General features: G+C 41.7%; 1 protein-coding gene across 3 annotated transcripts; it reads right to left on the bottom strand.

Annotated features, from left to right (window-relative positions):
- Positions 1-978: 978 nt before the first annotated feature.
- Positions 979-101,741, bottom strand: LOC127842211 (nuclear pore complex protein Nup160-like). Of its 3 annotated transcripts, XM_052371615.1 has the most exons (35): positions 101,587-101,741; positions 100,644-100,755; positions 91,215-91,422; positions 70,695-70,926; positions 70,164-70,242; positions 69,363-69,477; positions 61,503-61,575; positions 60,361-60,449; positions 60,175-60,249; positions 59,200-59,294; positions 57,806-57,962; positions 57,286-57,387; positions 56,345-56,449; positions 53,748-53,813; positions 53,198-53,300; positions 51,781-51,946; positions 50,921-51,060; positions 48,363-48,523; positions 46,685-46,818; positions 44,589-44,683; positions 41,027-41,183; positions 31,159-31,314; positions 30,553-30,685; positions 28,336-28,431; positions 27,703-27,894; positions 25,396-25,501; positions 17,555-17,721; positions 16,230-16,299; positions 14,512-14,619; positions 13,162-13,288; positions 7,812-7,934; positions 7,307-7,448; positions 5,947-6,084; positions 4,688-4,792; positions 979-1,821 (listed from the first exon to the last, which is right to left on the bottom strand). In XM_052371615.1, exons 1-35 carry the CDS (start codon positions 101,681-101,683, stop codon positions 1,714-1,716), a joined length of 4,332 nt encoding a protein of 1,443 aa, XP_052227575.1. In that variant the 5' UTR covers positions 101,684-101,741; the 3' UTR covers positions 979-1,713. The 3 variants fall into 3 exon arrangements, with proteins under 3 accessions (XP_052227575.1, XP_052227593.1, XP_052227584.1); XM_052371633.1 differs by lacking the exons at positions 69,363-69,477; positions 70,164-70,242; positions 70,695-70,926; ... (1 more) ...; positions 100,644-100,755; positions 101,587-101,741 and adding exons at positions 61,787-61,848; positions 68,987-69,066; XM_052371624.1 differs by lacking the exons at positions 69,363-69,477; positions 70,164-70,242; positions 70,695-70,926; ... (1 more) ...; positions 100,644-100,755; positions 101,587-101,741 and adding exons at positions 61,787-61,848; positions 62,057-62,480.
- Positions 101,742-104,717: the final 2,976 nt, after the last annotated feature.

Here is a 104,717-nt window from a genome sequence, read left to right on the forward strand (position 1 = left end):
TCTCGGTCTGTCTGTTTCTTTGTCTCTCTGTCGGCCTGTCCGTCTCTCAGTATGTCTGCCTGTCCGTTTCTCTGTCTATCCGTCTCTTGGTCTGTCTTTCTATAAATTGGTCAGGCTGTCTGTCGATCTGTTTTTCCGACTCTTGGTGTACCTGTCCGTCTCTCGATCCGTTGATTTGCTGCTATTCAACAATTGGGACGAACGCCCTCGTGGTAAATTTCTACGTGCCGTGATGCCAAATCGTAATTTAATGCCATATAAGCACGCTAAATAGAAAATTATTTCGCAGATGGGAAGATGTTAATAGTTTGTGCATTATCAAAAACGATATTTCCGGAATATGTGACACTTCAACAAACGCCATAACATGTACTTAAAATTACCGGTAATACATGGGTTTCTTCCGTTACTATACAAAGTATCATGTTTCGATTGTATATTTATCTAGTATTAATGTGTTTTATTTTTATTCATTTATATGTGACAAAATAGAAAACTCAATATGAAACTTTTCATGTTTGAACTTGACCGGACATAACATGTTGACTTGATGATTCATTGGCAATCAACGAAGGCAAACAAAAAATTGCATCAATAAAGTATGTTTATTCATGATTACAATGAACAACTTGAAAGAAAACAAGACTATTGCCAAGCAATACATGTCCCCTACCGGCTCCACCGTTGTCAGAAATTCCACCAGTCAGAATTTTTTAATTTTTATTTTTTTTTAAATATTTGTTGCCTTAGCAACCAGAATTTTTGACATAGGAACAAAATTAAATGATGTGCATAATGTCCATATTGCCATCTCTTTATGTTTCAAGTTTCATGGAAAAATATGATGAACTTTTTAAGTTATCGCAGGATCCAGAAAACCACCATTTTCAGCAGTATTTCTAGTCTATTTGTTGCCATGGCAACCAGAATTTTTGACGTAGGAACAAAATGAAATGACGTGCATAATGTCCATATGTCCATATATATCTCTTCGTGTTTCAAGTTTCATGAAAAAATATTAAGAACTTTTAAAGTTATCGCAGGATCCAGAAAAGAGTGACAGACTGACTGACTGACTGACGGACACACAGAGCGCAAACTATAAGTCCACTCCGGTGAAACCGGTAGGGGACAATAAAGTGTTGTTCACAAAAAAATACCATGACTATGACGATGCATGCATCCGTTCAGGCCTGCTCAAACTAAGTTTTGAATGTCAGTGTTATAAGCACCAGTTTGATTAAATATAAACAAGCAAATTCGTTGAATTGATATCCCCCGCCAATATGCTTCTGGACACAAAAGTGTAATATTTGACACTCAAAAAAGCATTTTTTCAAGATACAAAGGGCCATAACTCCGTTATTAACAGATGGTGTACAATGCCATTTGGCGTGCATCATCCTAGTATCCATATATATACCAAGTTTCAATGAAATCCGTCAAAGCACTTCATAGATATGGCCCCGGACGAACGGAAAAAGGGGCGGACTGACAACGCCAAAACAATATCCCTCCGCCGATGGCAGGGGATAACAAGTCCTGAGTGTTCAACAGGTATATAAAATTAAAAGTTTGAGTACAACAATCATGAATAGAGTCCTCCCTGCATATACATACAATAACAGTGTCACTATCAATTATCATGTTGTGTTTGGAAAGGATGCTAGAAACCCCATGGAAGCTGCTGCGATTCTGTAGACATTGCTATTGTCACCACAATGACTGCATGGGATGATGTTGGGACTTGCAGACATGTTCAGAAATGTTATGTACCTTGCCCATATAGATTGTCATCTTGTCTTTAAGTGATTGATACATCTGCAAAAAACAATGGACATTCACTGACATATAAGAAAGACAGAACTCATTTACCTTGCGTTTTCCATGCAATTTACATCTTAAATCACTCCATTTTGTTGGGGTACAATAGAAAGACAAGTTGATGTTATGATACTATAAGCATAATATGAGCATAATGAAAATTAACAAGAGTTTGTCACAGTAGTGCCAAATTCCCCGCCAAATGTGTTTGTTGTATGACAAAATTTGTTTTAGAGAGAAGAATAATATCTGTAAAAACAAATAAATGGAGATAATTCATTATGCTCCGGACAAAAATTTACTTTGAAATTAAATAAAAGGATATAATTCAAACACTAAGGTTTAAGAGTGATGGTTCTTAGTCACTGCACTTCTCCTACTTGCCATCTGTTTAAGTGTCAAGTAAATCCCTTCAGTAGATTAAGAGTTAAACTCCGGACAAAAATTTACTTAAAAATAATATAAAAGGGGAGATAATTAAAAAACTAAGGTAGATAGAGTTATGGTTCTTGGTCACTGCACTTCTCCTAGTTGCCATCTGTTTATATTTCAAGTTTCAAGTAAATCCCTTCAGTAGATTTAGAGTTGTGCTCCGGACAAAAATTTACTTTAAATTATATAAAAGGAGAGATAATTCAAAAACAAAGGTAGATAGAATTGTGGCTCTTGGTCACTGCACTTCTCCTAGCTGCAATCTGTTTATATTATAAGTTTCAAGTCAATCCCTTTAGTAGATTAGAGTTATGCTCCGGACAAAAATGTACTTTAAAATTATATAAAAGGGGAGATAATTCAAACACTAAGGTAGATAGAGTTGTGGTTCTTGGTCACTGCACTTCTCCTAGTTGCCATCTGTTTATATTGCAAGTTTCAAGTAAATCCCTTTAGTATATTTAGAGTTATGCTCCGGACAAAAATTTACTTTAAAGTTATATAAAAGGGGAGATAATTAAAAAACTAAGGTAAATAGAGTTATGGTTCTTGGTCAATGCACTTCTCCTAGTTGCCATCTGTTTATATTTTAAGTTTAAAGTAAATCCATTGAATAGATTTGGAGTTATGCTCCGGACAAAGTTTCAGCCGGACGGACAGACAGACGGACGGACAGGACCAAGATAGAGTTATGGTTCTTAGTCACTGCACTTTTCCTACTTGCCATCTGTTTATATTTCAAATTTGAAGTAAATCCCTTCAGTAGATTTAGAGTTGTGCTCCGGAAAAAAATTTACTTTAAAATTATATAAAAGGAGAGATAATTTAAAAACTAAGGTAGATAGAGTTGTGGTTCTTGGTCACTGCACTTCTCTTAGTTGCCATCTGTTTACATTTTAAGTTTCAAGTAAATCCCTTCAGTAGATTAAGAGTTATGCTCTGGACAAAAATGTACTTTAAAATTATATAAAAGGGGAGATAATCCAAACACTAAGGTAGATAGAGTTGTGGTTCTTGGTCACTGCACTTCTCCTAGTTGCCATCTGTTTATATTTCAAGTTTCAAGTAAATTCCTTTAGTAGATTTAGAGTTATGCTCCGGACAAAAATGTACTTTAAAATTATATAAAAGGGGAGATAATTCAAACACTAAGGAAGATAGAGTTGTGGTTCTTGGTCACTGCACTTCTCCTAGTTGCCATCTGTTTATATTTCAAGTTTCAAGTAAATCCCTTTAGTATATTTAGAGTTATGCTCTGGACAAAAATTAACTTTAAAGTTATATAAAAGGGGAGATAATTAAAAAACTAAGGTAGATAGAGTTATGGTTCTTGGTCACTGCACTTCTCCTAGTTGCCATCTGTTTATATTCTAAGTTTAAAGTAAATCCATTGAATAGATTTGGAGTTATGCTCCGGACAAAGTTTCAGCCGGAGAGACGGACGGACAGACAGACAGGACCAAGATAGAGTTATGGTTGTTAGTCACTGCACTTTTCCTACTTGCCATCTGTTTATATTTCAAGTTTCAAGTAAATCCCTTCAGTAGATTTAGAGTTGTGCTCCGGACAAAAATTTACTTTGAAATTAAATAAAAGGGGAGATAATTCAAACACTAAGGTAGATAGAGATGTGGTTCTTGGTCACTGAACTTCTCCTAGTTGCCTTCTGTTTATATTTCAAGTTTCAAGTAAATCCCTTTAGTATATTTAGAGTTATGCTCCGGACAAAAATTTACTTTAAAGTTATATAAAAGGGGAGATAATAAAAAAACTAAGGGAGATAGAGTTATAGATTTTGGTCACTGCACTTCTCCTAGTTGCCATCTGTTTATATTCCAAGTTTAAAGTAAATCCATAGAATATATTTGGAGTTATGCTCCGGACAAAGTTTCAGCCGGATGGACAGACGGACAGGACCAATTACTGTATCCCTTCCGAATTTTTTTTCGGCGGGGATAATAAAAACTATACATGCAAGTAGTTTTGGCAAGTGATTACAACGAACAGTATATTACTATAGTGAATGAGGATTGCACGCCTTAAATTTTGGATAACTTCTTGCGTCGTAATATGATTTTTTTTTTCTAAATACTTAAATGCTTGATCTAACATTTGTTTATTGATAACATACCACATTAACATTCAATAATTCTACATCAATTCGTTTAAGAGTTAATTATACACATAAATACAAATATTAAGTGATATCACTGACACAAGAATTAACCCATTTATGCGTAGACCCAGATGAGACGCCGCATGATGCGGTGTCTCATCAGGGTCTGTGCTGTTTGCTTAAAGGAATTTCTGTGAGATATATTCTAAATATAAAAATAAATATACTAGACATGCCTAATTTTGGAAATAAATTGATCCAATTTAGAAGGATGGGAAAGTCCACTAGGCATAAATGGGTTAAAAAGTAGCCTACATTTCCAATCTGAAGATCCTGCCTGTGGTCCCGTAGTGCTGCCATCAATAGATCAATACTGGTGTAAGGCAGCCACACCGTTAGTGGAGCATGCTGTACACAACCCTGTAGTATGACAAATATATATTCATCTTAGAGTATTTAGTAGATAAACATGTTATATTCATTTACATTTACTTGAACTGTCACCGTAATTCCTAGCAATAACCTTACATGCCACTTTGCCAGAGGGCATTAACTGTTCAACTTTAAGAACAGACTTCCCAACAAAGGAAGCTTCTATCTATGAAGTTTCATCTTGATATTATACTCAAATCAGTGTGATGAAAGCAGGAGTTAGCGTTCTTATGCACTGCACTTCCTATCACTTAGATCTACCTACATATTAAATTGCAAGTTGATAACTCTAAAATTTCAAGATATGCTGTGAATGAAAAAGAAGTTTGACACAAGCCATCAGTGGACAGTGGGCTCAATTTTATCAATTCAGAGTTTCTGACTGTTTGTCTAAACCAATCTTTTTGTATAGAAGGTTTGTTATTTTAGCATTCAAGAAATTTAGTATTTTTCTAATTTAAAAAGTATCCCAACAATTAAAGTCTATATTTGGAGAAGAATTTGTATTTGATTACAGTGCCCTTGACTGTTGAACTTTACTCAATGCGACTTATATGCAAAATATACAAAAAGGAATGACGTTATATAATGAGAAAGTTTTAAAAAGGGAATCATTGTAATTTTGAAGGAAGGATGCTCAAATCACATACACACAGCTTCATGAGAATTAATACCTCGGGAGAATGCCTCCTGACAAGTATACAGACAGGCGGACATGCGTTCTCTTAATCACTCAATACTTATTACTACATACTATTGGGTTCAACTATTTTGTAATACCTGTATTAAATCTTCCAACTTGGTTCCTCTAAAAAAAACATTGTCCACAAAAATTCTTCAATCTTTAACCCATTTATGCCTAGCGTCTTGAAAAAAGGCCTTGGCAAACAGCATAGACCCAGATGAGACGCCACATGATGCAGCTTCTCATCTGGGTCTACGCTGTTTGCTTAAAGGAATTTCTTTAAGAAATATTCTAAATATAGAAATAAATATACTAGACATCCCTAATTTGGGAAATAAATTGATCCAATTTAGAAGGATGGGAGAGTCCACTAGGCATAAATGAGTTAAAGTTAACAAATATTTTACAGATTTTTAAAATTTTATGAAAAGATTTAAATTCTATAAAATAAACTGACCTTCAGCTGGAAGAGATTGCAGTCTTGTCCACTAAATGTGTCCATAACTGCATCAATGTATTCCACACACAGGGCAACTGCCTCTTCCAAAAGATCATGATCTATGTACAGTCTAAGAAGCTCCGCTGAATTGAGACCCTGAGGAATCCAGGACAGTAAAGGAGTCGTGTTCTGCGAAAACTGGGCATAACGCATATGCGAAAAGTGTCGTCCCAGATTAGCCTGTGCAGTCCGCACAGGCTAATCAGGGACGACACTTTCCGCCTAAAATGGATTTTTGCTAAGAAAAGACTTCATTTAAACGAAAAATTTCATAAAAGCGGAATGTGTCGTGCCTGATTAGCCTGTGCAGACTGCACAGGTTAATCAGGGACGACACTTTACGCACATGCATTATGCCCAGTTTTCTCAGAACATGACTCTAAAGGAACATCACAAAAGAGAAAATACCAGCTACTGCACACAATAGGATCTTTATTTTATTGGGTAAATGCTCGTTTTTGTTTTTTTAAATGCGCTGTTTGTTCTCCCCATTTACATGAGATGAATCCTAAGCTTGAACGAATATAACAACACGACACAAACCATGTAAACAAAACCTTGCCAACACAGGGCTGAATACACTCTGCCACAGCATGAAGTAATGTGAAGCAAGTTTTAAGACGGATACTTAGTATTGTAGGGTTTGAGTCAATGTGCTGACATTGATGCTTTTAGTTTTATTTCATACTTCTGTAATAGTCGTAACTGTCATAGATATCTAGCATGGAAAGACATTTTTGGATAATTGCTAAATTTTTAATTATCTGGTAGATTTTAACAAACAGAAGAAACATGGCAAGGCAACAAAACCAGATTTTCAACATTTTGTGCAATTCTGTTAGGTCAGCATATAAGCTACCTGTACACAATTTAAGCGCTTTTCTTCCATCCAAACTCAAGTTATTTAGCAGTTTTTCTATTTTAGGCAAAAATTACCTTAACCTTCATCCAAATGGTCAAATGCGATCCCAAGCTAGGTTGCATGTAAGATACCATCATCGTGACCTCGATCTTGACAGAACTGATATGTGGAATCCAAAGCTATGTATACATGTAAGCTTCCTTAACAAAACAATTCAGCACAATATCGATCAAACTTACAGTTTTTGAGCAGAAACATTTTTTTTCTATCGTCAGTAACCAAACTTGCCTCAAATTAACTTCCACCCTGAGTCTAAAAATATGCCACCTACATACACTATTTCAGTGCAATTACCTCCATCCAAACTCAATGTTATCATCAGAAACCTTTGTTGAAAACCTGATACAATACTAGCTACAAGTCGATGTACTTTCAAATCAGCATATAGATACCTACCTTGTATGAATTGATAAACCACGCAGGCAGAGCAAAGCCATGAGCCATCAGTTTGTTGGCAGTACATCTGTGATACTGGGCCGTCCCGTCCTCATACCTGTCCAGGTACTGCTGGAGAAGCTGCCAGGCTTCGTCAGAGGAGCTGAAGAATACAACGACGAGTTGAACCTCAATCTGCAAATAACCTTTTCCCCCATATGAAGCGAAGTGAAAATGGCCTTTGCAACCAGCTTAAAACCAGAACAGCCTGCGAGTAACTCGCAGTCTGTTTAAGGTTTTATGATGTTTGCTGCTCATCAGTAACTAAGGGTTGGTAATGAAGCCTTTAAAACTTGTATTTAGTAAGAATGGTATTTTATTAAATGTAGCTTTCTAAGGGACTACAAATGGGTCAAAAAACGTATCTATGTTGAAAAAGGTTAATGCAAGTACGTAAAATCTTGTCCCAGATTAGCGTGCGCAGTCCAGAGTGGATCATCAGGAGCGCATTTCAAGCGCCTCTCACCTGGTCTCCGTAGAGATATTGCTGAGGGTCAGGTTGTTAGTCTTCAGCCAGCCCCAGGCCTCAGCTGTGTAGTCATTGTCCCCCCGCATGTGGTAACTGCTGTTTTTCGCAAGGTTGACACACCTATAAGCAATATGATCAATCATGTACATGTGAGCTAAGGAGAAAAAAGCTTGTTACACTGTCAAATTACCCCCATACACTTGTGTGAAATTTGTTCAAGGGCACATTCACGCTTGAATACTTGGATACTGAAACATGAAACTCATTTTTGCACATCCACAATTCACACTGTTGAAATATTTGTAGATTCCTTCTAATTGTTGAAACAAGAGGGCCAAGATGGCCCTAGTTCGCTCACCTGAGAGGAGTCGGTTCATTCAATCTTTTCCAAATGTCAAACTTGACCTAGATATTGTCCAGACAAACATCCTGGTCAAGTTTCCTCATTATTTCATCTGCAAGTCATGATCAATGTACCTATGAAGTTTCATGATCCTAGGCGTAAGCATTCTTGAGTTATAATCCGGAAACCATTTTTCTAAGTTGAGTCACCGTGACCTTCACAGCCATTGTGTGAAAACTTTTTTGGCACTGTGATCTTGACCTTTGACCTCAATATAAATTCATGAACCTAGGCATAAGCGTTCTTGAGTTATCATCCAGAAACCATTTTACAATTTCAGGTCACCGTGACCTTGACCATTGACCTAGTGACTTGAAAATCAATAGGGGTCATCTTCGAGTCATGATCATTGTACCTATGAAGTCTCATGATCCTAGGCATAAGCGTTCTTGCGTTATCAACCAGAAACCATTTTACTATTTCAAGTCACCGTGACCTTTGACCTAGTGACCTGAAAATCAATGGGGGTCATCTTTGAGTCATGATCAATGTACCTATGAAGTTTCATGATCATAGGCAAAAGCATTCTTGAGTTATCACCTGAAAACCATTTTACTATTTCGGGTCACCGTGACCGTGAACTTTGACCTAGTGACCTGAAAATCAATAGGGGTCATCTACAAGTCATGATCAATGTACCTATGAAGTTTCATGATCCTGGGCCTAAGCGTTCTTGAGTTATCACTTGGAAACCATTTTACTATTTCGGGTCATCGTGACCTTGACCTTTGACCTGAAAATCAATAGGGGTCATCTACGAGTTATGATCAATATACCTATGAAGTTTCATGATCCTAGGCCTAAACGTTCTTGAGTTATCATCCGGAAACCATTTTACTATTTCGGGTCATCGTGACCTTGACCTTTGACCTAGTGACCTGAAAATCAAAAGGGGTTATTTGCCAGTCATGATCAATCTATCTATGAAGTTTCATGATCCTAGGCATAAGCGTTCTTGAGTTATCATCTGGAAACCATTTTACTATTTCGGTTCACCGTGACCTTGACATTTGACCTAGTGACCTGAAAATCAATAGGGGTCATCTTCGAGTCATGATCATTGTACCTATGAAGTCTCATGATCCTAGGCATAAGCGTTCTTGCGTTATCATCCAGAAACCATTTTACTATTTCAAGTCACCGTGACCTTTGACCTAGTGACCTGAAAATCAATGGGGGTCATCTTTGAGTCATGATCAATGTACCTATGAAGTTTCATGATCATGGGCAAAAGCATTCTTGAGTTATCACCTGAAAACCATTTTACTATTTCGGGTCACCGTGACCGTGACCTTTGACCTAGTGACCTGAAAATCAATAGGGGTCATCTACAAGTCATGATCAATGTACCTATGAAGTTTCATGATCCTGGGCCTAAGCGTTCTTGAGTTATCACTTGGAAACCATTTTACTATTTCGGGTCATCGTGACCTTGACCTTTGACCTGAAAATCAATAGGGGTCATCTACGAGTTATGATCAATGTACCTATGAAGTTTCATGATCCTAGGCCTAAACGTTCTTGAGTTATCATCCGGAAACCATTTTACTATTTCGGGTCATCGTGACCTTGACCTTTGACCTAGTGACCTGAAAATCAAAAGGGGTTATTTGCCAGTCATGATCAATCTATCTATGAAGTTTCATGATCCTAGGCATAAGCGTTCTTGAGTTATCATCCGGAAACCATTATACTGCTTTGGGTCACCATGACCTTGACCTTTGACCTAGTGACCTGAAAATCAATGGGGGTCATCTTCGAGTCATGATCAATGTACCTATGAAGTTTCATGATCCTAGGCATAAGCGTTCTTGAGTTATCATCTGGAAACCATTTTACTATTTCGGTTCACCGTGACCTTGACATTTGACCTAGTGACCTGAAAATCAATAGGGGTCATCTGCGAGTCATGGTCAATGTATCTATGAAGTTTCATGATCCTAGGCGTAAGTGTTCTTGAGTCATCATCCAGAAACCATTTTACTATTTCGGGTCATCGTGACCTTGACCTTAGACCTAGTGACCTGAAAATCAATAGGGGTCATCTGCGAGTCATGATCAATGTACAGTGGAACCCCTCTTAACCCGACAACCCCGGGACCGCCAGGAAATTCCGGTTTAGAGAGGATTCCGGTTTAGAGGGGACATTGACTATTTTACTTTCAGAAAGTCAATTACATAGCCTAATGTGGAACAAACACTTTCAGCAAATTTTAATAGTTTATTTACATATATCAACAATATCAGTCACAATATAAATCAAACAGTGCACCCTGAAAAACAAACTATTTTATACATGTATGCATTTGTTATGTGAATTTACTTTTTTCGCACAATATCCCCAATTGTCGATTTTCCTACCCCATATTTCTCTGACAGCATCTTTAATGTAGGTTTAGGGAACATCTTTGACTCTTTGATCAATTTGATTTTGTCTTGTGGAGACAATCCACGCGCATTCGCTTAGAAGGAGGTTCGGACATTTGTAGTCTTAGTTAACAGTTTGAAAATCTAAATGAATTTCTTAATGCAACTGCTTCAATAACTCTGCAAATCACCATTGCATATGACACTTAATTAGCAATTGTGATAAACACCACAAAATTAAATAGCATTAACATTATTACAATTTAGCACGGCTTCCAACATAAAAAACAAAACACACTAAAGTACTCTATGCTCGTTATCAGTAATTATAGTCAGTATTATCACCTCCATTGATTGATATGTACATCACAGGACAAGTATCTTTAAATTGTTTTGCGATTTTTACAGTTAGCAATTTTTGACCACCTTTATTAATTTCACGCATCTTAAATCCACTATTCACAACTTTTTGACACTAGGTCTTAGGTGCAATAAACTGGCCCTGAGCGGTTTAGAGAGGTACAATTACGTATGGAATGACCCAATTTTGATCCAAAGAATGACCGGTATTCGGAATTGAGGGGATTCCGGTCTTGTGGAGATATTTTACGCATGGTTTTATAGGGGAAAAAATGGGTTTAGAGATGATTCCGGTTTAGAGAGGATCCGGTTTAGAGGGTTTCCACTGTACCTATGAAGTTTTATGATCCTAGGCATAAGCGTTCTTGAGTTATCATCTGGAAACCATTTTACTATTTCGGGTCATCGTGACCTTGACCTTTGACCTAGTGACCTGAAAATCAATAGGGGTCATTTGCGAGTCATGATAAATGTACCTATGAAGTTTCATGATCCTTGGCTTAAGTGCTCTTGAGTTAATATCTGATGGAGGGACGGACCGACATGAGCAAAACAATATACCCCCTCTTCTTCGAAAGTGTGGGGGGGGGGGGGGGCATAATGAGAAAACTTTCCCACTCCCAGCAGCCATGTTATTCAACTGACCGGAACCATTTTTTAACTCAACTCTCGTATCAAGAAAACAAATGTTCTGAGCAAATTTCATAAAAATTGGGCCAAAAATGTGACTTCTACTGTGTTCACACGTTTTGACTATATACATATATAGAAAAATGACCCGCCCACTGGCTGCCATGTTTTTTCACCGATCCCAACATTTTCAAACTCGTCGTAGATATCAATAAAACCAATGTTTTGACCAACTTTCATGATGATTGGACAAAAATTGTGACTTCTAGAGTGTTCACAAGGTTTCTCTATAGCCAAATAGGGAAAACTGCCACTATATACATATAGAGAAAAATGCCCCGCCCACTGGCGGCCATGTTTTTTCACCGATCTCGACCATTTTTGAACTCGTCCGACACATCAAATGAACCAATGTTTTGACCAACTTTCATTATGATTGGGCAAAAATTGTGACTTCTAGAGTATTTACAAAGTTTCACTAAAGCCAAATAAGGAAAACTGCCCCGCCCAATGGTAGCCATGTTTTTCAACGGATCGGAACCACTTTTGAACTCAACCAAGATATCATTAAGACAAACATTTTGAACAAGTTACATGAAGATTGGGCATGAAATGTGACTTCTACAGTGTTTACAAGGTTTTTCTTTTTTTTGACCTAGTGACCTAGTTTTTGACCCGGCACAACCCAGTTTCAAACTCGGCCGAGATTTCATTGGGACAAAGCTTCTGACCAAGTTTCATGAAGATGGGACAAGAAATGTGGCCTCTAGAGTGTTTACGAGCAAATGTTTTTGGACGGACGGATGGACATACGACGGACAAAGACCGGTCACAAAAGCTCTCCTGAGCAATCAGGTGAGCTAAAAGATGTTAGCTCCACAAACTTTTGCAAAAAAGACCTATCGTCAGAATGGATCCAATATTTCCCCTTACTGCCGGAAAATACAAACACTATAATTTACCTTCAAGATACTATTTTTGCAAGTTTCACACACGCACGCACGCACCCACGCACGCACGCACACACAAATATTATCTGTACAGTTATCAAACATCGACATGCAAAGGCAGTTCTGTCATGACATTTCATAGAAGACCACCTGTAAGTACGTAAAGAGCCATTCCAGATGTGCCTATGTAGCCCCAACAGGCTTATCAGGGAGGACACTTTCCATTTTTATGAAACTTTTCGTTTAAAGATGGTATCTTCTCAAGAGAAATCCAGTGAAGGCAGAAGCTGTCATCCCTGATAAGGCTTATCTGGGATGACACTTCATGCACATGCATTGATCCCAGTTTTTAAAGAATGCAACTCATATGGGCCGTGCTCCGTGAAAAGGGGTTTCATGCATGTGCGAAAAAAGTCTTCCCAAATTTGCCTGTGCAGTTTGCACAGGCTAATCAGGGATGACACTTTCCGCTTTTATGATATTTTTTGTTTAAAGACAGTCGCTTCTTAGCAAAAATCCAGTAGGCGGAAAGTGTCGTCCCTGATTAGCCTGTGCAGACTGCAAAGGCTAATCAGGGACGACACTTTACACACATGCATTAAACCCCCTTTTCACATGGCTCTGCCCATATGTTTACCTTAGAGCAAGGCTTTCAAACACAGTGTTGAGAGGGAGGTCGAAGGCTCGAGACACAATGATGGCCCGGTCATACATGCCTGCCTTCACCAGGAGACCAACAATCTCATCTGCACCCTGCCAGCTACCTGTATAATGGACAGCAGATAGAACCTCTAGTAAAATTATTACTATAGATGATAAAAATGGTGGTGTATAATTTTATTTTCCCTTTATATTGAAAAGTTTCAGCTTGAATGAACAATATGGTATAATATGTATAGTGCTTTGGTATATTTGTATAACAACTACAGTTTGTCACACAAGTAACAAAATTGCCCTGCCTTATGATCTAATAAGTAGCAAAATGCACTCTCATGTAACAGAAATTTAATGTTGTAAATTGGAAAGTGAATTGCACCCATCATACAAGTTTTGGTCTACCACCATGACAGACATCCATTACACAGTGCACTTTTCTTTGTTGCTAGTAACAAGAAATGTGAATAAGGTCTCGACTGATAAGTACAGGCTGCGTCGTGCAAGAATGGGTATTATGCCACATGTGACCAGCATAGCTCCAGACTAGCCTGCACATTTGTGCACAGTCTGGTTAGGAGCCACCCAGCCCACTATACAATCATGCACGGTCTCAATAGGGAATAACCACGCTGGTCTGAAGCTACACTGGTGGCATATGGCATAGAGTTTTTTATCCACCATTTTGGGAATGGTGCCACGTCTCTTTGGATTGGGGACAATCCCTGTGTTTTTACTAAAATTGAGAAAAAAGGGTTGTCGTTGAGAATAAAATTAACTTACGTTCAACTTACAGAGCTGAATGGGAGCTGAACTAAATGTTGAGATCTAAATATAAACAAGAGCTGTCTCCATAGGATGACATATGCCCCCAATAAACGCTTTGATAGAAGTGATGAGCATTTTTCGAAACTTAACCCATTGTTCGAAACATAAACGCAGACCATACGTTCAAGGTGAAGGGGGTCAAAATTTGTATGCGTATGTAATGGCCTTGTCTATATACACATGCATACCAAATATGAATGTTATATCTGAAGCGACATAGAACTTAGGAGCATTTTTTGAAACCTAAACGCAAAGTGTGACGGACAGACGGACGCTATATGCCCTCCTTTGGGAGCATAAAAATTATTGGTATATACATTTTTGGAAACGTTCCATAGGAATTTTTAGGCCAAAGTTGGGAAAAATATATTCTAAATACTGTAGGAAATGGGTTCATATACCTGCCCAGACTTTGAACGAAAAATGCACTGGCATAAAACCCATTTTCACATGACAACACTTGTATGTCTGTAACAGCATGTCATATAGGACAGTGGTAAGGTACCTGCAGCAAGGAGTGGGTCTTCCTCCCTGGCCAGCAATCTAAGTCTGGCGTCCACCAGGATGTACTCCTTCTCTATGTCATGTAGCTCCAGGATCTCAAACTTGGAACCTACAAACATGTTAACATGAGACTTTCAACTGTAACTGGTCATTAGTTCCTACTTTCCTTAATCCATGATATTGAAAAAATAACAAGACTATTGCCAAGCAATAAAAGTCCCCTACCGGCTCCACCATTGTCAGAATATTTTTTGGTTGTTGCCATAGCAACCAGAATTTTTGACGTAGGAACAAAATGAAACTAGAGCTTTGTCACAAACGTGACGAATACCCCCACATGTCGCATTGACACGTAATATTTTGCATGTCGTCTTCACAAAAAAACAGCGGACACAATGCTCAATTTTTAAAATGCACTTAGTGACCCCTTGACCTAGTTTTTGACCCAGAAAGGCCCATGTTCTAACTTGGCCTTAAGATCGTCTCCATTAAACTTCTGACCAAGTTTGGTGAAGATCGGATGTAAACTACTTGAATTAGAAAGCGGACACCATGCTGAATGTTAAAAAACGCACTAAGTGACCCTGTGACCTAGTTTTAGGCCCGGAATGGCCCACGTTCAAACCTGTCCTAGAGATCATTTAGATAAAACTTGTGACCAAGTTTGGTGAGGATTGGATGAAAACTACTTGAATTAGAGAGCGGATAACATGGTGAGGTTTAAAACGCACTAAGATACCCCGTGACCTAGTTTTTGACCGGGCATGACCCATATTCAAACTTGACCTAGACATCATCTAGATACAACTTCTGGCCAAGTTTGGTGAAGATTGGATGAAAACTACTTGAATGAGAGAGGAAAACATTGTGATGTTAAAAATGCACTAAGTGACCCCGTGACCTTGTTTTTGACCCTTATTCAAACTTGCCCTAGACATTATCAAGATACAACTTCTGACCAATTTTGGTGAAGATTGGATAAAAACTACTTGAATAAGAGAGCGGACAACATGGTGAGGTTTAAAACACACTAAGTGACCCCATGACCTAGTTTCTGACCCGGCATGGCCCATGTTCGAACTTGACCTACAAATCATCTAGTTACAACTTCTGACCAAGTGTGGTGAATATCGGATTTAATTTACTTGAAATAGAGAGCAGACACCATGCTCAAAGTGTAAACCGTAATTAGTGACCCTGTGCCTAGTTTATTTATTATCTCCATATTGGCATCTATACATGTTTTAAATTTCATGAAAAAAATATGAAGAACTTTTAAAGTTATCGCAGGATCCAGAAAAGTATGACAGACAGACTGACTGACAGACAGAGTGCAAACCACAAGTCCCCTCCGGTTTCACCGGTAGGGGACAATAAATTTAAATGTAATTTATTACTTATTTATTTTTTACCACATGAACTTACTTTTATGAAGAAAAAAAAAAACCTCTTCAATGCAATCTTTTTAAATAAAATTATGAGCATACTGAGCTCTTACGAGTAGTCTCATGCCAGTTTCTGTACATAGTTTGTGCTATTTCAAAAGGCAACCCATGTCTTCAAACCTTCCCTGAAATGGTCTGCATGATCACATAAGGAGGCCATATCATTAAATCTTTATAACAGTATTTTTTGGCCAATCCTTAAAACTTTGACATAAGGATGGTCCGATGTACTTACTGATTACTGATACATATTATGACTGCGTATTTTTGTTACCATTATTGTTCAATTCTTCTCCATCCAGTGCATGCTTAGGGGATCTCATGTGAACATCACCAGCTCCTAGCTAAAGTCAAAACACACAGAAAGGCTCCATATAAATACACTGCATTTCGATGGTTCAGATTTTTGTATTCAGGTTAGGACGGCTTATACGCATGATGGCCCATGTCATCGATGGCACAGACCACGACTGCCATACTTTTAATGATCATTATAATAAATTTAATAATTAATAGGGCAATACTAGTTGAAAAGCAACGAATTTTCTATAAATTTTGATGCTTTAACCCTTTACCACTTAGATACGTATTTTGATGAATTTGTATTTAATTAAATACCTTTCTTACTAGATTCAAGTTTAAAAGACTTCATTTCCAACATTTAGATACTGATGAGCAGCAAACCGCATAAAATCTGAACAGTCTGCGAGTTACTCGCAGGCTGTTCTGGTTTTATGCTGTTTGCATATAGCCATTTTCACTTTGCTTCTGAGTGGGAAAGGGTTAATTCTATTTCGCTTATAATTATAAGTCACACTTTTATCCAGGTGAGCTTTGCCAGGCTACTTATTTTGTATGTTATAAAAGGAAAGTAAGTTAATTACCCAATGAACATATTTTGACAGTATCATCCAATATAATAAATTTGAATTTTGACCAAATAAGAATAAGTAATATATTATAAGAATATAAACACACCATCACAGTTCCTTTCATGTTTCTTTAGATCAGATTAATGGAGCCATTATGGATTGGTTCGTCAACAACTAGGCTGACATTATCCAAGGCCTTCATGGATTTGTACATTTAGATTTATCAACAAATTTCCATGACATAAGTTCTCATGTGAGAATTTATAAAACACTTTTGTGTTGATTGCTTAATTCTATAAACAAATTGTGAGGACATACAAATTAATTTGTAAACAATAAACTTGTGAAGCTTTCTACTATAACCCTGCATGTTCACATCAACTAACCTGTTTTGCATCTAAAATGAAACAATGATGACTTGCAGGCAACAAACCCTCAGCCTTTTGGTCAAGGAGAATAAAGAAATCAGCATAAAGAAAGAAGACTTAGACCTGCTCTGAGAAAACAGGGTTTATTTCATGTGCGTAGTGTGTCATCCCATATTTGCAAGTGTAGTCTGCCTAAACTGGATTTTCCCACAGATACTTTATTTTAAAGAAAATACCATCAAAGCTGAAAGTGTTTTCCCTGATTAGCCTGTGCAGATTGCACACATTAAGCCCAGTTTTCCCAAACTGCATTTTGCCATGTTCCTTGCTATTTAAAGTAAAAGAAAGAGTTTACTCACATTGACCCTGGCACTGGGCGCAGGCTTTATGATCCAAGAGTACTCTGGTCTCACGAGACGTAGAGCATTGAGGGCGGCCAGGTAGCACTGGGCCTGGCGCTGCAGTCCCACACGCCCAGACACCTCTCGGCCCAGTCTCATGCCTTGCTCATACATCACACTGCCACCTGCAACACATGTGAGCAACATCTCAGGATGTCATAAGACTAAAACAAATTTTCTTAAGTAAAATTCATTTTAATTATTAAATACTTACCTGTTATCTCTAGCTTACCCCTTTCCAAGGGAGTTATTTCATCCGGAAAATATTCAAGCGCTGGGAATCGTCCACCTCTATAAGAATCCAAATCAGGTTAAACATAGTACAATGCAACCTAACAGGAAATCAAAAACCACAACTCATCTTTCCTTTACGCAAACATAAAAAGGCGATGAGCGGGGTGGGAGGTGGGACTTACCGATAACAGGTAAGTATTTAATAATTAAAATGAATTTTACTTAAGAAAATTTGTTTTAATATCATAAATACGTTACCTGTTATCTCTAGCTGATTTTGCAGCTGCGGCGGGAAGGTTCGCATATTTTTTCCCATCACAGCAAAACCCATATAGAGGGTTTACAGCCAGAGATAGTAGAATCAAGTCCTCTTATAATCTTTGTTAGTACAGATAGTACTTAATTCTCGGATGGCACCAGTGTACTTACGCCATAGAAGAAACTACAGTTTGAGCCACTACAAGAGGACCCAACTTATACAAATTGTCTTGTTGGCACTCAAGAGAACGAAGATAAAAAGAGGAGAAGGTGGTCGGATTCCTCCAGAAAGCAGCTTGAAGCACTTCAGATAGTGGGGTCTGATTAATATAAGCCCACGAAGCCGAAAGAGCTCTTAATTCATGCGGTCTTATCTTAAACAGGGATAAATCCCTCGATGAAAGAGAAGAATAAGCTTTCCTTATAGTCGAGGCTATCCAACGAGAAATAGAAGCCGCAGACACATCGCCCCCCCCTTTTAATGGAATGAAAAGTCTCTTGCGAGAACCTCGAATAGACTTTACCTTTTTAAGGTAGAACTTCAAAGCCCTGACCGGGCAAAGGAGTCTATCATCATCTTCATGTCCACAAGTTCTAGATAGACTTGGAACTTTGAAGGGTTTGGAAGCCATAGAGGGGAGTTGATTTTTAGCAAGGAATCCTGACTGACACAACAATGTAACAGAACCATCAGAAGAGTCAAAACGAAGATGACTATCCTCGATAGAAAGAGCATGAATTTCACTTCTCCGTTTGGCTGAAGCCATAGTAAGAAAGAAAACGGTCTTCCATGTTAGGAATTGTAATGAAGCCTGATCAAGAGGTTCATAGGGAGCCTTAATAAGGGAACCAAGCACACAAGCTAAATCCCATTTAGGAGCAAGTGTACGAGATACAGGACGACTAAGTTCCATAGCTCGAACAAGTTCTGAAATAGCTGGATCAGCACAGACTTGTGAAGACTTAGTGAAAGCCAATGTATGCGAAATCATAGATCTGTATCCTTTGATGGAACTAAGAGAAAGTTTCTTATCATCAAAAAGATAAATGAGAAAATCCGCTATTCGTCTAGCAGAGGGATTGAGGGGATTAATTTTCCCTCGAAAACACCAATTGGAGAAGAGTTTCCAACGAGCATCATAGACTGCTCTGGTGGATTTTCTCCTTGCCGAAGCAACGAGGGTTGAAGCCCTGACAGAAAAACATTTCTTCTGCAAAGATTGCCTGATAACGGCCAGACGTGTAAGTGGAACATTTTTGGGTCCGCATGTAGTCTGCCGCTTTGAGACAGAAGATCTGACCTGTGAGGAAGATTCCTGGGATAATCGTACAGGAGACTGAGAAGATCGTTGAACCAAGATCTTCTGGGCCACCAAGGGGCAATCAGGAGTATCCTGCAAGAGCTCACCCTGATTTTCCCCAATATTTGGGGAATTAGAATGGGTGGGGGATAGGCGTAAGCGTCCAGTTGGTCCCATGCGAACGAAAGCGCGTCGATTGCCCACGCTGCTGGATCGTAAACTGGACTCACATACAGAGGAAGTCTGTGATTGTGTCTGGTTGCAAATAGATCGACCAGGGGATAACCGAACTTGAAAAAGATCTGGTTGGTCACTTCTTGATGAAGTGTCCACTCCGATGGAAGTAACTGGTGTTTGCGAGACAAACCATCCGCCAGGGCGTTGAGGCGACCTGGTATATATTTTGCCAGCAGATGAATGTTGAGTGTTTTGCAAAGAACAAGTAATTTTCTGGTTTCCAGATACAGGGATTGAGAATGTGTTCCCCCCTGTGCCTGGATGTAAGCCACCACAGATGTGTTGTCTGTTGACACCATCACACAAGAGTCTCGAAGATGTGATTGGAAATGAGATACAGCTAGAAATACTGCTCGCATTTCTAGATTGTTGATATGAAGGTGAGATTCCTGATGAGACCACAACCCTGAAATTATCAGACTGAGAGGTTCCAGGTGAGCACCCCACCCTTCCTTGCTCGCATCCGTTATTAGATATAATGACGGTTGCGGGGGAAGAAGGGGTACTCCTGCCAACAGAGTCTCCTCGTCTAGCCACCACTGAAGATGAGACCTTAAGGAGGGAAGGATTGGAATCTGTGTTAATAGATTGCCTGGAGACCATTTCCAACAAGCTGAGAGATAGTGCTGAAGAGGACGTAGGAAGAGACGTCCCAACTGCACAAAGTCTGCTACTGAGCTCAGGATACCGTTGAGAGAGAGGAATTCTTGAGCTGTTATATAAGATTGGGACAAAACCCAGTTGACCTTCATCAGAAGGTCTGATATACGTTGAATAGACACTCTGACCCGATTGATGTGGGTCAAGAAATTCATTCCCACAAACGTAAAGTCCTGTGAAGGAATGAGGTCTGATTTGTCTGCATTGAGAAGGAGCCCTAACGAGAGGAGCTCCTTCCAAGAGAATTCTAGGTTGTACAGAAGCAATTGACGATCGAGCTGGTGTAAGAGCCAGTCGTCGAAATACTGAAGAAGAATAATCCCGTGAGCTCTGAGGTGTGATCCGACTGCCGACATTAGTTTGGTAAAAACTTGTGGGGCTGTCGCCAACCCGAAAGGCATAGACCGGAACTGGTAGACTTGGCCTTGAAAGGCGAATCGCAAGTACTTTCGGTAGTTGGGATGTATAGGAACATGGAAGTAAGCATCTTCCAGATCCAAAGACACCCCCCAGTGCAGGGGTTTGATGGATTCCCGTATGAAAGAAGGAGTCTCCATTTTGAAAGTTGGTTTGAGGAGATACATGTTGAACACTTTTAAATCTATTACTGGTCTCCAGGAACCATTTTTCTTTTGAACAAGAAAAAGACGACTGTAAAATCCTGGAGAATAAGGATCTTGAACCCTTTCTACCGCCTGTTTTTCCAAGAGCCCGAGAATGGACTCTGGAATATGTGGATGCCGAGATACCAGCTCTATAGGGACGCGAGAAAGTGGAGGCCTTTTTTCGAATTGAAAAGTCAGGCCTTTTGTCACAAGAGAATGAACCCATGCGTCTGAAGTAATTTGAAGCCATCGATTTGAGAAGTGGAAAAGTCTGGCCCCGACTGGTATTTCCGGCATCGGAGGTTGTGGCGGTAGAAAGGGAAGGGACCTAGGGCTGATAAGCAGGAGGTGCGCCCCTGCCGGTAGAAGGTTTGAAATTCCTCTGTCCCGGCTTGGGTTTGCCCTTTTTCCCAGAATCTTTATTAGAAGACTTGTGTGACAAAGAAGGTCTGTTATAGGAAGACTGCCTATTAGGACCTGACCGTGGATTAAAAGAAGGCTTTTTAGAGAAAAGGTTATTTCTCTTAGCCGTCTTGAATGCTGGAACTGCTGGTGGCCTAGAAGCAGGATGCTTAAAGACCCCTTGGCGTTGTCCAGAGTTGTTTCTAGCTAAAGAAGCATGAAGTTGGTCATCCTTGTCAGCTGTGATTGCTTCTTGTATCCTTCCACCAAAAGAAACCCTGATGTGAGAGGAGCTGTTCTGAGCGAGTTCATACCAGGTTCCAACAGAAAATCTTTAGGTAAAGAAGTAAGGATAAAATCTCTACGAATCCTTAGCATCTCGGACATTGAAGAAGCAGAAGTGTGAGATAAGGCCAGTGTGGTCCGTGAGAGATGAATTAACAAATCACGGAGTTCCTCCGGAACAGATTCCGACCAATCACACACCATTTGTAAAATTGTCGCTAGCATGAAGTCAATTTGGTTAGTCAAACCTAATGATCTACGTTCCCTCATTTCCCAAGTTTCCAACATTGAAAACGGAACAGAAACTGAATTGGAACCACTTGGCATTACAAGAGATAGCTTGCTTATGTCCGGATCTGGAACCGGAAGTTTTGAAAAATCCAACCCAGATGTTGCATGTGGTACAGGAGGTTTGTAACTTTTACTACCTTCCTGGTGTTTTGGATCAGCTAGTTCCTTAGGAATTTTCCATGTTTCTCCTCGTTTTGGAATAGTCTTATTAGCTGATTCCAATGATTGAAGAACAGATAGAACAGTAGAACCAATGGGAAGTCATGGGTCAGGACGAGCCGTCGACTTAATAACCCTGTTGGGATCAAATGTACGAAAAAGTTGTTCTGTCACAGAAATCGTCGCATTTGAAGACAGTTCAGCAGGTCTTGGACAGTAATCTTCACCAAGAGTACGAAACATCAGTTCATAGATCTGACCAATCGGAGCTAAATATTGATCCGTCTCAACATTAGATTCTGCATCTGAATCAGCCTCACTCTCTACAACACCAGCGGTTTGTATAGAATCAGCAGGAACAGAAGTGAGAATATCTTGTACCGGATTGTAATTGTCTGGTAACAGCGAATGATCATCCCCGACGTCAGTAAACTGATAATGTAAACCGGAAGAAGGTAAATTATCAGCATTGACCGGTACAAAATGTCCCGCTGAATTCTGTATCCATAGTGTATCAGGATTCGACAGGGTAGCTGTAGGGGGTACACGACTAGATACTGTAGATGATACCCGTGGTGTTGACACTGACGCCGTAGTAGTGAGATGAGCTCCTGAAGATGCAATACGTGTGGCAGTCAACGTTGGAACCGACACATTTGGCATGGAAACATGCGATTCCATAACGGAACACGATGGTGAACGACTATACGTATGGTAAGTCCGATGCTGTCTACGTGAACGTTGCCGACGTCCTCGTTTCCTGCAATGTCGAGATCTGGATCGGCTGCGCTGTCGAGATGTGGATCGGCTGCGATGTGATCGAGATTTTTTGGAATACCGTCTCCGTGAGTGACGACGTGATTGCTTATGAGCGCCGCGACGATGATAACTGCTCGACGAAGAAGAGCGTGTCCGATGTCCACTCCTTGATGAAGACGATGTATTCGACGACGAATCGGATGTAGAAGAATACGCCGATGATGAAGACCGAGTTCTTCTTGATCGGCGATTGGTGTTATCGGTGGCAGGCCCAACTGATGACTGTTGACCGGTGACCGGACCGGACCGGTGACCGGACCGGTGACATGACCGGACCGGACCGGTGACATGACCGGTGACCGGACCGGACCGGTGACCGGCCGGTCATATTATGACCGGTTACGTCACCGGACAAAGACCGTAGAATGGCGGCTGCCATGTGGTCTGACATTGATCCAGTCGTTCCATGATCAATGTCGCCGGTATGCATGGTGTGAGTCATAAGATCTGATGACGATCGACTGACAACAACACCATCTTGCCCGGTACCCGGTGACTGACAAAACCGCTGGTCATCCTTGACCAGTGGAGTCACCGGGTAATCAACGTCGGATGGAGGTTCGTTGCGTTTGCGGCTGATCGACGTCCTCCGGCGACCTGCTTTTGTCCATACGTCGTAAGCCCACAAATCGCAAACCGCACATTTGTTATTAAATGTGCAACCGGTACATGCCAAGCAAGTATCGTGGGAATCCCACCTTGCTTTGATATGACCACAAGAACCTCTATCCTGTAAGTTCATTCTGAAATAAAAGAAACAGAAAGAACCTACAAAAAACAAATTAATGATTATAAATTCAAATAAAAAGTTAAACCACAAAATGTAAACACAAAGAACGCTGTCCAATTGACCTCAATTACTTATTGGGGAATAGGCACGAATTCCTCGTGGTTCACGTGCTCATGACGTCATGTACATGAGCGACGATGCAAACAAAGAAACCCAGCAAAAGCAGAAATATGACAATTACTGCAACAAAAAGTATAGAAATATAAACCGAATGATACAAATAAAAGATAAATAAACTTTATCCTTTTAAACTCCGCCAAAAACACAGTGAAAAGAACACATAAGTCCTGAGCCTAAAATAGGCGTGCACATGGTTTTATCCGGAAAGGAAAGATGAGTTGTGGTTCTTGATTTCCTGTTAGGTTGCATTGTACTATGTTTAACCTGATTTGGATTCTTATAGAGGTGGACGATTCCCAGCGCTTGAATATTTTCCGGATGAAATAACTCCCTTGGAAAGGGGTAAGCTAGAGATAACAGGTAACGTATTTATGATATTAAAATGTGTGGGAGTTTTGTTTCATCTTTTTTTTTGTCAAAATATTTAACAGTTTTCAAGAAAATTTCAAATACATCATGGTGATAAATGAAACTACTGAAACTTTTCATAGGTAAGATGGTTATATTATGGCAGCTAAAATAAAAACAACAGTTTTGTGGAAGACGGTATGAGTATATCAGCTAAACTCGTAATAGTCAATGATTCTCAATAGTCAAATAAGGCATGGGTATTGCATTGGGTTATGTTACTTAATACTATTTGTGTTTCAGTAAGCATCAATTTAATAGCAAACAGCTACTAAAATTTCTTAGAATGAGAGCGTTTTCTCACACTGACAAAAAAATAACTGCTAAGAAAAACAGGACTTCAGTATCCCAATCCTGTAAAATTCTGCAGATCAAGAAATCTATGAAAACAAGAAAATTTGTTGAATTGATATTCCCCGCTAAATATATAGTGTTCATGGATGGGTGAAAATTGGTATAATCCTAAACAAAACATTTAATGTACGGTAATGGCTTTTATGTATTGCATTTCTCCTCAATGCTACCTTTACACCCATAAAGTTTCATTTTAAAATCTTGAAGCGTATCTGAGATATAGCCCTGAAAAATTACATCATAAAACAACAACAAAGGGCAATAGCTCAGCCTCTTATTATTTTTTTTAGGGTTATGGTTCTTGTGCATGGCACTTCTCCTAATTGATCTTTCATTTTGACATCTTTTACAGTTTATGAGATATAGCCCAGAAAAGTTTGTGACAGACAGAAGGTCTGATGGAAGGACAAAGCCAATTCTATATCACTTTGACGGGGGATAATAAAATGACCTGCGTCATGCTAAAAATGTGTCTTATGCCATATAGAGCTAGTGTATCTTCAGCTAATCCTGCACATCCCTGCAGCCTAATCAGGGGCTATTCTGACCACTATAAAGTTCATACAGTATAGCTCCTCACCAGACTTTGCAGGTATAAGACCCATTTTTGCATGATGCAGCTTAACCCATTTATGCTTAGTGGACTCTCCCATCCTTCTAAATCAGATCAATTTATTTTCCAAAATTAGGGATGTCTAGTATATTTATTTCTAAATTTTTAATATTTCTTATAGAAATTCTTTAAGCAAACAGCGCAGACCCTGATGAGACGCCGCATCATGCGGCGTATCATCTGGGTCTACGCTGTTTGCCAAGGCCTTTTTTCTAGACGCTAGGCATAAATGGGTTAAACATGGCGGTCATCAAGTTTCATACCTTTTCTGTAATTGTTCCGGAAAATGTGGAAGGCATACAGAAGATCATAGTAGTTGTATGATGTCAGATCCATGCAGCGTGCACGACTTTCCAAGATGTTTTCTACCTAAAGACATTAACCAGACATAAACCAATTTCAAGTATAATATATTTTAAGTAGGGATGCAAGAGGTTATCCCGTAAACCTACAAAAACTGCCAATTAACCGTTTTTATTTTTGGGGAAAAGGTTAAACTGAATAAAAGGTTTGATTATGTTTTTTCTTGGAACTATTCATACGATTTTATGTTTTGGGTGCCATATACTGCGAACTTGCGCTGGCCACTTGTAAGAACAACATGCCACATGTTGACACGATAATAAATTATGTCTCAACAAGACTATTGTCAAACAATATAAGTCCCCTACCGGCTCCACCATTGTCAGAAATTCCAGATTTTTTTTATATATATTTGTTGCCATAGCAACCAAAATCTTTTATTTAGGAACAAAATTAAATGACGTGCATAATGTCCATATTGCCATCTATCCATGTTTCAAGTTTCATGAACAAATATTAAGAACTTTTAAAGTTATTGCAGGATCCAGAAAACCACCATTTTCAGCAGTATTTCTAGTCTATTTGTTGCCATAGCAACCAGAATTTTTGACGTCGGAAAAAAATGAAAAGACGTGCATAATGTCCATATTGCCATCTATCCATGTTTCAAGTTACATGAAAAAATATTAAGAACTTTAAAAGTTATCGCAGGATCCAGAAAACCCCCATTTTCAGCAGTATGTCTAGTCTATTTGTTGCCATAGCAACCAGAATTTTTTCATCAGAACGAAATGAAAAACGTGCATCATGTCCATATTGCCATCTATCCATGTTTCAAGTTTCATGAAAAAATATTAAGAACTTTAAAAGTTATCGCAGGATCCAGAAAAACCACAATTTTTAGCAGTATTTCTAGTCTATTTGTTGCAATAGCAACCATAATATTTGACGTAGGAACGAAATGAAATGACGTGCATAATGTCCATATTGCCATCTATCCATGTTCCAAGTTTCATGAAAAAATATTAAGAACTTTAAAAGTTATCGCAGGATCCAGAAAAGTGTGACGGACAGATACAAAACCATAAGTCCCCTCCGGTGAAACCGGTAGGGGACTAACAAGCAAAGTAACACAGCATTAAATCAGTAATTAGTGATTACACACATTGGGTATGTTTTTACAGTAGAGGCTATTGTTTATTTAAATCGCAAAAAAATTGACTGGCGAACTGCGGGGAGTGCGGGCTATTACCGAAGATGTTATTGACACAAATATCTAATTCTCGAAAAAAATCAGTTGAGATATTGGAGGGCTTATTTTGATGTCTTGTTAAACACTATCCAACACAGATTGCTCGCAAAAATAAAGTGTTTATAAGTATTTTTTTTTCAAGAACTGCAGTCGTAGTTAAAACTTTCAAGTTAACTTCGTATTTGTTTCATGAGAAATTAATCTTATCATTACTTATTTACATCACAAATGATGCCATCACCACCATCTGAGGCAAAATTGTATTGAAGAAAGCAATTTATGAAACTAATTATTAAATAATCATCTATGAAAAACTCATTAAATATAGTATTTAAGAAATTCAGTTGCTCGGAACAGTACGTTAACAAACATGCGTGTGAATAAATGCATCCCGGAAAAAGCTACTTTTTGGAAAAACCCTCTAATCTGCTGGTACAAATAAACATGACCCATTTATAATCCTTTCAAAATCACACACCGTATCAACCGTTATAATTTCAAGTAAGCTATCATTGGTTGATTTAATGGACCAGCGTTGTTTGTACCGGGGTGATTAGTGGGTTTTTCTAAACTCGTGCTTTTCCGGTATAGATCTATTGTAAACCTGATGGCGACCCGTTGACATGGTGGTGTGAAAATAAACAATGTTTCCCAACAATTTAGCATGTGGCTGAGAAAGCTTTTGTCCGCGACACCAACTTCCGTGCCATTGAAGCGTGTGTTCTAAAAAAGGTTGTTTTTTAACAAGGCTTGCAAGTCGCAACCGCAACAACCACAAGCTAATGGACAAAGTAATTTTCTTGACCAAATGAATACTGATGTTGTGTGCATGCTCTGCATTTTTGTTCCCTGATTAGTTTTAGATTTGTATTTAGAGATAAGCACCTTTGGCATTTCAATATGGAAACCTGCAAACCAGAAAGAAGATAAAAAGAAATATATGATAAACAAACATCTAGAAACTTACATTTGTATCTTTATAACATAACTAAACCGCTGGTAAGTCCTTCCATACCTCTTCCTGTAGATCTGTGTAGGGGAAATCCACAAGGGACTGGAGGTCTCCTTTTTCGCAGAGACAAATCAGAAGCTGGCGTAGACAGTCCTTGCGCCGGCTGGGGTCAGGGTTCTCTATCATGGCGTTGTATGCCTCCGAGTTGTGGCCCAGCTCCAACTGATACTTGAACACCTTTGACCACAGAGTTGGCTGCACAAACATGGACAATCATGATAGGCACATCAAAAGTAATGCATGAAAATATTTGAGCTGCATAATGAAAATGTATTTTTATGCTTTATGGGGTCAAGTAATTCTTTTTAAAGCCCCATTAGCACTAAAAAACAACAAATATTTCGTAAAATAAAGCTAGTCCATTCAAAATCAGTGTTCCTTATAGTGATAGCCAAATGTCAATGCCAGATGTGCTATGATAACATAGATTTCACAAGAAACAAGATGCTCAATTTTATTTCTTGTGCGACAATATATATTTTATGCGAATTTCCCGGGACAATATCCGAACATTTACTAGTGAACATGAAATTGTCTTCAGACAGCGTCCAAGCACTACATAGTTCAAATGTTCACTCGTATATGTTTGTACATCATTACAGGAAATTCAGTTTATTTAAAAAATGTCTGTCTTACCAAATTTTCATCATCTTCATCAGCTATAGCAGTGGCATTTCTTGCCAGAGATATTACAACATCAGGTGCTGAATACTCTTCAAACTGCCGAATGACCTGCAATGCAAATGTTTTCACTGTATAACATAGAGCTTCACAGTATAACATAGAGCTTCACAGTATAACATAGACCTTCACAGTATAACACAGAGCTTCACAATATAACATAGAGCTTCACAATATAACATAGAGCTTCACAATATAACATAGAGCTTCACAGTTTAACATAGAGCTTCACTGTATAACATAGAGCTTCACAGTATAACATAGAGCTTCACTGTATAACATAGGGCTTCACAGTTTAACATAGAGCTTCACAGTATAACATAGAGCTTCACAGTATAACATAGAGCTTCACAGTATAACATAGAGCTTCACTGTATAACATAGAGCTTCACAATATAACATAGAACTTCACAGTATAACATAGAGCTTCACAGTATAACATAGAGCTTCACAATATAACATAGAGCTTCACAGTATAACATAGAGCTTCACAATATAACATAGAGCTTCACAATATAACATAGAGCTTCACAGTATAACATAGAGCTTCACTGTATAACATAGAGCTTCACAGTATAACATAGAGCTTCACAATATAACATAGAGCTTCACAGTATAACATAGAGCTTCATAGTATAACATAGAGCTTCACAGTATAACATAGAGCTTCACAATATAACATAGAGCTTCACAATATAACAAAGAGCTTCATAGTATAACATAGAGCTTCATAGTATAACATAGAGCTTCACAATATAACATAGAGCTTCACAGTATAACATAGAGCTTCACAATATAACATAGAGCTTCACAATATAACATAGAGCTTCACTGTATAACATAGAGCTTCATAGTATAACATAGAGCTTCACTGTATAACATAGAGCTTCACTGTATAACATAGAGCTTCACTGTATAACATAGAGCTTCACAATATAACATAGAGCTTCACAGTATAACATAGAGCTTCACAATATAACATAGAGCTTCACAGTATAACATAGAGCTTCACTGTATAACATAGAGCTTCACAGTATTACACAGAGCTTCACAGTATAACATAGAGCTTCACTGTATAATATAGAGCTTCACAGTATAACATAGAGCTTCACTGTATAACATAGAGCTTCACAGCATAACATACAGCTTCACAATATAACATACAGCTTCACAGTATAACATAGAGCTTCACAATATAACATAGAGCTTCACAATATAACATAGAGCTTCACTGTATAACATAGAGCTTCATAGTATAACATAGAGCTTCACAGTATAACATAGAGCTTCACAGTATAACATAGAGCTTCACAATCCATACAGCATCCTTACAGTATATGCTGATGTACGATTATTTTATTTCTAAAGCAATAATTGTTACATCTGCTTCTGCTTGCTACTGAATACCTAGGGCTAATAAAAGTAATGATAAAATTCCCAACATCGTATGTAGCAATATTGTAAAATGAAGCAGTTGCAATCATCGGGTAATAACAATCATAAGTTGACAAAGAAAACATGAAAATAGTTTTAGAAATTTTTAATGCATCATTATATAAATTACACAAGTACAACTTTAAATTAGGAACTAAACATGCCTGATTAAATATTGTACATTAAAGAGTAGGAGTACTTTACAGAAGCCCTAGGTGGTCTAGGTTGTCAACCACTCTCTTCTTTGTATTATGGATTATAATGAACACTTCTAGGGCAGAAATGATTATGAGCTAAACCAGTGCCAATTTGACAGCACTAATACAAAGTTAATAGCCCTATTTCTAATTTGAGCACACAGTTGATTAGACTAGTAACAATTTTATAATGCTAGTATATAGTTGTCAATAATAACACTAGAAGACAATGATAACACTGGTACACAATGATAACACTGGTACACAATGATAACACTGGTTCACGATGATAACACTGGTAAATAATTATAACACTAGTACACAATGATAACACTGGTGCACAATGATAACACTGGCACACAATGATAACACTGGTAAACAATTAAAACACTAGTACACAATGATAACACTGGTACACAATGATAACACTGGTAAACAATTATAACACTAGTACACAATGATGACACTGGTACACAATGATCACACTAGTATACAATGATAACACTAGTAAACAATGATAACACACAGATCTTCAGCATACTTTGAGGTAGTATAGGACCTCCAACTTCCTGGGCTGGGTTTCCTCAGTCTGCAGGAGCTTGTGTCTGAGAAATGCCTCGCTGGTGACTCCCTCTCGCGCCTGGTCAAAGCACTGGGCTGCTTTCAATGGCTCACTTCGGAAGAATGCATACTTATTTGATAACTAATGAGTTTATTTATTATACAAATTGTGTACAAGAGAAAAATAAATAGCGAGGAACTTTCATTATTGAAGATTGTACAAAGTTGACATTTGAAATCTGTGGAAGAGATTGAAAACCTACCTAAAATGTTAATGGACATATGTTCATTAAACATATGAACACATAAATTCCTATAGATTAGGTAATTACTTTGATACTAAACTGAATGAAGCATTTTTTTCATCAAAATCTGCACTAGATCATCTATTCACACAGATCTGTATTACAGTAAGCGCCATGAAAAAAAACCTCAAAGTGCAGGTAGGCTGCCATGTACATACTAAAAGTGCAGGTAGGCTGCCATGTACATACTCAAAGTGCAGGTAGGCTGCCATGTCATACTCAAAGTGCAGGTAGGCTGCCATGTACATACTCAAAGTGCAGGTAGGCTGCCATGTACATACTCAAAGTGCAGGTAGGCTAGTCCCTGCCAGAAGCATCTCGAGGCGGCGTTGAACTCGCACCAGTGCTGGAGGGAACTCACATAGAACTGCAGGGGAAGGTACTGACAGTAGCCGACCAGAAACTCAGGGAACACGGTCTCCTCAGAGAGGGGCCAGCTGCCAAGATACCCAGCACCATTGTAGGAACAAGTAGTCATATAAATATTACATATATAGAACATAATGACATTAAAACAATAATGGTAATCAGAACAAATGGGCGCTGAAAAATACAATACTATTAAAAAAACAAAGAATCTTATAATGAATTTTAAATGGTTTCAACTCCCCATCAGTTAACATCAGGAATCAATGATTTTTTATACACAATTTTGAAGCATTTTACAGAAATCAAAAACATAATTTATCCAGAAATTAGGGAATTGAGTTACACCCAGATTGTTTTTTATGACAATTGGCAGGGATCTTTTTCAAAGGTATTAATAACACTTTAAAAGACCATTTAAAATAATAACTGTACTTATTTCATAACATGTTACAGACCCCTCTAACCATGACCTGTGATCTGTTGATTTCAAAATCTCGATGCAAATCAATATACCACTGCTCCATCTAAGGTAGGTATAAATATAGGAATATAATGGCTTTACATTTGTTTCACCCTAAGAGTGTGATTTAAACAAACTTAGAAGAGAATCACCATAAGATGTCACACAATAAACATCAAAGATTTGTTAAGCTATTTTCTATGTAGCTCAATATAATATATGAGTCATGTGACCCCTGGGGTGTGTTTGATTTTGCATCCAAGGGTCACAAACCAACTAAATAAAGGTAAAATATGCAATATAGCACATACAATAATAAAGCCCTCACCCTAGAGTATTCAGAGAAGATTTTTGAAATTATTAACTACATAAGTTTTCATAAATCATTTGACCCCTGAGAAATAATGTTTTTGGCACCAGGGACATGACGTGAACAAAATTATGAAAGGACCACAATAAGATGATATATGACAAATAATAAACTTCTAGGCCATGCAGTTTCAGAGAGATTTTTTAAATTTTTACTTTAAACATGTCCGGACAATCACTCCTACAGACAATCGCACCTCACTAAATTTTACAGGGTGAACAGGCGCTCCTACGATGTTTTGACAGGGCGGACAGTCGCTCCTACGATGTTTTGACAGGGCGGACAGTCGCTCCTACGATGTTTTGACAGGGCAAACAGTCGCTCCTATATTATTTTGCCAACCCAGACAATCGCTTCTAATTATTTGTCAACCCGGACAGTCGCTCCTACATTATTTTGACTCCACAGCAACATGTAGTATACCCCTATCAAAGGCTAACACCTATAATTAACCGATAATTAAAAATACCGACTCGTCAAAAGTAAGCCAATTCAACATGAGCCGATCAATGTGATTTTAATTAATGAATTTACTTATTAAGAAACTATGTTAGAGTTTGTCGATTCTCTAAATGTAAGTTAGCAAACTGTGAAAACAATATGTATATATTGTAATGTCCCACACCTTCAAATTTACTTCCAACATGGAACTTCTAACGAACAAACGCGGTCAGTCTGTGCTATGCTTAGACGGGCACTCGTATTCAAAGAAGCACACGTCAAAGTCTACAATACGATGTGTATGAGCAAAAGTCGTTTCCAATTCCTGCAAGGTTTCGCTCAGTGAAAGCCGACACATAAAAATAATTTTAATGTTATTATGCCCATTCGTTGTGTAAATAATATACTAAACAAGAGCTGTGTTCATGAAACACAATGCCTCCTACTGCGCCACTTTGAAGCCAATTATTTTACCTTTGACCTTGAAGGATGACCTTGACCTTTCACCACTCAAAATGTGCAGCTTCTTGAAATACCCATGCATATGAAATATGCAGTTGCTATCTTCAATATGGCAAAATTTGACCTTTGACCTTGACGGATGACCTTGACCTTTCACCACTCAAAATGTGCAGTTCCATGAGATACACATGCATGCCAAATATCAAGTTGCTATCTTTAATATTGCAAAATTTGACCTTTGACCTTGAAGGATGACCTTGACCTTTCAGCACTCAAAATGTGCAGCTCCATGAGATACACATGCACGCCAAATATCAAGTTGCTATCTTCAATATTGCAAAGTTTTGACCTTTGACCTTGAAGGATGACCTTGACTTTGACCTTTCACCACTCAAAATGTGCAGCTCCATGTGATACGCATGCATGCCAAATATCGCGTTGATATCTTCAATATGGAAAAATTTGACCCTTGACCTTGAAGGCTGACCTTGACCTTTTATCACTCAAAATGTGCAGCTCCATGAGATAAGCATGCATGCAAAATATCGAGTTGCTATCTTAAATATTGCAATATTTGACCTTGATGGATGACCTTGACCTTTCACCACTCAAAATAAGCAGCACCATGAGATATGCATGAATGCCAAATATCAAGTTGCTATCTTTGACCTTGACCTTTCACAACTCAAAATGTGCAGCTCCATGAGATACACATGCATGCCAAATATCAAGTTACTATCTTCAATATTGCAAAATTTGACCTTTGACCTTGACCTTTCACCTTGAAGGATGATCTTGACCTTAACCTTTAACCACTCAAAATGTGCAGCTCTATGAGATACAAATGCATGCCATATATCAAGTTACTATCTATTGCGAAAGTAATGGGCAATGTTACAGTTTTCGGATGGATGGACAGACTGACTGACTAACTGACAGACAAAACGAACAGTTCTAAAACTATATGCCACCCTTCAGGGGCATAAAAAAAGTTATGGCGAAAGTTAAAGTATTCGGACGGACGGACAGATGTATTTGACCTTTGACCTTAAAGGATGACCTTGACCTTTCACGTTTCAAAATGTGCAGCTCCATGAGATTTACATGCATGCCAAATATCATGTTGCTATCTTCAATATTGAAAAAGTGATGGCCAATTTAAAAGTTTTTGGACGGACGGACAGACACCATATATTTGACATTTGACCTTGAAGGATGACCTTGACCTTCATCTTTCACAACTCAAAATGTGCGGCTCCATGAAATACACATGCATGTAAAATATCAAGTTGCTATCTTAAATATTGAACAAGATGGCCAAGATGGCCCTAGTTCGCTCACCTGAGAGGAGTCAGTTCATTCAATCTTTACCAAACATCAAACTTGACCTAGATATTGTCCAGACAAACATCCTGGTCAAGTTTCATCATTATTGAACCAAAACTCTGGCATATGGAGTGATTTTGTTTTTGTAAGATTTGACCTGGTGGCCTATATTTTGAGTTGACCCCTTACCAAACATCAAACTTTGCTTACAAAAATAAATATTATGACCAAGATTCATAAAATCTGAAACAAAATTGCGACCTCTAGAGTGTTTACAAGGATTTTGTATAATATAATGAAAATTTGGACAATCTAAGGGCAATACTTATGGCATTCATTATGTGATATACAGTCAATCTTGTGCTTGCTACCACTTGAATTAAGCGACTTTTGTCTTATGCGACCACTTTGAATCCAGCCCTAGCGTTTTAACTATATTTTCATATTGTATTAAGCGTATTTGTCTTACGCGACCAGCGACCGCTGATTTTAGTGTATTTTGATGCCCAAGTCTTGAATTAAGCGACCGCTTTGAGGTAAAAGTGGTATATCTGTTGACCATTCAGGGACAAATCAGTGTTGATTGTTTATCTAAGCCGATAACATGAACGATTAAACCTTTGTTTTGATTTCACACCAGCCATTTTCCTTTGTCTCGATGACCGGTTCTGACCAGTGTTAATGCTGACTGCGTATCAATTTTTTGTGTTGAATAATACAATGAGGTATTGCCATTAGTCTACGGGTTAAAGAGTTTACTATCTGGGACATTAAGTGACAAATTTGATCGCCGATTTTATTGCAGAAACAATGCGCCGATGCGACAATTATTTTCACAGTGTTCCCGAGAGGTGTAAAAAATAAACTATTAATCTGTAACAAGTGTCGAAATCTGTTCATTAAAAAACGTAATTGTTATTAGTTTGTGTAAGCAAATTTTCCAATCAGGCCTGTTTATTTAGTTTTAAACCAAGGTGTTTTATTTATTTCCCTATGTACCATAATCGAGTCAGATATATATAAGCTTACATGCAGAAATTAAAATGTCAAAACAAAAAGTGTTAACGTTAAATGAGAAAATTTGGGTATTGGAAGTGTCAAAGAGTCAAAATGCACGTAAATTTTTATCGCGAATGAGTTTAGAGTCGGAAAAACCAGAGAACCATTTACATTGTATTTAGAATTAGAGAAAACAAATAAAACTTATATTAAGTAAAACATTGTTTTATTCATTTAATTTATATTTAGATTCATTTGATTACAAAAGCTGAAATCGCTGTGTCAAAAGGAGATAATCCTATATCTGGATTTAAAATCAAAGGTCTGCATTCATCCCAAATGGCCTTTTTTTATTTAAAGACCATTTTATTAAGAGACCACGTTTACTCCCTTTAGTGGTCTCTAAATACAAGACTGACTGTATATTAAACCAATCTTTTCACCACGTTTCATGATGATTGGGCAAAAAATGTGACTTCTAGAGTGTTCACAAGCTTTTATATAAATATAAGAATACTTACACACCCCCCCCCCCCCCCCCCCCGCCGGCCATGTTATTCAACTGACCGGAACCATTTTCACACTCAACTCTCATATCAAGGAAACAAATGTTCTGACCAAATTTCATGAAAATTGGGCCAAAAATGTGACTTCGAGAGTGTTCACATGTTTTCACTATATACATATAGAGAAAAATGCCCCGTCCACTGGCGGCCACGTTTTTTCACCAGTCTGGACCATTTTCGAACTCGTCCGAAATATCAATAAAACCAATGTTTTGACCAACTTTTATGATGATTGGGCAAAAATTGTGAATTCTAGAGTGTTTACAAGGTTTCTCTAGAGCCAAATAAGGAAAACTGCTCCCCCCCCCTGGCAGCCATGCTATTGAACTAACCGGAACCATTTTCAAACTCAACTCTCATATCACGGAAACAAATGTTCTGACCAAATTTTATGAAATTGGGCCAAAAAATGTGACTTCTAGAGTGTTCACATGTTTTCACTAAATACATATATAGAAAAATGCCCCGCCCACTGGCGGCCATGTTTTTTCACCGATCTGGACCATTTTCGAACTCGTCCGAGATATCAATAAAACCAATGTTTTGACCAACTTTCATGATGATTGGGCAAAAATTGTGACTTATAGAGTGTTTACAAGGTTTCTCTATAGCCAAATAAGGAAAACTGCCCCGCCCACTGGCGGTCATGTTTTTCAACAGACCGGAACAAATTTTGAACTCAACCGACATATTATTAAGACAAACATTTTGACAAAGTTACATAAAGATTGGGCATGAAATGTGACTTCTACAGTGTTTACAAGTTTTTTCTTTTTTTTGACCTAGTTTCCTAGTTTTTGACCAGGCATCACCCAGTTTCGAACTCGACCGAGATTTCATTGGGACAAAGCTTCTGACCAAGTTTCATGAGATCAGACAATAAATGTGGCCTCTAGAGTGTTTACGAACAAATGTGGACGGACGGACAGACGACAGACAAAGACCGGTCACAAAAGCTCACCTGAGCAATCAGGTGAGCTAAAAAGATGCAATGATTATAATGCACACATGTCAGATGGATAACAAAGTTATAAGGTGTTCAAAACATCTACATGATAAATTCCATTTTCGGCTGATTTAATAAGAAAATTCTATCAACTTGACCATTATATAGTTTCATGATCCTAAGCTTTCTTGAGTTATCATCCGAAAACCATTTTACTGAGTCAAGTAACCGTGACCTTGACCTAGTGACCTGAAAGTCAATACAGGTCATCTGCAAGTCATGATCAATGTACCTATGACGTTTCATGATCCTCGGCATAGGTCTTCTTGAGTTATCATCTGGAAACCATTTTTCTAAGTTGAAACACCGTGACCTTGACCTTTGACCTAGTGACCTGAAAATCAATAGGGGTCATCTGCGAGTCATGAGCAATGTACCTATGAAGTTTCATCATCCTAGGCATAAGCGTTCTTGAGTAAAACAATTTTACTATTTTGGGTCACCTCAATGTACCTATGAAGTTTCATGATCATAGGCGTAAGTGTTCTTGAGTTATCATCTGGAAACCATTTTTTTAAGGTGAGTCACTGTGACCTTGACCTAGTGACCTGAAAATCAATAGGGGTCATCTGCAAGTCATGATTTATGTACCTATGAAGTTTCATGATCCTAAGCATAAGCGTTCTTGAGTTATCATCCGGAGACCATTTTACTATTTCGGGTCACCTTGACCTTTGACCTAGTGACCTGAAAATCAATAGGGGTCATCTGCAAGTCATGATCAATATACCTATGAACTTTCATATCTTAGGCATAAGCGGTCTTGAGCTTTCATCCGGAAACCATTTTACTGTTTCGGGTCACTGTGACCTTGACCTTTGATCTAGTGACCTGAAAATCAATAGCAGTCATCTGTGAGTCATGATCAATGTACCTATGAAGTTTCATGATCCTAGGCATAAACATTCTTGAGTTATCATCCAGAAACCATTTTAGTATTTCGGGTCACCGTGACCCTGACCGTTGACCTAGTGACCTCAAAATCAATAGGGGTCATCTGCAAGTCATGATCAATGTACCTATGAATTTTCATGATCCTAGGCGTAAGAGTTCTTGAGTAATCATCCGGAAACTATTTTACTATTTCGGGTCACTGTGACCTTGACCTTTGACCTAGTGACCTCAAAATCAATACAGGTCATCTGCGAGTCATGATCAATGTACCTATGAAGTTTCATGATCCTAGGCCTAAGCGTTCTTGACTTATCATTCCGAAACCATCTGGTGGACAGACATACGGACCGACATGAGCAAAACAATATACCCCCTCTTCTTCGAAGGGGGGCATACAAATGTGACTTCCATAGTATTCGATCACAAGGTTTGACCTAAACCATTTTTGAACTCAACTCTCGTATCAAAGAAACAAATGTTCAGACCAAATTTCATAAAAATTGGGCCAAAAATGTGACTTCTAGAGGACGTGTTAACATGTTTTCACTATATACATATAGAGAAAAATGCCCCGCCCACTGGCGGCCATGTTTTTTCACAGATCCAAACCATTGTCGAACCCGTCCAAGATATCAATAAAACCAATGTTTTAACCAAGTTTCATGATGATTGGGCAAAATTTGTGACTTCTAGAGTGTTTACAAGGTTTCTCTTTAGCCAAAAAGGGAAAACTGCCACTATATACATATAAAGAAAAATGCCCCGCCCACTGGCGGCCATGTTTTTTCACCGATCTGGACCATTTTCGAACTCGTCCGAGATATCAATAAATCAATGTTTTGACCACCTTTCATGATGACTGGGCAAAAATTGTGACTTCTACAGTGTTTACAAGGTTTCTCTATAGCCAAATAAGGAAAACTGCCCCGCCCACTGGGGCCATGTTTTTCAACAGACCGGAACCACTTTTGAACTCAATCAAGATATCATTAAGACATACATTTTGACAAAGTGACATGAAGATTGAACATAAAATATGACTTCTTCAGTGTTTACAAGGTTTTTCTTTTTTTGACCTATTGACCTAGTTTTTGACACGGCACAACCCAGTTTCGAACTCGGCGGAGATTTTATTGTGGCAAAGCTTCTTACTAAGTTTCATGAAGATGGGACAACAAATGTGGCCTCTATAGTGTTTACGAGCAAATGTTAACCGACGGACGGATGGACGGACGACCAACAAAGACCGGTCAGAAAAGCTCACCTGAGCAATCAGGGGAGCTAAAAAGTTATGGCCAATGTTAAAGTTTTCGGACAAACAGACAGACACCACATATTTGACATTTGACCTTGGAGGATGACTTTGACCTTCACCTTTCACCACTCAAAATGTTCAGCTCCATGAGATACACATGCATGCCAAATATCAAGTTGCTATCTTGAATATTGAAAAAGTTATGGCCAATGTTCAAGTTTTCAGACAGACAGATGCCATATATTTGACATTTGACCTTGAAGGATGACCTTGACCTTCACCTTTCACCACTCAAAATGTGCAGCTCCATGAGATGCACATGTATGCCAAATATCAAGTTGCTATGTTCAATATTGAAAAAGTTATGGCCATGAAAGTTTTCGGACGGACGGACAGACTGACACACTGACTGACTGGCTGACTGACTGACAGTTCAACTGCTATATGCCACCCTAACAGGGGCATAAAAATTCACGATTAAAGTGAGACTGCACGATTTTTTCAAATATTTACGAATTTATATAAAATGTGTAAAAAACTTATTGTACATATATTTCAATATAAATTAAAATAAAGTTAATAAGAACATGTGTCAAAAAATGCGAATGAAGCCAGATATTTAATTCTGAAATCGAAAATGTCTATACAGTCGAATTCATCAGCATGTTGCATTTTATGAATTTCGTTTCATAATTTTTCTTGTCTATTTGGTGTAATTGTAACATAAACTGTGTGTAAAACATAGAACATTTTATCGTGCAGTATCACCTGAACACACTATTTTAATAATAATAGAAATGCCGATTAAGAAATCGTTCAGTGTCATATATCAATGGGTCAAATGTGATAACAATGACCTAACCAATTGTTTACTTACCTTAATTAACTCAAATGTGATAACAATGACCTAACCAATTGTTTACTTACCTTAATTAACTTAAATGTGACGCCAGTCTGTAATCTTTATGCATGGTTCGCACATCATAGGTGTCAAAGTGGTCATTATCGATTGATACTACCATTGTTGATATAGCAATTATTGATAAAATGATATTAACTGAAAGATTGTACTTGAAAAGGGTGTTTGCGTATTATTAAGACTTTTTGAATGTTGCTACCTTATTTGCCAGAAACACATGTATGTGGCTGGAACCATGTCGATGGTGGAGTTCCTGCAGAGTGTTGGGCACAGTATTCATATTGGCCACTAGGATGTGTTACAATAAAGATAACTGACTCGTAAAAATCGAGTGCGTGCATAAATGTACATATGTGCTTCCTTTCGTTTGTATGCGCTTTCTTTTGCGTATTTTGTGTGTATACATGTTTATAAATGTCATATAAATGTCATATCTTAAATACAAATGAAACAAGGCTATTGTCAAGCAAAATTAAAAATATTAAGAACTTTGAAAGTTATCGCAGGATCCAGAAAAGTGTGACGGACGGACAGAAAGAACGCAAACCATAAGTCCCCTCCGGTGAAACCGGTAGGGGACAATAAAGAACAACATTTCATCTATGCGGTTTTTATGTTGATTCCATTCGCAAAATGTCACTTATTCCAATAAATGTAATGTAGGAACGAATGTCCCATGTTGAATCAGCTTACTTGGCAAATTTAATTGTCGGTTATTATAGGTGTTAGCCTTTGATCGGCCTATACTACCTTTTGCCGTGGAGTCAAAATTATGTAGGAGCGACTGTCCGGGTTTACAAAAGAATGTAACATTGATTGTCCGGGTTGGCAAAATAATGTAAAAGCGACTGTCCGCCCTGTCAAAACATCGTAAGAGCGACTGTGCACTCTGTCAAGTTTTGCGTATGAGCGATGGTCCGTAGGAGCGATTGTCCGGGATTCAAGGGAAACAGGCAACTGATTGGGCAGGGCCATTAGGGACGTAACTTTATGCTCCCCAAATTCTAAGATCAATACTACCAACCATACTTGCAGCATACCTGTACCTTATTGAGTGTTACTACGGTCTTCAGGGTACTTACATAAGTGTTGCTAAGGCGGTAGCCATGGTGAGAAGGCCTTCTGACCACACCCCTGAGGGCTGGTCCATGAGGAAGCGGTCAGAGGAGAGGACTGTCCTCATCTTCTCTCCTCCACAGCCCAGGATGAACAGCTCCAGGAGACTAGCCCCACGGTGCTCTGAGGAATACATGAACATGCACATATCTGGGTAAGAATTGACCTGCAGGTACTTGCAAATCAAGATCCCAGACACAAGCATGTGAAGGGTGTTAACCAATGAGTGCTAATCCTTACCTATCTACCTAAACAAAGATTAAGGTTTAATGACAGCTTAACTGGACAAGCAAGTGTCAAATTACAAGGGTCAAATGCCAGCTTAATAAACAGTGTATTGCACTCTCTGTAGTGAAGTCTCTGGATTGCAAAACAAGGGCATGATGTGTGGAGATCACATTTCATAAAACTTTTTTGATGTGCTAACAGTTCTTTGGTATTTTAAAAATAAAACATCACAAATAATTGTAACGTGGCGTCTCATCTGTATCCAAACTGTTTGCTATTCTGATAGTATTCTTTGAAAAAAATCGAAGAAAATGCTAATTTTAGAAATTCAGCTGACCACATATTAGCAGACGACAAATTTCCCAGCATGCAAAGGGTTAAAGAAGCTAGCAAAACAGCCAAAATGGTCAATACAAAATTTTAGCCTCTATTTGTTCACAACGTATTTATATATGCAGGGGTTTAGTACTAATTTCTGAAAATGGTATCAAGAAAGTTAATTATGTAATTGATGGAGCTACTCAGTTATTGATGAATACAGCTGTTTAATACTGAGGAATACAACATGATGCAAATTGCGTGTGATTTGTCCTTATGACTCGCTCTCTATTTGCCAATGGACCGTGCAAACTGAGGACTTCTGGTTGCAATAAATTCCATTAAATACTTAGTTACAACTGTGACAACAGTGCCTTTCTCTTAACTATTTACCACTTAGATACGTATTTTACCCATTTGTAGTCCCTTAGAAAGTTATATTTAAATAGAGCTTTGTCACAGAGGTGACTAATACCCTCACATGCCGCATTGACACAGAATATTGTGCATGTTGTCTTCACAAAAAACAGCGGACACCATGCTCAATGTTTAAAACGCACATAGTGACCCTGTGACCTAGTTTTTGACCTGGTATGGCCCATGTTCAAACTTGGCCTCCACATTATCTAGATACAACTTCTGGCCAAGTTTGGTGAAGCTCGGAAGAAAACTACTTGATGTAGAGAGCGGACACCATGCTCAATGTTTAAAACGCACTAAGTGATCCCGTGACCTAGCTTTGATCCGGCATAACTCATATTCAAACTTGACCTAGACATCATCTAGATACAACATCTGACCAAGTTTGGTGAAGCTCCGATGAAAACAATTTGAATTAGAGAGCGGACACTGAATACGGACCGACCGACCAACAGACAGACAGACAAGCTCCCTCCTATATACCTCCCTAAACTTCGTTTGTGGGGGTATAATTAATTACCTTTCTTTCTAGATTCAAGTTTTAAAGGCTTCATTTCCAACCCTTATATACTGATGAGCAGCATACAGCATAAAAACTAAACAGACTGCGAGTTACACGCAGGCTGTTCTGGTTTTATGTCTGCACATAGCCATTTTCACTTTGCCTCTGAGTGGGAAAGGGATATGGTAACATTAATAAATGATAATTAAACGACTATTGAGAAAAATTGCTTATGTTTGATAATTTTTTATAAGATAAATATTGATGTTGAAGAGCTGTCCTTCGGTATAAACGGTTCCTAAATACACCATCACATAATGTTTATGGTGGGTAAGGTAAAATTCTTAGATGTTGATTTCTCAAACAAGGAACAATTGGAATCTTTCTTTAATGATATCAATTTAATTTACATATAAAAGTCCTCCGATGCAGGAAAGAAGAGCAGTGATTATGATTTATTATATACCTGTTTAATGCATTTAACAAAATACAGGTTGTATCAATCGTTGAAATAAAAAATCCCGTATTACGCTACTCGCTGTTTCCAATTCCGTATTACCATACTAGCCGGACTACTTCGACCCATTTAATGATGTCACATTCCGCGCACCGAAAATATAAATATTTTTTATTATGAAATATATTACATCGTGTGACTTCATTTCTGTGACGAAACACAATAGTTTTATCTAAACTCTCTGGAATTTTTAAGGACATGTCGGACGTGGTGTTTTTTAACAGTAAACTATTTGTTAAAAATATCGAACAAATTCAAAACGTATTTTGGAGTGTGTGTTTATTATGCTAAAATGTTTTATTTCAATAGGAATACAATAAAATAGTGTGGTTTAATCTAAGTTTCGATAAAGACATGGAAGAATATAGGTGGAAGTGCATATTGTTTCAACGTTTTTGTTATAAACATCTGATTAAAGTTGTAAACTTAATTGTTATAAACATTGGATTAACGATGGGATTAAGGTAAGCGTGTCGGAAAACTGTGTTTTCCCGGTTCAAATGTTTGCACGTTAATTTACATAAACTGTATTCATACGCGTCTTAAAATCTATGGCGTACCGTTTTAGTCATTGTTTTGTCAGTTTTGTTAAAGTAAACAATACAATTGTTAACTGTTTTCGTTAGTTGTTGTATATGATAAAAGGAATATTACGCTAGTCAATTGTTCCAAGAGTTTGAATTACTCTCGTGGCTTGTGCTATTTCGCATCACACTCGAGGTGGAAACGTCATCACACAAGCCACTCAAGTGACTCTTGGAACAATTGACTAGCGTAATATTACGTATGTATTCGACAATGACAGAAGATTATGCTTGTGCAATTACTGGTCAATAACGTTAATGAAGTATTGGGAAATAAATATTAAAATGATACAAATCTAGTTTTGTTCATATTATTAATGACACATTTGGAACTTTTCACAAAAAGACATAAATTATACTTTAAGTGATGTTTTTGAGCTATAGAATTGTTATTAAGGCTATGGAAAAGGCCCTGTGAGTAGCCCAAATGGCTAGTAGTAAAAACAACAAGCCATGTGTTTGTGAAACACTATGTCCCCAAATATTTGACCTTTGACCTTGAAAGCTGGCCTTGACCTTTCACAACTCAAAATGTGCAGCTCCATGAGATACACATGCATGCCAAATATCAACTTGCTATCTTCAATATTGCAAAAGTGAACATTAAATGAGAGGTTTTGACACATATATTTGACCATTGACCTTGAAGGATGACCTTAACTTGTCACCACTCAAAATGTTCAGCTCCATGAGATACACATGCATGCCAAATATGAAGTTGCTATCTTCAATATTGCAAAAGTTATGGCAAATGTTAAATTTGAAGCAAACAAACAAACAAACCAACCAACCAACAGACAGGGCAAAACAATATGTCCCCCAGTATAGTGGTGGGGGACATAAAAAGACTGTTATACACATCATCACATGTGTCATTTCCTGAACACTCGAACCAGAAAAGCAAACTTTCTGAAATATCTTGATCCCAATATGGTAGTTATAAGCAACCGCTGTCTCACCTATTTTCTGTATGAGTGAAGGTCCCATAGCTGCATTTACAAGTGCTGTTGAGTCTGACACATCAAGACCAGAAAGTTGACGAATGTTCATTTCCCTGTAACAAAGAACAAACATGTCTGCAATTAACTGAATTGACAGCTTCTTTTGTGTTAAAGTGTACCAATATAAATACAAGATGAAACCAGACATTTCCACCACAGTCTACCAAGTTTGAACTCTACCAGTTTATTAACATCTAATACATGCAACTGACGTTTTTTCCAAATTTCAAAATCCAATGTCAAGACAAAATTGTAAGTCCCAATAATTTTACTTTCTAAAAGTGTATTTTTAGATGCTTCCAGAGATAATACAATAGCTTCTATTGTTAAAGAAAGCACTTCAGCTTAGCTCAACAGAGAACAACACCAACAAGAGCTGTCAGAGGACAGCGCTTGACTATTCGAGTGCTTGACATTATAACGTAAGCCATCATGGGGAAATTGTTCATATTCAATAATTTATTAGATGATCTTTAAAAAATAAAAAAAAGGAAACAAATATTAAAAAAATTTGGGGGGGGGGGGGTTGAGAGGGGGTATAATGTGGGGTGTGGTCATTTATTAGATGATATTTCAAAAATAAAAAAAGGAAAAAAAATTGTTTGGGGGGGGGGGGGGGGTAGGGGGGGGGGGGTGAGAGAGGGTTTAATGTGGAGTGTGGTAATATTTAAGATGTTTTAAAAAAAAAAAAATTTGGTGGGGAGGGGGGGGGGGGGTTGGGGTTAGGGGGTGGGGCGGTAGGGGGTTGGGGTGAGAGGGGGGTATAATGTGGGGTGGGGTAATTTATAAGATGATGTTTAAAAAAAATTGGGGGGGGGGGAAGGTTGGGGGGAGGGGAAAGGGATTCTGGGTAGGGGCGTGGGGTATTGTTTGGGTGGAATCCATTGTGGTATTCAGGTAAGTGTTGTTTTGTCAAAGTAATAATAAAATGAGATAATATAAAGAAGTTACGGCAATTTAAGCAAAATGTTCAATTATCTTAGTGTAAAAGGGGCAATAATTATGTAAAAATGCTTGATACAGTGGTCTGCTCTTGTTTATAGGTTGGGGTCATGTTGGTAAACAAGTATGCAAAATATAAAAGCAATATGTCAAAGGATATAGGAAATATTTGGGGTAGTACGCAAACTTTAACACAGATTTATCAATAATATGCATATTCTAAGTATAAAAGGGGCAATAATTATGACAAAATGCTTGATAGAGTTGTCTGCTCTTGTTTATAGGTTGGGGGATGTTGGTTAACAAGTATGCAAAATATAAAAGCAATATGTCAAGGGACAATGAAAATAAATGGGGCAGTACGAAAACTTTAACATTTGCTGCATATTCTAAGTGGAAAAGTGGCCATAATTGTGACAAAATGCTTGATAGAGTTGTCTTCTCTTGTTTATAGGTTGGGGTCATGTTGGTAAACAAGTATGCAAAATATGAAAGCAATATGTCAAGGGACAATGAAAATAATTGGGGTAGTATGAAAACTTTAACATTTGCCCGCTAACGCAGACGCTAAAGGTAACGCAGACGGTCACGCCGACGCCGGGGTGAGTAGGATATCTCCACTTGATATATTTCATATATAATAGTCGAGCTAAAAAGTCATATTCTCCAATAAGCCGCGTCATGCATATGAATCTTCTGCCATTTGAAACATGCCCTAGCATTGGCAGGGATTGATGAGGAGCTACTCTTTTCGCTATATAAGATTTGTTGTCTCATAAGTGGACAGGCTAAATCATGACAAGACTGCGCAAAATTACAGCCTTGCCCGGAGCTACACTGGCTTCATATGGCATAAGACCCTTTTTCACATGATGCGGCTTAAAGAGAAAATGTAATTAATGTCTTAAATTTATAATAATGTTTAAAGTCTGTTGCTATTTTATGTATTTGTCACTAAAAACTAAAATCTTTATGAAATTTTGACATTTTGTGAAGTCATTTCTTACCATTCAATTCTGTACACAAACATATTTGCATTTCTCATAGATTGTATTTTAAAAAGAAATGTTTCTAATACCCGCTCTCAACTTTTATTGTAAGTCTTTACTCACAGAGCGGTTGCCTGTGTGGAGACAGCCAGTGTCTGTGAGGCCCACTTGACCACCTGATATGCCCTCAGTAGACTTGCAGTGTATGGTAGTAGCTCATTCTGAAAGCCCTGCACTACCTCATGGCTTATGTTAGCCTGCAATCATGGTACACACGTATACGCCACTTAAAGTCTTATTAGTTCAGTATTTAACTCATGAATGGCACGGAAAAGTGATAAGCAAACATTTAATATTGTGTACGGAACTTTTTCTTAAAAGCTTTTCATCATTTTTGGGGTAACTTATTAATCATTTAACTAGAGCTTTGTCACAGACCTGACGAATACCCCCACATGCCGCATTGACACAGAATATTTTGCATGTTGTCTTCACAAAAAACAGCGGACACCATGCTCAATGTTTAAAACGCACTAAGTGACCCAGTGACCTGGGTTTTTTTTAACCTGCATGGCCCATGTTCGAACTTGACCTACACATCATCAAGATACAACTTCTGACCAAGGGCGGTGAAGATCCGATGAAAACTACTTGAATTAGAGAGCAGACACCGTGCTGAATGTGTAAAACATACTAAATGACCCAGTGACCTAGTTATTGACCCGGCATGACCCATATTCAAACTTGAACTAGAAATCATCTAGATATAACTTCTGATTAAGTTTGGTGAAGATCGGATGAAAACTACTTGAATTAGAGATCAGACACCACGCTCAATGTTTGAAACGCACTAAGTGATCCCGTGACCTAGTTTTTGACCTGCCATGATCCATGTTCGAACTTGGCCTAGACATCATCTACATACAACTTCTGACCAAGTATGGTGAATCTCTGATGAAAACTACTTGAATTACAGAGCAGACAACATGCTGAATGTTTAAAACGCACTAAGTGACCATGTGGCCTAGTATTTTACCCAGCAAGGCCCATGTTCGAACTTGGCCTAGACATCATCTAGATACAACTTCTGACCAAGTTTGGTGAAGATCGGATGAAAACTACTTGAATTAGAGAGCAGACACGGACCTATCGACAGACCGACAGACAGACTAGCTCACTCCTATATACCCCCCTAAACTTCGTTTAGTGGGGGTATAATAATTTAGAGGTACACTATATTTTTACAATGTATTTGTATATGTGTGTAGCAATATAAAATGTATACTTCTACATATTATCAAATTGAGGATACTAGTATATGGTAAAGCAATTGACTAAATATGTAATATCAGATAAAACAAGACTATTGTCAAGCAATATAAGTCCCCTACCGGCTCCACCATTGTCAGATTTTTTTTTTAATTTGTTGCCATAGCAACCAGAATCTTTTACGTATGAACAAAATGAAATGACGTGCATAATGTCCTTATTGCCATCTATCGATGTTTCAAGTTTCATGAAAAAATATTAAGAACTTTTAAAGTTATCGCAGGATCCAGAAAAGTGTGACAGACAGACTGACTGACTGACTGACGGACACACAGAGTGCAAACCATAAGTCCCCTCCGCTGAAACCGGTAGGGGACTAATAAATCATGATTACACAGTTGTAGATAAAAAATACATTAAGCTAATTGAAAATATTGAAGACTTTCGTTAAGGTTTAAATTTTTATCACAAAGGCTTATTCATTTTGGAAGGAGCACATCAAATAAAAGGTAAGTAAGAATGAAGTTGTCACCTGATTACAATGCCGTAATGCAGCAGTCTGCAAGAGATAGAGATCTCTGAGCATGTTGAACCTTGTGGAGGCCAGCTGCTGTACACACTCCGACAGCACACTCACCCCCACCCCACTGGTCAACAGGTGGTTGAGGCCAAGCTGTCTACGCCGGTCTAAAACTGAACATCACACTGGAACTGACTATAGCATTCAAACACTGGACCTAATTATAGCATTCAAACACTGGACCTAACTATAGCATTCACACACTGAACCTTACTATAGCATTCAAACACTGGACCTTACTGTAGCATTCAAACACTGGACCTAATTATAGCATTCAAACACTGAACCTAACTATAGCATTCAAACACTGGAACTGACTATAGCATACAAACACTGGACCTTACTAAAGCATTCAAACACTGAACCTTACTATAGCATTCAAACACTGAACCTTACTATAGCATTCAAACACTGGACCTAACTATAGCATTCAAACACTGGACCTAACTATAGCATTCAAACACTGCATCTAACTATAGCATTCAAACACTGGACCTTAATATAGCATTCAAACACTGGACCTAACTATAGCATTTAATCACTGGACCTTAATATATCATTCAAACACTGGACCTAACTATAGCATTCAAACACTGGACCTAACTATAGCATTCAAACACTGGACCTTACTATAGCATTCAAACACTGGACCTTACTAAGCATTCAAACACTGAACCTTACTGTAGCATTCAAACACTGGACCTTACTGTAGCATTCAAACACTGGACCTAATTATAGCATTCAAACACTGAACCTAACTATAGCATTCAAACACTGGAACTGACTATAGCATACAAACACTGGACCTTACTAAAGCATTCAAACACTGAACCTTACTATAGCATTCAAACACTGAACCTTACTGTAGCATTCAAACACTGGACCTTACTATAGCATTCAAACACTGGACCTAACTATAGCATTCAAACACTGGATCTAACTATAGCATTCAAACACTGGACCTTAATATAGCATTCAAACACTGGACATAACTATAGCATTTAATCACTGGACCTTAATATAGCATTCAAACACTGGACCTAACTAAAGCATTCAAACACTGGACCTAACTATAGCATTCAAACACTGGACCTTACTATAGCATTCAAACACTGGACCTTACTAAGCATTCAAACACTGGACCTAACTATAGCATTCAAACAATGGACCTATTTATAGCATTCAAACACTGGACCTAACTATAGCATTCAAACACTGGACCTTACTATAGCATTCAAACACTGGACCTTGCTATAGCATTCAAACACTGGATCTAACTATAGCATTCAAACACTGGACCTCAATATAGCATTCAAACACTGGACCTAACTATAGCATTTAATCACTGGACCTTAATATAGCATTCAAACACTGGACCTAACTAAAGCATACAAACACTGGACCTAACTATAGCATTCAAACACTGGACCTTACTATAGCATTCAAACACTGGACCTTACTAAGCATTCAAACACTGGACCTAACTATAGCATTCAAACAATGGACCTATTTATAGCATTCAAACACTGGACCTAACTATAGCATTCAAACACTGGACCTTACTATAGCATTCAAACACTGGACCTTGCTATAGCATTCAAACACTGGACCTTACTATAGCATTCAAACACTGGACCTAACTATAGCATTCATACACTGGACCTAACTATAGCATTCAAACACTGGACCTAACTATAGCATTCAAACACTGGACCTAACTATAGCATTCAAACACTGGACCTAATTATAGCATTCAAACACTTGACCTAACTATAGCATTCAAACACTGGACCTTACTATAGCATTCAAACACTGGACCTTACTATAGCATTCAAACACTGGACCTAACTATAGCATTCAAACACTGGACCTTACTATAGCATTCAAACACTGGACCTAACTATAGCATTCAAACACTGGACCTTACTATAGCATTCAAACACTGGACCTAACTATAGCATTCAAACACTGGACCTTACTTACTATAGCATTTAACATTACTGTTTGAACTTAACAACAGGATTGACAAAATTTGCTTGAAATATGGCCCGCATCAAGTGAAAATGAGTCTTATGCCATATGGCGCCAACATAGGTCCAGATCAGCCATCGCAATTGTGCATGCTGGTCAGGAGCTGCCCTGTCTGCTAATGAGACCAAGAAACCTTGCATGCCTTTAAAGCAAAAAGCGTAGCTCCAGACCACACTGCGTAGGCTCTGGCTATACAAAAGCTATGCTAGCCGCATATGCAATAAGACCCATTTAGCATCACACGTAATTGTCAATTAATTAAATGCTTGTCTTGTAGTCAAAATAGGTATATTATCAAAAAATGTTTGTTCGAATTTGTAGGTGTAGTAATAAAATATCCTCAATATTTTCGTTTAAGATAATACTTATATTTACGATTATTTTTGTCTTAAATAATACTCATGCATTTAGGGTTCACTTGGTCGCAAAGAAAGGTCACTTATCTAGCAATATCCCTAAACTAATTTAAATTTCCTCACCCTCATCCAAAATTTGTTCATCGTTTCTGTCTAGAGACAGGTCTAGGTATTTCAGCACAGTGTTCACTGAACCATAGAGGTCATGTATCATACCCAGCTTCACGGGTATGGAGTCCCCTCCGCTCAAACTGTACTCGGTGCTGTGGAATGGGAATATAATCTGTCTTCAGTACAAGTTTAACAAGCAGAGTTGTTGAATTGATGTCCTCAGCCAAATAAAGTTTGTTTATGGATGGATGCAAATCCATTGATATATGGTATAATACTAAAAAATATTTACATGTAGAGTAATTGTTTCTCTTAATTGATATCTATACAGTGAGTATACATTCAAGCAGTTTCATATTGAAATCGTGTAGCGTTTCTGAGATAAAGCCCTGAAAAGTTACACAATACAAAAACAACCAAGAGCGTTAGCTCTTATTTAAGAAAGTGTAGGGTTATGGTTCATGTGCATGGTACTTCTTATTGATATATTTACACCCATGAATTTTTATATTGATATATTATCTGAGATAAAGCCAAGCAAAGTTTTGTGACAGACGGACTGAAGGAATAACAGACTGATGGAAAGACAGACTGACATAGCCAATTTACCGGTAAAATCCCTCCGCCCTTGGCGCAGGATAATATTTTAATATGATATATTGGAAATATATAAATTCTCAGAACAAGCAATGTAAACAAAAAATCAGTAGAGAGCAATCTAACTTCAGCTATATTTCTCTAAATTTAGGCATTCTTAACTGCAGTTTTTGCAATACATAAGGATATTGTTTAAAAGGCAAGAAATATGCACTGTGCTATCTTATTCTTAATACAAATTATGCAATGTTAAAACACATTCAAATCGTTCCTACTTATGACCAAGTATGATGTTGTGCACCAGTTGCGTAGCAACCGTCTCCAGGTTATGGTTATTGGTCAGTTCTTGTTCAAACTGGGCAGAGAGATCGTCTGACATCTCCATGGCGACAGAGTGAAGTCCCTCAAACAGCAGCTCCAGGTCCCTCCGCTGATGTCGATCTGAAACATGGCAGTCAAAGCCATTTAGACATGACTAGTCATAATTATGATGAAACTTATGAACCTCAATAAACATCTCAACTGAAAGGCAATCACACCGCCCACTAAATCTCATGCAATATAGGTCAGATAATATAAATAAGCATAATATAGATAAGCTAACACCATGGTGGCGTCTATGGTTATAGAAAACGCGACATTCTGGATGATTTTGATAAACATTTGTTATCACTTATATCACTGTCAAAATGGTTTTGCATCATTTATTTATTTGCAAATGCAAAAATATTAGTTTTTTCAAATTGTATTAACTCTCTAAAATGGTGATTTCAGTAAGTTAAACACGATCCCAGACGCTTGCGCTAGCACCAAAATCCACATTGTTACCACATGATATGTATGGTGTTATATTAGTAATAAATAACGCATCTATAGTGGTATTAAAGGATGCTTCATGTATTTACGAAAATATTAACAAAACATTGTTTCAACATGTATCTGACACAAAATAGCGCTTTATAACTGTTATTAAACGCGATTTTCGACGCCGAGCAGGTTATGCAATAAATCATGCTATTACATATAAAAGTGATATTAATAATATTAAAAATTGCTAATAGGACAACGATCAATCAATAGAATTGAAAGTGCAAAACAACAAACCAGTTTGGTCATTTTCTAAAAATATTTAACATTCTGTAAGAGGGATTCAGACCTTTACCCTTGAAGGATGACCTTGATCTTTCACCACTCAAAATGTGCAGCTCCATGAGATACACATGCATGCCAAATGTCAAGTTGCTATCTTCAATATTGCAAAAGTTACGACCAAGGTTAAAGTTTTGTGACAGACACACAGAATGACAGACAGACAGACAGACAGGCTAAAAACAATATACCCCCGTTAATTCTATCCGTGGGCATAGAAGGCTTATTTTTTTATATTCTATAATAAGAAGAGCTAAGTATAAATTGCAAGTATTTTTCACATTGCCTGAAATGTTACATAAAGATAAATGTTTTTCATTATATAAAAATTATCTAAATAGTTTTTAGCAAAATGATCAATGTTGATAAGTACCCCTCTAAAATGATCCGAAGGGTCCTACAGAGGTAGGAGGTCCAATGGCCATAGAAATAACTTCATGACCAAATCCAACACAATATGCTTTATATTGCCAGACTGGTAATCAAACAGGCAATCTTTAGATTTGTTATCCAGCTCTCTATAAACTGAGCTATTCAGGCTACCTTGCAAACTGAGCTTCATCATAAACCCATCAGGTCCTGTGTTAGGTTGACCTGAGTACATCTCCTCAACGGGGTCACAAGGTCGCAGGTAGGTCACACACCCCTACAGAGGATATATACAAAGTCAGAATTTTACCAATAACATACCGTTAGATGCTGTGTGTGAGGTTAAACATTATTTGACTATTGGAATGTTAGTTATTTGTTAATAATTTAAATGACAAGTCTGTATCAGGTTAAGCTATACAGTTTTTGTTCTGCACAATCATTATCAACCAAAAAATCATAAGCCATGGCTCTGAAGCACAGTAGGACTTCACCCAAGCTATTGTTAAAATGACTTATTTTACTCAATCATGCTCACAAGTGATCCACAGACTATTTCACAAGCTCTTTGTGATCGCAAGGTTAACAAATCAATGGGTAACAACATAAAGACAGAGTGAATAAAATGCTCAATTAGTTTGCATATTATTATGAAAATACATGTTCTTAGTGTCAACTGTTCAAAATGTCTAAAAGTCACTATATTAAGAAGACTGCAGGCTACCTTTCTGATGAGTCCCACTTGTCCCGTCACACTATCACAGAACAGACCCTTCAGCTTTCCTCCTACCTGCACATAACAGACAAGGATCACATTATGGTTATGGTTATGCACCTATTTGCCAACAAATAAACTTCAAAATGTGCACAATACAAAATGTGTACATGATCGAGCATACACCGTAGTAAGAGTGATATACGGAGTTGTTTATATGTGATGTTTAAGGCAACTTAACAACAAATAAAGATTGTAACCGTGTTAATTACATTTCTATTTTAAAACTTCAAAATATTGTAATCATTTTTCAAAAGTGCATGTGAACATTTCAATATTACATTCATTAAGTAACTAACCAATTATCTTCCTTTCATACAGTAACAAGGGACAAAATTGTCACAAAACCAGGTTTTCAGTTGAAAAAAAGTCTGATAAAGGGAGACAATTCAAAATGTGTATTGTTAAACCCCTTGTGTAAAATTGACATTGATTTCAATTAGAAAAAACAAGAGATGTGTTCGTCAGAAACACAATGCCCCCTATTGCGCCGCTTTGAAATTAAAAAAAATTATTATTTTTTTACCTTTGACCGTGAAGGATGACCTTGACCTTGAACTTCCACCACTCAAAATGTGCAGCTTCATGAGAACATCGCTTTGATTTTTTTTTTTCACCTTTGACCTTGAAGGATCACCTTGACCTTCCACCACTCAAAATGTGCAGCTTCATGAGAACGCCGCTTTGATTTAAAAAAAAAATTACCTTTGACCTTGAAGGATGACCTTGACCTTTAACTTCCAGCACTCAAAATGTGCAGCTTTATGAGATACACATGCATGCCAAATATCAAGTTTCTATCTTCAATGATGCAAAAGTTATGGCCAACGTAACAGTGTTTTTTTCAGACGGACAGACTGACATACACACATACTGACGGACAGTTCACATGCTATATGCCACCCTACTGGGGCATAAAAAGTCAGACAAAGAGAGACAACTCAAAATCAAAATGTGCATTGTTACTGATTGTTAATGTTACATAGTTGTTTCAAAATCAATCTATTTTTAGTTGTGGTGACCTTGACCTTGGAGATATTGACGTAATTCTTTCACGCGACACACCATCTAATGATGGTGAACAAATGTGCCAAATGATTTTAAAATTTCACAATTAACAACAAAGTTATGGTCCGGACAAGCTCATTTATGGCCATTTTTGACCTTCAAACTCAAATTGTGACCTTGACCTTGGAGATATCGATGTAATTCTTTCGCGCGACACACCGTCTAATGATGGTGACCAAATGTGCCAAATGATTTAAAAATCTGACAACGAACGACAAAGTTATGGCCCGGACAAGCTCATTTATGGCCATTTTTGACCTTCAAACTCAAATTGTGACCTTGACCTTGGAGATATCAACGTAATTCTTTCGCGCGACACACCGTCTAATGATGGTGAACAAATGTGCCAAATGATTTTTAAATCTGACAAAGTTATGGCCCGGACAAGCTTGTTACGCCCGCCAGCCAGCCCACCCGCCCGCCCGCCGACATTTGCCAATCTAATCACCAGTTTCTTCCTTTGGAAAACCTGGTTAAAAACTGACCTAACAGTCACTTGAGAATAACTGTTCATTGCAGAACCAGGATTCCCCCTGACGTAAATCACTCTATATAACACTTGAAAATAACGGTCAATTGTCAATAACGGCAAACAACCAGTATATTTCACTCAGAAAGTCATGTTTGAACTAAAAACAACGGTCATTCATCAGTTGTTTCGAGTCGCAAAAATTAAGAACACAAACAAAACAGGAGCACGTAACAATAAGAACGTGTTTTAGTAGCAATTATCAGCTGCATTAATAACGGCAAAGCATGAGCCCATGACAGCGAATAGATCTTGATCGCTGATAAGGTGTTAAAAACAATATTTAGCTGGCAATTGTTGTTCTAAGAAGGCAATAATAGAATAATTGATTGTTAATTCAGGAAAAATATACATTGAATTGCAACTTTTATAACAAACTAAATAATTTTTAACAAGAGTTTGGCGTCTTTTCTTTGAATTAGAATGATACAGTTATACCGTACTTTCGGTTTATGACAGCGAATCTGCTTTTATATTTGCTCGGACGTGACATCAATGGCAATGACAAACTTAATTTAAACATACATGACAATGAATGTAATACAAACTGTCGGATTTACTGAATGAACGAGATGCATGAGCCAACAAAATATCCATCGTTAATAAATTAATAGATGTATTAAAAACAGTTATGAAATTAAATCAATTTATAAGACATTTTTCTGTATTATTAAAATAGCAATTATTGATGTTATTATACTTAGTTATCGGCAATGAGCCTTTGTTTTACACTGAGTGCAACAGAATGGGTGGGATAATGACGTAGCAATACTACTAACTGACCAACCATCTAAAAAGTGGTGATCTGAGAATAGCGGTCACATGTTGACATCAGTCACTTTTTTGCCATTTCCCTTAACTGACCGCTGTTCTCTGTTTTGACTGTAGAACCGTTTGTAACCCCATAACGTCATAGTCCCCAAATACAACAGCATCCTACATTGCTCACCTCATGGTACTGGATAACACAGGAGTAGAACTTCGTCCACTGCTCAAGCTGTAACTGATAGTACTCCTCCTCCTCCATTTCATAATCTACAGCTGCACTCCGGATCTACAACCAGACACACATGAAGAAAGGTTTAAAAAACTTCTTGGCTTCACACATCTGTATCTGTAGAGACTGATGTTGGGCAACACTTTACACAAATGTATTCAACAGAATATTCCTACCACAGGACTCATACAATATTAAAGTACTGGTAAGTGTTAACCAAAATATTCTAGCTCAGTTGTATCAAAAGCCTATTGCTAATTCAAATGCTCTTCAGTCCTTTTCTTGGGTAGAACCAGTACTTGGTTTCATTTGGAGGTGATCTAAAGAAGCGTCCAACTGAGTTGATTGAATCAGTGACCTCCTGATCACTAGGTGGACATTATATCTACTATGAATCAGTGACCTCCTGATCACTAGGTGGACATTATATCTACTATGAATCAGTGACCTCCTGATCACTAGGTGGACATTATATCTACTATGAATCAGTGACCTCCTGATCACTAGGTGGACATTATATCTACTATGAATCAGTGACCTCCTGATCACTAGGTGGACATTATATCTACTATGAATCAGTGACCTCCTGATCACTAGGTGGACATTATATCTACTATGAATCAGTGACCTCCTGATCACTAGGTGGACATTGTATCTACTATGCCACAGCAACAGAAACATAGAGTTCGTGCATTCAGTAATTAGACTGACACACAGTGTTAACTAGCTTCATACCTATTTTTATACACACTGTCATGATAGAAAAAATATTTTCCCATGAGACAATAGCTAAGTTATTCAACGCACATTGACTATTTATGCAGATCCACAAACATATGATTATTTTTTTTACAGGAACCCTGATTGAAATAAAAGAAAAATTAACATCATACTTCAGTTTCTACGGCCACTGTGACATCCTGTCGAAGTGTATTTACATGAAGGCTAGCTTCTCCGATAACGTTTTGATCCAGAGATCTACTGTACACCTGCAGCTGAAACCATCATATGAGTTGGCATATCAGACTCAAGACAAAACAACAATCAATTACAGAATTCATTCAAGTATTGTCTTGAAACTCAAAACATTTCCCTAAGTAAAACAAAAGATGTTTTAAGAAGCACAATATTTATTCATCAATAAAAAAATCTATGAGAAGCATAATATACATCACTTCAATAAATATAATCTATAATTGATAAGAGATTAAAATAATTAAAAATCTATAAGGGTTTTGAGAAGCATGAAATTAACTTCAATAAATAACATCTATAAGATTCAAGATAGCTGCTTATCATGACATCGATACTTGTCAATGCACTACACTTTATTTACACACAAAGAAATTCAAAAACTGCAAAACAAATCTAGACACTATCGATCTCTATGAAACATAATGCCAGATTACTTACATTGAGAGCCTTTCGTATGTCCTCTCTTGAGAATGCACCTGGCTCAAACAGTTTCTCCAGGTACACTTCCCGGGGGTCCCTGTGTGGGGGTATGGGCAGGTCAGATAACTCTGGCGGTTCCAGGAGGACCTCTAGCCACGAGCCTGGCCCTTCATCACTGAAAACATTGAGGCAATGTTCCTTACTGGAGGACATTAAAAAAATACAATAATATAGTGAATATCACAAACGAATACTTGATACTTTTAAAGCTACATATTAATATTGATTAGCATGGAAAACCTTGGACTACCACTACCTAGACAAGCAAATTCGTCGAATTGATATCCCCTGCCAATATGCTTCTGGACACAAAATTATTATATTTGACACTCAAAAAAGCATTTTTTCAAGATACAAAGGGCCATAACTCTGTTATTAACTGATGGTGTACAATGCCATTTGGCGTACATCATCCTCTTATCCATATATATACTCATACTAAGTTTCAATGAAATCCGCCAAAGCACTTCCAAGACATGGCTCCGGACACACACAAAAAGCATTTTTTCAAGATACAAAGGGCCATAACTATGTTATTAACTGATGGTTTACAAAGTCATTTGGCGTGCATCATCCTCTTATCCATATACATACCCATACCAAGTTTCAATGAAATCCGCCAAAGCACTTCAAAGATATGGCTCCGGACAGACGGACGGAAAGATGGACGGACGGACAACGCCAAAACAATATCCCTTCGCCTATGGCGGGGGATAATAACATACCAGTAATCCAAAAACCAAAAAATTACTGGTAACCACTTATTGCCATCAGAGCTACCAACAATTGTAAATACCCATGTTGACCCATTTTCACACAAACATAGATATGAGCATGAGCATAAAGTGTTCAGTTTAGCCAGTACAGTCCTCACATGCTTATAAGGGATAGCAGATTCCCTTGTTATGGAATTCTTTATTTAACTAACGTTTCCTCTACAAGAAAATCCAGTCTAGGCAGAGAGTGTCTTCCTGGATCAGCCTGTGTGGGCTTCACAAACTAATATCATTAACATGGGTCAACACTTTACGCAAATTAAGTACCTTTTTCCCACAGATGGCTCATATCTAAATCATATATATGGGTCGTGTTCTGAGAAAACTGGGCTTAATGCATGTGCGTAAAGTGTCGTCCCAGATTAGCCTGTGCAGTCCGCACAGGCTAATCAGGGACGACACTTTCTGCTTTTATGGTATTTTTAGTTTCAAGGAAGTCCCTCCTTACATAAAATCAAGTTTGGGCGGAAAGAGTAGTCCCTGATTAGCCTGTGTGGACCGCACAGGCTGATCTGGGATGACACTTTACGCACATGCATTAAGCCCAGTTTTCTCAGAACAAGGCTCATATCATACCCAAATGTGAGAGTCCTGACCACCTGATTGCCTTCAGAGCTGGTCCACAGCGACACCAGAACAGAACTGGTCATGCAGAAGTCTATCAGATCGTCCTGAAATGACCCTGGTATTAACCCTTTGCATGCTGGGAAATTTGTCGTTTGCTAAAATGTCATCTGCTGAATTTCTAAAATTGGCATTTTCATAGATTTTTTTCAAAGAATACTATAAGAATAGCAAACAGTTTGGATCCTGATGAGACACCACGTTCTGTGCGTCTCATCTGGATCCAAACTGTTTGGAAAGGCCTTCAAAATTCGGTTCCAGCACTGAAAGAGTTAACATTTAACAATCTTGTTCTGCTACACAAGTTTGAATACTTAGATTTTATTGTTACATGTATAGGTATCATGGCTACTTTCTTAATACTGTTTAGTTTAAAATCTGATTACCAAAATAATTAATAACAAGGACATATTTGGCTGGGATGCAAACATAGAATATGGTGTGCAAATGAAACTGGATTGCAACTTGCAGTCTGGAAATAAAATATTCATTTCATTGTCTTCATGTTTGAAAATTGACTTGAGTCCTGAACAATCATTAGCTAATGATCCAACAGTTGCCATTTATTTTACCGATGCTAAAAAAGACCAGATGCTTTCAGTCACAGGTTTTGTTTTTCTCCTACACCATGGATAAAAAATAAATATGTCTTGTTCTGTGAAAACTGGGCATAATGCATGTGCGTACAGTGTCGTCCCAGATTAACCTGTGCAGTCTGCACAGGCTAATCAGGGATGAAACTTTCCGCTTTAATGGTATTTTTCGTTTAAAGTTTTCCCTATTTACAAAAAAATCTAGTTTAAGCAGAAAGTGTCGTCCCTGATTAGCCTGTAAGGACTGCACAGGCTAATCTGGGACAACACTTTATGCACATGCATTATGCCCAGTTTTCTCAGAACAAGACACAAATAATATCATCTCTTTTACCTGAGGTCCATAGACACTTGCTACTTGACTTATCTGCAACCGTGCTGAGGTGACTTTAGGTTGTAAAATACACAGCTGAAATGACAGAGAAAATGTATATTGTTAAATTCATGCTTTATACAATCTAGTCTTTAGATAACGACTATTGTTCAACATCAATAAATCAATGATATATCCCCAATTTACCTGATTTGAAGTCTGAAAATTAAGGTGGACTCCAAATTTTACATCCCCTGCATTGACACTGATCATCTTTCTTATGGTGTGTCCAGAGCCTGAAATAACACAAAACTACCCTTTATAGTGTCTTTTGAAAGCCAAAAGCTGATATTTACATACACTCACAGAGTAGAGATATCACCCAATATCCATTTAATAAATCTGTCATGTGCAAAATAGTGACATTTTCATGATGTCATTTGAGGACATTGTGTGATTTTCAGCAATATTTTGTTCATAATCAAAAATTCAGAAATAAATAAAGAAAAACAAAGTAAACGGCATGATAAATAGACTACCAGAAAAGTATTGAATACATATGTAAGATCTTGCATGAGTGGTCGTTTTGTATTAAATTTATTAAACAAGTCATCTAAATGAAGATAAATATGGGGCTTGCCGAGTTTATATCTTCATTTAGATGACGAGTTTAATAAATTCAATACAAAATGACAACGAATCTAAGATTCTATTTATAACATGACCAACAAATTTTCTTTTTATTTTATGCTCTTTTCACCATTTATTCACATTGTAAAAGAGTTTAACTGAAGAAATTCGTCAAAATAATAACGTCATTTCGTTAAAAAATGACGTCATTTCACAGTTATATAACTAGTGTTATAATACCCGTGTAATAAACAAAATTGAGTATTACGTTATATCACTCCTGGAGCGTAGGTCATGTTATAAATTAGTTTATTTGCTTAGCAATAAAACTTTAGCACAGGCTCATAGTTCAGTTATTGTAAATAAACTTATGTGTATTCAACATTATTCTACTATACTTTATATGACTCTGAAGGGCCATCCGCCACAGAATATTGGTAGTACATCCATCCAATTAACCCATTTATGCCTAGTGGACTCTCCCACCCTTCTAAATTAGATCAATTTATTTCTAAAATTAGGGATGTCTAGTATATTTATTTCTATATTTAGAATATTTTTTACAGTAATTCCTTTAAGCAAACACCGCAGACCCAGATGAGACGCCGCATTATGTGGCGTCTCATCTGGGTCTACGCTGTTTGCTAAGGCCTTTTTTCTAAACGCTAGGCATAAATGGCTTAAACAAATTTTTTAGATTCAATTCAACAGTAACATACCAGATGGGGGCTGATTCTGCAGGTTGTCAGGGACAAAGTTCAGGAGGTTACAAGTGTGCAGACACTCATGGCTCTAAAAATCACATGATGACTAACGTTGAAGAATTGCACTGTCCCATAATCAGTATTAAAGAAAAGATTTAAAGCAGCATTTAAACGATGTGTATTCGCATACATGTAAAACTTGTTACAAAAATATTGTACCGAACACCAGATTGAAACAAATTTCTTAAAATAAAATTCATTTTAATTATTAAATACTTACCTGCTATCCCTAGCTATACCTTTCTAGGTGGGTTAGCTTCTCCAGAAATCTTCAAGTGCCGGAATTCGGCCACCTCTGTAACTGAAAACAGATCAGGTTAAACATAGTACAATGTAACCTAACCGGAAATCAAGAACCGTAACTCATCTTACTTTTCATGCAATTATGAAAATATTAAACGATGAGTGGGGTGGGAGGTGGGATTTACCGATAGCAGGTAAGTATTTAATAATTAAAATTAAATTTATTTTAAGACATTAAAATTTGTTTTAATGTCATAAATACATACCTGCTACCCCTAGCTGATTTTGTAGCTGTGGCAGGAGGTTATTGTTATATTTTCCCATCACAGCAAAAACCCATATTCAGGTTTTTCAGCCAGAGATAGTAGAAATATGTCCTCAGATAATCTTCGTTAGAACAGTATTGTACTTCAGTTTCCGGATAGCGTCAGTACATTTACGCCATGGAAAAAATTACTGTTTGAGCAACCACAAGAGAACCGAACATATATAAATTGTCTTGTTGGCACTCAAAAGAACGAAGATAGAAAGAGGAAAAGGTGGTCAGATTCCTCAAGAAAGCAGCTTGAAGCACTTCAGAAAGTGGAACATTATTCATATAGGCCCACGAAGCCGAAAGAGCTCTTAATTCATGCGGACTAATGTTGAACAGGGATAAATCCCTAGATGAGAGATGAATAAGCCAACCCCCCCCCCCCCCCCCCCCCCCCCCCCCCCCCCGTTTTTTAACGGAATGAAAAGTCTTTTGCGAGAACCTCACATAGACTTTACTATATTCAGATAGAATTTCAAAGCCCTGACTGGGCAAAGAAGTCTATCATCATCTTTATGTCCACAAGTATTAACAAAACTTGGAACTTTGAAGGGTTAGAAGCCATAGAGGGGAGTTGATTATTAGCAAGGAATCGTGGATGACATAACAACGTTACAAATCCATCTGAGGAATCAAAACGAAGATGACCATCCTCGATAGAAAGAGCATGAATTTCACTTCTCCTATAGGCTGAAATCATAGTAAAAAGGAAAACAGTCTTCCAAGTTAGGAACTGTAAAGAAGCTTGATCTAGAGAATCAAGAATACAAGCCAAATCCCATTTATGCGCCAGTGTACGAGAAACAGGACGTTTAAGTTCCATAGATCGAATCAGTTTCGAAATCGCTGGATCAGCAGAGACTTGTGATGATTTAGTAAAAGCCCATGCATGCGAAATCATAGATCTATATCCTTTGATGGAGCTAAGAGAAAATTTCTTATCATCAAAAAGATAGATGAGAAAATCCGCTATGCGTCTAGCAAAGGGATTGAGGGGAATACTTTTCCCTCGAATACACCAATTAGAGAAGAGTTTCCATCGAGCATCATAGACTGCTCTGGTGGACTTTCTCCTTGCAGAAGCAACGAGGTAAGAAACCCTGACATAAAAACGTTTCTTCTGCAGAGATTGTCTGATAAAAGCCAGACGTGTAAGTGGAACATTGCTGGATCCATATGAAGTCTGCCTCTTTGAGACAGAAGATCTGATCTGTGAGGAAGTGTCCTGGAATAATCTTACAAGAGACTAAGAAGATCGTTGAACCACTAAATCCTGGGCCACCAAGGGGCGATCAGGAGTATGCGACACAAACTCACCCTGATTTTTGCTAATATTTGGGTAATCAGAATGGGTGGGGAATAAGCATAAGCGTCCAGTTGGTCCCAATCGAACGAAAGCGTGTCTACTGCCCACGCTACTGGATCGTAAACCGGACTCACATACAGAGGAAGTCTGTGATTGTGTTTGGTTGCAAATAGGTCGACTAGAGGATAATCGAACATGAGACAAATCTGATTGGTCACTTCCTGATGAAGTGTCCACTCCGATGGAAATAATTGTTGTTTGCGAGACAACCCGTCTGCCAGGGCGTTGAGACGACCTGGAATAAATTTTACCAAAAGAAAAAATGTTGAGCGTCTTGCAAAGAACAAGTAATTCCTTGGTTTCCAGATACAGGGAGTGAGATTGTGTTCCCCCCTGTGTCTGAATGTAAGTCACAATTGATGTGTTGTCTGTTGACACCATCACGCAAGAGTCTCGAAGATGTGACTGTAAATGAGATACCACTAGAAATACCGCTCGCATTTCTAGATTGTTGATATGCAGATGTGACTCATGATGAGACCAAAACCCCGAAACTGTCAGACTGAGTGGTTCCAGATGAGCACCCCACCCTTCCTTGCTCGCATCCGTCATAAGATACAAAGACGGTTGCGCAGGAAGAAGGGGCAAAGAGAGTCTCCGCGTCTAGCCACCACTGAAGATGTGGTATAAACCCCGGAAGAATAGGAATCTGCGATAAAATATTGTCCGGAGACCATTTCCAACAAGCTGAGAGCTAATGCTGAGGAGGACGAAGGAACAGACGTCCTAATTGCTAGAGCTGCAACGATTCACCAACAGCTCGATTCGATTCGATTTCGATTTCAGACACTCCGATACCGATTTTTTCGATTCGATTTATCTTCAAACCTAGTTTTATCATATATTCACTCTTATGCCTCAAAATTAACATTTCTGTTCAAATGTGATTTCAATAAAACACATAAAAAAGAATAGCAAATTAGGAATTTAAATATAAAAACTTCTCACTAGAAGATTGTGTTGATTACACAATAATATAAAAAATATATAAATAATCATAAGAACGTATCTGGAATCAGTTGAATGGTTGTACTATCACTATTATACTTTTACCCAAAACCGCTATAAGCATGTCTTCCATTGGGCCATGACAGCATCACCTGTTACCTGTAGGACAATTCACATTCTCTAATAAACTTAACAAAATTCCAACAGAAATAGAACTACTTTTCTGGCTCGTGACTTCAGTAGTTGCACATGTGCGACATCTTAGTCTTGCTAAATCAACGTTATGTTTGCGTTTGACATATTGCATTAGATTAGTGGTTGAGCCGGACTTAGCGTACGCCACATCCGTGAAGCACAGTTTGCACTTTGCTTAATCGGTAGGGCTACCATCCCGAAACCCAAAATACTGCCACACTTAAGATTTTAGCTTCATAGGCGCATCTGATAATTTCAATTTGTCGGCGAAAACTTGTTCAGCCATTTTGACGCTTTTTCCGAAAGTAGACAGTAACGCGCTCATTGATTGGATGACTAAAGTAATAAGCAACCAATCGCGCGCGTCGTAATTACAGGTAAAGATAAAACCAACCTTCCCGTATCAATAGTCAGAATACAGCGTGCTTTACGTATCTATGCATATATATGTTAAAGAATCGAATCGAATTTGGTAGGTTTGGTATCGTAATCGAATCGAAGCATTTCGAATCGATTTTCGATGAATCGGATCGAATCGTTGCAGCTCTACTAATTGCACAAAGTCTGCTACTGAGCTCAGGATACCATTGAGAGATAGGAACTCTTGAGCTGTTATATGAGATTGGGACAAAACCCAAATGACCTTCACCAGAAGATCTGATATATGGTGAAGAGAAACTCTGACCTTGTTGATGTGAGTCAAGAAGTTCATTCCCACAAAAGTGAAATCTAGAGATGGAATGAGGTCTGATTTGTCTGCATTTAAAACGAGCCCTAATGATAGGAGTTTCTTCCAAGAAAATTTCAGACGGTGCAGAAGCAATTGACGATCGAGCTGGTGTAACAGCCAGTCGTCGAAGTACTGAAGAAGCAGAATACCGTGAACACGGAGATGTGCTCCTACTGGAGTCATAAGCTTGGTAAAGACTAGAGGGGCTGGTGCCAACCCAATTTGCATCGCTCGGAAGTGGTATACCTGGCCTCGAAATGCAAAACGAAGGTACTTCCGGTAGTTGGGGTGTATAGGAACATGGAAGTACGCATCTTCCAAGTCCAAGAACACCCCACCAGTGCAGAGGTTTGATGGAATTCCTTATGAAGGAAGGAGTCTCCATCTTGAAAGTTGGTTTGAGTAGAAACGTGTTGAAACTTTAAAGTCTATTACTGGTCTCCAGGAACCATTTTTCTTTAGGCCAAGAAAAAGATGACTGTAAAATCCTGGAGTATAAGGGTCTGTAACCCTTTATACCGCCTGTTTTTCCAAAAGACCGAGAATGGACTCTGGAATCTGTGGATGCGGAGATACCAGCTCTACAGGGAGAGAGTGGAGGTCTGTTTTTGAATTGAAAAGTCAGGCCTTCTGTAACGAGATAATAAACCCAAGCGTCCTTAGTTATACGAAGCCAACAATTTAATAAAATGTAGAAGTCTGGCTCCTACTGGTATTTCCGGCATCGGATGAGAAGGCGGTAGAAAGGGTAGGTACCTAGGGCTGATAAGCAGGCGGTCCACCCTTGCCAGTAAAAGGTCTGGAATAACTCTTATCAGGCTAAGACTTGTTCTTCCTACCAGATTCCTTAACAGAAGATTTCTGAGAAACAGAAGGTCTGCTAATTGAAGACTGTTTGTTAGGAACTGACCGGGTATGAAGGCTTTTTAAAGAAAAGGTTATTCCTCTTATCCTTCTTAACTACTGGATTTGTCATTGGTCTAGAAGCAGGTCGCTTAAAGGCCCCTTGGCGTTGTCCCGAGTGTTTTCCAGCTCAAGAAGCATAAAGTTGATCATCTTTGTCCGCTGAAATTGCGTCTTGAATCGTTCCACCGAAAAGAAATCCTGATGAGAGAGGTGCCGTTCTGAAAGCATTCATACCCGGTTCTAATAGAAAATCTTTAGGTAACAAAGAAAGGATAAGATCTCTACGAATCCTTAGCATCTCCGACATTGAAGAAGCAGCTTTATGTGAAAGAGACAATGTCGTTCTTGAAAGATGAATTAACAAATCACGAAGTTCTTCAGGAACCAAGTCTGACCAATCACACAACTGCAAAATAGTTGCTAGCATGAGATCTATTTGGTTGGTAAGACCTAGAGATCTGCGTTCTCTCACTTCCCATTGTTCCAACATTGAATAAAGAACAGAAACAGAAGTTGAAGAAGTAAGCATATTAAGCAACAGCTTATTGATGTCAGGATCCTGAACCAGTAATTTGGCAAAATCCAATCTGGAGGTTGGATCTGGTACGGAAGGCTTGTAGCTTCTAGTACGTTCATTATGCTTAGGATCAGATAAATCCTTAGGTACCTTCCACAGTTCTACTCGATTTGGAATGGTCTTATTAGCTGATTCCAATGATTGAAAAACTGATAATACAGTAGAACCAATAGGAGGCGTATATCAATGCGAGACGTAGCCTTAGAAAGCCTGTTGGAATCAAATGTTCGAACTAATTTTTCCGTAATAGAGATCGTGGAATTAGTAGACATCTTCGCAGGTCTTGGGCAATAATCATCACCAAGAGTTTGGTGATTAATTGATGACAAATATTGATCAGTGTCATTATTGGGATCTACCTCCGAACTGGCCTCATTGTCTACAGCACCAGCTGTGTGCATAGAATCAGCGGAAACCGAAGTGGAAATACTAGGCCGATGATCATGTACCAGATTGCGAGTATCTGGTAATGATGAATGACCATCTACACAATCAACACCCTGATAATAAAAACCGGAAGATGACAGTAAATTATCAGGATTGACTGGAACGAATTGTCCATAGGAATCTTGAAGCCATAAAGTGTCCGGATTAAACGATGTCGCAGTAGGAGGTACCCGAACAGGTAGCGTAGCCAAAACCCGTGGAGCAGAGTAAGTATCTGTAGTGGTGAGAACAACACCAGAAGACAAAGTCTGCAAAGTAGTATCAGTCACAGCAACATTGGATAATGTTAAACTGGAAACTGGATCTGGTACATAGGGTACAGCAACATTACAATCCCAGACAGGATAGTACTGTGTAGGATAAGTGTAGTCAGAGCGACACTGTTTACGTGAAGCATTACACCGTGAATGAGGGCTACTCGATAAAGGAGATCATGTAGGACGTCTACCTCTATTGTCAGTACTAGTTGACGACTCAGATGCCTTTGAAGAAGAGGAGGAATAGTCTGATGAGGATGATCGATGTCTTTTTATCGATCAATGACTGGTAAACTATTACAGTTGACCGATAGTACTGACTGTTTACCGGTGACCGGTAGTATTGACCGGTTACCAGACCGGTGGTATTGACCGGTGACTGGTAGTATTGACCAGTGACCGGACCGGTCCCTGGTGACCGATGGTATTGACATGTGACCGGAAGTATTGACCGGTGACTGGACTGGTGACTGGTGGTATTGACCAGTGACCGGACCGATCACTGTTGATAGATGACCAGTGACCGGAAAGGTCCCTGATGACCGGTGATCGATGGTATTGACCGGTAGTATTGACCGATGACCGGACTGGTCCCTGGTGACCAGTGGTATTGACATGTGACCGTCGACCAGACCGGTCACTGTTGATAGATGAGCGGTGACTGGACCAGTCCCTGGTGACCGGTGGTATGGCTGGTGACCGGACCGGTCCCCGGTGACCGTTACCACGGACCGGTACCTCAGACCAGTGACCGGACCGGTCCCCGGAACCACGGACCGGTGCCATTGACCGGTGACCGTATGGCGGCTGCCAAATGGTCCGGCATTGGTCGTATTCCTTGACCAATGCCATCGGGCATAGACCGGCTGACGGTTGTCACCATATGGTCTGATGTTGATCCACTTTCTAACGATGTAAGCATAGTACGATCTTCATCTTGCCCTATACCCGGTGACTGATGCTGCAAATACTCGTCTGTAGTATGTAAAGTCACCGGGAATTTCTCATCTGATGAAGGTTCATCTGCCCGTTTTCTGCTTGAAACGTTCTACGACGAATTGCTTTCTGCCACGTCGCATCGTCGCCACAACTACAAACAGAGCATTTATGATCAAAGGTACAATTAGTACATAACAAATAAGTATTGTGGGAATCCCACGAATCCTTAATGTGACCACATGAACCTCTAGTTTGTAAATTCATTCTTATCCTGAAATTAGAAAAAGAAAAAAATCCACAGAAAACAGTGTAAATCGAACAAAATAACTGAAATATTCAGTTAAACAAATTATTTACACCGCATAATATAGTCAATAACTTGTTGACATAAATCACGAAATCCTCTTGCTCAATTCATGAGCACATGTAAAAACCCGGCAAAATGTGAAATTAAATTAATTATCAACAAAATAATACAAGAAAAGATTTCTGAATGAAGTAGAAACAATAAATTATACAATTCATCCATTTCAAACCCAAATCCACCACGCAGAATTGAACAAAAAGTCCAAATTTAAAGCCGATAAAAAATGGCGATCTGCACGGTGTGTCTTCCAGAAAAGTAAGATGAGTTACGGTTCTTGATTTCCGGTTAGGTTACATTGTACTATGTTTAATCTGATCTGTTTTCAGTTAGAGAGGTGGCCGAATTCCAGCACTTGAAGATTTCTGGAGAAGCTAACCCACCTAGAAAGGTATAGCTAGGGATAGCAGGTATGTATTTATGACATTAAAACCAATGACAAGCTCTATGAAAACACAAACAATTGTTCAATTTTGTTTTTAAGATCTCAATGGCTCGGAATGAGAGACTGATAATGCCAGCAGGCTTACCTTGCAAGACCAGACCCTGAGTCTATGGTCCTTGCAGACTGCAAATATGCATGCTTCCCCGTCCACTTGCTGTATCATCAGACTACTCACAGTGTGCACAGGCTCCTGGCCACCCCTGAAATGGGCATGGACACTTTATGATTCAGATTAGCTCTTTCAGTGCTGGAACCATATTTTGAAGGCCTTTGCAAACAGTTTGGATCCAGATGAGACGCCACCGAACGTGGCTTCTCATCAGGATCCAAACTGTTTGCTATTCTGATAGTATTCTTTCAAAATAATCAAAGAAAATGCTAATTTTAGAAATTCAGCAGATGACTTTTAAGCACACGACAAATTTCCCAGCATGCAAAGGATTAGTTACTGGTCATTGATCAATCGCCAGCAGTCAATCAAACTAACTGATCACGCAACAATTTATTGCCTCCTCATGGTCCAAAAAACGATGTTGATGTAGGGAAATGAGTATAATATGCAAGATAAACATATGGTGGAGTAATTGATAATTTAGCGACGGGTCAATGGACCAATGGCATAAAGAACAGGGCAGCTTCATAAACATTCAATCGGTAAATGATGATTGGGCAGTGCCATAAACATTGTTTGCTCTGGTCATTTGTTCTATGATTGCTTTTGTAAGGATTTAAAGTACCATGAATGGAGAATCCAACTAAGTTCCATTATTTAGGACAATTAATGGAGTGTAAAACTTAAAGCCATTTCCATTAACGGATTTGATTATGAAACTGAATGACATTATCTACAACTGATAGTGTTTTATACATTCTATAAAACATTTACCTCATAATAGATGGAACAAGTCCAGTCCATAATTTCTGCATAACAGATGTTTGACACAATTCAAACTGCTGAATTATACCTGAAACACAAAAAATCTTGAAGGTGATTATCTTAAACAGATTTAAAGAGCACATTCAAAGGGATTGACTTCACAAATCTTTCACATGTACAAGTAAAGAATTATCAGTGCAATCTTGGTCTAATATGTTCACTAAATCTCATTAAAAAATAATTTTGACTTATTTTTTTATTGATTCAAATCTGATGTCAATATCTTGTTAAGAGCACACTCATTTTAAACAATTAAATATAACATTTTGAAATAAATATCCTGTCCTTCATTACTATCAAACACAAATGACAGTCATGTATATTCATAGATCTACGTTTCCGATAAGTTAGTTTAAACGTATTTATTGCATCAAATATGCATGGGATTGGATTACAAGTTTGTACAACATTATCTGGATCCTCTTCCGATATAAGTCACAGGCACTTTCATAACACTTCAAAAGCTTAGCAAAACATTACCCTGCATTCCAAGTGGTGGCAGTTTCACCAGCAAAATGTTTCCAGAATTGTTGCCAAGGGCAAACAAGGCCTCCCCTTCCTGTGTGTAGAAGGAGCTGGCACATGTGAAGACACAGCTGATTGTCCCAGCTGGGTTCAACATGTGGGTGTTGCGCACATCCATACATTTAGTGATAGAGGCATCCAGGAAAACTGAAGGAACAGGCTGATCAGGAATACCTAACCCCGGCTCCTGAAATTGTAGAAGATAATTTATATAAGATTATACCATTTCTAATAGAGTTAAAAGGCCCAGCGGAGGTTATCATTTAGTCCCATTCCACTGCTTGATAGGTATGCACAATTATACAAACAATTTACCATGAGTACAAACTGTTTTGCTAAAATGGAAGAAAATACAAAAGTATTTATGTTTGTTACTACATGTACAAGCTATTAAAATCAACATTAATACAATTTACTTGAAATGCAAATAAAACTGAACATGTATGTCAAAATATATTATGAGATATTAAGGAAAGTGCTCTTGCAAGATCTTAATAGCAGGGTGCAGCTCACTGGCACCCAACTGTCGCCTCTGAACCCAGCCATACCCAGCTCACTGGCACCCAACTGTCACCTCTGAACCCAGCCATACCCAGCTCACTGGCACCCAACTGTCGCCTCTGAACCCAGCCATACCCAGCTCACTGGCACCAAACTGTCGCCTCTGAACCCAGCCATACCCAGCTCACTGGCATCCAACATTCGCCTCTGAACCCAGCCATACCCAGCTAACTGGCACCCAACTGTCGCCTCTGAACTCAGCCATACCCAGCTCACTGGCACCCAACTGTCGCCTCTGAACCCAGCCATACCCAGCTCACTGGCACCCAACTGTCGCCTCTGAACCCAGCCATACCCAGCTCACTGGCACCCAACTGTCGCCTCTGAACCCAGCCATACCCAGCTCACTGGCACCCAACTGTCGCCTCTGAACCCAGCCATACCCAGCTCACTGGCACCAAACTGTCGCCTCTGAACCCAGCCATACCCAGCTCACTGGCACCCAACTGTCGCCTCTGAACCCAGCCATACCCAGCTCACTGGCACCCAACTGTCGCCTCTGAACCCAGCCATACCCAGCTCACTGGCACCCAACTGTCGCCTCTGAACCCAGCCATACCCAGCTCACTGGCACCAAACTGTCGCCTCTGAACCCAGCCATACCCAGCTCAACTGGCACCCAAACTGTCGCCTCTGAACTCAGCCATACCCAGCTCACTGGCACCCAACTGTTGCCTCTGAACCCAGCCATACCCAGCTCACTGGCACCCAACTGTCGCCTCTGAATCCAGCCATACCCGCTCACTGGCACCCAACTGTCGCCTCTTAACCCGGCCATACCCAGCTCACTGGCACCCAACTATCGCCTCTGAACCGTCCATACCCAGCTCACTGGCACCCAACTATCGCCTCTGACCCCGGCCATACCCAGCTCACTGGCACCCAACTATCGCCCTCTGAACCCAGCCATACCCAGCTCACTGGCACCCACTATCGCCTCTGACCCCGGCCATAACCAGCTCACTGGCACCCAACTGTCACCTCTGAACCCAGCCATACCCAGCTCACTGGCAACCCAACTGTCGTCTCTGACCCAGCCATACCAGCTCACTGGCACCCACTGTCGCCTCTGAACCCAGCCATACCCGCTCACTGGCACCCAACTGTCGCCTCTGAACCCAGCCATACCCAGCTCACTGGCACCCCAACTGTCGCCTCTGAACCCAGCCATACCCAGCTCACTGGCACCAACTGTCGCCCTCTGAACCCCGCCATACCCAGCTCACTGGCACCCAACTGTCGCCTCTGAACCCAGCCATACCAGCTCACTGGCAACCAACTGTCCGCCTCTGAACCCGAGCCATACCCAGCTTCACTGGCACCCAACTGTCGCCTCTGAACCCAGCCATAACCAGCACACTGGCACCCCAACTAGTCGCCTCTGAACCCAGGCCATACCCAGCTCACTGGCACCCAACTGTACCTCGGACCCAGCATACCCAGCTCACTGATGAACCCGGCCATACCAGCTCACTGGAACCCAACTAGTCAGCCTCTGAACCCAGCCATACCCAGCTCACTGGCACCCAACTGTCGCCTCTGAACCCAGCCATACCCAGCTCACTGGCACCCAACTGTCGCCTCTGAACCCCAGCCATACCCAGCTCACTGGCACCCAAACTGTCGCCTCTGAACCAGCCATACCCAGCTCACTGGCACCCAACTGTCGCCTCTGAACCCAGCCATACCCAGCTCACTGGCACCCAACTGTCGCCTCTGAACCCAGCCATACCCAGCTCACTGGCACCCAACTGTCGCCTCTGAACCCAGCCATACCCAGCTCACTGGCACCCAACTGTCGCCTCTGAACCCAGCCATACCCAGCTCACTGGCACCCAACTGTCGCCTCTGAACCCAGCCATACCCAGCTCACTGGCACCCAACTGTCGCCTCTGAACCCAGCCATACCCAGCTCACTGGCACCCAACTGTCGCCTCTGAACCCAGCCATACCCAGCTCACTGGCACCCAACTGTCGCCTCTGAACCCAGCCATACCCAGCTCACTGGCACCCAACTGTCGCCTCTGAACCCAGCCATACCCAGCTCACTGGCACCCAACTGTCGCCTCTGAACCCAGCCATACCCAGCTCACTGGCACCCAACTGTCGCCTCTGAACCCAGCCATACCCAGCTCACTGGCACCCAACTGTCGCCTCTGAACCCAGGCCATACCCAGCTCACTGGCACCCAACTGTCGCCTCTGAACCCGCCATACCCAGCTCACTGGCACCCAACTGTCGCCTCTGAACCCAGGCCATACCCGGCTCACTGGCACCCAACTGTCGCCTCTGAACCCAGCCATACCCAGCTCACTGGCACCCAACTGTCGCCTCTGAACCCAGCCATACCCAGCTCACTGGCACCCAACTGTCACCTCTGAACCCGCCCATACCCAGCTCACTGGCACCCAACTGTCACCTCTTGAACCCAGCCATACCCAGCTCACTGGCACCCAACTGTCGCCTCTGAACCCAGCCATACCAGCTCACTGGCACCCAACTGTCGCCATCTGAACCCAGCCATACCCAGCTCACTGCAACCCAACTGTCGCCTCTGAACCCAGCCATACCCAGCTCACTGGCACCCAACTGTCGCCTCTGAACTCCAGCCATACCCAGCTCACTGGCACCCAACTGTCGCCTCTGAAACCCAGCCATACCCAGCTTCACTGGCACCCAACTGTCACCTCTGAACCCAGCCATACCCAGCTCACTGGCACCCAACTGTCAGCCTCTGAACCCAGCCATCCCGACCCCAGCTCACTGGCACCACAACTGTCGGCCTCTGAACCCCGGCCATACCCAGCTCACTGGCACCCAACTGTCCGCCTCGTGAACCCGGCCATACCCAGCTCCACTGGCCCCAACTGTCGCCGCCTCTGAACCCAGCCATACCCAGCCTCACTGGCAGCCCAACTGTCGCCGCTGAACCCAGGTCCATACCCACTCATGGCACCCAACTGTCCGCCTCTGAACTCCAGCCAGATACCCAGGCTCACTGGCACCCCAACTGTAGCCTCTGAAACCCAGCCATACCCAGCTCACTGGCACCCAACTGTCGCCTCTGAAACCCAGGCCATACCCAGCTCACTGGCACCCAAGCTGGTCGCCTCTGAAACCCAGGCCATAAACCCAGCTCACTGGCAACCACAACTTGTCGGTCCGTCTGAACCCAGCCCATACCCAGCTCACTGGCCCCAACTGGTCGCCTCTGAACTCAGCCATACCCAGCTCACTGGCACCCAAACTGTCGCCATTCTGAACCCAGGCATTACCCAGCTCACTGGCACCCAACTGTCAGCCATCTGAACCCAAGCCATACCCAGCTCCTGGCACCCAACTGTCGCCTCTGAACCCAGCCATACCCAGCTCACTGGCACCCAACTGTCGCCTCTGAACCCAGCCATACCCAGCTCACTGGCACCCAACTGTCGCCTCTGAACCCAGCCATACCCAGCTCACTGGCACCCAACTGTCGCCTCTGAACCCAGCCATACCCAGCTCACTGGCACCCAACTGTCGCCTCTGAACCCAGCCATACCCAGCTCACTGGCACCCAACTGTCGCCTCTGAACCCAGCCATACCCAGCTCACTGGCACCCAACTGTCGCCTCTGAACCCAGCCATACCCAGCTCACTGGCACCCAACTGTCGCCTCTGAACCCAGCCATACCCAGCTCACTGGCACCCAACTGTCGCCTCTGAACCCAGCCATACCCAGCTCACTGGCACCCAACTGTCGCCTCTGAACCCAGCCATACCCAGCTCACTGGCACCCAACTGTCGCCTCTGAACCCAGCCATACCCAGCTCACTGGCACCCAACTGTCGCCTCTGAACCCAGCCATACCCAGCTCACTGGCACCCAACTGTCGCCTCTGAACCCAGCCATACCCAGCTCACTGGCACCCAACTGTCGCCTCTGAACCCAGCCATACCCAGCTCACTGGCACCCAACTGTCGCCTCTGAACCCAGCCATACCCAGCTCACTGGCACCCAACTGTCGCCTCTGAACCCAGCCATACCCAGCTCACTGGCACCCAACTGTCGCCTCTGAACCCAGCCATACCCAGCTCACTGGCACCCAACTGTCGCCTCTGAACCCAGCCATACCCAGCTCACTGGCACCCAACTGTCGCCTCTGAACCCAGCCATACCCAGCTCACTGGCACCCAACTGTCGCCTCTGAACCCAGCCATACCCAGCTCACTGGCACCCAACTGTCGCCTCTGAACCCAGCCATACCCAGCTCACTGGCACCCAACTGTCGCCTCTGAACCCAGCCATACCCAGCTCACTGGCACCCAACTGTCGCCTCTGAACCCAGCCATACCCAGCTTCACTGGCACCCAACTGTCACCTCTGAACCCAGCCATACCCAGCTCACTGGCACCCAACTGTCACCTCTGAACCCAGCCATACCCAGCTCACTGGCACCCAACTGTCCGCCTCTGAACCCAGCCATACCCAGCTCACTGGCACCCAACTGTCACCTCTGAACCCAGCCATACCCAGCTCACTGGCACCCAACTGTACCTCTGAACCCGGCCATTACCCAGCTCACTGGCAACCCAACTGTCGCCTCTGAACCCAGCCATACCCAGCTCACTGGCACCCAACTGTCACCCTCTGAACCCAGCCATACCCAGCTCACTGGCACCCAACTGTCGCCTCTGAACCCAGCCATACCCAGCTCACTGGCACCCAACTGTCGCCTCTGAACCCAGCCATACCCAGCTCACTGGCACCCAACTGTTGCCTCTGAACCCAGCCCATACCCAGCTCACTGGCACCCAACTGTCGCCTCTGAACCCAGCCATACCCAGCTCACTGGCACCCAACTGTCGCCTCTGAACCCCGGCCATACCCAGCTCACTGGCACCCCACTGTCGCCTCTACCCAGCCATACCCAGCTCACTGGCACCCACCCAGCCATACCCAGCTCACTGCACCCAACTGTCACCTTCTGAACCCAGTCCATACCCAGCTCACTGGCACCCAACTGTCGCCTCTGAACCCAGCCATACCCAGCTCACTTGGCACCCAACTGTCGCCTCTGAACCCAGCCATACCCAGCTCACTGGCACCCAACTGTCGCCTCTGAACCCAGCCATACCCAGCTCAACTGGCACCCAACTGTCAGCCTCTGAACCCAGCCATACCCAGCTCACTGGGCACCCAACTATTGCCTCTGAACCGCCATACCAGTCACTGGCACCCAACTGTCGCCTCTGAACCCAGCCATACCCAGCTCACTGGCACCCAACTGTCGACCTCTGAACCCAGCCATAACCCAGCTCACTGGCACCCAACTGTCGCCTCTGAAACCCAGCCATACCCAGCTCACTGGCACCCAACTGTCGCCATCTGAACCCAGCCATACCCAGCTCACTGGCACCCAACTGTCGCCTCTGAAACCCAGCCATACCCAGCTCACTGGCACCCAACTGTCGCCTTCTGAACCCAGCCATACCCAGCTCACTGGCACCCAACTGTCGCCTCTGAACTGAAACCAGCCATACCCAGCTCACTGGCACCCAACTGTCGCCCTCTGAAACCCAGCCATACCCAGCTCAACTGGCACCCAACTGTCGCCTCTGAACCCAGCCATACCCAGCTCACTGGCACCCAACTGTTCGCCTCTGAACCCAGGCCATACCCAGCTCACTGGCAACCCAACTGTCGCCTCTGAACCCAGCCATACGCCAGCTCACTGGCACCCAACTGTCGCCTCTGAACCAGCCATACCCAGCTCACTGGCACCCAACTGTCGCCTCTGAACCCAGCCATACCCAGCTCACTGGCACCCAACTGTCGCCTCTGAACCAGGCCATACCCAGCTCACTGGCACCCAACTGTCCCTCTGAACCCAGCCATACCCAGCTCACTGGCACCCAACTGTCACCTCTGAACCCAGCCATACCCAGCTCACTGGCACCCAACTGTCGCCTCTGAACCCAGCCATACCCAGCTCACTGGCACCCAACTGTCGCCTCTGAAACCCAGCCATACCCAGCTCACTGGCACCCAACTGTCGCCTCTGAACCCAGCCATACCCATCTCACTGGCACCCAACTGTCGCCTCTGAACCCAGCCATACCCAGCTCACTGGCACCCAACTGTCGCCTCTGAACCCAGCCATACCCAGCTCACTGGCACCCAACTGTCGCCTCTGAACCCAGCCATACCCAGCTCACTGGCACCCAACTGTCACCTCTGAACCCAGCCATACCCAGCTCACTGGCACCCAACTGTCGCCTCTGAACCCAGCCATACCCAGCTCACTGGCAACCAAACTGTCAGCCTCTGAACCCGGCCATACCCAGCTCACTGGCACCCAACTGTCGCCTCTGAACCCAGCCATACCCAGCTCACTGGCACCCAACTGTCAGCCTCTGAACCCAGCCATACCCAGCTCACTGGCACCCAACTGTCGCCTCTGAACCCAGCCATACCCAGCTCACTGGCACCCAACTGTCGCCTCTGAACCCAGCCATACCCAGCTCACTGGCACCCAACTGTCACCTCTGAACCCAGCCATACCCAGCTCACTGGCACCCAACTGTCGCCTCTGAACCCAGCCATACCCAGCTCACTGGCACCCAACTGTCGCCTCTGAACCCAGCCATACCCAGCTCACTGGCACCCAACTGTCGCCTCTGAACCCAGCCATACCCAGCTCACTGGCACCCAACTGTCAGCCTCTGAACCCAGCCATACCCAGCTCACTGGCACCCCAACTGTCGCCTCTGAACCCAGCCATACCCAGCTCACTGGCACCCAACTGTCGCCTCTGAACCCAGGCCATACCCAGCTCACTGGCACCCAACTGTCGCCTCTGAACCCAGCCATACCCAGCTCACTGGCACCCAACTGTCGCCTCTGAACCCAGCCATACCCAGCTCACTGGCACCCAACTGTCGCCTCTGAACCCAGCCATACCCAGGCTCACTGGCACCCAACTGTCGCCTCTGAACCCAGCCATACCCAGCTCACTGGCACCCAACTGTCGCCTCTGAACCCAGCCATACCCAGCTCACTGGCACCCAACTGTCGCCTCTGAACCCAGCCATACCCAGCTCACTGGCACCCAACTGTCCGCCTCTGAACCCAGCCATACCCAGCTCACTGGCACCCAACTGTCGCCTCTGAACCCAGGCCATACCCAGCTCACTGGGCACCCAACTGTCGCCTCTGAACCCAGCCATACCCAGCTTCACTGGCACCCAACTGTCGCCTCTGAACCCAGGCCATACCCAGCTCACTGGCACCCAACTGTCGCCTCTGAACCCAGCCATACCCAGCTCACTGGCACCCAACTGTCGCCTCTGAACCAGCCATACACCAGCTCACTGGCACCCAACTGTCGCCTCTGAACCCAGCCATACCCAGCTCAACTGGCACCAACTGTCGCCCTCTGAACCCAGCCATACCCAGCTCACTGGCACCCCACTGGTCGCCTCTGAACCCAGCCATACCCAGCTCACTGGCACCCAACTGTCGCCTCTGAACCCAGCCATACCCAGCTCACTGGCACCCAACTGTCGCTCTGAACTCCAGGCCATACCCAGCTCACTGGCACCCAACTGTCAGCCTCTGAACCAAGCCATACCCAGCTCACTGGCACCCAACTGTCACCTCTGAACCCAGCCATACCCAGCTCACTCACGGCACCCAACTTTGTCGCGCCTCTGAACCTGGCCCATACCCAGCTCACGGGCAACCCACTGTCCCTCTGAACCGCAGCCATAGACCAACCAGCTTCACTGGCACCCAACTGTTCGCCTCTGAAACCCAGGCCAGTACCCAGCTCAACTGGCACCCAACTGTCGCCTCTGAAACCAGCCATACCCAGCTCACTGGCACCCAACTGTCCAACCTCTTGAACCCAGCCATAACCCAGCTCACTGGCACCCAACTGTAGCCTCTGAACCAGGCCATACCAGCTCACTGGCACCCAACTGTCCCCTCTGAACCCAGGCATACCCAGCTCACTTGGCAACCCAAACCAACTGTCCGCCTCTGAACCCCATGCCATAACCCAGCTAACTGGCACCACTGTCTGCCTCTTGAAACCAGCAGCCATACCCAGCGCACTGGCAACCCAACTAGTCGCCTCTGAACCCAAGCAGCAATAATACCACAGCGCACTGTGCACCCCAACTGTCGCCTCTGAACCCAGCCATACCCAGCTCACTGGCACCCAACTGTCAGCCTCTGAACCCAGCCATACCCAGCTCACTGGCACCCAACTGTCGCCTCTGAACCCAGCCATACCCAGCTCACTGGCACCCAACTGTCGCCTCTGAACCCAGCCATACCCAGCTCACTGGCACCCAACTGTCGCCTCTGAACCCAGCCATACCCAGCTCACTGGCACCCAACTGTCGCCTCTGAACCCAGCCATACCCAGCTCACTGGCACCCAACTGTCGCCTCTGAACCCAGCCATACCCAGCTCACTGGCACCCAACTGTCGCCTCTGAACCCAGCCATACCCAGCTCACTGGCACCCAACTGTCGCCTCTGAACCCAGCCATACCCAGCTCACTGGCACCCAACTGTCGCCTCTGAACCCAGCCATACCCAGCTCACTGGCACCCAACTGTCGCCTCTGAACCCAGCCATACCCAGCTCACTGGCACCCAACTGTCGCCTCTGAACCCAGCCATACCCAGCTCACTGGCACCCAACTGTCGCCTCTGAACCCAGCCATACCCAGCTCACTGGCACCCAACTGTCGCCTCTGAACCCAGCCATACCCAGCTCACTGGCACCCAACTGTCGCCTCTGAACCCAGCCATACCCAGCTCACTGGCACCCAACTGTCGCCTCTGAACCCAGCCATACCCAGCTCACTGGCACCCAACTGTCCTCTGAACCCAGGCCATACCCAGCTCACTGGCACCCAACTGTCGCCTCTGAACCCAGCCATACCCAGCTAACTGGCACCCAAACTGTCGCCTCTGAACCCAGCCATACCCAGCTCACTGGCACCCAACTGTCGCCTCTGAACCCAGCCATACCCAGCTCACTGGCACCCAACTGTCGCCTCTGAACCCAGCCATACCCAGCTCACTGGCACCCAACTGTCGCCTCTGAACCCAGCCATACTCAGCTCACTGGCACCCAACTGTCGCCTCTGAACCCAGCCATACCCAGCTCACTGGCACCCAACTGTCGTCTCTTGAACCCAGCCATACCCAGCTCACTGGCACCCAACTGTCGCCTCTGAACCCAGCCATACCCAGCTCACTGGCACCCAACTGTCGCCTCTGAACCCAGCCATACCCAGCTCACTGGCACCCAACTGTCGCCTCTGAACCCAGCCATACCCAGCTCACTGGCACCCAACTGTCGCCTCTGAACCCAGCCATACCCAGCTCACTGGCACCCCAACTGTCGCCTCTGAACCCAGCCATACCCAGCTCACTGGCACCCAACTGTCGCCTCTGAACCCAGCCATACCCAGCTCACTGGCACCCAACTGTCGCCTCTGAACCCAGCCATACCCAGCTCACTGGCACCCAACTGTCGCCTCTGAACCCAGCCATACCCAGCTCACTGGCACCCAACTGTCGCCTCTGAACCCCAGCCATACCCAGCTCACTGGCCACCCAACTGTCGCCTCTGAACCCAGCCATACCCAGCTCACTGGCACCCAACTGTCACCTCTGAACCCAGCCATACCCAGCTCACTGGCACCCAACTGTCACCTCTGAACCCAGCCATACCCAGCTCACTGGCACCCAACTGTCACCTCTGAACCCAGCCATACCCAGCTCACTGGCACCCAACTGTCACCTCTGAAACCAGCCATACCCAGCTCACTGGCACCCCAACTGTCAGCCTCTGAACCCAGCCATACCCAGCTCACTGGCACCCAACTGTCACCTCTGAACCCAGCCATACCCAGCTCACTGGCACCCAACTGTCACCTCTGAACCCGCCATACCCAGCTCACTGGCACCCAACTGTCAGCCTCTGACCCAGCCATACCCAGCTCACTGGGCAACCAAACTGTCGCCTTCTGAACCCCAGCCATACCCAGCTCACTGGGCAGCCCAACTGTCAGCCTCTGAACCCACAGCCATACCCAGCTCACTGGCACCCAACTCGCCTCGAATCCGCCATACCCAGCCATCTGGCACACCAACTATCGCCTATGAACCCAGCATACCCAGCTCCACTGGCACCCAACTTCGCACATCTGGAACCCAGCCCATAACCCAGCTCACTGGCACCCAACTGTCACCTCTGAACCAACCCAGGCCTACCCAGCTCACGGGACACCAACTGTCGCCTCTTACCCCAGCCATACCCAGCTCACTGGCACCCAACTGTCGCCTCTGAATCCCAGCCATACCCAGCTCACTGGCACCCAACTGTCGTGCCTCTGAAACCCAGGCCATACCAGCTCACTGGCACCCCACTGTCCGCCTCTTGAACCCGGCATACCCAGCCTCACTGGCACCCACTGTCGGCCTGCTGAACTCAGCCATACCCAGCTCACTGGCACCCAACTAGTCGCCTCTGAACCAGGCCCATACCCAGCTCACTGGCACCCAACTGTCAGCCTTCTGAACCCAGCCATACCCAGCTCACTGGCACCCCAACCTGTCGCCTCTGAACCCAGCCATACCCAGCTCACTGGCCACCCAACTGTCGCCTCTGAACCCAGCCATACCCAGCTCACTGGCACCCAACTGTCGCCTCTGAACCCAGCCATACCCAGCTCACTGGCACCCAACTGTTCGCCTCTGAACCCAGCCATACCCAGCTCACTGGCACCCAACTGTCGCCCTCTGAACCCAGGCCATACCCAGCTCACTGGCAACCCAACTGTCGCCTCTGAACCCAGGCCATACCCAGCTCACTGGCACCCAACTGTCGCCTCTGAACCCAGCCATACCCAGCTCACTGGCACCCAACTGTCGCCTCTGAACCCAGGCCATACCCAGCTCACTGGCACCCAACTGTCACCTCTGAACCCGGCCATACCCGCTCACTGGCACCCAACTGTCGCCTCTGAACCCAGCCATACCCAGCTCACTGGCACCCAACTGTCGCCTCTGAACCCAGCCATACCCAGCTCACTGGCACCCAACTGTCGCCTCTGAACCCAGCCATACCCAGCTCACTGGCACCCAAACTGTCGCCTCTGAACCCAGCCATACCCAGCTCACTGGCACCCAACTGTCGCCTCTGAACCCAGCCATACCCAGCTCACTGGCACCCAACTGTCGCCTCTGAACCCAGCCATACCCAGCTCACTGGCACCCAACTGTCGCCTCTGAACCCAGCCATACCCAGCTCACTGGCACCCAACTGTCGCCTCTGAACCCAGCCATACCCAGCTCACTGGCACCCAACTGTCGCCTCTGAACCCAGCCATACCCAGCTCACTGGCACCCAACTGTCGCCTCTGAACCCAGCCATACCCAGCTCACTGGCACCCAACTGTCGCCTCTGAACCCAGCCATACCCAGCTCACTGGCACCCAACTGTCGCCTCTGAACCCAGCCATACCCAGCTCACTGGCACCCAACTGTCGCCTCTGAACCCAGCCATACCCAGCTCACTGGCACCCAACTGTCGCCTCTGAACCCAGCCATACCCAGCTCACTGGCACCCAACTGTCGCCTCTGAACCCAGCCATACCCAGCTCACTGGCACCCAACTGTCGCCTCTGAACCCAGCCATACCCAGCTCACTGGCACCCAACTGTCGCCTCTGAACCCAGCCATACCCAGCTCACTGGCACCCAACTGTCGCCTCTGAACCCGGCCTTACCCAGCTCACTGGCACCCAACTGTCGCCTCTGAACCCAGCCATACCCAGCTCACTGGCACCCAACTGTCGCCTCTGAACCCGGCCATACCCAGCTCACTGGCACCCAACTGTCGCCTCTGAACCCAGCCATACCCAGCTCACTGGCACCCAACTGTCGCCTCTGAACCCAGCCATACCCAGCTCACTGGCACCCAACTGTCGCCTCTGAACCCGGCCATACCCAGCTCACTGGCACCCAACTGTCGCCTCTGAACCCAGCCATACTCGGCTCACTGGCACCCAACTGTCGCCTCTGAACCCAGCCATACCCAGCTCACTGGCACCCAACTGTCGTCTCTGAACCCAGCCATACCCAGCTCACTGGCACCCAACTGTCACCTCTGAACCCAGCCATACCCAGCTCACTGGCACCCAACTGTCGCCTCTGAACCCAGCCATACCCAGCTCACTGGCACCCAACTGTCACCTCTGAACCCAGCCATACCCAGCTCACTGGCACCCAACTGTCACCTCTGAACCCAGCCATACCCAGCTCACTGGCACCCAACTGTCACCTCTGAACCCGGCCATACCCAGCTCACTGGCACCCAACTGTCACCTCTGAACCCAGCCATACCCAGCTCACGGGCACCCAACTGTCACCTCTGAACCCGGCCATACCCAGCTCACTGGCACCAAACTGTCACCTCTGAACCCAGCCATACTCGGCTCACTGGCACCAAACTGTCACCTCTGAACCCAGCCATACCCAGCTCACTGGCACCCAACTGTCACCTCTGAACCCGGCCATAACCAGCTCACTGGCACCCAACTGTCACCTCTGAACCCAGCCATACCCAGCTCACTGGCACCCAACTGTCACCTCTGAACCCAGCCATACCCAGCTCACTGGCACCAAACTGTCGCCTCTGAACCCGGCCATACCCAGCTCACTGGCACCCAACTGTCACCTCTGAACCCAGCCATACCCAGCTCACTGGCACCCAACTGTCACCTTCTGAACCCAGCCATACCCAGCTCACTTGCACCCAACTGTCGCCTCTGAACCCGCCATACCCAGCTCACTGGCACCCAACTGTCACCTCTGAACCCAGCCATACCCAGCTCACTGGCACCCAACTGTGGCCCTCTGAACCCAGCCATACCCAGCTCACTGGCACCCAACTGTCGCCTCTGAACCCAGCCATACCCAGCTCACTGGCACCAAACTGTCGCCTCTGAACCCGGCCCATACCCAGCTCACTGGCACCCAACTGTCGCCTCTGAACCCAGCCATACCCAGCTCACTGGCACCCAACTGTCGCCTCTGAACCCAGCCATACCCAGCTCACTGGCACTCAACTGTCGCCTCTGAACCCGGCCATACCCAGCTCACTGGCACCCAACTGTCGCCTCTGAACCCAGCCATACCCAGCTCACTGGCACCCAACTGTCGCCTCTGAACCCAGACCCCAGCATACCCAGCTCACTGGCACCCAACTGTCGCCTCTGAACCCAGCCATACCCAGCTCACTGGCACCCAACTGTCACCTCTGAACCCAGCCATACCCAGCTCACTGGCACCCAACTGTCGCCTCTGAACCCAGCCATACCCAGCTCACTGGCACCCAACTGTCACCTCTGAACCCGGCCATACCCAGCTCACTGGCACCCAACTGTCGCCTCTGAACCCGGCCATACCCAGCTCACTGGCACCCAACTGTCGCCTCTGAACCCTGCCATACCCAGCTCACTGGCACCCAACTGTCACCTCTTGAACCCGGCCATACCCGAGCTCACTGGCACCCAACTGTCACCTCTGAACCCGGCCATACCCAGCTCACTGGCACCCAACTGTCGCCTCTGAACCCGGCCATACCCAGCTCACTGGCACCCAACTGTCGCCTCTGAACCCTGCCATACCCAGCTCACTGGCACCCAACTGTCGCCTCTGAACCCAGCCATACCCAGCTCACTGGCACCCAACTGTCACCTCTGAACCCAGCCATACCCAGCTCACTGGCACCCAACTGTCACCTCTGAACCCAGCCATACACAGCTCACTGGCACCCAACTGTCACCTCTGAACCCAGCCATACCCAGCTCACTGGCACCCAACTGTCGCCTCTGAACCCAGCCATACCCAGCTCACTGGCACCAAACTGTCACCTCTGAACCCAGCCATACCCAGCTCACTGGCACCCAACTGTCACCTCTGAACCCAGCCAAACCCAGCTCACTGGCACCCAACTGTGGCCTCTGAACCCAGCCATACCCAGCTCACTGGCACCCAACTGTCGCCTCTGAACCCAGCCATACCCAGCTCACTGGCACCAAACTGTCACCTCTGAACCCGGCCATACCCAGCTCACTGGCACCCAACTGTTGCCTCTGAACCCAGCCATACCCAGCTCACTGGCACCCAACTGTCGCCTCTGAACCCAGCCATACCCAGCTCACTGGCACTCAACTGTCGCCTCTGAACCCGGCCATACCCAGCTCACTGGCACCCAACTGTCACCTCTGAACCCAGCCATACGCAGCTCACTGGCACCCAACTGTCGCCTCTGAACCCAGCCATACCCAGCTCATTGGCACCCAACTGTCGCCTCTGAACCCAGCCATACCCAGCTCACTGGCACCAAACTGTCACCTCTGAACCCGGCCATACCCAGCTCACTGGCACCCAACTGTCGCCTCTGAACCCAGCCATACCCAGCTCACTGGCACCCAACTGTCACCTCTGAACCCGGCCATACCCAGCTCACTGGCACCCAACTGTCGCCTCTGAACCCGGCCATACCCAGCTCACTGGCACCCAACTGTCGCATCTGAACCCAGCCATACCCAGCTCACTGGCACCCAACTGTCACCTCTGAACCCGGCCATACCCAGCTCACTGGCACCCAACTGTCACCTCTGAACCCGGCCATACCCAGCTCACTGGCACCCAACTGTCGCCTCTGAACCCGGCCATACCCGGCTCACTGGCACCCAACTGTCGCCTCTGAACCCAGCCATACCCGGCTCACTGGCACCCAACTGTCGCCTCTGAACCCGGCCATACCCAGCTCACTGGCACCCAACTGTCGCCTCTGAATCCCGGCCATACCCGGCTCACTGGCACCCAACTGTCACCTCTGAACCCAGCCATACCCGGCTCACTGGCACCCAACTGTCACCTCTGAACCCAGCCATACCCGGCTCACTGGCACCCAACTGTCGCCTCTGAACCCAGCCATACCCAGCTCACTGGCACCCAACTGTCACCTCTGAACCCAGCCATACCCAGCTCACTGGCACCCAACTGTCACCTCTGAACCCAGCCATACCCAGCTCACTGGCACCCAACTGTCGCCTCTGAACCCAGCCATACCCAGCTCACTGGCACCCAACTGTCGCCTCTGAACCCAGCCATACCCGGCTCACTGGCACCCAACTGTCACCTCTGAACCCAGCCATACCCGGCTCACTGGCACCCAACTGTCACCTCTGAACCCAGCCATACCCAGCTCACTGGCACCCAACTGTCGCCTCTGAACCCGGCCATACCCAGCTCACTGGCACCCAACTGTCACCTCTGAACCCAGCCATACCCAGCTCACTGGCACCCAACTGTCACCTCTGAACCCAGCCATACCCAGCTCACTGGCACCCAACTGTCACCTCTGAATCCCAGCCATACGCAGCTCACTGGCACCCAACTGTCACCTCTGAACCCAGCCATACCCAGCTCACTGGCACCCAACTATCACCTCTGAACCCAGCCATACCCAGCTCACTGGCACCCAACTGTCACCTCTGAACCCAGCCATACCCAGCTCACAGGCACCCAACTGTCACCTCTGAACCCAGCCATACCCAGCTCACTGGCACCCAACTGTCACCTCTGAACCCAGCCATACCCAGCTCACTGGCACCCAACTGTCGCCTCTGAACCCAGCCATACCCAGCTCACTGGCAACAAACTGTCACCTCTGAACCCAGCCATACCCAGCTCACTGGCACCCAACTGTCACCTCTGAACCCAGCCATACCCAGCTCACTGGCACCCAACTGTCACCTCTGAACCCAGCCATACCCAGCTCACTGGCACCAAACTGTCACCTCTGAACCCAGCCATACCCAGCTCACTGGCACCCAACTGTCACCTCTGAACCCAGCCATACCCAGCTCACTGGCACCCAACTGTCACCTCTGAACCCAGCCATACCCAGCTCACTGGCACCCAACTGTCACCTCTGAACCCGGCCATACCCAGCTCACTGGCACCAAACTGTCACCTCTGAACCCAGCCATACCCAGCTCACTGGCACCCAACTGTCGCCTCTGAACCCAGCCATACCCAGCTCACTGGCACCCAACTGTCACCTCTGAACCCGGCCATACCCAGCTCACTGGCACCAAACTGTCATCTCTGAACCCAGCCATACCCAGCTCACTGGCACCCAACTGTCACCTCTGAACCCGGCCATACCCAGCTCACTGGCACCCAACTGTCACCTCTGAACCCAGCCATACCCAGCTCACTGGCACCCAACTGTCACCTCTGAACCCGGCCATACCCAGCTCACTGGCACCAAACTGTCACCTCTGAACCCGGCCATACCCAGCTCACTGGCACCAAACTGTCACCTCTGAACCCAGCCATACCCAGCTCACTGGCACCCAACTGTCACCTCTGAACCCAGCCATACCCAGCTCACTGGCACCCAACTGTCACCTCTGAACCCAGCCATACCCAGCTCACTGGCACCCAACTGTCACCTCTGAACCCAGCCATACCCAGCTCACTGGCACCCAACTGTCACCTCTGAATCCAGCCATACCCAGCTCACTGGCACCCAACTGTCACCTCTGAACCCGGCCATACCCAGCTCACTGGCACCCAACTGTCACCTCTGAACCCGGCCATACCCAGCTCACTGGCACCAAACTGTCACCTCTGAACCCAGCCATACCCAGCTCACTGGCACCCAACTGTCACCTCTGAACCCGGCCATACCCAGCTCACTGGCACCAAACTGTCACCTCTGAACCCAGCCATACCCAGCTCACTGGCACCCAACTGTCACCTGAACCCAGCCATACCCAGCTCACTGGCACCCAACTGTCACCTCTGAACCCAGCCATACCCAGCTCACTGGCACCCAACTGTCACCTCTGAACCCGGCCATACCCAGCTCACTGGCACCAAACTGTCACCTCTGAACCCAGCCATACCCAGCTCACTGGCACCCAACTGTCACCTCTGAACCCAGCCATACCCTTTTTCCATCTGATCACATTACCATACAGCAAATTGTATTTGAAATTTGAAAGAATGAACAAGTTTTTCACAGTAAACCAGGGCTCACGCTGGGCTCAAATTTAAGGGAGAAGTGACTTCTTCCTTGACACTGATTTAGGGAGAAGTGAGGAGACTCTAGGAAGAAGTGGAGAGACTCGGACACAACGGTTTGCATGTAGGGCGTTACAACACACATATATGTGTATCACATTATTGAAGAATACCACTGTAGTACACATAATTATATTTCTTTTGTGTATCTTAATTTTTCCAGCAGTTCTAATTAACCATGTTAGTAATAATATACACGACAGATAAATAACTAAAATTTTACTAGCTCTAGTTTCAATCTATTTTGATGTAAATATCATAGTATACAAACTAAAGTATTTCAAAGATAAAATGTTTATGAAGCAGTAGATAACATAAGCTAAACTAAACTGTCAGGCCAGATAAATATTTATGTTTGATATATGACATTAAGCATATGCTTTCTTAATAATTATTTGTTATTTTTAGGGATGGCAAAATTATTCGAATATTCGAATATTCGATTGAATGGTCAGCATTCGAATAATAAAAATGATATTCGCATATTCGCATTTTTATACAACCGTAATTTCACCAATATTTAATGACCTGCGATCCGCTTACTAAAAGCAACCGAAATCATCTGGGAGTAACATGTTTGACGTGACGTTCTTCGTGTCAAACTGATAACCCTGCCCGTATCAGTGTTGATTGCGCAATGCAATATACACGCTCTAAGAAAGGCCCCGACTGCTTTCGCCAATGGGGTGCCAATTAACGGTTTCAATTGACTGGCGAATAATAATTAAGTTTTGTGATCACAGTATGTACAGCCATTAAAATGTGTGAATAACTCAAATCGCGCAATGCAATATACTTAATATAAGAAAGGGCCCGAACTGTTGTTTGTCAATTAGGTACCAATTAAGGGCTTCAATTTACTTGCGAATAATAATTTAGTTTTTGTGATCACAGTTTGGACAGACATTTAAATATGTGAATTACTCAAAAGGAACAGATGATATAAACTAAACAATCATCAAGGAATCATAATTCAAATCTGAAAATGCCACCAGCCCCTTCTGCAGTATGGAATACTATACACGGTCTGAGGATAAGAAGACCGCAACGTGTAATGTGTGTAAACTTAGTTTTACATAGGCGCGGTCTGCTACAAATCTGTGGAATCAATAAAAAATAAAATTCTATGACACGATGTTTTTCATTCTATTTGTGCCTGATCACAGTATCCGTCCTAGTATTAGTCGACAGCGTACATTTTTTTTTTTAGATAGCAACGTTAATAAACAGCCTCGTATATAGTAAACGGATATAACTTACAAACCAATGGAAATTAACACATAACATGGTAAAATCAATCCAGCCGTTTTATGCGAATATTCGAATATTCGATTGAATGAATTTGCGAACATTCGAATACCGATATTGGTATTCGATGCCATCCCTAGTTATTTTTTATAGTCGTTCCAATTGCAATTTAATGTGAATACAATTCGAAATATGATAAGCACACCGTCCGCATCACCCCATCTGTATTTGTTATTCTATTTCTTCTTTAAAGAACTTGGAAATTAAATTATAATCAACGAAAAATAACGTATTGAAAATGACAGTCATAAAAATTGTACGCGTTACGCACATGAAACAAATTGTGCATATCGTTTGACAGCAAAAAATGAAAATCCGAAACCTAGAAAATACGTAATTAATATACAATTTAATTGACAAATTGCTTTACAATAGCATAGTTTGTGGGTTAAAAAACCTAGCAAATACGTAATTAATATACAATTTAATTGACAAATTGCTTTACAATAGCATAGTTTGTGGGTTAAAAAACAACTTTATTATCACCTTTTAATTTCAAGCGATAACCTGCAGAAAGGTGTAACATCATCAACATAGATCTAATTATTTAATTATCATCCTTTTGTTAATTCAGATCGATAGTCGGTAGAAATGTAAAGTGATCAACTTAGAAATATTTTTTTTATTGTTAGGCTCCTTTTTATTTGTTTATCTTTAAATACGACGTTTGCCATCGGCCGCTATAGGGTTGGCAGACGACAATATCAACTGTGTATTTCCAAGTATACAGTGTCTGCACATGAATGACCCAATGTGTGAGCGAACTCCATGTTGATTGGCCAGCTACCATGTGACTTGAATGCTGACTTGACAAATATCGATCGCCGATTAGATAAGTTCGGAGGTTGGGAGAATCGGGGCGGGGTTTACCTCAAATTACCTGTCGCTCAATTACGACACGCTACGAGCTGCGACAGTGTGTATTGGAAAATTGAGTCAGACCTTGACATCGAGAAAACTGGATGTAAACAAATTCCAATAAGAGGGAGACTGGAAGTCGCTTTTTATCTACAATTTCTTAAATTTTAGGCGACGTTTGGCGTAAGAAAGCGATTTAGTCGCCCACATCGCCCCCTAACGCGAGCCCTGGTAAACTATATTAATTAATTTATTAGAAAATCAATGTATCAAACGAAAAAATATATGACTTAGTATGTAGTATTATACATATATTAAGAGATTCAGCCAGTGCTGCTTCCACTAAAGTGCTTTTATACAATCACACACTCAGCACATATTTCAAGAGCTATGCTCTCTATTAAAAATAAGTTATGAAATATATTAATGAATGCCCTTAAGCAACTTTCTGACAAAAACAGCAACCTGCCCTTTTCATATCCTATCTGGAGCACTGTGTGATACATGTATTATGGCAAAATACAACATAAACAGATTCACTGTTAATAATAAAAAGGTGAATGACAAACTGTTTACGTTTCTATGCAGTTTGCTTGGGTGAGGGAACACAAGCCTGTGAACACTGGCCACTGTTGGTACTAGCACCACCACCCAGCCATGGGACTCATGAACCGAGACCCCACCCAGAATGGCCATGTCCTGGAAGTGGAATTTGACCTTGGAGCCATACAGGTCATAATCCAGACTTTCTTCTATTAGTTCTAGAACATCGCCAACTGCTTTCCTAAAATAGAAACGATTGATTATGAATCACTTTTTACAACAGTAATACTAACAAGAGTTCCTCTGCCGCGAATTTCAAAATTTTGCTACAGATAATGAATGTATGAATTTATTTACTTACTGTTTGATTAAATATTATTTTGTCAGTGACTGAGATTTCGATAGATTTGGAAAATCCCTAATCAAATAACCCTGTGCTTGAAATTTTCAGGGGTAAGATGAAATTTCCGGATGATCAAAATACTGGTGCTCAGAGTTATTAAGTTTGTGTATACTAATTAAATTCTATGTAAATGTTTCTTAGTTCAATGTGAGAAAATATGAATAGTTGTGAAGAAAATAAATAGTGTTTTTCCCACGAGGCAAAGGGGCATGGTGCATTACATTTAAAAAGGGCATTTTTGCACACAGTTTAGGCAAATATAATTAGGACAAAACATTCGGTCAAAATCTAGTTTTGGGAGGAACATTTAATCACATCAGTGACAGTTGTGGGGAAAAAATAAAATAAACAAACACATTCAAGTGTGAGTAATTAAACATATTATTAAACATACTTCAATTAATATTAATATATTAACCAGGCAAAATATTCAGTTCCAGACAGCTGTTCAGCACAGCAAATCTGTATGATGTTCATATAAAATTAGATTTTTGTTTGCCATTTCTGCCAAGGGTCACATTTTGTTTTCTTTATTGTCCACCATCTTCTTAATATGATGTGACAGGTGCACAAAGCAATTTAAAATTGTATATCAGATTAAATTCGCTATTCATTTAAATTAGTATATGGTTCAATAGTTGTTTCAATAATTATCTAAAGGACCATAATGATAAAGATACAGCTTGCTTTATTTCCACAGAGTTTTCATCATCAGTCTTCTATGTAACTGTCGACAATTTTATTGTGGAGGAGTACACATTTCGGACTGATTAGTGTGCATTGTATAACAAAGCCACTAAGCCACTGAAATTATCGAATTATCGATAACACAGGGTTATTCACGCATGACCAATTCACAATTGCGCTCATCATCGCTGCCTTGGGGCCATACTCTGATACTACTAGGCTTAAAAGTTTGGTAAAGAGGTAATGATGATGTTATCAATAAGCAGGGCTTTCCTTAGACCTCAAATCTCAAGAGTCAAGGACTCTTGGGACCATATTTTCAAGAGTCAAAATCAAACTTCTAAGAGTCCTAATAATAAAGCAGGAGAGTCAATGATTTTTTGCAATTTAAGCAAATTACTGAGATATAATATATAAAAAGCAACAAATTAAAAGATACATGTATGTTAACATTTATTTCTTACATTTTACTGTCACTACAACACTATGCATTTAAACACAATATTTCAATGATTAATAAATACAAAACATGTATTCTAATACAACATTAACTTCATGTATACAGCAGAGTAATATGTCATATGTTCTAAACAACATCTCAAAGAGTAATATGTCATATCATAATGATTATCATGTCTTACACAACATCTCAGAGAGCAATATGTCATATGTCCTACACAACATCTCAAAGTTTACATACAAAATATGTATTCTAATACAACATTTACTTCATGTATACAGCAAAACAATATGTCATATGTTCTACAAACCAACAATCATTTGAGCAAATAAATAAATCATTCATGCATTTAAAGAGTGATCTCATTTGGGTGCCCTAGTAAAGAAAATGTAATAAAACAACACTATGACTACACACACACACACACAACTAGCATAAACCAGCAAACTATCACTTTCTTCTCTTGCACATGTCCTGAAACCTGCGCAGCACATTCTGGGATGGAAAGTCACTCACTGCAGGACCTTCCTCTATGATCCGGATAAGATTGGTGACTTTTTCATGGGACATACCTGGTCTTGCTTTAGTTTTTAGTCTGTTTTGCGTGGAAAACCCACTCTCACAAGCAACACTGGTGAGCGGTGCTGTCAGCATGTACTTTGCCAGGATGCAAAAGTCAGGGAATAACTCAGTGTGGTTGTCAATTAATTCCTGACACACTGTTTTCAATGATCTACCACGCATGGCTATTAAATTAAGAATGAAATTCAAAATGTGAAAAAAAAAGATTTCCGCTGGCTATCACAAAAAAAAAATAAAATACGGGTGGTACCTAAACACAATAGCCTATATAAATCGGTAAACAATAAAAGGAAATTATTTCTACTCGCCGATAAAGGTGCCTCCGTATTTAATCCCATCAAAAATTCCGACGCCCTTAAATTATTTCATGTGCCATCTTCACTGAAGACGTGCGACAAACATGCCGTTTTCTATGCCTTCTCAAACGGTCAATTATTACGCCTACATGTATTTTGTAATCAATTAAATTAGCTCATGCAAAAATTGTCACTTTGCCACAAGGTCAGTTATATCGGTTCTATAGTTATTTTTATTTTTTTTTATTTTTTAAGTATTTATATGTATGTCTTGTCTATTTCCAGATCTTTGTGGACATCCTTTAGACGATTTAATAAATCCATATAGAGGAAGATAGAGACTTTATTTATGTCCACAAAGATCTAAAACGTAGATTCTGAATGGCATTTCTCTTTTCTTCTGTAAATGTCGGGTAAATGTCACGAACAATGTTTTATTTATGCCCACAAATCTAACAAATCTAACAGTAATCATCCTACTAACATTTGAATCTCACAGCATCTAACAATCTCATCCTACTAACATTTGAAAATGGTGAAACTGACTTGCCCAGTTGATGGTTGCGAATGGGAATCACAGGACCTGGGGCCAGAATTTGCTGCCGCTTTAACTGCCGCCCTCCAGATCCATGAGAAGAATGCCCACCCAGCTCCAACTACGGTACAGCCCACCAAGATAAAGTTAGAATCGCCAAAAATTGGCATAGGATGTGACCCAGATCAGTGGTCTGCTTTCCAAAGACAATGGAACATGTACAAAGCGGGCATGGCGATCACGAACGCCATGATACCGACAGCCTTGTTTTATTGTTGTGATAGTGACCTGAGAACAGACTTAATGAGAGATATCCAGGGTGATGTCTCGAAAATGCCAGAGAACGATCTTCTCAATGCTATAAAGAGACTAGCCGTTAAAGAAGAGAGCACGCTCGTACATAGACTGAAGATGAATCGCATGGTACAGTCCCCTGCAACTGGAATTCGTACATATCTCGCTACGTTAAGGGGTCAGGCAGCCTTATGTCAATACAAAGCCAACTGTAAAGAGCCAGGGTGTGCGCATGTTTTCGATTACAGTGAAGAGATTATAAAAGACAATTTGATCAGGGGCATTGCTGACCCGGAAATTCTGTCTGATCTCCTCGGGGACTCGAAGACTGATAGGACCTTGGACGAGACTGTCTCATTCATTGCACAAAAGGAGCAAGGCAAAGCGACAAAAAGTGCTGTTGGCGATTCGCTAGGTGCAGTAGGTAATTCACAACCGTTGGTGTCAAATGAACAACCTGCTAAGAGATGTTGGGCATGTGGCGGCCCATCACACGGCCAGAGAAATGACCGTAAAACAAGAACTAAACATTGTGAGGCATGGACATCCACATGTGTAAAATGTGCGGTTAAAGGACACTTCACGTCATGTTGCAGCAAGTGTGTCAATTGTAGTACATGGGGTCACCGTGATTCATCTTCAAGGAACTGTCCAAAGAATAGGAACAATAAGTATCAAAACAATAGACCACATGACAATTCAAATTCAAACAGAGTTAAGAATGTTAACGACGTGGGTTATGTGTTTGATCAGTTATGTACTGTGTCTGAAGAAAGCCTATCATGTGACATACAAACATTACATAGTCTTCAGCACCATGTGTTCGATGGCCAGTGGATTGCACGGCCTTCAAAGCCACATCCAATGATCACAGTGACAGTCACACCAGTTCCACAGGACCACACATTGTTTGGGTACCCAATGAATGACACCTCGAAACTGAAATCCTTGAACATGGCTATGGTAGCCGATACAGGGTGCCAAAGTTCGATAATGCCATTACAGTACGTCAATCACATGGGAATCACAAAGCAAGATCTTCTTCCAGTAAAACTTACCATGCGTGGAGCCATCAAAGAAGATCTAGGTGTGATCGGAGCTATTGCTATTAACGTTCAAACCACTAATGCAATGTCACCTCCCAAATCCACTAGGTTACTTTGCTATGTTTCAGAAACAATGAATAAGGCTTTTCTTTGCAGAGAAGCTCTTGCTTCACTGGGAATGATCCATCCAGAATTTCCTATCTGTAATGTTAATTCTTCTGAGATCGCTGCTTCCACTCATGTCCCAGATGATGTACTATGCTCCTGTCCAAGACGGCAAAATAAGCCCCCACTGCTGCCAACAGAGCTTCCACCTGGGATAGACGCCACAGACGAAAAAGTTGACTGTTTGAAAAAGTGGTTGCTTGATTACTACGGATCAACTGTATTCAATGTTTGTGAGCATCAGCCATTGCCGCTTATGTGCTGTGACCCACTCCAACTTCACATTGACCCCGACTCGAAACCTGTAGCAGTTCATAAACCAGCGTTAGTTCCGATCCATTGGCAAGAAAAGGTGCATGCTGACCTTGAGAGAGATGTCCGCATAGGTGTGCTCGAGCGAGTGAGTCCTAACACACCCACAACTTGGTGTTCAAGGATGGTGGTCACAAGTAAAGCTGACGGCACCCCCAGAAGAACGGTAGACCTGCAACCTCTTAACCGTTGTTCCGTCCGTCAAACACACCACGTGCCAAGCCCGTTTCATCTTGCCGACAAAGTCCCACAAAACACGAAGAAAACTGTGACTGATGCATGGAACGGTTACCATTCCGTTCCTATCCGTGAGGAGGATCGGCACTTTACCACCTTCATCACGCCGTGGGGTCGGTATCGCTACAAAGTAGCTCCTCAGGGATTCCTAGCAAGCGGCGACGCATATAATCAGCGATTTGATGCCATCATCACCAACTTTGACAACAAAGTTAAATGTGTTGATGATACCTGTATGTGGGCAGACTCTGTCAAAGCTGCTTTTTTCCAAACATGCGAGTGGCTGGACATGTGTGCGAGGAATGGAATCACACTAAACCCTAGCAAGTTTCAATTCGCGCAAGACACTGTGGATTTTGCAGGCTTAACGATTACACCTACCAATATCCGACCGAGTGCCAAGTTTATTGATGCTGTTCGTAACTTCCCGGTCCCTACAGACATCACTGGGGCAAGGGCATGGTTTGGACTCATTAACCAGGGTGCCTATGCTTTTGCCAGAACAAAGCAAATGAAGCCATTCCGCACTCTGCTCAAACCATCTACAAAATTCGAGTGGACAGATGAACTCACCAAAGCATTCAGCCAGTCCAAAGAAGCCATCATACAAGAAATGAGGGATGGTGTCCGCTTATTTGACCCTGCTCGATTGACGTGTCTTTCCACAGATTGGTCAGTTGATGGGGTTGGCTTCCTCATGATGCAAAAATACTGTGCATGTACTTCCAGAACCCCTGCATGTTGCCCTGAAGGTTGGAAACTTTGTCTTGTTGGAAGCAGATTCACCCACCCAGCAGAGAGTAGGTACGCTGCCATTGAAGGTGAGGCTTTAGCCGTTGTGTATGCCCTTCACCAAACACGATATTATGTGCTTGGATGCACAGACCTTATCATTGCCACAGATCATAAGCCACTCCTGCAGATCCTGAATGATCGTTCACTCTCTGAGATTGCCAACAGACGCTTACTAAACCTCAAGGAGAAGACACTTGGATACCAATTTACTGTGGTCCATGTTCCAGGCAAGAAGAATCTCGGTCCTGATGCTGCATCACGCTATCCAACAGGTAGTCCGGAACGCCTCCACCTTCCAGGAGACCCGGCGGAACTTCATTCACTTGCTGATGAGCATATTTCTATCCATGACGTGCTCACTAGTCTATACCAACAATCTGATGATACCGATGATGCTGATGATAGATCCACATTGGCAGCAGCGTCCAGTACTCTCCATTCTGTATGTACAGTGGTTACATGGGACATGCTTCGTGAGGCTACGGCGTCCGACCCGAATCTCCGAAACCTCGTTCAATGCATAGCACAGGGATTCCCAGAAGATACCAAAGATTTGCCCCCAGAGTTAAGAGCTTACCATCGTTTATCACCCAGTATGTGTGTAGTGGATGGCGTGATACTTGTGGGTCATCGCGTTGTGATTCCAGCTGTATTCCGGGAATCTGTACTTAACGCACTTCATGCTGCACACCAAGGCGTCAGTGCAATGCAGGCGAGGGCTGTGGACTCTGTATACTGGCCAGATATCACTGTTGATATTGCAAGGATTAGAGACCAATGCTCACACTGCCACAAAATAGCTAAATCAAACCCCATGCAGCCCCCAGTTGAAATTAAGCCACCTGAGTTCCCGTTCCAACAGATTTGTGCTGACTATTTCACTTACAACAATACTGACTATGTTGTGGTCGTGGACAGATATTCTAACTGGCCGATGGTGTACAAGTCTGAGTCTGGTGCAGAGGGACTAGTTAAACGTCTTCGGGAGACATTTGTTACCTTTGGCATTCCGGAAGAGTTGACATCAGATGGTGGACCACAGTTCACGGCTGGTAAGACACAAGAGTTTCTACGGAACTGGGGCGTCAGACACAGGCTTTGCTCAGTTGCAAACCCACATGCCAATTCTAGGGCAGAACTTGCTGTGAAGACTGTTAAACGCATGCTAATGGATAACACATCGCCCACAGGGTCTTTAGACACTGACAAATTCCAGAGAGCTTTACTGGTCTACAGAAACTCGATCGATCCAGAAACAAAGGCATCACCAGCGCTCATTTTGTTTGGCCGACCCATTCGTGATCCAATTCCGATACTGATGGGACGTTATCAACCACACGAGACTTGGAAGGAATTACTGTCGCATCGCGAGAGGGCATTGGCGAAGCGCCACTCCAGAGACCACGAAAAGTGGTCGGAACATACTAGGCAATTACCCCCACTGCAGATTGGAGACCATGTGTTCATTCAAAATCTTGTTGGAAACCAGCCCAGGCGATGGGAGCGCACAGGTGTAGTGATTGAGGTGCGGCAATTTCACCAATATGTGGTCAGAGTTGATGGAACGGGTAGGGTCACCCTACGTAACAGACAGTACTTGAGAAAATTCTCCCCGTTCTTCAGTAAACCAACGGATCCCCTCGTGAAAGCAGTTGAGTCACAGCGTCCCAAATCATCATCTTTAACTCATAAACACGCACAACACCCTCAGTCGTTACCAACACCTACTGCTACGGAGAAAGCAACCCCTAAAGCTACACAGGAACCGGCCTCGCCTCCACCACAACCAACCCTGGATCCGGCCGTCGAGACGGATACACCGTCACCAACCGAGGATGTACAACCTGATCCTTCTTCTCCCATGAACAGAGACACTGGAGGGACAAAGATACCACGAGAGCTCGCTAGGTTGCTACCACACAATAACCCAGGAGAAAAAGAACTGTTACCACCTAGGCGGCCTGGCCGAAAGTCTCATTTCACCGATGGTTGAAATACCTGTGTGTGTTAACTTATAAACTGTTTAATGCCCGATAGTTATCATTTGTTGACTGTTTCCAGTTCACCTTTTTTTTTTAGATTATTGAAATCATAATCATCATGATCATTCGAGAAACATTCATGTTTTATTCTTTATAATCATGATAATTGTTACACATATTAATTTTCAGGAATCAGTTTTTCACGTACCCTCAAAAACTTACCCCCATGAAGGGAGATAACTAAGTATTTATATGTATGTCTTGTCTATTTCCAGATCTTTGTGGACATCCTTTTCCATCTTCCACATTTAAATCTAGTCAATTTGTTTTACAGCATACCATACAAACTTTAAAGCTTGGGGAGGAGAGGATTCTTGTAATTTGTTACATTGTCTGATTTCTGTATAACTTTTAAATTTGTGTGATTTATGTAATTGAACTTGTTTTATAATGTTGTCATTATGGAAAAGTTATTCCATCCTTTAGACGATTTAATAAATCCATATAGAGGAAGATAGAGACTTTATTTAATTTTTAGCAACTTTGATACAAAGCGTGTAATTTGACGTTGTAGACAGTACATATGCCAGCATAACTTTCGCGCGTCTTTGAACTGAGCAATCATGAAGTAAAACAGTGATGGGTGCATTCAGCTTTGGAAATACATTCTGCCATACTCTGGAAATATCTTAAAATATGCTTTACGGTGTTTTGTGTTTTATATTGAATATTATTAAAACTGACGCGGATGAGTCCATTCTGTTTTGGTGGGTTTATAGTTCTTCTTAAATGCTCTGAGCTTTTATGAGTACATACGTACAGCTCTGAGGGTCAATAGCTGGGAGTTGGATTATTGCAACTAGGTGGGTTTAATACACGTCTTTTCCGCAAACAGCTGAGAACAAACGCTATGATAAATAATGGCAAGTTAATACACGCAGTGTTTTAATTGGTCAATACTAGATTTCTTAATTAACCAAACTCCGCCTACTGGGTGGACTTGTGCTTCGATGATTGGAAACAGGCGTTAACCATTAGCGTGTACTAAATGAGATACTCCGCCCCGAGCCAATTATCGCTTAGTCTTAACAACTTTTGATCTCGTTGATGCAAGTCGGTATATTCCCCCGGGTCAAATGTGACGCATGACGTAATTTTCTCAAGAGTCAAAAAGGGGTCTTCTGTAATTTTCAAGCGTCAAAACCCGGGAGCTCGGGTCAAAGGAAAGCCCTGAATAAGGGCGTGTGGCGGCTTTTGCCTTTAAAAAGGGTAAGGAGGCGCTTCAGCACAGGGGCGTGGCTCAGTGCCATGCAAAAAGGGTCTGGGAAAAACACTTATCAACATGACAACAGGTTTTTAAGGGTTCCTTCTGGCTCCACTAATTGTCCCCACTAAAGTTGGCAGGTTCAATTCTCTGCTTAAGCTCAGAAATTTTTTCCCATTAATTTCTAATGTTTAAACTAAGAGCTTTTTTTCTGACAAATTTTCATTAACATTAAACAATGGCCTATACAGTACAACAACAGTATACTTTACAAAAAGGACTGCAGGTCAGAAGATGAATGACTTACAAAAGCTCACAATAGGCTGAATAGCTCACCATGACCATTTAGTGCTCAAGAAAGATATCAGGTTATTGCTTGATCTAAATGGAATCAAATCACAAACCAGTAAATAAAGCGGTTCCTTGTAAAAGAAGCTGTCACAGAAACATGTTTATATGTGTAACCTCCACAACTTTCGGCAACCTTGATGTCTTGAAGGGTGCTTGCAGAGGCTCCTGTAATATTCAAATATTTTCTTTTTTTTAACTTTTAATAAAAGGAAGCAAAATCCTGTATCACTTGAGCAAAATTAAAGGGATCTTTTCACGCTTTGGTAAATTGACAAAATTAAAAAAAGTTGTTTCAGATTCGTAAGTTTTCGTTTTAGTTATGATATTTGTGAGGAAACAGTAATACTAAACATTAACCATGCTCTAATATAGCCATTATATGCATCTTTTGACGATTTTAAAACCTAAAAATTATAAAGCGTTGCAACGCGAAACGATTGAATAATTTGGAGAGTTCTGTTTTTGTCGTTAAATTTTGTGAAACTACGAAGATTGCTTATATAAGGTATAAAATACGTCAAGAATGTGTACTCGGCGGAATAGCTCAGTTTGTCAAAGCGTTTTTACTTCAGGACTCTGGCAGGACTCCAAAGGTCACTGGTTCGAAACCTGCTCCGGGCAATGTTCTTTTCCTTTTTTTAATTTTTTTCTTGATTTTTTACTGGAGCTTTTATGATCCAATGTTTACATTTATCAATATAAAGCATTTAATGAATAAGTTAAAAAATGCCAAAATCTGTGAAAAGGCCCCTTTAAGTATCATCTACTTGAATATAAAATGTAGAATACTGTAGATGACAGCTTTATCAATAAGTGTATATATTCCATTGTTAATATTATTCTGACGAGCCTTTTTTAATTTGAGGGAAAGGAATAAAGCACAATATATAATGAAATATATTTTCGCGACATGAATTGTGTCTTAATAATGCAAGATTATTTTTAAAGATTTATATCCAACAAAGTACATCAATATTGTGAGAGCATAAGCGCTACCCGTATTAAGAGCGATTTCTTTCCATTTGTTGCTTCCTACACCTGGTATATAAATTTCCCGATAAAGCCGGTTACTTTCCATTCCAAGTTCCGCCATTTTTGCACCTTAGACGCACCCTATGTACCTTCATCAACCGGAGAGTAGCCGGTGTATTGATGTTTAATAGCGACATGTTCAAGTTTTTTCTTACATATTGCTTGACCTATCTTTTTATAGTTAAAATACATTCGACTTAGTATGTTCTTTACGAAAAGGTACAGCTACGAGGGTCTCTATGCGCAATGTTATGCGTTGAGTATTCTAAGTTATTGCTTGAAATGGATAAGGAAATATTTTAGTATAGTGTGACCTATACAATCTTTGGGTTGAAATAAAATATCCTCTCAAGTGCAAAATTTGAATGGGAAAGCTGATTTTTAGTTGTTCGCTTGCGAACAACTGATGTTTGTACTACAATTTCAAGTCAGCACGCTCTTAATTACGATAAACCTGATAACTGCCGCATCTACCGCATCCGCGCGAGAAAGAGTTGTATACTTAATGCAACAGCCTGAGGTGTAAGTTCTTCAACTATATTCATTCACAAATGAAAACATAATATGAATATCGTGGTAAATGGAGTATTTTTGAACGGAGCATATATAAAAAACAATAAAACAAGGTTTGTTTTATACGTGTCGCGGAAGAGAATGTTTATGAATGATAAAAATAGTCCACTATCTGCTGCGTCTTAATGACGTAGTATTTTTCCTCAGCACAGGTCATTCATAATCTGAGGCTTTTAATAGTAGCGGGAAAATAAAACTACTGCTGATTAACACGTATAGTGGGATGTTGCGTAACCTTGTTCACTAATAGTGGATTACATGTTGTTTGTTTAAACATTCATCACATATTACCAAAGTTTGATGAAATCAAATATATACTTTATAATTCGGATATTCACATATTAGGACTTATTGAAACATTTTTAAATGCTGAAATATTAGATAATGATATACATATTCCTAACATTATTCGCCATGACAGAAACAATCGAAAGGGTGGAGGCATATTAATTTATATTTAAGATAACATACCTTTCCAACATAGATTGGACTTAAACGTATTTATTTAGAATCAGTTTGGATTGAAATAATTTTTCCTCAAACAAAATCATTCTTAATAAACTTTGTATACAGACCACCGGATTCTACAATTCAATGGATATCGACAAATGATTCTAATTTTAAAAACGCTAATAACTTTCAGGATAAATAATTTTTTATATAAGGAGATTTTAACATAAATTTTCTTTCTGACAAAGATGTGTTCAGTAATAATAAATGGTCTTCTTTTGTGATGGCAAATGGACCCCAACAACTGGTCAGGCAACCAACACGAATAACAAAAACATCTAACACTATAATTGATCATTTGTATACTAATCGTCCTGATCGAATCATGGAAATGTTTGTATCGTCCTAGTATAATTAAGTGACCACTTTCCAGTGTGTTTCACGCGAAAGACACATTATAAACTATCTAAAAACACGCATTTAACAAAGGAATATAGGCTATTCAAAAATTTCAATGAATCAAACTTACATGTTGAAACAATAGCAGATCCAAATACTTCACTTAGTTATTTACTAAATAAAATTAATGAAGCGTTAAACGTTCACGCACCATTAAAAACAAAAATAATAAAATCTGATCGTCTACCCAGTTGGTTTACAACGGAAATAAGACAAGAAATCAAAATTCGCAATTGGTTAAAAAAGAATCATAAAATAGATGAATACAAGAAACAGCGAAATCGTGTAACATTCCTAATAAGAAAAAGTAAAAGGCAGTTTTATAACCAACCGGTGAAGGAAAATGCATCAGTTCAGCATCTATGGAATACTCTTAATGCTTTAACAAAACCACAAACTTCACTAACTCTTCCAACAAAAGTAAGGATAAATAATAAAGATATTGAAAATGTTGAAGATATTTTAGAAGAGTTTAACAATCATTTCATCAACATTTCCCATATAATTTCGAACAGAAAATATGACCAAAACATTTATCAAACTTTCGAAACATTTTTAGACAAAAAAATAGGAATTCATGTATTTGACATTCCTCAGATTACGATATTTGACGTTCGGAAAATAATAGACTCTCTCAAAATATCCAAAGCTGCAGGAGTAGACAATATTGGCGCTAAAATTCTCAAATATTGTGGGGATACCATTGTAGGTCCGATTACTTCTATTATTAATAATTGTATAATTGCTAGAATTTTTCTGATCAGCTTAAAGATGCATATGTTTTGCCAATACATAACGGTGCAGATAAAAGTGATCTTAACAATTATAGACCAATTTCTATTCTCCAAAAAAATTCGAAGATATTTGAGAGACACATTACAAATCAACTTAAATCATATCTTGAAAAGCATGAACAACTCCACAGTTACCAATCTGGTTTCCGCCACAATCATTCCTGTCAAACATCCTTGATTCGCCTTGTAGATTCTTGGTTACAGTATATTGATTCTGGTCGCATGGTTGGATCAATTTTCCTGGATCTCCGGAAAACATTCGATTAAGTAGATCATGACATTTTACTTGAAAAACTCAGCATGTACCATTTTTCTGACGATGCTCTTGCTTTGATGAAATCTTATCTTTCTAATAGAAGACAGTGTATTCAAAAAGGTTCCAGAAAATCGTCGTTTCAATATATCAAAACCGGTGTATCAAAAGGCTCTAAACTTGAGCCAATTTTATTTCTTATTTACATTAATGACATCCCATCCTTCGTTAAAAACTCAACAATTGATCTTTACGCAGACGATTCAACATTACACGTATCGGATTATAACATTCATAATATACAATTACATTTGCAAAACGATTTGGACAGTATTGCAACATGGTGTTCCTTTAATAACATGTCAATTCATCCAAACAAAACTAAATGTATGCTTTTATCAAAAGCTCGTAGTTCTACTGACAATCTTAGACTTAATATTAATGGCATTATCCTTGAACAAACCAAAGAATTTAATTTACAAGGAGTTACGATTGATGAGCATCTCACATGGCAATCTCACATAACAAGTGTATGTCGTAAACTTAACTTTAAACTGGCCTCATTA

This window comes from Dreissena polymorpha, chromosome 1 (assembly GCF_020536995.1).
Source record: "Dreissena polymorpha isolate Duluth1 chromosome 1, UMN_Dpol_1.0, whole genome shotgun sequence".
Taxonomy (NCBI): Eukaryota; Metazoa; Mollusca; class Bivalvia; order Myida; family Dreissenidae; genus Dreissena; species Dreissena polymorpha.

Coding starts and splice junctions, on each gene's coding strand:
- LOC127842211 (XM_052371615.1), bottom strand. CDS start 101,683: ATGGCGGAACTTGGAATGGAAAGTAACCGGCTTTATCGGGAAATTTAT. Junction 59,295..60,174: donor CAAGTGTCTATGGACCTCAG/GTAAAAGAGATG, acceptor GGGTCATTTCAG/GACGATCTGATAGACTTCTG. Junction 53,301..53,747: donor AAGTGGGACTCATCAGAAAG/GTAGCCTGCAGT, acceptor TATCCTCTGTAG/GGGTGTGTGACCTACCTGCG.